At 39.3% G+C, this 144,179-nt stretch overlaps 3 protein-coding genes across 4 annotated transcripts in view; all 3 read right to left on the bottom strand.

Annotated features, from left to right (window-relative positions):
• SLC13A1 (solute carrier family 13 member 1) overlaps positions 1 to 17,473 on the bottom strand; it is a 24,416-nt gene extending 6,943 nt beyond the window's left edge. Inside the window, exons 1-10 of the mRNA XM_068401155.1 lie at positions 17,375 to 17,473; positions 15,378 to 15,506; positions 14,520 to 14,656; positions 10,401 to 10,588; positions 9,741 to 9,798; positions 9,585 to 9,651; positions 8,918 to 9,075; positions 4,231 to 4,350; positions 2,840 to 2,938; positions 2,649 to 2,750 (exon numbers count right to left, since the gene is read on the bottom strand). Of these exons, the coding sequence (XP_068257256.1) occupies positions 2,649 to 2,750; positions 2,840 to 2,938; positions 4,231 to 4,350; positions 8,918 to 9,075; positions 9,585 to 9,651; positions 9,741 to 9,798; positions 10,401 to 10,588; positions 14,520 to 14,656; positions 15,378 to 15,506; positions 17,375 to 17,473 (1,157 nt within the window). The remainder of the gene's footprint in view (positions 1 to 2,648; positions 2,751 to 2,839; positions 2,939 to 4,230; positions 4,351 to 8,917; positions 9,076 to 9,584; positions 9,652 to 9,740; positions 9,799 to 10,400; positions 10,589 to 14,519; positions 14,657 to 15,377; positions 15,507 to 17,374) is intronic.
• Positions 17,474 to 50,259: 32,786 nt separating this feature from the next.
• Positions 50,260 to 109,172, bottom strand: ATP6AP1 (ATPase H+ transporting accessory protein 1). The gene is made up of 10 exons (XM_068401444.1): positions 108,963 to 109,172; positions 102,988 to 103,114; positions 102,814 to 102,882; positions 94,586 to 94,779; positions 92,957 to 93,000; positions 87,032 to 87,117; positions 65,856 to 66,097; positions 65,190 to 65,243; positions 58,401 to 58,638; positions 50,260 to 50,971 (listed from the first exon to the last, which is right to left on the bottom strand). The coding sequence occupies exons 1-10, from the start codon at positions 109,073 to 109,075 to the stop codon at positions 50,762 to 50,764; spliced, it is 1,377 nt and encodes a 458-aa protein (XP_068257545.1). The 5' UTR covers positions 109,076 to 109,172; the 3' UTR covers positions 50,260 to 50,761.
• Positions 109,173 to 117,070: 7,898 nt separating this feature from the next.
• IQUB (IQ motif and ubiquitin domain containing) lies at positions 117,071 to 143,253 on the bottom strand. 2 transcript variants are annotated; one of them, XM_068402198.1, is made up of 12 exons: positions 142,456 to 143,253; positions 141,910 to 142,026; positions 141,126 to 141,287; positions 140,845 to 141,020; positions 140,445 to 140,600; positions 138,320 to 138,530; positions 134,126 to 134,301; positions 129,622 to 129,792; positions 128,038 to 128,214; positions 126,174 to 126,422; positions 122,135 to 122,320; positions 117,071 to 119,829 (listed from the first exon to the last, which is right to left on the bottom strand). In XM_068402198.1, the coding sequence occupies exons 1-12, from the start codon at positions 142,913 to 142,915 to the stop codon at positions 119,662 to 119,664; spliced, it is 2,409 nt and encodes an 802-aa protein (XP_068258299.1). In that variant the 5' UTR covers positions 142,916 to 143,253; the 3' UTR covers positions 117,071 to 119,661. The 2 variants fall into 2 exon arrangements, with proteins under 2 accessions (XP_068258299.1, XP_068258300.1); XM_068402199.1 differs by lacking the exon at positions 141,910 to 142,026.
• Positions 143,254 to 144,179: the final 926 nt, after the last annotated feature.

Below are 144,179 nucleotides of genomic sequence, written 5' to 3'. Positions count from 1 at the left end.
TAAAGCACCTATCACAGAAAAGTTTTTAGTCCAGCAGAGAAACACAAAAACACATGGCTGGAAGCTATATTCAGACAGAAAACAAGGTGCGAGTTTGTCTTGTTTAATTTGGCAATAGAGATGATTATCCACCAGGACAGACTATCAAGGGGAGCTGTAAATTCCAAAATCTGAGGGACTTGTGCTTTGCCACCCTGAATTCAAGCCTGGTTGCTTTCTGGGAATTCATGTTCTAATAGAATAAATCTGTACTGGTCTTAACACACAGAACAATGGAGCTCTTGTGATCTTCAGCATGTTAGAATAAATGAACTGATGGTCCTGTCGGTTAAAGACAGACAGGTTTAAGACCTTGGGAGTCATGTGATTCCCACCTGATAGGACTCACTCACTGGTCCAGGAGGGTCTCAAGGTTACTTATAGCTCTGACATTGTGGCTTTTCACAAGGACAAAGCTCATCTGTGCAGGTGACAGAACTTCCCTGAGGCTGGCTTGAGGCTGTGGGATAAGATCCTGTGGAAAGTAAGTACTATCAGATTTCTGATAAGAAATCTGATTTCTAAGGGCAGAGAATATTTCCTTACAGTTGTTTCCCGTACCATAAACTTAAGGAAGTTGTGCATATGCCTGTCAGTATACTTAAATCCAAAACACGGAACAATTTTGTATGCAGAGGCATTAGGGAACAAGTGCACGGAAGATGTAAGCCGCAGTTCATGCACTGCTGGAAGCCTCTTGGACATCACGGTGATGAGTGCAATGTAACCATTGATAGAACCACAGCTCCTGGGTTTTGAGTTCTTTTTCCTGTTTCTTTGTTTTCTTTAAAGAAGATGTCTCACTACTACTCCCAGCTGTACCTGTGCTGGCTCCTTGCCCCACTCATATCTTGGCTGAGAAGTTTTCGTTGCTCAGAAAAGTAAAAACCTAATTGCCTGGTTTTATGCCTGTTAATGCAATTGATTGATAAATGAAAGCTATCTATAAATAGGCAAGGTCTGAATGCTAAGAAATGCTTTCTTTCCCCTTAAAGGTTTTGTTAGGGAGTAACACAAGCTTTGTTTCCCTTCAGGTTACCTCATCCAAATTATAACATGATTCAGCCTAATGTGACGTGACACGTGCTTGCATTCCCTTCCAAGGAAAACATTAGAGGGCATCCACAAAGTAACATCCCTGTGCAGAACCTATAACCACACTTATTATGAGAATATTCTGCTTTTCCCTGCCAGAGAACAAAATCCTCAGACAACAGTAACCAGACAACTTCAAATAGGAAAATGTGGATCTCTGGACTGAAATAATTCATTTGAGCTGTAAGTCCCATATTTGAAAAGTTGTTTATAATATCTGGTTTACAGTATCAGATGTGTCTCGTGAAACAGTGCTCGATGAGCACTGAATGTTAATATGAAGCATAAAGAGAAGCAAAGCCAGCCCGACTGCTCAGCTAGCTGATTGCTTGATTAGGTCAACACTCCAAAACCCCTTCAAGAATACAGTGTTTCATATGAGACAATGATCATCAGCTCAGCTGTGGTTACAAGGGAAAAAAATATACTTTTGCAATTTTTTTATCATTAAAAAGTAAATAATTTTAAAACAGTCTTAGTTCGTAATACACTTTTAATGCTATTTTTACACAAAACTATTTTTGCTTTGCACTTTATACCTCCAAAGGGCTACACTTATTCCTTGTAACATCCCCTACCAGACTTTCTGGCAGAGCACTGGGGAGGGTATGTGAGTGTATGAATGGTGGGAATATATTTAAAGAGAGGAGGCATGATGGATGCATGTTCACATGTCATTTATGACAGACACACAGGAAAACAAAATGGAAAATTACCATCCAAATCCAGCACTGACTTTTGACCCATCCAATAATAAATGTTAAATCCAGAAGGAGCCAAACAGCACAAAATCCTGCTCCCCCCAATCCTGCAACTACTTCCCAATACTCCAGAGCAAAACTCAGACCCCTATCGCAGAACAGAACTGAATTTACAGTAATTACAGCGAGGGAACAGGAGATATCACAGTATTATAAATTCTTGCAGGAGCGACCAATTTCTTAGGGAAAAAAGTCTAGGTGATCCTGGGGAAGGGACTGCGTAACCAAGCTGCAGCAGAAGGCAAAAAAATGTAATAGTTCCTGAATTGTTCCTGGCTTTTTGGTGGTTAGTTGAACTGTGACCTTGAGAGAGTTATATATGAACAGATAGTAATTTATATTATTAATTAGAGCTGTCAAAGTAGGGAATGTTGGCCTGTATGCATACAAGTGTGGCTGTCACTAAGAGCAATAGATCAAAAAATTCTAACCCAAGATTTCTTCTTCAAATTGCAGATTTGATAAAGAAGTAGGATACTTAACATGCATTCTCCCTCACTGGATCAAGTATAAAATCTAGGCATAAACCCTCTTAGGAGGTACTTTTTTTTTTATCCTGTAATGGGTTTAGCACATACATCCATGAAATTGCTGGAGTTTACCTGTTCTATATACACTACAAAGGTTTTCAACAACTGCAATCTGGAATATTTCTGAAGTATTGAAAGCATTTTTTTTTTAAATTGAGAAGAAAAGAAGGTATGTAGTTAAGCACAGTACAGTTCTTGTTGGTGTATCAAAAAGATTACTTACTCTGGGAAAAGCGAAGACCATCCTGGGATGAAGCCAGGCTCTCTGGTGAACCACAGCAGGGTCATTAGAATGAATAGGATAAGTGTAACAATTTCTGGGTAGCTATAGCAGAAACAGAACGGGTTATACATTTTTCTGAATTCACACTTCAATTTGCTCGCTCTTGTTTGCAGATTTATAGTTTGACATACCTCATTGGTCCAAGCTTCTTGTACTCCTCCTGAATTACCTGTGCTGAGGCCTCTTCTCTAGCTGTTTTCTTCTTGCCACACTTGAACATGTTTTTAAAACTGGAATGTAAATCAACAACATTGAACAATGAATTAACAGTGTGTACAGAAAAAAAAAGGCCAACCTTTCCAGTTACCAATCGCACTTTAAAAAAGTAAAATTTTTGCTTTACAATGCAGTGTCTCCCATTTAATTATCACACACCAAACTGAGCATATTAGAATTAATTGACAAAGCCCAGTGGGAGACTGACAGAGGCAGCAACAAAATGTGTCCTGTTATTGACTAACTCATTTGACCAGGAAGGATAAAACTTTAATCATGGGAACTAATTGAAACAATCAAATACATAACCTGGTTATTTAATGAAAGTCATCTATGACTTTGCTGTACTTTGTTTTGTAATGAAAAAGTTTGTATCACATGAGTAGCCTGCATACTGATCAGCAGACTATTTGCTACGAGCTAGGTTTTCATTCTTGGATAAGACCCTTACACAATGTTAAAAAGAACACAATTGAAACAATCAAGAAAAATTAAACAATAAAATGTTCACATACAGAGTGGTAAGTGTGGCTTGATTCTAAGTCTGCTTAAGAGTAGACAGTCTCACTCTTCATCTCTTGCATCGTAAGTTGGTGCAGGGGGTTGGAATTAGATGGGGGATGGAACTAGATGATCTTTAAGGTCCCTTCCAACCCAAACCATTCTATAAGTAGCCATATAATTGTGGAAGACAGGTGTCCGTATTGTCATCTCTGCAGATGTTAGTGAGCTCGTGGAGAGCAAGGCTTTGAAGAATCAGCACAAGAGAAGTATCACCCTCTCCAAAACCTTAAAAGCACAAGGTCTGAGGGGAAAAAAAAACCCCACCATATGACCACATATAAATTTTGGAAACGTGGAAGTGTTTTACTTCACCTTTACAAATGCAGTCATCCAGTTTATAACACAGGTATTGCTCATATATTCAAGCCAACCCCTGACTCCAGTGAATGGCAACATCCTGACTATAAGTCTTCCAGTCTTAGACCAAAATGTGTAAAATTTCAATATTCTTCTGTCTTGCATACATGCACTGTTTAACGATGATGCATGAATATTCTAAAGGAAGGGGTATCATCATTTGTGATATGGACTTTTCACATTGGGCTGAGTAGTCAAGGTTCCTTATTTTAGAAAATTCTTGTCCCATCCAGAGACTCAGCCATACTAATCCAGGACGCAAAATCACTGTTGCTGCATTATCTTCTTATTGAGCTTGTTAAACTTAGATGCAATATTTACTCCTGGTACAAAGTCTCTCTTATATCATCAACTTTTAGTTTTATTGATTACAACATTTACTTACTCAAAACCAAGAAAAAGCCACTGGAGCCAGACCCAGGAGAGCAGCAGAATAATAACTGTGATGGGGATGGAAAGGATAAACCAGGATCCAAAATTGATGCACTGGCAAGTTGGATAACGCCTGGATGAAAGCAAAAAACTGTTCAGTTGAGCTTTGCAAAGGAATGAAGACTTGTGAGAAGTGCCAGAAAGCCCTGCTGCAAATGAGTGCTTCTGGCTGGCAGCTGACTTCAGCATGAGGTGGCCTCTGTTGTCCTCTTCTCTCACCCTCACATCCTGTTCCACTGTTCTCCATTCCTGTTCCATCATGACCACTACAGGAACTAGCTGCACCAGTTATTTGAGCACTGGATCAGCACAGGTCTGGGGATCTGACACTGATCTAGGTGTGTCTAACCTGAGTTCAGTAGGCCAGGAATGGCCACTCACACCATTAAAGACCATTAGGACTACAAAGAAACAGAACTTGAAGAAAAGCAGTTCTTTGAGAGGAGACTTTAGCTCAAGAAAACATACTCAAATGAACAAGCTCCAATGCACTTAGAAGACAACAGCGGAGACAACATTGAGACTCTTGTATTGTTTAAGGTTCCATAAGGGATTCAAAACTGATTAAAACCAAAATTATTATTACTAATTTCCAGGAAAGGCAGGAATATTCATTCATTAGGTGGATTGTCTATCTGGTTGCCTTATCTCTTTGAGGCTGTCTTAGTCTACTGTTTGCAGATGTGGGCTGTTCAACAAGAGCTCTCCCTGCTGTATGCATTCAAGAAAAGGAGAAATGGACTTTACTTTTCAGAAAGAAATGAATTTACTGTTGAATGAGATAGATGCCAGATAGGCAAAAAGGCCAGGTAAATGAATCTTGTTTTCCAATTTACTTTATGAACAGAAGCTATTCATCCTTTGAGCTCCTCCAGCTCTACTGAGAGACCTTTTAATGCTATAAGTGATAAAACTCTAGTCTCCTTGAACAGCCTTCCTCCTTGATGCAAAAATCAGATGGAAGAGAAATTACAATGTCCAGACAGAGGCTGTAATGACTATTTCCGGTTATTAGCCAATCTTTTGTATTTCGGGCCTTGCTAGAAGAAAAGGAATTCTGATGGTCACATAGGTCCTTGAGGCAGTAAATGCTTATTATAAATGCTTTCTCAAGTATTGTGCAAATTTTAGGTTTGATATGTATTTGTTATGAAGCTTACATATGTTGCAAGTAAAGTGCCAGCGGGGACTGAACCAAAACTCCTACCCACTTATTCAGGTGATGCTCTAAATTGCAACTGTACATAGTGATGAGAAAGTGAAACTGGAACAAGAAAGGACATTGTGCTATTATTGATTACATGGCTATTTAGATTTTATTATTTATCAATTTTCAAATGTATGAATTCCAAGATAGGAAAAAACTGACATCAGCATAGTAATGACTTAGCCTTTCATCACTTGCTAAAATGTTTACGATCTTTCCTGAATTATGTGTGATAATTCCTTACTGAGCAACAAAACAAGCTCTTGAAAAAGTTATACATAAGAGTCAATTCCATTATAAAATGTTAATTTACTGTGGTCAGGTTTCACAGTAAGTTTGTGTGGGGCTGAATATATATGTAAGTATTTCTAGTAATCTTAATATTAAAGTTAGGTATTTGTCATCTCCAGAGCAAATATTCTCTGGATGATCAATTTAAATGATTTTAAAAATGATCTATTATATAGCACTGACTAGATTGTCTGCTATTGTTGGATTATCTACTACGGGTCTTGCCTGAGGCAAGGATGGACAGCACACACTTAACTATTTATTTTCTAGACCGATTTTCTTTGGAAAATGAAAAAGTGCGATTGATTTTAATAATCCTAATTTTACAGTGATTCAGTACCAATAACAACAACCTCTTTCCAGGCAAACACTACAAATGCCAACAAATTTGGTTCATAGAACAAATCCAGATAAGATTATTCCTTTTATGAATTTTCTAAAATTTCCTACATTGAAAATAACGTAATGTTGGCAAAGTTTGATTCTTTGTGTTGGAAGGTCAAAGTCAGTTACCAGAATAGCATTCAGGACATTGAGTAAACTGTCAATGAGCCTAACTGGAGGACCAAAGGTTTCATTGTAGGATTTACTCTTCCTCAAGCACAGGAGAACTCAGCTTTCTCCCTTACACAGTGTTGTCTGGTAACGCTTTCTTTCTCTGATCTCTCCACAGCCTTCCCCTCACCCTGGGATGCAGCTGCCTATGCTCCTAGGATCCACAGCCCTGCTCTAATATGGCCCATCTGTGAACCCTGGCTTGCAGTGCTGAAGAAACTGCTTTGTGTGGCAAAGAGCTGTGAGAAAATCTCTACAGAAGAGTTATGTAAGATTAGATAGGTAAAACTGCAGATGCGAGATAACTGACATGGGGATCTGCAGCAGCCTGAAGGATTCAAGAGGAAAAACACCAGTACAGAAAGGGATAAAATACTAAAGGAAAAATATATGGAGTCAGAAGAAAGGGACCCAGCATCACCAAGGATCTGTTCCAGAGCACAGTGAGCACGAACCCATCTCATCCTCACTGATGCCTCCCTGGCCAGTAAAGGCTGCTGGGTATCTTATGGGCAGTGGGGAGCAGACTAATGCTTAGCCTACTAGCTGGTTACACAACTTCTCCATGTGTTATCCAATAGTTTTCTTTTTTTTTTTGGTTGCATATATTCTAAACTACATTGTAGTGTCTCTTTGCATACAATTAAAGAATGAATAGTGTGACCCTGAGAGGATCAGTAATAAATCTGTCTTGAAAAGGCGCCTTTATGGAAGTTGGTCTCACTGGCAGAGACACTTAGCATTGCATCAACACTTCCACTGTTTGCTTCTGCCATGTGGAACACAGGATAATTACATGTCCTAGATCAACAGCAGTCTGAGGATTCCCAGCAACACACAGGCTCCAATGCTAACACAGATACACTGGTTTCCTCTTCATGTGGCAAATGAAAATGAGGGAAGTAGAGAACAGCAAACACTAATTCCAACTTATTTAATACTGAACTTGGGAAGATATGAGGAATCTGGAATTTTGCAGTGCCATTTTAAGTGTTTTGTCACTGAGAAGGAAACTCAGGAATATGCTGTATGTACAGCTCTTTTGTTGAATTATTCTACTTCAGATGCTTATGATACAATGAAAGTAGACTGCAAATGGGTCGAAGCCATGCTAACAAGTCAATTCCTACTTCAGACAGGGCACAAATACAAACGAGGCCTCTAAGGAGAAGGGGAGCAAGACAGTTAAAGATAAAAATATTTGCACAGTTAGATGGTAGGTTCAGCTTAAGTTAAGGATTAGGCTCAGTGGTTGTGTAAAGATTAAAAAAAATCCTGGTGGGGTATAAAACTGGATTACACATGCAGTGCTCCATGTACAGCCCATGCTCCTAGCAGAGGGCGAAGACCCAGGGAGAGAACAATCTGCTTATGCATACTTGAAGAGATTGTTAACAGCTAAGACAAACTGAAAATCCAGCTGCAAGCCAGTTTTCTTCAAGTTTCCTACAACTTCAAGTAAATGAACAAGAACAGTTCTCACCCCTAGTAATCAATCTTGGATTCTTCTAGGCTCCTGAGTGTGAAGCCTGCTTGAACCAGAAATGCTTATATGTCTAAAAGTTTAAGTCTGAACGACTTACAATGCCATAGCCTGCTCTGGGTAGTTCTTTGGCCCCAATAACAGGCCCTCTTATAATTTCCATACTGTTTCCATTGTTGCTATTCTCTTAGCACAGACTGATTTACAGACTGTACCACTTCAGTTCTCTTTTAGCAGCATGCTGGAGCCAAATTTCATCCATTCATGGAACAGAGGTTGCAAGAAAATCTATCAATAATTGGTCTTTCACCATTTTGCCGTGTGCAATATAGAATATCAGGCAGATGGTAATAAAAGGATTGTGCTTTATTTTGTTCTGTTTTAAAATTAGAGTAGGAATATTTCTGGCAATGAGTAGTTTGCAGAAGAAAAAAAAAAGTTCAGCAAGAACTATTGGTTTTTCAAAAGCTTTGGAATGAAATCTGCCAATTTTCTTTTCGAAGTAGCTATACTTAGAAAAGAAAAGGAGTATTAAAGAATGTTTTTAATAACCTCAAAACAAAGTGTTCCACTGAATGCAAAGTTTCAGACTGATTTGAAATTAGTTGCTTTTTATTTGATTAACAGACCTAAATTCCTCATTTCAGCAATGCACTAAGCATAGCCTCCTGAAAGTCTCCTGATGCTCTTTGCTAAGCAGACCTGAACTTAGGTCCTGCTGTACTTAGAAATGAATAAAAGTCCTTTAAGGCCAGAGAGTGTCTGTTATATTCATGCTAAATAGTGTCTTCCTCCTCAGATAAGCCCATCTTTTTCCATGCAGCTTCTCAAAGAGTAAAGTACTACTTAACCAAAGAATGGTCATCTTGTTGCATGTGTTGGGTGACCTCTTGTAGCCTTTCCCAGTGTAAGGCAAATACAATCATGCAATTTCGTTTTGTATCTTTAACAAAAAATAACAAAAAGAAAGTAGTAGAATCAAATAATCTCAAATCAAAGGGTAAGGTTTCTAATGCATTTTAGGGGAGCCATGTGAGAACTCAAGAAAGAACAGTTAAAATTCTGGATTAAGAAGAACACAAGTAGTCTAATGTAGTCTCTTACGTATTGAAGTGCTCAGCAAAAATCAGATTAGTCGATGTTCCTGTGATTGTGGTCAGCCCTCCAATGGTAGCAGAATAAGCAACACATAAGCACATCACTTTGAAAACCCCACTGTATTTGTCCTTTCTGCTTTTTCTCCCAGTTTCTCCCAGTTTCTGCTTAGAAAGAATATACATCAATTAATATATAAGAAGGGCTCATCATCAAGCACAAAAATAGGATTCAACAATGTCCCAGAAGAGCCAGACAATTTGCTGGAAATATAGCTGTACACAGCATGGCTTGGTTTGCTGTTACAGTGGTACTGCAATTATTCATGCAAAGGAAAAGGAGGGAGAGTCAAATCCTGAAGTCTTTTTCCTGAGCTGTTTCAGTCCTTACACAAGAACTTCCTTTATATATACTGAAATATGTACACACCTGATATATAGAGTTTGTACTCTGGGGAGGTTGGTTTAACTTGTGTAAAATACACTGGGAGCACAAAACCACTAATGAAATAACTACGTAAGCAAACTGTATGTATATGTGTATCTACACATGCATCTCTTATTCACATGAAACTAGCTTCGTTGTTAGCTGTGCCATGTTAGGTGTTACATAGAAGTGCGATTGAGGTTAAAACTAAGTTACACACATTAGCTGCATAATAAGACTCCTTAAGTACCTGTTCCTTTTCTTTTTCATTTTCATTTTCAATTGTGCACACAGTACTGCCCACACCATTGACATATCTGGAAAAACAAAGGCATGTATTGTAATAAACAGGTATTCTATTTAGATGAATTCTTAGAATAGAATTTAGTAAATGAATAACTATTACCCATTAACTTGTTTTTCTTTCTCTTTCCAGTCACTGCTTTCACATTCTCCTATATTTTCTGTAAGACATTGATGCAAAGACAGGTGAGTATTTAAGGGAGCAGAAGAGGAAAGGCTACATCAGCATGTCCCATCCCATGCAATCACTTCACATCATCTCATAAATACATTTACAAGTGCCAGTCTTAAAACCAGCTTTGTGCCCTACTCCTTCATGACTCCTATTCCCCGAAATCTGAATCTTCTAATGAGGAGAAATCTTTCTAATTTACAATCCAACTCTGTACGTAAGCAGTTTAGATTCATTTGTTCTCCTAACATTACCCCAGAACTTAAAGAGCTATTTTCTCTTGCTAACCTTTAACTCCCAGTGTATCTATAGACTGTAGTCACATTTCTCTTCAGACATTTTACTAAGTTGAACAAGCCAGCCTCTTCTCTTCTCCCTGCCTCTCATATAACTGCCATATTCTGCACCTGTTCAATTTTAATTACTCTTTGTGAACATGAGAGACCTCACATGCAGTGATCCAAGAGAAGTCTCACAATGAAGCATGTAATGATGCTAGTACTTCCCTAGCCTTCCAACTTTATTTTATGTGGTGTTTACTCTGCTGCACAGCGAGGGTGGGCAAAGACAAAAACTTCACTGCATGCCTACCATCCAGCTCCAGTGCTGGGTTGATGGAGCCGTTAGAGCAAGACATCTCCAGCGCATCAGCTTCCTCTTCAGCTTTGATGATCTGCTGAGCTACAGCCTCTACAATTGGCATCACCATGGCAGCAGCAGAGGTGTTGCTGAGCCACATTGACAAGAAAGCACAGCTAACCATGAAACCCAGCGTAAGCCTGGAACAGGAGAGAAGAGTCTGTGGCTGCTACAACAACACCTCCTATCACCTATTTATTTAATATAAATAATATAAATAATATAAACCTTTTCCAAGAGAAAGCTTGAATGTGGAAAACATTGAAAATTTAAAGCTTGTAATTGACCTTTGAGGAAGTTTATGAACTAAAATTATCATGATCAAAGACACTGAAATTATCGTATTTTAGAGTTAAAGGTTCAAATATATTATAAATCAAACCAGAAGCAATAATATTTATTTACAGAATGATATTGTATTTGAATCATATTTGAAGAAAGAGTACCATGCATGTCACAAGTTCAAATGAAAGTTAAAACAGCTATACTGCTAGTGCTATTGATCTTGTATTGTACAAGCTAGGTCAAAACCCTGGACTTGTAACTTACTTAAGCTATAAGTCCTCTAGATACTAATCCAGGTGTTATAGACAGAAATATTAACAATTCAGTAAGTGGTATTTAACTTAGTTCTTAATCGGAGCCCCAAGACAGTTGTAGGGATTATTTGTGCTTCAATAAACATCATATTTGATATTAAATGGGAAAATGAAGGTCATTACAATGTCTTAGTTTGGTCTTGGCACAGCTTCTGTTAAGTTTACCACCATCAGCAATTCCTGATTGCACTGATGCAATGCACTGAATTGCATCAGTGACTGGAGTCACTCTAGTTTTACACTAAAGAAACCAAATATTCCATGTCATATCTGGTGAAGCTAGACAGTAAACTTAGAATACAGGCCACATTGTCATTTTTAATGCATCTCTTGGAGTTGTAAACGAGAGTAGTCCTCTTGACTTTCTGTCCCAAGGTGTTGGTGGTGTCATTAAACACCTGCCATGCACCACCACAGCAAGAGAACAACTGTGAGTGGAGGGACTGTGGTGTTGTAGCACTTCTGAGAAGTCATTTGTGCAATTTGTAAAGCTCTTTGCCTAGCCTTGATCAAAAGCTTCACAAAAACTGTAAGGATTACTTAGCACATGAAGACAAGATTTTATACAAAAGTAACGTAAGCAATATTTTATGACATAAAAATACCATTCGCAATGCCTCTCGTAGCCTTTCATTCCAGCTAATAGCAACAACATTCCAAACTTGATTTTTTTCTTAATAGGAGCACTTTGTCTTTTCTCTGTGCACTTTTAATTGCATAATGATGAAATGATCTGCAGACCTGCAAGTGGTGGACCTGATTCAACACAAATTGTCATCAGTAGTATAAAACTCATCAGCTTTACACAGTTTTTGATTAGATCCTCAGATGGAATTTGGAGAAGAATTGTGTTTTCAGGACAAATTTTTTTCAGAAAATACTGATCAGACTAAGCACACTGAATATGAATGTTCACACTGTAGAGAAATATAATTTTAATACAGCTTGCAAAAGGATTTAAAACCAAATGAAATTAAGACATTCACTAACATGTTTCAAAGCTGTTCATTATAAATTTCCAGCATTTGATGGACTGATGGTCAGGTGACCATTTAGTACAGTGTGGTCTACTCTAATGACTGACTCTAAAATCAATTAAAAAAAGAATAAAATATACCCTAACCTGTTCAGTCCCAGTTTTTCTGCATTATTCTCCCTGTGGTGTTAAAAAGTATTCTGCATTGAACCTTGGATGATAATTTCATTACATTCAACTATAAAGTCCCTCTTTGCTATGTAATGCACAATCAATGTTTTATTACTCATTCTGGTCCTTGCAGGCTGCATAGACTTATTCATCTTTCCCTGCTAGTCTGCAGACCAGAACGCTTAGTGTTAACCTAGCACTACCAAGCCCACCACTAAACCATGGCCCTAAGCGCCATGTCTACATGTCTTTTAAACATCTCAAGGGATGGTGACTCAACCACTTCCCTGGGCAGCCTGTTCCAATGTTTGACAATCCTTTCTGTGAAGACATTCTTCCTGATATTCAATCTAAACCTCCCCTGCCACAACTTGAGGCCATTTCCTCTTGTTCTGTCACATGTTACGTGGGAGAAGAGGCCAACACCCACCTCGCTACAACCTCCTCTCAGGTAGTTGTAGAGAGCAATAAGGTCTCCCCTTGAGCCTCCTTTTCTCCAGACTAAACAACCCCAGTTCCTTCAGCCTCTCCTCACAAGACTTGTTCTCCAGACCCTTCACCAGGTTCGTTGCCCTTCTCTGGATGCACTCCAGCACCTCAATGTCTTTCTTGTAGTGAGGGGCCCAAAACTGAACACAGTATTCAAGGTGTGGCCTCACCAGTGCCAAGTACAGGGGGACAATCGCTTCCCTAGTCCTGCTGGCCACACTATTTTTTGCTACAAGGCAGTTTCTCCAGAATAATGCAGAATCCAGAAGACTCCTGCTATTCTACTTCCACAGCTGCATCCCCCATGTCCTCTAATGCAGAAACCTGTTACAATGATATCTCTGCCTTTGGCTGGATGAGGCTCCAATGTGCACAGGCTGGCTGGGGATTCCTGCTACCAGAGAGGAGGACTATGCACAGAGAACAGCATGTATCACTCTGCAGTGGGCAGCTAACGAGCAGCAGATGCTGAGAGGTGGGAGGATCCTCTTCTTCACGAATTATCTTATCATAATCTTATCATCCTTTTGTCATGATCAGGAAATGTTATAGACCTGAGATAGTTATAAGGGATACTGCTTCCTCAGGATTACAAAGTTGTCTGTGGAGTTGCTCTAGGTATCCTCAGCAGCTGGCTGTCGGTTTCTGTGTCCACAGCAAGTTCCCCAGCAATGTTCAGCTTAGCACAGCACACCATCCACTTGTGTTACTCCTTTCAAGATTTCAGCCAAAAGGTGAGGTTTTAGGAGTGATCAAAAAAAGAGAAGTTGAAATAACTAAAACCGCACGGCTCAAGAATATAGCTAAAGATAATGGGAGGCAGTTGAACAAGAATGTAAGGAGCATTTTGTCAAAAAAGCAAGCTGCCAGCTATCAAAAATTCAGGAAAAATCAAAATACCTGTGATATTTAAAATTAGGACAAATTTAAAATTTAGACTAATCACTGAAGAATAGAAATAATCCAGCATTTTCATGAGGTGTTACTAGTTAGATCACCTAAGAGGCATCTCATTTTTTAGACCTGGGGTTTCTATTTTTCTGCCTTTTTACTTCCTGTCACTGTCTGCTTCCTGACAAGGAGTCATAAGCATCATGTATTCTGGGAAGCTAGACTCACTCTACAGATCTTATCTGCAGCCTCACTGGTGTGCTGAGAGATGGATCTGTGGGCCTAAAGCTTTTCTGCAAGCTTGTAAAGCAAGCAAAGAAAAGAGTTTACATTTTGTAAGATATATGCTGACAGTGAGTAAGTAGAGATTGTGTGATTTCATTTCACTCATCTCATCCAGCTGGGGAAGGTCCTATTCCTTTGCTATTTTCTTCACAGGAAGACAAAGAAAAAAACATAAATAAAGACATTGTGCTTAATTTGTTTTTCCTTCCCCACCACATCTTTAGTTTTATGACTTTTTTTCCTCACTGTGTATTTGAACTCTTCTTGTATTTTTGGGAAATGTTCAGAATTTTGCAAACAATATTGAAACACAAATTAATAATAAGCATAGCACAGATTTTGAGTTATAGGAATCAGATATGTGATGTACTAACCACCATTAAGAAGCAGGACCCTTACATTATTCACAAATTCATCAGATTTTTTATTCAGAAGGATCCTTATTATGAACAGAATCACTGCAGGGAACTTTCAATTAGGATTTCAGCAAAATAATAAAGTGTCACCTACAAATCAGTCATATAATTTCAAATATCTACTTTGTTTCAGTAGAAAAGAAAGGCTGGATTTCTACAATAGAAAAAGCAGTAGGCAATTATTTCTGGAATAAATAGCTTTTCACAAGTATTATTGTCCTTCAAGACATTGTTTAGCACATACCATGCGGGGTTGACACCCACCAGCATCACCATTCTTAAAGCCACCCTTTTGTGGAAATTCCATTTTTCTATTGATGTTGCCAAACAAATTACTCCAATCAGCAGCAGATGAAAGTCTTTAAAATAAGTAGATGCCACCTGAAATAAAAAAAAATATTTTGTTAACTAGAAGGTGACTTTCTATTAGTATTTGGTATTATCAGTTGAATGACAAAAATTCAGTAAAGGTATATATTGAAATAAATATCGAGAAATGTTTTTGGCTTAAATTTAGACTGTTAATTTCATTGAAACTGTTAATTTCATTTAACCAAATGATGCAAAAGTAACTGCTCTAAAGTGCACAGTGTTAAAACAAAATTAAAAACAAGGCTTATGATATGAACAACCTAAGGTCATCAGTCACTTCTCACATATGAACTAAATCACCAGTGCAATGCTGCTTTTATTAATTTAGTCATCTATCCAACAGATAAAAGAACAACTTTAAACATAGACTTAGAGCATGATCATCTGTGGTGTCCTCTCTTTAACATGAAGATGTATACTCAGCATTTTGTACATGGGGTATTTAGTGTGTCATTTCGCTTCTGTAATATTGAGGATATTTTATATCTATCTAGCATTTTCCCATCGACTGGCATCTAAGCACTGAATCATAGTTTAGGAAAAAAATGTTAAAGAAATATGAACAAGTCCTGAGGACAAAGCCTGTAAACAAGTCTTGAGGCAGACCTGCTGTGATTGGCACCCAGCAAATCCATGGTTTAGCCTATCAAGTTTCAACATTATGTGGTTCGTTCTTCAGAGATTTTATCATTGAAATCCATAACATGATAGAGAGGAAAAAAAAGGTTACCTCCTTGGATGCCATTATACCAAACAATGGGAACATAAAGGCAGGGAGCAAAGCTGAAACAGCCAGCGGCAAAGCTTCTGTGAGCCAAAAGATGGCAACTACAAACAACGTGTATGCACATTCTGCTTCCTAGAATACAAAAGGCACCAACAAAGACGTGAGTGGATCATCCAGGAAAAAAATCGCAATTGCAAAAAGTCCAGCTATGTCAGTAGAGAGATTCCCCCCACCTGGAATAAGTATGAGTTAATGGGACCTGAATTTAGGGTACCTATTGTCTGCTATTGATAATCCTTCTAACATATGAAACATAGTCTTTAAAATAGTTTTAAAGATTTTTTTCTGAGAGATAGCAAAATTACTTAAATTCTACCACTTATGAAAGGTGGGAAAAAAGTTAGCTGTCTTTTCCTTCAAGCATGATTAATCATATAGGTCCTTCTGGATCATTCTCAGACCGTGAATTAACATAAATCACAAACATTCTGCAGCTGCAAGCAAACCTTTAAACTTCTAGGAGTACTTGCAGTCAATAATAGGTCAAATTTTGTCTCTCCTGTAATCAATGAAGTTTTGTCATCAACATCAATAAGGCAAGGATATAATCTAATATAAAAAGCATTGTGCAAGACTGACAAGAAACACAGTTGTCACCTTTAAGACTTGTAATTTTAGTGAGTGTCTTTTGTTTAAACTCCTGGAACAGGAGTTTTTTCAGCTTTTTCAGAATTTACTTCAGTGCTGCCCATAAAATGCAGCCACAGCCAAATATGATGAGATGAAGTGAGCCTGCTTTCTTTTAGAATCCTGGAAACCTCTTTTGTGTAGTTTTTATTTGTATTTCTGCTCTTGAGGAAAATGGTTTAGATCTTTTAATGCCACTGGTTAGGGCATGAAACTACTCAACAGCAGCAGAGATGGTTTGTATTGGGAAAGGAATACCTTCATGAAATGGCCCTGGAACTCTCTGACTGGAAAACATCAATGTTAAATCCTAGTCAGTCAGCTATGGCTAGCAGTTATTTTTTTGGGGAAGCTTGTGTTATGTATGAAACAATTTGATAGTGTCAATTCATTTATCACCTAGCAAATGTTCATCTCACTTAAGTTCTACCACATTAAGAATTTCTCAAGAACTTCCTCTCAGAGAGGAAACTGAAATATTGAAACTGTGATGTGAGACAGTGTGAAGCATGTTGCTCTGTAACCACTATCTATCTGTGATGCAATGACTTCTGAACTGGACTTCCAGGTATTGTTACACGATAGGTATAATGCATGTGTTGTAATACATCACAGGAGAATTCAATTTCATTCTGCTGACATCAGAGCTGTACCAAGTAGAATCACTAATAAAATTTTTAGATATCTCTTTCATCAACCTGAAGTTTCACAAGAGTTATTGAATGCCATAAGAATTTATTTCAGTTAAAATAAAACTAAGGTGTCTTGCCATAACCTTTGCTCTATTTAAGAACCAGAAGGAATTTTTCAGATCATTGATTGCAGTCATTTGCTATCAGATAACGCAATATAAGATAAACTTAACAAAATCCATCATCAAATAAAAAGGTAATTGCAGCTGTCTTCCTGACAATTCATCTCCATTGTTAATCATACAGAGCTGTTTAAAAGTGGCCAAAATGTAATAGTAAGGACAGGATTTTCAAGGTAGTCTAGATGACATTAAATGAGAAAAACATTTCCTGAACAAGAAACCAAATATACAATATAGAACTTCATGCAACCAGCACAGAATCTTATGTTAGAACTGTTGTCTTCTCTACATTGCTATGCAAATACTCTGACTTGACAAAAAAAAAACCAAAACCCCACAATGCAAACATCATGAAGTCATGCAAAGTCCCTTCCAACCCAAACCATTCTATGATTCTATGATTCTATGATTCTATGATTCTGCAAAGGCCTGTGAATCTCAGGCTTGACTTACAGGTGCAAAACAATTACCTCTCAAACTCTCAAAGCAGGTCACTTACTTTAGTTTTGATGATAAGTGGAAGTGGAAGTAAAAGCAGTGGGGTGAGGACAATGAGCAGAAACCTTCGGTAAGCCAGGAGGTAGCTAAAAATCTTCATGGTTGATGTCTGGTAGATGAACTTTCCTATAGAAACTGCCAAAAAATGGTCTGACTTTAAATAGCTGACTCTGATTAATATTTTTCCAAGCTATCACCTTTAGCCATTGCTAAAGCAGGCCACTAAACCAAGTTAAAATTAAATCTTGTTCTTTATTGTTTTAGTGAGTTTATTAACAGTAGGTTGATAAGATAAGTGTTCACCATAAACCAAGGCTAGATGTCAGTTTCCTCATGACTTTCTCTCCCTGTCCTTCCTCGTAACAAGTTTATGTAATTAGAGCAGGTTTTAGACAACTAGACAAACAAAAATTTCAGGTGCTCTCCCAGTCACTGTTGGCTTCAATAGGAAATCAAAACATCTGATATACATAGAATATATGTTCAAAACCAATTATAGCATTATGTGAAAACATATGCAAGATCATTTCACTGAACAGAATTAAAAATTCTTCATCTCCATCTCCATCTGTGGAGATATTCAAAACTTGATAGGACAAAGTCCTGAGCAACCTGACCTAGCTCTAAATTTTGCTGTGCTTTGAGCAAAAGGTTGGACTAGATGCCTTGAAGTCCCATCCAGCCTTAGTCTTTCTATTGATTCTGTCTGTCTAGAACTTGAAATACATGAGATAACCAGGTTTTTATCTGTCTTGCCTGGCAGGGAATGTGTGATAGTTCATTTTCTCTTCTGATGAAAAAACAGGATAAGGTGTTCCACATACACCATATAAAGATTTGAGGAAGGCTAAGAGTAGGAGAGTTTTTGAGACAAAAGTGAAAAATAAATAAATCCTTTTGCCTGGATTTTCCTGTTTGCAATAAAAGCAAACTTGGTACAGTCTTTGTAATACAACAGAATAACATCAAATAAAGAAGGGGATAAGGTAGGAAAGAGACTTGTACACTACCTCTGGGTGAAGATCAAAAGGGGAAAGAACACAATGTTTTATGCTCAGGACCTTACATGAAGCAGAAAATTGGAAGAGAAGACAGATGAAGGAGTCTTTGAGCTACCATCAGAATCATCCAAAGGCCAGGTAATAAGGTAGATTTTTACTATCCACACAACTTTTTAATTATAAAGAGCCCATGTGTGAGGGTACAGACAAACCAAGTGATCAGATTGCCAATGTTGTGGATAAACTTTTGGTTTCAGGAAGGTAGGACTTTGGAAAGCAGTATTTAAAATCTAACTGACAGGAAGGAATTGATTGAAAACCCAAAGGTTGGAAAAAATTTGAGGATGAAAGCAATAGTGAAATAACAGCCTTTGCTACTGCACAGAAAGAACTGGGAAAACATCTTTGACACAACCTAGGGAGTTGAGACTGAGACCTCCTGAGAAGATAATGTAAGGGATAAAGAAGTTCAAGTGTACTGGTAGCTTTTGAAAGGGGCTATTCCGAATATATGACAAACCTGGTTTAAAGAGTTCAGAGACAGTGAGCAGAGAGGGACTCTATGGTGCCTGCATCAGGAAAGCTTCAATTATCCAAAAATGAAAAAGGAATTGTATGAGATCTGGAAAAACTGGCATGTGCCTGAGGACTGCTTTAAAGGGGTAACAAAAATATAGATGAATAAATTCAGGAAGATTGTGATGTAAATATATTTCAGTTGGAAGTGTCAAAGAAAAGTTCTGTTAAAATGTCAGAAGAAAGAAGAAAACAGAGGAGAGTAGAGGGATTTAGTAAACAGAAGGGAAAACAAACTACAGAAAGTGCTGGAGTATTCAACACTTTACTTGAAAAGATAAAGGCCAGTCAGTTCTCTAATGAAATTGATTTTAACATGGAAAAGGGAATGCACTATGGGCACAGTGCTGGTGGGAGTGCTGAATACTTAGATTTAATATATGTATTCAAGCCAACAGTTCCAGATGAAATTCACCCATAATTCATGGATGAGAATTGATGCAGTAATCTGAGAACTATTTCAGAATGTATTTGAATATATTCTGATATGCCATATATTTGAAAAACTGTGGAGGATTACAAGTTCCTAGAAAATTGGTCAGCCATACATGGAAATGAAATATGGCTAATATGTCACGTGAACTCAATCTAATTTTCTTCTTTTATGGGGCAACTAGCTTAGTGATCGAAGATATAAAATATATGCATTTTATTTGATTTTAATACACTTTTTAGATTAACTAAGAGCAATTCAGAAGTAAGCACAGAAGAAATGCTCTAGGGGAAATTATGTTTGGATGCACAACTGGTAAAAAAGTTCTTGAAGAGCAGTTACAAATGTTTCACATTAATAATTAGATGACATTTCAAAAGAGGTCCTTAAGGGGTCTATTCTGATTAATTTTCTAGCCCATATTTTCATTAGTGGTTTGAATCATAAACTAGCAATGGGCAGGACAAAGATAATAACTTCTAGCTGATATTAATAAAGGCTGTTTTTTCCACATTCTCAGACCATCATGGCTATAGCAAAATGCTGTGGGGAGATAGATGTACACATTTCAGAACAGAAAAGGGAAAGAAACTTTCAGTACTAATCCAAGTGAATTATTGCTGATGAGGCAGTAGAAATTGGCCTGCAGAATTAGCACTGAAATTCTCAAGCCTGTCTGCAGGGCCCTGGCCTGAGAAGTGCAGTCAGCCACAGAGATGGCCAGGGCAAAACTAGGAGTTAAAAGGAAGAGGTTTCCTTCCAAACTTATCCTGAGATATTTCTGGAGCAGTCAAGCTTTTACAGGTAACCTGAAAATGGATCAACAGATAGATGCTCAGCTAGATAATGAATTTGTAGTGGAGTAAGTTTAGTGGAGGAGGGCTGAAGGCTTTCTGAGAGACCATGAAATTTGGCACTAAACTTTCCTTATAGGCAGGAACTGGGAACAAGCAAGGATATGGAAAGCCACTTACAAGGACCTTAAACATACAGCTCTGATGTGAAGAAGAAAGGGGTTCTAATATGATTTGAGATATTACTGAATGATTAGGGAAAAAAATTATAAACTCAGTTTGAAAAATAAGGATGTGTTTGCAATAACAAAAAGAATAGAAAAGAGGTGAAGTTTGTAAGGAGAAAGAGTATTTCTCACTATACCAGCCACTGTTAGCTGATCTGGGTCAGTATTGATCCCTCACTCCCTAGCCTTCTTTGAATGCTTTATTTATTTTTGTTATGGCTTGAGTTAGCTGTGGACAACTCCTGTGTGTTTTCTCAGTAGCTGAATTGAGTTTTGTGGTTCATTTTTCCAGACTTCAGGAAAGCCTGTGGGGATGATCCTTTTATGCTGAAGCTTTGTCCAGAGAGCTGTATTTGCAACTTGGTTGAGGACTATTTCTCTTTCATACTTGAAGAAGGGCTTGTGTGCTCAGAAACTCATCATTGTGTGGGCCAACACAGAAGAGGAAATGTTTGAGAAAGAGGAAAGAAAAATTCAGATTCTTCCAAAAGCTGATTTTTCCATAAACCAAAGCAAGATCAAAGGAGCTGCATGAGAGATCCAGCTACGGGGAATAAAATGGCAACATGGACAATACGATCAATAAGGTAACAGTCATTCCCCCACCAGTCAGCAAAAAAAGAAACCTAAACTTTCCTAGGCATTATGGGATTCTGGAGAATACATATTCCAGGTTACAATCAGCTTGCGAGTCCTCTCTGTTGAGTGACCCAAAAGAACTATTGACTGAGGCCCTGAGCAACAACAAGCCATTGAACAGATCAAACAGCAGATAGTTCATGCAGTAGCCCATGGGCCAGTCCAGACAGGACCAGATGTGCTGCTTCCAGGGAACATGACCTCAACTAGAGCCTCTGGCAGAAAGAACCTGGAGAGATCCAAGGTCAGGCTCTAGAATTTTGGAGCTAGAGATATAGGACATTTCACTCAAAGACCTGGGTGCAGCTGGTGGGTAATGCGGCAGAATGGGGAAGTCTACTGTGTATTCCAAGAAGATTAAACCTTGGGGGAAAACAACACGTGATTTGAGTTGCGTATGATAGGAAGTACAACATCAAGAATCACTTGAAACAATGGACAATGAGCCCTGCAAGAAGCCAGGCAAGTACAGCAGTGACCCAACCTGAGCCAATAATTTAACACAACATGCCATCTCTCCTGTCCTGAGCAACCACCTTAACACATGAAGCCCAAGTCACGGATTAAATGAACTCAATGGACATTTTATGAACATTTTACAGGGGTGGCCCATAGACTTAGGGAATGATATCTGTATATATATATATCACATGACAGGAAGGAAGGTGGTGCTTAAAGGGGATGTATTGGATAGTGTAAGACCTGAGCATGACGTAAATGATATGGAATAAGGGGTGGAGATTGCAGTGGGTCTGGCTGGGAAGGATGGATTTTGTTCATAGCAGCCTGTACGGTGCTGGTTTGGCTCTTGTGATGTTTTGGATTTGTGACTAAAAGTACACACCAGTGTTTTGGTTATTGGTGAGCAGTCCTGCCACAGCATCAAGACATTCCCGCTCTGCCTTCTCTCAGTGAGTAGGCTGGGGGTGTGCAACAAACTGGAAGAGGACACAAACAAGGCAGCTGACCCAAACTGAACAAAGGGATATTTCATGTCACATAAAATCACACTCAGCAATAAAAAGTAAGGGAAAGAGGTGTTTTGGGAAGGGAGGCATTGCTTGGAGGCTGGCTGGGCATTGGTCTGCTTGTGGGAGGTGGTCAGTGATTGCCTTTGCGTTAATTGTTTTATTTTGGGTTTTTTTCTTCCACTTTCCTTGGTTTATTAAACTATCTTGTTTCACAGGTTTTCTCACTTTTGCTCTTCCTATTCTCTCCCCCGTCCCACTGGGGACAGAGCAGATGAGTAGCTGTGTGGTGCTTAGCTGATGAACTGAGTCAACCCACTACACCTTGTCAATGTCCTTGTAAGTTACATTACCACTCTCTACCTTACCATGCATTTCCCTTTTGACCATCACAGATAGTAATATTTACCATCACAATGTAATAGTATTACCATCACAATGGTAATACTACTGCACAAAACTAAGAGGAACACTTCAGTTAAGTGATACTTCCCAGGAATTTCAAAAGCTTCCAAATTTTAGCATACTGTTCAGCAGGGCAGGATCCTTGGAAATGTGCAGAAAAAAAAATATCATTATTTCCTTGTCAAAGGTTGATCATATGGGATTAGCAAGATACCTTTATAGAATGAGATAAGCAACATTTTAGATCAGCACATCTAATCTAGCAGCACAGTATTTGTTATACCAACATATGTCTAATTACTGTAACAGAAAGGCTATATATCGCTACAAGAGCTATAAGATGGGTAAAGTACTGCCCAAAGGAAGATATCAGTGGAAAAACAATCAGGGCAAAGGAATGTTATAAAAGCAGCTTCTCAAACATACTTGAGGGATTTATACTTTTACAAAATTTTATTAATGATTTTCAAGATTATACTTATTGATAAAAAAATTGAGAGGCCTTATCAACAAAGTTAATTTTTTTATATAAGAACTTGAGAGATTGAATTCTGAAGTTACCACATTCTAAAACACAGCAGGCAGAGAAGAAAGCTACAGAAGTGGTCTGAGTAAGCACTGTGGTGGGATTCACTTCTAATTTTACATGCCCATATCTAAACTGCTCACCATAACTTTTTTCATATAGAGAGATGTAAGTACTTCCACCCTGCTTAACTGAGTTGCTTATACTAAGCTGAGGTGAATTACACTCTGAAGACAAGTATTTCTTTTCACTGACTACAAAAAGCCCTAGGCAAATCAGTTGGAGCAAGATGTCTAACTTTTAGCTCTCTGTGCTAGGACAGATGCCTTCTATCCTCTGCCTGTTTGGGAAAAAATCTTCAGAAGCTATCTGAAGTCATAAATGTCTGCAAGAGACCTGGAGCACTAAGCAAAGAAACAACTCTCTTTTCCTTAGGTCTTAAAGTTAAAGCAAACAGGATATAGCATGTACCCATCAATAAACAAGATTGCATTAGAATTATAAACTTTATTATTATTATTTTGGAATAATTAACTTTCACTCCCTCCTCATCATTGCAAAAAGTGGAAAACATCTCTAATTTTATTTGTGTATTAATTTACATTGGGATGGGATGAAGGGGTTTCTTTATTAGCAGACTAAAAATAAATATCTTTGGTATGAATCCAACATTGATTGCCACCTTTTGAAAGATGCCATTGAGAATAAATGTTTAGTAAACAGAAAGCATTGAAATTAAATCACAAGCACTAATTCCCCAAGATCATATATATTCTGCAAGGCTTTTAACCAGCTCAGGAAATTTTGCCTAGCTACTTCCCATTGTTATCACTCATTATTTTTCCTCAAAAGCGTAACAGCTTTTAGGACTGAAAATTCTATTTACAGCCCCAGAAAACACATTTGAAGAGAATGAAACTCTTCTTCTCCCTCTTTTTCTCCCTGTTACAGATGTGAAAGCAGGGAAGTGAAAGCAGACAGAATTACACCAAGGATCAGTGGAGGAATTGGGTGTGTAGCCACAGGTGTCTCCACCAGAGACACAGTGTCTCCCATTGAATCTGTGGTGAAGAGAAACAGTGACATGAAAGTGCTGGGCCGTGATCAAGATTTGCTTCTCTAAAAACCACAAGGGAATCGAAGGAACAAGTGTTGGGAAAATGTAATAATATATCTAAGTTTTAGCACCTAGAGGTTTTAGATGAAATCCCATCCTGAAGTGCTCCCATTTCTAACTACATATCCAACATGATGACAGACAACTGCTCAAACAACTCTAAATGCTCTAAAAACTCTCTAAGTTAGTGAATCTTTATGGAAATGTGATTTTGATGCATTTTGAACTGTATTTTTTCATTTTTCCATTGGTTGTCTTTTTTTTACACTGTCTCCTAAGGAGGTCTCCCCTAAGCTTAGCAGAAAACTATCAGGGACAATGAGATTTGTGTGGAAAAGGAGGTAAACTGACATGCAGAGCAATCAGAAAAAAAAGTACCTTTCTGGAATTTTAATAGCATGAGATTCAAGATTCTGAATAATATGTGAGCTTTATCTCCAGACTGAGGATAGAAGCTTCTGAAATAATTTGGATGTCCTATTCCTATGATCTTGGCTTGATTTGCTAAAGAGCGGTAGTTTAAAAAAACCCTACAAACCACTTCTTCTTTCCAATTTTCCTTGCATTTCTGATTCTAAACTACAGAACTGCTGGGAAAGTGCTGTTTAGAAGAGATTATTGACAACTTTTGGAGAAGCAGTTCACAGAAACCAGATGAATTCTATTTTCAGCATGTGATGGGAGGAGAAGAAACACATTTCATATATACATTCAGGCTGTATTTCTGAATGGACAGGACCTGACATGTTGAATACATTTCCAGACTACTTACTGCATAAAAGGAAGCAAACAGAAAAGAAACAAAAGCCAATGACTTGACTTTGAACCTTTTAAAGACTAAAAAGTTCACTCTTCATTTTAAGCACATTATATCATTCCTTTTAGTTTTGAATAGAAATCCACTGTGCCTGAAGGACGTTAGTGCCATGATTTTTCAAGATGACCTGTACTTACAGCCTTTTTATTTGAATCAGTTCAAGTGCTTCAACAATTACTATATAATCTTCCATCTTTTGAAGCAGAATTGTCTCTTCTAATGACACTAGAAAGCACAGAGCTCCTCCAATATATTCATTATTCATTCCAGGTACTCTATTCCTGTGTGTCTTCCCACTGTAATCACTGGCCAGTGACACAGAGTAGTATTTCCAAGTTGTAAACTACATGTAAACTTCGTGTAGAAATGTAAAATGCAAATGAATAATGGGATTTTTACAGAATCACAGAATCAGCTAGGTTGGAAGAGACCTCTGGGATCATCGAGTCCAACCTTTGGCCTAACACCACCGTGTCAACTAGACCATGGCACTAAGTGCCACATCCAGTCTTTTCTTAAACACCTCCAGGGATGGTGACTCCACCACGTCCCTGGGTAGCCCATTCCAATGCCTAATGACCCTTTATGTGAAGAAATTTTTCCTAATGTCTAATCTGAACCTGACCTGGTGCATCTTAAGGCTATGCCCTCTAGTCCTGTCACTAGTTGCCTGGGAGAAGAGGCCGACCCCCACCCCACTACAACCTCCTTTCAGGTAGTTGTAGAGAACAATAAGGTCTCCCTTCAGCCTCCTTTTCTCCAGGCTAAACAATCCCAGTTCCCCCAGCCGCTCCTCATAGGACATACTCTCTCGACCATTCACCACCCTTCCCTGTACTCACTCCAGCACCTCAACAATTATTTTAAAACAATAAAGAGCCCAGATACTGGTCTCTTATACCTGAAGCACACGCTGAAAGCTTAAAAAGGCTCAGTTACTTGAGACTCATTATACTAAGTCTGTCTCTACATCAGTCTGCTTCTCCCAAACAACTCCTTGATAACTTCCTCTTTACCTCCGAACTAGCTGTAAGCAAGTTAAGTTCATAACTGGAAGCAATTTAGCTTCATCAGTACAATATTGTGCCTACAGTAAACAAGTTCTGCTGAGAGTGTTACCTGGATGGAGCATGACATTAACCAGGTGAGTCAATTCCACATACTGGAACCCATCCTGGAAACCTGCCTGGGGAACCTGCCACTCAGCTTCCACAGTATAAGTTGTTTACTTGGCCAGGACCGCTCTGTTGAGCTCAGTACAGTCCTCTTGATGAAGGAACTGCCATGCTTCCACTTTGTCCAATGTTTTGCTCCACCCTCATGCCAGAGGCTTCACTGAATGCCTCAGCCTCCTGTCCATGGTTATTCAATATGCTCCTTTTAAGGACAACAGTCATTCTGCCTTTGAGCAACTGAAACCTGTGCTCCTAAATTCTAGCAAACTTCCCTTGTCAATTATCAGTATGTGATTAAAAAACCCCAAGCCTTCAAAAACTTTCCATCTTCCTGCATAACCTGCTCACTGACTGAATAAGCAATAATATTATTTAAGAGACATGTCCTCTGGGCTGCTTTCACGTGACTGGCACAAAACCAGAACACCAACCTTGAATCATTTATAGGCCTAATTCACCATTTAACAACCTTTTACCTCCCTAAAATATGGCCTCCATGTTTATTCTTGTTGAATGATGGCCATGTAGTTGGTGCTGTGTGAATCCAAGACTGCTGTGTGCACCAAAACCTTTCACCTGTAGTGGATCTGCATTGACAAGTCTTCTTACCAGAAGAGACTCCCAAAGCCTGGGCGAGTCTGTGTGCACACCAGAGTGGCTATAAAGACAGATCTGTTTGCCGTGCACCATGGCCTAATGCTCTCCTGGAGATTTTAGCACAGACTTTTCAGACTTCTTTCCACTGGAATGAGTATATATACACGAGTGTATATATCCTCATACAACAAGGTGATAGAGACTGTGCTAGAGTAAACATAGATTTGCAAGCCTCTTCATTTCATGAAGTGCTAATAATATTCCTCAAACTTACAAAACACAAGCCTGGCAGTGAATTTCAAAATATATTTCTGAAAATAGTGCACAATTTTCAGCAAGCAATCTGAGCTACAAAAAAGCAGATGCCACCCGATTAAACACCATACTATGCTTTTGATTTTTATAATTTTGAGGAAGAATTTTGCTTTAAAGTTAATTGCACAATATGACTCCCAGATCAGGGTTTTTGTTTTTGGAAGGCTACGTGTTCAAGGTCAGGTTGGATGGGGCTTTGAGTAACCTGGTCTAGTGAAAGATGTCCCTGCCCACAGCAGGGGGAGTGGGCTATATGACCTTTAAAGGCCCTTCCAACCAAAACCATTCTATATTTAGTCTCATACAGAAGGCAAAAGCAGCAGGAAAAACAGTCTGCCTAGAATGGCACTACACAATGTGGCTTTGTTTGCAGGGGACTTTCCTTCATGACAGTAAAATCTATTTTACATGGTCTTCTATCAACTAAAATTTGAGTCAATAGTACCATAATGATGCCTGTTGAAAAGCAACATGAGAAGGGAAAATATTTAAATCATTTCATCAATTGTTTGCTAGCTTAAGAGCTTTTTGTTGTTTAATTATTTCAGGTGATGACAGCTAATTGGAAGTGGTATAATTATACTTTTTGCAATTGATGTTGTCTCTGTGTTGATGACACGCTAATGTCATCAATCATGCTGGCTTTTGTCTAAGATGTTTTTTTGGGGTTGTTTAGTTGTGTTATTGTTGAAGAAAGATGTTAATCAGCAAAAAACATTAACTACTGTCTTTGATTTATACTCAGAACAAAGTTCAACTTCTGCTTCCTTGAAAGCCACAGAGGACAGATCATTGCAAAGAGTACTAAATTTATTCTGGTGAAACACAAATTTGAATAGAAATAGTTTGCCAAAAATATGTAGGAAGTTTTAACTGATCGATGTCACTATGTGAAATTTCTCAGTGGCGTATTTATTCTAAACTGATCATTCCTAAACGTAATCTAATTTTTTTCATTTCATAGTTAATAATAACTTTAACAGTTTGCTCCCTTTCAGTAAATGACATTTTTATTTCCATTTTATTAATACACTTCAAAAGCCCTTACATTTATTTAATGTTCCTCCATCATGTTTAACTTTGTGGGAAAAGAAAATCTTTTTTTTATTTTTCCTCACAGGTGGCATTTTATTGATCTAGTTTCTCTTATATTAACTATATGCTCCCCACATTCAAGCCATAGGAGTAGAATTCCATTTTCTCCTCTTGGTACAGATTTTTGGAATTCTTTATTAGATCTTCTCTTGCCTTGGCCCAAAACTTCACATTAATACTTTATTCTCCAAGAGAGTATCTGTTTTTCATAAATGTCCACATGTAAAAAACACATGAAAAGATACATCTTATAATGGTTAGTTATGTGTAAAGGTTGGACTTCATAATACCTTTGAGTTTGGAGGTATATCTTCTCTGTCAATATTCTTATGTACTTTTTGTCTTTAAAAAGTGCTGCTAGATGAGCTCACCCAGCATCTTCTCATTGACAGGCATATATTTTAGCTAATCTTCAGTCCCATTTTCCTTGTTCCTTCCTTCAATTCTCAGTCATCCTTTGTCTCTCTTTCAATGACCAGGTTATCATCAACAATAAAATTGTCGCAGTCATTTATGTTTATAAGGTCCTGAGACAATTTCATAGCCAGATCAAAGTCGGGTTTATCTTAATCAAGACTTTACTTCCTAATCTTTCATTAATTTTGAACAATAAACACACAGATATATTTGCTCAGGGATCCTTTGTGATCTAGACTCTCTCAGAAAAAACTACTGCATCTACCAGCAAAATAAACCACACAAGTACTCCCATCTCCCCATGCTGCAGCAAACAAACTCAACTTGTACTAAAATTGGCCTGTGAAGTCTTGGAGCTAGATGAGCATATTCCTCTTTTTACTCATTCAGTGGGAACTCTGTCAACACCTAGTAAACACTGTGCAAGCTTGGCTTGGAGGAGTGTCTCCTGCGCTGCCACGAGGCTGAGCGCCTTGCTGGTAGGAAATGTGGGCTCGTAGCATACCCCAAGTCAAGCAGTTCCAGTGAAACGGGCCAGGCTCACAGAGCAAGACGCTGCTTGAAAAATAACGTAAGATTTTAGCACACATGTTGTATCACCAGCCCCATTCAGCATGCTCGAGGATTTTCCTGTTAACAAAGTTTAAACTTCAGGCTGAAACTGCAGCGGTGAGAGGAGGCTGCAGCCACACAACTTCCACTGGGTAGGGTAGAAGTGGGTGGAGACAGTCTCTGCTCCCGTCTTCACACCCATGTCCACGTGTATTTACTTTACTCCTTACTGAAATTAGTCATAGAAAATTAAGGTAGCTATGTTGTTAATAACATGTCTTAAGAATAGTCCAAAATGCAGATGCAGGGCTGGGATGTCTGCATCTAAATCCACATTGTCCCAGTGTTTACCCTGTCCGTGTCAAGAATGCTCTGGCTTGCAGCCACAGCAGGACTTGCTGCTGTCACAATAAAGAAAGACAGCTCAACTTTGAAGAGTAAATTCTGCTTGATAAGAATATATTTTCATAGATTATTTTTTCAGCATTATCACAGGGATTCTCTGAAGGAGTAACGGGGTGGCAGGAAAAGATCGCCTGAGAAGTTATTTTTGAAAAGGTTAATGCTTCTGAGATGAAAACTGATCAAATGTAAATTCTTTTATACCCACAGAATTAATCTGCATGAATTAGCAAGTGTCTACCTTAACTTAGATAAACAAAGTGTTTGCAACTTAACTATGTTACAGGAAGTTTCACTGAGTTTGGGAGCAATCCCCTTAATGTGTCATGAGATAGATAACATGACACTTCATGTGCTGGGCGGCAAATGTTTTTTTCTTTCAAGAAAACTGTTCCTTGTGGGGTACAAGTGCAGTTTCATAACAAGAGAGCATATTTGCATCAATGTTATTTTATCAACAGAGAAGGAAATCATGTATTTCAATGAAAACATATTTCAAGGAACACATATTTCAATGATTGAAGACTAAAATTCAGATGTGAAATCACACTATAAATCTCCCTTTGAATCCTGTAATGTGTTTTTTAAAGTAATATAGAAAAAATACAGAAGACAAAAATATTAATCAGTAATTTCTTAACCATAAATATTTTCTTTTAAAATAGACCAAGTTCAGAGATCGGGTCCAGAGTTGCACTGAACCAGATTTTAAGGCTTTTCCAATATTGAACGCTAACATCCTGAAAGATCAGGGAGCACTAATCACGAGGTTTGGCTAGCACTCATCCCCTTCTCCCTTATTCTGAAATAAATACCTATTTCAGGTTCAAAGCAAGCTGTAAATTAATATTGTAGGGCCATGCCATTTTTGTGGAAAGATACAGAATTCTTCTTAATTATACCTAAGAGGATATATAAAAACTGCAAAAATATGTTATTACTTTGTTATTAGAAGTGATTCTGAGCCTGTACTTAGGATTTTAAGATATTTTAAGAGGATTTTTTCCCTGTGTGTGCATTCCAGGTCTTCAGCAATTGTTCATTTAAAGCCTATCTCTGTCATCCTTTGAAGCAACAGGAGTTCTCAGTACACAGTGGGCACCTAATAAATAACAAATCTGTTCAGTTATACTGCAGTCTAGGGGAATATTCACATTCCCTCAAGAGATGACCATGATGGTAGAAAGAATAGAAGCCATAGTGATTCCCCACAGAAATGGCTGTGAGAAAAGGGGCAGGGCTAGGACTTCTGAAATGGGCTGTTTTATTGGACACCCCCCATGAACACCTGGAAATGTTCTGCAGAAGCCTCTCAGTCCTGATGATGAATTTTCTTTGAGCCTCCAGCAGAATTCTGAAGAAATTCGTCCCCCAACAGAGCCCTGAGCTCCCCGACTTGCTGCCAGCTCAGTCACGCGAGGCTGAGCCTCCAGCCTCTGAGGTCAATGGACTCGCACAAGTTTACATCAGTAGTGGCAAGGCTTCTCCAGCACATGATTTCAACAAAATTTAGATGGATTTACAGCATGTCAGCTATTACCTTTGTAGGGCAGATGTGAAGCAGGAATGAATGACTGTGTGCTCTAGATCTTGCCGCATCTGTAACAGTGATGCATAGAAACTTGTTCAGGTAGCCAGGCTACATTTCCAGCAGCAGCTGTCAATACTAATGCCAGCTGGACAATTTAATTTTGGAAACACCTCATGTCTTAGAAAGATGTGTTTCCCCTCTCTTAAATTTGTAAGCCACAAGATTTTTTTGCTTTTAATCTAGTTTCAATCTGATTCAAAACAAAGGTAAGTTTTTATATTAATATCTCCTGTGAACTGGAAACACCCTGCCTTTGCCAGCTCTACTGAGCCACTCCAACGAGCTACTTGCCTGAAGGATCGGCTTAGGTCGGGGAAGTCAAATCACCAGATCCAGTGGGTGTAAATCAGGAAGAAAGTGACACAAAACATACTTTACAGGTCAGAAAACAGAAATGTCTTTTATGTCTTACAAATCAACAGTATTTCTTTACATTTACATGAAAGGCTTCGTTAGCCGTACATGTCCAATTCCGAAGAAAATATGAAGGAGAAGGAGGAGAGATATACATCTCCAAAAATACGTAAACTATGGAATTCTGGGATTCCTTACTGAAATTAGTTATGGAGAGATGTTATTCACTGTACCCTCTAACTTGGCTTTGGGTCACTACCTTTACTCTTAATCTTTGCAAAGATTAACAATCAGCCGATTACATATATAGCTCTGTAAAAGATTTACAGATTCAGATTGTAGGAATGAGCTTCAGATATCCCTGCAAGCTTCCTGTCTTTCTGGTTCTTCCAAATTAAATCCTGGATTATGTTCCCTTCCCACTCTGCTCCACCAAAAAAAAAAAAGTCATCCAGCCATAGTGGAATAATAATTTTAAAAAATACAAAAATTTTGTGCTTTGTTCTGACTTCTTCAGGACAGGGTCATTTTTTCTAAAACATATTCTGAGTGATTACAACTTTACTCACAAAGAAGGCAGAAACAAATAGCTCATGGAAGAAGATTGTATTTTTGTGTGCTTCTGGGTAGCGAGACACAGCAGCTCTGGGCTCTGAAGAGTTGGATTCTTACAAAGCAAACTGAACAGCAGTAGCTTAAATGAACCTCTTGGCCAACAGTTGGATACACTTTAAACAAATCGTCAGCATTTAAATGAAATTAATCTTTTCTTTCCTTTCCTGCTGTGTGACACAGCAAGTTTCATGGAAACAAACACCCATACAATCCCTGGTCAACTTCCCTTACGTTATGAAAAATGTTGTTTCTTACCTGACTCAACAGTTTAAAATCTCACTATAACACACCTATTTGTTCAATACAAAGAAAATACTTATTGAAAAAAAGAATTACGTTCCCAGCTCTGGTACTCAAGGCCAGACTGATACTGTACCAACTATTCAGGCTCTCTATGTTTAACCCCCTGACAGGGGCAATACACCTCCCTTTTTTCTGTCTCCTGTATTGAGATTGGCACAGCTCAATGCTGGCTCATCCTGCACCTCAGCTTTTCCTACAGGACACCTCCACTGGGCTTGCTGCTTCTCCCTGAGGAGGGGCCACTGCTGGTTAACAGCAATCATTGCCCGAACAGCCAAATTCCTGCTGCCTGCCCACAGCTGCCAGCGGGGAGCAGAGGCTGCCTCTGCAGCCCTGGTGCAGAGGAGGGATGGTAGCCTGACCCGTGGTTTCTAAAACCAGATCTGTCTCTTCTGACTGCTGAGGCCGAGACAGTTTGCAATAGAGATTTCTGCTGTGTGTGTTAACAGCAGCCACCAAATGGGCTTCCACTTCATTTAGGGTCCTTGTGCTCTAGCTACGTACAGACAGTAAGCACTGCTAACCCACTATAGCCAAGTATGCTAAGAGTGGTCACGACAGCTCTCCCTTACAGGATATATATGTTGTGTGTTTATGCAGACACACACCCCTTTCATCAGGTATTCTGAAAAACAACAATGAGGGATTAATGAGAGTTTCTGTCAGATTCTGGAAACTCTCTCCTGGCTAATCAAGCAGTCTGCAGATTCCTCTGTCACAGGGTTCAATGCCTCCGCATTCCTTTGCAGAGTGTCAGGGTGATCTAACAATAGGAAACCTGCTGCTCCTGGTTGCAGAGAAACCAAGGAGATAAATTCTCTGTATTATAACAATTAGGTCTTCAGCCAGGCTCAAGTTCGTGTTGCTGGGGCTGGGGAATGGCTGCCCACAGCCGGGTGATGAGACTGAAAGCTGTCCACAGCTTTGGAGTTTCCTGCCTAGACCACTTCCTTACAGAGCTCCTCAAAGGCAACCGAGTGGCTTTAAAGCTTTAAAAAAAAAACACAACCCAAACTAAAACCCAAACCAAACAGGCTTTTTTATAATATAAAGTGAGTCAGCTAACATTTTAAATAGGAAAAAAATCAGCTAGTTAAGATGCTAATAAAATTAAATATATAAATAATAATTTTTTATGCATATTACAAAATGTTCCCAGGCACAGCAGAGTAGGATGATAAGCAGTACAGCAGTACAGCAAGCAGCAAAAACAAAAAGCAGCCACTAATGAGCACTAGACTCTAATATACAGTAAGGCAAGCAAGCCCCATGGCAAGCACAGAAGCCTGCCAATTAATAGCTAAACAACAATAACATCTATAAGTTCAATCCAGTACATTCCAATCAAACATGTCATTATCTCAAACCCTTCAAGCCCCGTGCTGGGCACCAAAAAGGACTGTCATGGCTTAACCCAGCGGGCAACTAAGCACCACACAGCCGCTTGCTCATACTCCCCCCGGTGGGAAGGGGGAGAGAATCGGAAGAGTAAAAGTGAGAAAACACGTGGGTTGAGATAAAGACAGTTTAATAGGTAAAGCAAAAGCTGCACATACAAGCAAAACAAAACAAGGAATTCGTTCACTCCTTCCCATTGGCAGGCAGGTGTTCAGCCATCCCCAGGACAGCAGGGCTCTGTCACACATAACGGTTACTTGGGAAGACAAACACCATCACTCCGAATGTCCCCCCTTCCTCCTTCTTCCTCACAGATTTTATTGCTGAGCATGATGTCATATGGTCTGAAATATCTCTTCAGTCAGCTGGGGTCAGCTGTCCCGGCTGCATCCCCTCCCAACTTCTTGTGAACACCCAGACTACTTGCTGGTGGGGTGGGATGAGAAGCAGAAAAGGTCTTGACTCTGTGTAAGCACTGCTCAGCAATAATGAAAACATCTCTGCATTATCAACACAGTTCTCAGCACAAATCCAAAACACAGCCCCATACTAGCTACTATGAAGAAAATTAACTCTATCCCAGCCAAAACCAGCACAACATAGCTCTCCCTCTCCAACATAGTCCTTTATTCTGGGCTTAGTTTAGCTCTTTTTGTGGCTTCCTGACCATAGCAAATTCTGCACAGCCTCCCCTGATCTGGAAAGGCTTCCCTCTGGCCCTGCCAGGGGCTGGCCAGCTGCTCCATGCTTCTTGCAGTGGTTCCCATCTCTGAGCTGCAGGTTTCCAGCTCTGTGCCCTGCTCTCTTGCCACCTCTCCCTGATGGCTCTTGAACCTGCCTTGTCCCTCGACACATCTCGCTCGCTTAGGAGCAATTCCCTTCATCTTGTCTTTTTTCCAGTTGGCTGCAGCTGACCTAGTTTCTGTTTAAAGGATCAGCATGAAAGCATCCATACCAACAAACCAAATGTCAAATATGCCTGGCTCAAGACTTCTCAACTGTGTGGACCAAATGACTTTTTAGTGGCCAATACTCAGGATAAGAATAGTTAGACCCTGCTGCTCAGCCTTGGAGGCAAAGGGAACTGTGCTGTCAACAGCGCCATTAAAAGCTATTAACTCTGTTAATATCTTCCTCACCTGTCTTCTCTCTTGACAGGCCATATAGCCAACTCAGCTCTGGAAGATGCTTGCACAGAGAGAGCGGGCAGCATCACCAGGGCTGTGCCGTCACTGCTACATTTCGGTCACCTCAGCAGTCTGCTTTGCGCCCTGGCTGCCTTCTCCAAGCCTGACGTCCTGTTCCAGTTCCCCAGAGCAGCAAGGACAGGCAGCATGAGCCTGGGATGTGGGACTCTGCAGGGCCATGTAGGGCCATGCGGAGCCCGATGGCACAGGCAGAAAGCACAGGACCCCCCCATGCCTATGCATCTCCTGCGCACACAAGGGGTGACACACGTCAGCCCTGTTCCCTGCAAACTAACTGCAAAAGGGCTGATGTTTTATCCTCAGTTTGAACTGCATCATTAAATTTTGAGAATGGCAGCTGCAGACCTGCAGAGGAGGTCAGGAGTATTGTGGATCTGACCATTGCAATTAAGGCCCATCCCTTAATTAAAAAAAATTAATAAAAATCACAATCAGAATAGGCTAAGCTGCAAAACAACATTCTTCTCAAGTTCATGCCCTCTGTTATCAATACTGCAAGCAATGGAATGATAAATACAATAATTAGGAACTAACCTCCTTACCTAATGCAAATTAACATTAACTAATCTCTGTAGTTGAACATATTTGGTTTACAGCTAGTATTCAATGTGTCACAAACAGTGACTATGTCAAATTCAGGCCGTGTGGTGAGTTACAGCTGAGTATAACTGAATACATACACTGTGTTCTTCTTAGCTGATTTTCAAAAATCTGTACACAGGATTCCCTAATTTCCTACTAGTTCACTTATTTTAATTATTTTTGCATTTACACTATTTTTTGCCAAGGTTGCTCTTCGCAGTTGTTCTCCATTGTTTGCTGTAGCATGATTTGACAAATGTGTCTTACAGAAAACAGCAGATAACAGGCTGTCATTACATTGTAGTAAAAACATTTTATAGAATGCACATGCTGCGTTTGTAACATAAGCATCTGTAAAGTTCAAAGTTACAACACAGCAACATGAACAACTATTTTTAATACTCAAAATTTCTTGTAAGCTCTGCTGTTGTTGTAAGAGTCAGTAGAATTTGAATGGTAGTAAACTTTCAAACCTTTATAAGTTTAAAACATTTATCACCTAAGGCAGGGTTTGGTAAGATTGTTTATGGGCTACACAGTGCGCCATTAGCATGTAACAGGAAAGATTTCTTTGTTAAAAGTTTTCAGTAATCTTCACTAATATGTGTTTCTGTGTGTCTTATCGCACCCCAAAGGAAATAAAGAAGGAATTTTTTGCGGGGGGGAGTACTTTATATTTGTTTATATCTCTTTTGCTAAAGATTCTGGATTATTAGTACTTTATTATTAAAGCTCATATATATGTCCAAGGAGTTTACATTAATCAACAGATAGTCACTGTTTACAACAAGTTCACTAGAATATCCACCAAAACCAAACAAAAGTGATGGCATAAATACAATCAAAGTGAATCCATTTAGAAGGTAAATGACTACTCATGGTATTCATTCAGGTCTACTTGTTACATATATTCAACTTCCCTTCCTCTGGCCAGTGGAGCTGAGCCTTTCCTATCAACAGTGCCGTGTTCACAGTATCTGAAGCAGCTTTTTCAGAGGAAGAATGAGATTTTCCCAGTGTTTTCTTTGCTTGCCCCTCCTTTTTTAGTCTCACTTTTGGTACCTCCTATCATTTCTGTCTCTCTCCTCTGTCTCTCCTTTCTATCTGTTCCTCAGTGGACTTGCTGGCAGGCTGACCTGCACAAAAATCGATTATTCCTTCAAGAGGAAGGGAGAAGTTTTCAAAACTGTCTTTTCAAAGCACTTTGCTTCACTGACTTGTTGAAAGTCTCCAGGCTTCACAAGAAATCGAACCCTCTGGGTCATTTGTCTGTAACCTAGTTATGAAAACGTCCTATTAATCTTTATTCATTCCTCAGATGATAATTAAATATAAAAATTAGTGTCATGCTCCTGAAGTTTCGATGTTTTCCGGGCTTGAAGGATTACTTGCTCGAAGGGTGGTTGAAGGAGAAGGACAGACTTCTCCTGCAGGAAGAGTAAGGGATTAAACGTGTCTCACTTCTTCCACTTGGAACTTTTAAAAATCTTTTGAATAAGGGAATATTTACAGAGCTTCTCCTCATTTTTTCATTTCATACACAATTAAGAAGCCAGAACGTTTCTCTCTTCTCAGCATATTGTAAGGAACCAATGTGAGTTAGATGTCTGAGGATCTGATTCTGTTACAGGTACTTACTGAACGTAGGGTTTAAACTGACAGGGAAAACCACAATGAGAGAACTGAAGAAATTAAAATGTTCTGAACATTCGATATTATGAAAAATGTTCCTAACACCAAAACCAATTAGATAGTAGAGCAGATATTCAGGGAAGTTCACGGGAATGCTAGTTGGAAACAGTAAAAATAATTATGCAAGGTCTGAGGACAGACTAAATGATGAGGGGAGACCTTATTGCTGTCTACAAGTACCTGAAAGGAGGTTGTAGCGATGAGGGTGCTGGTCTCTTCTCCCAGGTAACAAGCGATAGGACAAGAGCAAATGTCCTCAAGTTGCACGAGGGGAGGTTTAGATTGGGTATTAGGAAAAATTTATTCATGGAAAGGGTTATCAAGCAGTGGAACAGGCTGCCCAGGGAAGTGGTTGAGTCACCATCCCTGGAGGTATTTAAAAGATGAGTAGGTGTGGTGCTTAGGGATATGATTTAGTGGTGGACTTGGTAGTGTTAGGTTAGTGGTTGGACTCGATGATCTTAAAGATCCTTTCCAACCAAAACGATTCTGTCATTCTATGATGAAATTCCATATATGTGACAGTGACACAATGAGCTTTTGCTGTGGCTCAGCATGTGGCTGGGTGTAGCAATGGCAAAGCAGAGGCGGTGCCTCTAATTCCCCCTAAGTGACAGCAAGGTGCATGGCTTTGCTGAGCCATTGGCTTCTATAGCAGCATCTGGGTTCCCAAAATTTCTGTAAAGTAGCCTACATATTTAGCCAAATAAATACTGATTGAGGGTCTAGTTTTCAACAACACTTTAAGTCCAAACTCCATGATTTTATGCAGTTGGCTTACGGCTAGAAAGAGCCAGGCTCCCTAACAGGACTACAACAGTATTTGTGGAATTTCTGCTTAAAATTGCTTTCCTTTTTTTTAGTTCTCAAAATTAACTGTGTTAAGAAAACTGCTGCATGAACTGAACGCATGGCCAACAGGAGAATACGAATTTGGCAGTTTATTTTAGGTTCTTATTATCTTGATACAATCATGAGACAAAATATGATAAAATGATAAAATAAGAGGATAAAATGTCAGTATTTGTCAATGATTTGAATGTCAGGGCATGTGTCCTTCCCAGATGCTTTCTAGATGCAGCTGGACACAAACATCCACAAACAAAAGCAGACAGAATCATAATTTTGTGAAGAACTAGCAAGGTTTGCTTTGCTTCTCAAGAGCAGGTTTAAAAAGCTGGGGGAGAGGCCAACAAAAAAACCCGCAATAACCAGGATTCATCACTTCCAAGTACTTTCATATGGCTTCATATTGAAGCACAAACAAGGATACAACTTGCTACAGATTCCTTTGAATTCTGGGAATCCTTTTTTCCAGCTACTTAATTTTCACCAGCAAAACAAACTGGAAAACCTCTTTGCTCCAGGGAAATGCTCAACTTAGATACCGCTACAGAATAGGATATGTTATTAAATCCATTGAAGTAACTTAGCTAAATAAATTGTGATCAAGGTTTATGTTTTTTTGGGGCTTTTTTTTTTTTTTTAAAATCAGCCTAATCTGTGTGCTAATTTATTTATGTTACAGTCTGGCCTACAAGACTCAGACTGAAACTGTGGACACATTGCACTGAGGTTTTAATGTTTAGTTTCCTTCTAACTTGAAAACTTGTCTTTATCTTGAAAAGAAAGAAAAAAAATCAAAACCTGCAATAAAGTAACCAAAATAACATTAAAAGTTTCTTTTCATTTTCTTCAGTGAAACAAATCTTGCTTTACCACTACAATAAGTGAGGTGAAAATTAGGACAGCTGTCAAGAGTCTAAGTACCATTAATCTAAAATAAAAACTTCTCCTTTCACAGTTTATTTTAAACTAATGCTGTTTCACTGGAATAAAAGAAATAATGGTTCCGATCCTCTACATGAAAAAGTGGATGTTCAGCTATAAAAGAAGCGTAAAACACTTTGCAGTTGCACAGCATCATTTACCCAAGCATCTCATGGCACATCTTGGTGATTCACCATTTTACTGAAGCAGAAATCAAGGCACATGGAAAGGAAGGTCTGAATTTTTGAAAGCAGGCAGCCTGTATTTGGGAGTTCTTCCATGCTAGGGAGGTTAGCTTTCAACAAAGTTAATTTCCAGTCTCTGAAAGTTTAGGTTCAACTGGCATAATGTTTGCTGCATTGGACAACATCTGCTTTTATTAACCAGCCTGGTGTTTGAGGGCCTTTACCTCAGCTCTTTGTCTAAATTCCACCTGCAGCTATCATAAAATTGTGTCCAAAATTTGAGACTGATGATTTACCACAAAATGACATATTGTAGATTGTCAGTAGACTAAATGACAGTCAGAAAAAATGGATTTCCCTACTTCTGACCTCTAGGTAATTTTGCTTCCCCATTCCAAGTCTTCCTGATATACTCGCAAACTTCCTCCTTGAAGAATTATATTTAGGAGTGTAATATTTTAAGACCTAAAGAAAACTAAGGATGAAGCATTTTATCTCAAGTGTCTGCTTTGTACAGAGTAAATTAGAAAAGCAATGTGAAACAGTAATGCAAAGGGATGAACATCAAACCACACTGACATGCGAACACCTGTCAGTGACAGCTACCTCCATGCTGGACCAAACATTACATCGCAGTACAGATTTCTGCAATGGGAGTGAAATCGCAGCTCCTTGTCATGTGTCTCCTACTGTATAAACTGAGGTTGTTCAAGGCAGAATATAAAATTACATGCTTATACAGAGAGCTTTTGAGGAGCAGCAAGTTCTTTTGTTTACTCTTAAAGCTGCCTTAGGAAAGGGTTGTGGCAGGCTGGTGGGGCAATGTCCTGGTTTGGCCTGAAACAGACCAATTTTCCTTTCAGTGATTTTTACTTTCAGCTAAGTTTGTTCTAAGTAACTGCACTTTCTGAAACTAACTGCATGTTTTGCAGACAGTGTCTGCTTCTAGGACTGGTAATGCTCGAAGTTTGTAGTTATCGCTGAGGCACCAGTAGGGATGTTACGCAGAAAGGCTCTTGCTGTACTTATTCTTAGAGAAACCAAGGTCACTGTTAAATTCCTCACTATATCAGGCTATGCAAGGGCTGGGCAGGAGCAAGTGCAGAAAGATAAATCATAGAGTTGAAATGTCTGACTGTCGACCTTCTCAATTGGTTTGCAGTCCCTGAATGAGACAAAAACTAAAAAATTATTTGGCCAACATGGCTGGTGAGCACTTCATTCATTTCAGAAATCAAAAGTCACACTTCAATCTGAGAGCCCCTACTTCGTCTGCTAAAACATGACCAAATCTCACTGACTACTTCTTGTTCTGCTCAGGTTGAAGGCTATGCTGTCAGAGATATGACCAAAATACTCTTCAAGAATAATTGGTTTATCTAAGTGGCACACTTCTAGCAATAAACTTAATTAAAGTTAAAGTTTTATAAGTTCAAGCTTCACTTATGGAGCTACTTAACCAGTTACTTGCATCATAATTGACTCATCTGCTGCCATTTGCATGAAGTTAAACACAAACCCTGCTGCCTTTGGTGCTTTTTTTTTTGCACATCATGTTGCACAGTAATTTCTGATTTCTTTACTAGAGATATATAAGGGAAGATTTTGTTAATGAAACAGCATGCATTTGTTTCTATATCAGCACTTCATTCAATAACCCTCCCTTTTCCTGCAGTACATGTAAGCCTGCCAATAAGTCCTTTGACACACAAGCACTGTAGCCCTCTCTCGTGCTATCTGCGTGCACCAGCCAAAGGAAATGGAGCAAGTGATACCCATAACACAAGGAACTGAGGGGTAAAGTAGTCTCTCCCTGCCTGCAGTGAGAGGATTAAAATCCCAGTGACCAGATCTAATTCTGACTGGAAACATAAGGGGTTTGCCTTTAAACACAGGAGGTTCACAATCCTGTCACTCAACCACGTGCTTTGCGTCCTCTTACTCAGTAGACCATGCGATGGGCTATGACACATTTCTAAGATCAGGCCAAATCTAAAGTCCACAGAAGAAGATGGAAAAATGCCAATGCCTTTGAACCACGCCATAGTTTCTAACTGATGCTGCCCCTTAAATACAGTTATCACTGCAGGGCATCTTCCAGATAGCGTGTATCATCCTTGGGCAGAGGGGGAGAGGGGCACCACACTGTGCTGGCACATCCCCTGTCATGACAGAAACAAGGGATGCCTGACGACTGAAAGAAATCAATGCCAATTTGCTCCTAACTGTTTGGCAGAACAGCAATTACTTCACTGATTAAATAATCAGTTAACTAACAGAGCTAAAATTCAAAAGTTAAAGGAAACTTCACAGTGTTGTAATGTAAAATTTTCTCTATTCCATTTTCAAGTTGTTATGTGATCTGGTGAAGTCCTGCTTTGTTCTCTCAGAGCCTGTTGCCATGGAAGTGACTGCAATATCACAAGTTAAGCACTATAGCCTCTATTTCCTAAACAAATAAGAAGCTTTTCCCTCTGCAAAGGACCACAAATGGTACTTGTGCTGCTCTCAGATATGCATTGCACTTGCCAAATGCTTTTAAGCACTGAGCTCAGCTCTAAGCAATTGGGTCACCAAACAGGAAGGACCAGCTAGAAGGTGCGGCCTTGTGTGTGGGCAGAAGGGGGATGTTCTGAAGTTTCAGACTTCACAGTATTTCCAAGTCAGATTAGGTCACCCTTCACTTCTGCTGTTTACTAGCAAACAGGCCCATGGCAAACATGAAGAAAAGGGGAAACTAGGTGAGATTCAACTCGGGTAAATCTTAAAGTCAGATGTCCAGGTGGACAACATAGCTCCATGAACAAAAATGATGAAACAACAGAAGGCCTAACATTCAGCTGCCAAACCACTTCTGCTTGTCAGGGAGCAGGATGATACCTTGTTTTTTTGGAGAAGAGGGCTAACATCACTTGATGTGCTTTTCAGAAACACTCTCTGCGTTCAGGAAAGCATAGATACTGCTGCTGTGCCTGCCGCTTGCAAGGATGGAGAGGGGGAGAGGAGGACACCTTGCTTCCCTGCTCCCTAAAATGCATGGAGACGTGAGGCAAGCCAGCCCACAGTCTGCAAGGGAGTGGACCTGAAGGGCGCAGCGTGATGTTTGTTTTACCTGCCTGACCCGTTCAGAGCAAGAGAACAGAACTGGGAGCAGTCTGACAGTGCAGAGTCTCCCTCCAAGTCTGTTTTCAAAGAACATATATAGCAGTGCTCACTTTTTCAGTAGAGGCAGATCCTTTGTCAGAATAAAAGCTTAACTTGGAGAAAAATCTGTTTGCATGTTGTTTTTCACAACATATGCATTTCTACTGAACAAAGTTTATGGTGACAGAAACATTCCTGACATTTTAAAGCAGCTGCTGTGTTTTCCCATTTATTTATTTATGTATTATTCCCCACAGGAAGGAAACTGGGAGGAAGAGAAGAATTTAATCATCTTCTTTACAGGTTTCTTGCTAAAAATTTTGCAGCTTTTCATAGATTTATACAGAAGTCCTGCATCCTGTGCAGGTCTTCCAGTCTCATTCTAGAGCTGCGGCTTATAAGAAGGAATTTTTTTTCCATTCCTCCATTTTCTAATTTCTAATTTGAATTTATCTAGATGTGATCAAGTACAGCCCTTTTCATCAGAAGGAGACTTGAGGTTTGGCCCTTGACTGTTGATCCTTCCAGCTTTTTGGCTAAAGTGTTATCGAGTAGATGTAGGTTCTGGGTTGCTTGTGCTTTTGGTGAGCTTACAAAAATTGAACTTTAGAAAAATTAGGCAATGACTCATGATCTCCGGTCCTAACCACCTTGGCTAAGACTGAACAAGCTAAGCAAGGTCAGGTGCAGTGAGATCAGCAGACTGGGTAGCTCTTATTGGGAGCTGCACTGGTGAGTGGCACTGGAGCACTGGTGTTACTAAAAGGTGGTGGGAGCACTGCAGAGAAGAGAGACATAAATCTGTATAATCTTTGCAATAACTCTTCGGGTTTTGTGGGGAAAACTACTAGTTACAGTGTCTTTGCCAAACCATATAGCCTATACAACTAGTGTCATCTTAGATATAACCTGTGTTCTTCACATAATAGACAATTTCACACCATGCTGTAGCACACCTGTAAAGAGAGGCTACATTCTGTCAAAAAGCTGCAGTCTTTCCATACACATGAAGCAATTTCCATCAATGCATTTTGATTTGGAGACCCTTTCTGGGTCAGAGGCTTGTATTAGTATCTGGCATGAAATGACTACCACCACAGCACCGACAGTAGAGCAAGGTTACTAAGTTCCGTAACAGAGGTATCTAATAGGTAATTGTTTAACATTGGACTTAGTGTTTAAAGGGAAAAGATCATCCTCCTTCCAAATACACTAACACAATAATATGTAATGACAAGAGAGAAATTATTTCACTTAGAACACTAATAGCAGACATCTCCTCTGTTGCAAGTGCCCTTTAGACTTCCTTTCCTACAAAGCGTGCAAAGGGCTGGAGCGCAGATTACATTGCAGTTGAAGCTCTGTGCTAACACTTTGAGATAGGAGGCCCAATATATTACAATATCAGAGGAACACGGGAGGTATAATTTTGATCACTATGTAGTTTCCAGATACAACAACAGCCTCACCATAAACAGCTTTTAGAATGAGAGTGCCATTGCATAGCAGCTGAATTCAGCCCTGGATTTGCAGCAGACGCATACACTGCTGATTAGACAAGGTGCAGATTTTACTTAATGAGTAACGTGCAATCTTAGTGAATCTTTGAAGTGAAACCTTTGGCTATTCCAGATGAAAACAATGACCCTACTGAAGGAGTCCTTCACCTTTCTGATAAAGGTGGTAAAAGTAACTAGTTCACGTGTTAACCTAGAGTTTCATAACAAACAGAAGATAGCCATTCATTAGGCAAAAAACAATCTTTCTTAATTCTTAGACATCAGTTTTATCCAGGGAAGAGTTTCAGCTATTACAGTTAAGAAAACTGACTGTTAATCTTTAGCTAATTTATCTGTTGCCAGAAGTGTGCTCAGCCCAACAATCTATGACCACTAAACCCTTTCTGCCCCCTTGAACTTCAGAGTGTTATAAAAGTAATTACAGCAGAAATGGGTTCAAATTATGTCAGAACATGAGGAAACTTTAAATTCCTTGATATAGCAAATAAATATTTTTTTGTGCTATTTAAGGCAAACAAACAAAAAAACCCCACACTGATTTATCTCTGTTTAGATACCTATTAATCACTATTAGACCACACAAATTGGTAGCAGTAAGCCATTAAGGTCTAAATTCTGTCCTCAAAACCAACCAATACACCCACAAAAAATTCTGTGAAAAATCTAAATCAATGTAAACTGATGCAACCGCTCCACTCTTGCTGTGTAAGTACACATCCATGAAAGCTCTACAAGCAAAAGCAGACCATCTATTTTGTCATCATAATACTAATTAGTTACAAAAAGACAAATGAAACCTCAGATTTTTCCATTCAGAATTCAACGGCCTCTTTCAAACACTCTGGGGTCCCATTCTGTCACTTTGTGTATGTGGTAAGAAAGACAAACACGATATAGCTGTAGGGTTCCCTCCTCCCACTCCCTTTCAGCTACCATAGAGCTTCTGGGGGGCAACCAAAGCAGTGGCTCCTGCCTTAGTTCACAGACAGCCCCAAAAAGGGGTTCTGGGAGAGAAAGCTGAGGACTTGGGTGACCTCCCAAGACAGCCCAGCATCACACAGGTGTGTACACCCTCACTGGCAGTGGCAGGGCCCTTTGTTGCCACCCTTGCTTTTCCAGGCAAGGACTCCAGCGACCACTCAGAAGTGCAAGGACTGTCACTGTCTATTGAGGACAAGAGGATGATCCATATTGCCCCTCCTCTTCCACATTTGTTTTTCCTCTTTTTCACTAAAGAGAAGGGTTGAGACAACTTGGGGCCTGGGGGGCCCTGTTCAATTGCAGTCTGAAGATAGAGAGTGAGAGAAGGAGGCCACAGCTGGATCTTGGTGCCCTCTAAGTATCTTCTAATGTGGACAGCCTTTAGGGGTCATTGTAGCAGGATATGAAACAGAGCACTCCTGAGCTTGCCCTAGCACAGGTTATTAGCTGAACTGTGTTCAGGCACGCAGAGACAGAAAACACACTGCCTAAAGTGGAGGCAGTCCGGCTTCTCAGGCTATCGGCAGTGTGGTGTTTGACCCTGACAAGGCACATGGCTGCTTGCATGCTTCAGTTTCCCCTTTTGACAGCTATAATAAAAATCCTTCCCCAATATCACTATAATGTGTTAAGACATCAGTGTTTGCAGCTATCTATCTGCTTTGCTCCTCTGCCAGGATTTTATTACTCAGCAGCAGGAATGACAGACCCAGACAAGCACCTGCATCTCAGCTACTCTAGTGCAAAAATCTGATATAATACATCCTTGGTAGAAAAAGAGAGCACAGCAGTGTGAATTTAATGAACAGCTGAGGCACAGGTATACATGAATGAAAGGCAGGGTAAGCAGGGACAGTAATATCTCAAACCATGCCAGTATGCTTTAGTGAAATATATATATTAAATAGCTAAATTGATCACTCTGCTATCCGTATGCATCCATATTCATCCAGAATTTATAGGATACACAAAATTATAATTAAAACATTACATCAGAAAGTCCTTAACTTATCCACCTTCTGAAAGTACTTTTATGAAAGTATTTGTTGGGGGGTTTTATGTTGCAAACATTATTTTTGCAGTTTTCATTAACTAAAGTTGTATATGAAGTTATGGTGACTGCACTCCATTTATTTTTTGTTACTTCTACACAACTAGTTAAAGGAGTATAAAGACAGACTCAGAATGGGTTTCCCAGTCTTCCACTGGACACCCACATAGCCATTTGTAAAGCAGAAAATATATGAGTATTCAGTAAACTATGTTCTATTATGGCAATAATGAATGATACATAAAACAGTCTAAAACTAACTTCAACTATAATAATTCAAGAACATACCAGGTCCAGGGGTTATAGAGAAATACAGCCAATCTGGAGCAGGGAACCTGTGTTCAAACAGGACGCATTCAAAAAGTTGTGGTGAAGATAAGGAAGCCACTTCACTTGTGGGATATCAATATCTTGGCTCTTGGGCTCAGTCACTGTCGTCAGTCTCCTTTCCACCCACACAGGTAGGAAGACTATGAAAGACACTGTCCCACATTGTGGAAGTGAGAGACAACTTACTTAGGGAACCACCCCTTGGCAAGGTCTCATTCCTTTCTTTTTTTTTTCTTTTTTTTTTTCCTTGCACTTCAATAATTTTTAAGCCTTTAGAAATCTGACTTCTCAAGAAACAGCTCTTTTCTCCTTGATTTTGCATTAAGTTTTGATAGGGAATGGGCTAGTCTGAGAGCAGAACCTTTATTAGAAAACTGAAGATCGGGTTCCTTTACTGGAAGATATTAGACACTACAGGATTTTTTCTCATCTGAGCAGACTGAAGGCATTGTTTTAATTTTGGTTTTGTGTCTCACTATTCAACTTATTTTAATTGGCAATACATTAATCTTCCATAAGTCTGCTTTGTCTATGATGGTAACTGGTAAGTGGTGTCTGTCTTTATCTTTACGCACAAGCTTCTCCATCTTATTATCTATCTCCCTCTGTCCTGCTGAGGAAGAGGAGTGAGAGAGAAGCTGAGTGGGCATCTGGCAACCCACCACAGGATGCAACAGAAAAAACAGTCCACAGGAAAAGGAGTCCCTGCCCCCCTTGTGTGGGTTGTCTCATCCTCTTGTTCAATGTAAGGGTAAGATTATCACTACACTTGCCCTCAAAATCATCACCATCTGCTGAGACTACTGCTAGTTTTTTTTCCAGCAGTGACCAGCATCCAACACTCAGGTTTCTTCTTGTATCTCTGATTATCTTAGGAGTTAGCTTCTCATGGTCACTCCTTGTTTTCAGCACCTCTGGTTTCCCCTGCTTGAACCCAGTTGATGCTGAAATAATTAGAGCCCTCTAATGCCTGGACATTGCCTAATAATTCAGCTGATTTAGATTTGTATATTAATTATTTAACAGTCACCCAGAAGGAAAGGAGGAGCCAATTACTTCATTGAGTCTTCCCTTGACAGATGGAATGACTTATCTTCCTTCACTACCTACACAAAAATACCACTCTTGGACTATTTCTATTATAATTCTGTTTCATTATAAGTCATTGCTGGGTTTCCACATGATCTGTGAAATAAGTAATTTTACAAGTAGAGAAACCAACAGACCAGGACACAAAGCAAACCTGTGTCAGGTCAGGAGGTTGAGATTCTAGCTCCATCGCAGCTCTCTCCTGCGACAAATGGTCATGGCTGAATTTTGTGAAGAAATACCTTAACTTACGACTTCAGGACTTTTGTGTTTAGGTTTGGGTTTTCTCTAGTTTTAATCTTGATTTTTCACAGTTAAATTGATTTTTTCAAGTTGTGCCATAGCTTTTTGATAGTTTCTGATATTTTTTGCTTGATAGTGTTTCATTTATTTATAGATTTGAAAGAAAAAAAAAGGTTCTACTTTTCTAACTTATGCTCTTTCCCATCATCCCCTCCATCTTTATTAATTTTTTTTGTACTTTGTAGAGAAATGAGCTACCACTCTCAGAAGTCAGTACTTCTGATAACTTCAGTGAGCTCTGGGGGAAGTCCTAAAGGCTCACACGTTCCAGACAGTGTTAATATTCTGGCTGGAACAGCTCCCAAAGCAGGTGTGTATTAACAAGTACACCCGTGATTAAGCTGAACTGCGAAATCAGAAGTACACAGAACTGGAAGGCCCCTGACAGGTTTCCAACTTTATTCAGAAAGGTAAACAAACACAGGCAGGTGCAAAATCCTGTTAGAATTTCTTGAGGCCCTGCCCTATTTAAAAGGGAGGAATCCAGCCCTGCTGAAATCAAGTGATCTGTTCTCTTTGTCTCCAGCCACAGGGCAGCATGATGTGCAGGTGCAGGGGTTCGAGATGTCATGGGGACTCCAGCAGCACACATGGCCCACTGAGGTGGTGTATTGGATGTCTGTGTCCAGGTGTTGGCAGCAGGGGTGGCCTCTGTGAGAAGAGGCTGGAACAGCTGGGTGGGCGTCTGCCAGCCAGCCAAGGTCAGCCCACCACATGTGGACAGAGAGCAACTGATCTTCTTCTAAGTGTGACTGGCCATTGTCCCCAGAGCCCCGTCCACCTGGCCCCTGGGACAGCTAGGGCTATAGGCAGTTCCCTTCCTTTTCTGCTGTCTTTCCCAGCACAGACCTCACAAGGATAACCCTACCACATCAAGGGCTACAACATGTGGCTTGAGCTTTCCATTACAAGGATATCCTAACTCACTATAGAAACAGACTATATGCCCTCACAGGCCCTACTTGCCAAAGCATTCATGGTATCATTATTGTGAGAGAAGGTAGAAGTAAAAAGCTTTTCGCCCCAAAAAACTCCTTCCCCTTCACCCTGGAATGTGTAATATCAAACATAGCAGACAGTTCAGTCTAGCTCTTTTCAGAGGGCTTCACTTCTACTGAATCAGCGAAAAGCTAATCCAACAAACATTTCTGGTACAGGTATCCCCAGTGCCACACTACAATCAGGACACTGTGAGCTCTAGGAGAGTCCACAGGCTCAAGAGGAGGCTGGACAAATTCATAGACTATAATTACACCCAGAGTTATTAAATACAAAGACAGCACCTCTGGCTGAGGATGTCCCTGACCTTAAATGGTGGAGAATGGGAGAACATCTGCAGGAAGTGCTCACCATACTCATACCACTGCTGGAGATAGGATCCTGAGCTGGGTGGCTTTGTAAAGCTGTTCTTCAGTTCTTATATATCTCTATTGTTGAACAAATCTGTTCCAAATTTTGTTGAATCTAGATAAAAATCATAAGCAAGCTGCCTTCTACGAACCCAGCCCTTTGTAATAGCCTTCTTCTCTTCTAGCTACCAGGTACATGACTTTTATAAGAATTTTCAGTTGTCACATTCATGTAACTTGCTTTGAAGGGAAAATCAATAAAACAAGTCCGGTTGTCTCTCCTGGCAAATAATTTTTGCAAAGAAAATGTGTCTTTCTAACACAGCGCTTTTGTGTAGATCAAATGCCAGTGTTCTTCGAAGTTTTGAAAAATATTTGGGAAAAATATTACGGCAGAGGAGTCACCTCTGCTAGTTACATCCAGCTTTCTTTTTGTTTTCCAGGTCAGGATTGAATGATTCAGGAGGAATAGCTTCAGACAGCATTTAATCTACCTCTTTGACTGCATAATAAAAATGTGACGTTCAGGAATGATGGGTAGAAACTATTGTTTGTCTAGTTAAATTGTTGATTCTAACTGTCATTCCTCTGTATCATTGTCCTATGACATGGATCAAGATCAGAAAAGTTAGAATTTTTCTCATGTGACATGTAATTTTGTCAAAATGGTATCTTTTTGTTCTTTAACTACTAATAGAACATGCACAGTCATAACAAAACATTACAGAAGAAAGAATGAAAATGTTATTTTTGCCATTTTTACCATTGCTTTTTTTTTATATCCTAGTTTTTCATAACATTTAGTAATTTACTCCATAGTCAGATTGCCCAGTTAGAAGATGTAGTGTCTTTATTAATTGCAGAAGAATTCAGCACACTCGGAATGTTTTCAGGCTTCTGGAATCATTGAGATGACCATAAACATGCTCAGACTAAAACAGTACATTAGCACAGTGCTTCTAATGACTTTATATAATTTTATTTTCCTTTTTTGTACAAACTTCATGACTACTCCAACGATACCTGGAGAAGGAGGGATGCTACAAAAATTACCTTATTTCTGTTAAGATGCTGTAGCATCTGCACTGGCATATTGAATCATACTAAGTTATGAGCTTGAAAAGTTGCATTCATTGCCATGACACCAAATATCATTTTGTTATCAGTTTGGACAAGGACCTATCTTGCTTAGTAACTCCATCAGCTGTCCATGGCTAAAACAAGCACATTACTTAGTGTTACTCAACATAATTCTCGCAGGTATAAGATAACACTAGAGGGAAGCTAAACCTTAATCTGCTCATTCTCATTTGTGATACCACATCTGAACAAAGTGATGTATTTTGAAAAGACTTTTCAAGACCATTTATTTAGTGAATTATACTTTATTACTTCTGTACATTTTTATCTCAAGATAAAAAAACAACAGGACACAGTTCAGCCTTCTCAAGATGTAGCATCAACATGACATACTTACTAAAGAGCCTTTAGAGAGACCAGTAGTTTCAATATATATTTTCCTATCAAAAAAGTAAGTTATCCTTCCCGTTTATCTCTGTTGTGATATCCTTTCTTTGCCAATAATAGTTAATCTGAAGGCAGTTTGTAATGGTCTAACAGCCAGACAGAGTAATAACGTCTACAGCCTCATGTCAGACCCTTAACACAGATAGCTGTTAACAAATGACAGTAATAACAAGTAGAATTATTATTGTTGCCAAGCATAAGGATCCTTTTTATATGTAGTTTAATTATCCCTTTCTGCTATGATATCTTTTTAGTTTACACATATTATGAAGTAGAAAGGTTATAAAAATCATAAATATCAGACCAGGAAAAGCCATAGCAGCATTAAGTCAATCCATGGCTATTCTGTCTGAGGAACTGTCAGAGCTGGACCTTTGGGATCATCAAATCTGCTATTTGTTGTGAGCTGCATGATCATATGGATTCCATAGGTCAAGATCCACAGTAAAACTATAGATGTCACCAAGCCCATCCAGATTCCAGGAGAGAAGAAACCTGTACAGTCACTTGCATAGGAAAACTGGTTGTTTTCAATGTTGAAGCCTTGAATCTGAAAATAAAGAAAGGTCGACAGATGAGCAATTAAGCGTGGAGTGTAGGCCCTACTTTCAGGATATATGTGGTAATTACAAAAAACGCACCTGTTAATTATCACTCGCACTCTGCCCATTAAAAAAGAGTGAGAACCAAATCCTCTGCATAACAATTTTCCAGGTCCCCTTTTTCACCCAGGAAATTAAAATGCAGAATTAATTTGTTTGGCAAGAAGTAGGTTTCCTACTTCAGAAATTTGTGTTGCTTTTAGAAGTAAAATCCCAAAGGAGGCATGTGATCAGTATTGCTCAGTGACCACTTAGAACCAGGAAACTCAAAGCACTCAAAGGCGTGAGAATTAAGGCCCCTCCAGATAATGAGAGTTGCTGAAATACCCTGAGATTTTTAGCTAATAACTCCTTGACAGGCAGAACTCCTGAAACCTATCTTAAAAAGCATCTAATGAAGGTGACCGTTTTGGCTGAGTTTTAGCAAAAGTTCAAGCAGAGAAGAGTTGTGAAACCTCTCTTCCCCCCTCCTTAGACATCAGAGACTCAAAACGTGAGAGAGGGCTTGCTTTATTAGGTATGGGATCTGTGTTGTCTATTAACATATGAAACCCATATAACCTTTTCCAGCAGTTAGAAAAATCTGTAATATCTCTCCTTTGACTAGATTCTCGAGGTCTACCAATGACTGAGCTCCTACCATATTATTTTTACTCAGAAAAATCAAATAATTTGTGTATCTATTCTTTGCTTAGCCACCAATTTTGCAAAAAAAATCAACAAACTGAATGCCTTTGAGACCACTATCCTTCTAAAAATGTTAAAACCAGTCAAAGTATTAGAAAACTATAAAGAAAGGGAAGACAATCCCCCTTCTGCACACATGCACATAATGACATAAGCACTGATTCCTTCAGAAGGAAGGTAATCTAACTGGTAGAAGAAAATGAAGGAAGGGAAGAATTAATCTGATCTGTGATTTTGATCCTTTCTGAAATAATTTTATAAAGAACAATGAAGACTTGGGATTCTTACGTATTTACAGATTATTTGAAATGGGTGTGTAAGGAAAGCATCAAACATCATAAATCCACCAGTAAAGAAACAAGACCTTAAAACTGACTATTTTCTATAAAATATTATAGAATAAAATAAAAAAGGATTATTTTATTTAAATCGCTTCCCTTAAAAGGCAATAAGCAAGGAAGCTTAAGAAATAAACAGGAGGAGTTAAAAATCCGTGTTCGATCAGGGGTTATGATCTAGTGGCAATTACAGAGACTTGGTGAGACAACTCGCATGACTGGAACGTGGTCATGGATGGCTATGTCCTGTTCAGGAAAGACAGGCCAGTAAGGAGAGGTGGTGGAGTTGCTCTTTATGTGAGTGAGCAGCTAGAATGTATTGAGTTCTATCCAGGGGCGGATCAGGAGCGAGTTGAGAGTTTGTGGGTACGAATTAAGGGGCAGGCTGGCAGGGGTGATACTGTTGTGGGTGTCTATTACAGGCCACCTGATCAGGATGAGGAGGCTGATGACGCCTTCTACAGGCAGCTGAGAGCAGTCTCACAATTACAGGGCCTGGTTGTTGTGGGGGATTTCAATTACCCTGATATTTGCTGGGAGGCCTACTCAGCCAGCCATCCTCAGTCCAGGAGGTTCCTCCAGTGCATTGATGATAACTTTCTGATGCAAATGGTGGATGAGCCAACTAGGAGAGGAGCGTTGCTGGATCTTATCCTCACTAACAAGGAGGGTCTGGTTGAAGTGGTAAAGGTTGAGGGCAGCCTTGGTTGTAGTGACCATGAGATGGTAGAGTTCAGGATCTCATGTGGCAGGAAGAGAATAGCTAGCAGAATTACAACCCTGGACTTCAGGAGGGCCAACTTTGGCCTTTTCAAGCAATTGCTAGGGGAAATCCCATGGGACAGGGTACTAGAAGGTAAGGGGGCCCAAGATAGTTGGTTAGCATTCAAGGACTGCTTCTTCCGAGCTCAAGATCAGAGCATCCCAACAGGTAGGAAGTCAAGAAAGGGTACCAGGAGACCTACATGGTTAAACAGGGAACTGCTGGGCAAATTCAAGTGGAAGAAGAGAGTGTACAGATCATGGAAGGAGGGGCTGGCCACTTGGGAGGAATATAAGTCTGTTGTCAGAGGATGTAGGGAGGCAACTAGGAAAGCTAAGGCCTCCTTGGAATTAAACCTTGCAAGAGAGGTCAAGGACAACAGAAAGGGCTTCTTCAAATACATTGCAGGTAAAGCCAACACTAGAGGCAATGTAGGCCCACTGATGAATGAGGTGGGGGCCCTGGAGACAGAGGATAAAAAGAAGGCGGAGTTACTGAATGCCTTCTTTGCCTCTGTCTATACTGCTGGAGGCTGTCCTGAGGAGCCCCGGACTCCTGAGGCCTCAGAAGAAGTCAGGATAGAGGAGGAATCTGTCTTGGTAGATGAGGGCTGGGTCAGGGACCAATTAAGCAATCTGGACGTCCATAAATCCATGGGCCCTGATGGGATGCACCCGCGGGTGCTGAGGGAGCTGGCGGAAGTCATTGCTAGGCCACTCTCCATCATCTTTGCTAAGTCGTGGGCAACGGGACAGGTGCCTGAGGACTGGAGGAAAGCGAATGTCACTCCAGTCTTCAAAAAGGGCAAGAAGGAGGACCCGGGGAACTATAGATCGGTCAGCCTCACCTCCATCCCTGGAAAGGTGATGGAACAACTTGTCCTTGGTGCTGTCTCTAGGCACATCAAGGATAGGGGGATCATTAGGGGCAGTCAACATGGCTTCACCAAGGGGAAGTCATGCTTAACCAACTTGACAGCCTTTTATGAGGACATCACCCGGTGGATAGATGATGGTAAAGCTGTGGATGTGGTCTATCTTGATTTCAGTAAAGCGTTTGACACAGTCTCACACAGCATCCTCGCAGCTAAACTGAGGAAGTGTGGTCTGGATGATTGGATAGTGAGGTGGATTGTGAACTGGTTGAAGGAAAGAAGCCAGAGAGTGGTGGTCAATGGGACAGAGTCCAGTTGGAGGCCTGTGTCTAGCGGAGTCCCTCAAGGGTTGGTACTGGGACCAGTACTATTCAATATATTCATTAATGACTTGGATGAGGGATTAGAGTGCGCTGTCAGCAAGTTCGCTGATGACACAAAACTGGGAGGAGTGGCTGACACACCGGAAGGCTGTGCTGCCATTCAGAGAGACCTAGACAGGCTGGAGAGTTGGGCAGGGAGAAATTTAATGAAATATAACAAGGGCAAGTGTAGAGTCCTGCATCTGGGCAAGAACAACCCCAGGTATGAGTATAAGTTGCGGACAGACCTGTTGGAGAGCAGCGTAGGGGAAAGGGACCTGGGGGTCCTAGTGGACAGCAGGATGACCATGAGCCAGCAGTGTGCCCTTGTGGCCAAGAAGGCCAGTGGCATCCTGGGGTGTATTAGAAGGGGTGTGGTTAGTAGGTCAAGAGAGGTTCTCCTCCCTCTCTACTCTGCCCTGTTGAGGCCGCATCTGGAATATTGTGTCCAGTTCTGGGCCCCTCAGTTCAAGAAGGACAGGGAACTGCTAGAGAGAGTCCAGCGCAGAGCCACGAAGATGATTAAGGGAGTGGAACATCTCCCTTATGAGGAGAGGCTGAGGGAGCTGGGTCTCTTTATCTTGGAGAAGAGGAGACTGAGGGGTGACCTCATTAATGTTTACAAATATGGAAAGGGCAAGTGTCATGAGGATGGAGCCAGGCTCTTCTCAGTGATATCCATTGACAGGACAAGGGGCAATGGGTGCAAGCTGGAACACAGGAGGTTCCACATAAATATGAGGAAAAACTTCTTTACAGTGAGGGCGACTGAACACTGGAACAGGCTGCCCAGAGAGGTTGTGGAGTCTCCTTCTCTGGAGACATTCAAAACCCGCCTGGACGCGTTCCTGTGTGATATGATCTAGGTAATCCTGCTCCGGCAGGGGGATTGGACTAGATGGTCTTTTGAGGTCCCTTCCAATCCCTAACATTCTGTGATTCTGTGATTCTGTGATTCTGTGAAGCAGAAGATCATGGATTTCTACTTTTCTATGTTCCCACTCCATGATTATTCAATGCTTTATGATAAAATAAATTGAAAGCTTTGTGGTAATAAAAGAGTTTGTACTTCCTAGGAAAGGTGTTGGTACAATTGAATAAATTAGTTTGTGTCCTGTATACCATGCTACACCAGTAAGCACTCTGGGTTTGAGTTCATTCACAGCTCAGGCACCTAAAGTTAATGTGTATGTCATGTGCCTTTAGACCGATGTCTATACTTTCCAGAATAATGATTAATAAAGCTATTATCATATGCAGAACTACGGGCTATTTAGGTACTGTTGGAGGTGAAGACAATTTTAGAATTCAAGCTTTTCCGGGCCTCTTAGAAGAATCTTTCCAAGTCAGATCATGGCAGCTAACTTGAAAAGACTGTCTGATTTCTCTATAGGCAGTCAGACTACTGATTAAAGCAGGATTAGCGAAAATAAGCTTTTGGGTCGGATAACTGTTTGCACAGTTTTAAGGGAATACATGTGGTTACCAAAGCCTTTGCTTGTTAAACCACTGCTTTGACAACAGATGAGAATGTGAATAGGAGTAATGAAATGTAGTCTGAAAGACTTATTTACAATAAAAGCAGAAAGCAGGTGATGATTTATGTAACTTATGTTCAAAAAATGGATTGAAATTCTGGAAAACAATACACACTTGTTGCCACATTTACAAGAACTCTCTGAAGCACTTAACAGGTATATTTGGTTTAGAAAGGCTTTACCACTTCTGATTTAGAGCCAGAAATACTCAATTTTATTATGTCAATCCTGTTGGGGTTTTTTTTGGAAGCAGAATTATGCTTATTGAACCTTTGAGGTAAAAGCTTTAATTGTACATTCTTAAAATGCTATGTCTACTTTTAGGCGGGAGATGAAGTATACGCAGGGTTCTTCTATTGTATTTCTGAAGTGTTATCCTTTCTGTGGGGGTGTTAGATCTCAGGTGGGAGATAAAAATGTGACTCCTAGCAGCATTTCTACCTATAGAGAAGTTAAAAATACTTACATGTGATTCTCTAATTTTTATGAATGTAAAAGCCTTTTGGATACAGGCCTCTGTACTGCAGAAGTTTTAATTTTAGTGTTTGGACCAGCATCATTTGTCTTGGCTATACTAGTCTGCATTTACTGTTAATTTTTAAAATACTTTTTTGAATGGAGTTTTCTCATCATTTGACCTTTGACAAAGCCTTCAAGTAAAATGTGTTGTTTTCATGGCTCTTAAGTGTACACTGAACATCTAATTTTTGAACTTAGAAATATTTTGGCCACAAAAAAAAAATCCTAATATTCTTGATTTTAAAGTTTTTGGCAGTTTTTCTTAGGAACAAAGGGGCTTCTAAACCCTATGACACCTACTAAAGAAAGAAAAGCAGTCCTTTTGGTGGCAGCATCCTCTTTAACTTCATAGACAATTCTGAGATCCTCAAAAGGATAAAAGATATCATGGTAGAACAACCATTCCTGTAACAACAACAACAAAACTAACAAAAAACCCCACCAAAACCAGAGCAGTTTTGGTGCTGTGTACAGCTATGAGTGGTGACATCCTAGGCTGTGGGCACACCTAGACAGCATCCCACAGAGGTTCTTTAGGTGGTTGTGACTGAGCTAGCTCCAGAACTAAAGTAAAAGGCTGCATCAGTTCATCCTTGCCTTGAAACAAGCTATGCAAGGCTTCACTGTGCAGGTGCTGTGTCTCTCTAATACAGTGATACTGTTTTCAGGACCCAACATTGCGAAGTGCAATTGTACCAACTAGATTGGCATTGGATCCTGGTTTCTAATTCATTGCATAACATTGACATGAAAATCATGTTCCTCAGTTCCAGCAACAAGATTTTGTGCTGGCTGCAATCACTGAGTACATCCCATGTGCTTTTTTCATCATGCAACAGAGCTTGGGGGTTTCTAAATCTCATTCTAGAACAAAGACTAATATTGAGATCAATCAGATTTCACTACATATCAGTGGAAGATATATGGAAAGGTATGATCTAGTTCAGATAGAACTTAGAAATGAGCCCGGAATCGTGACTTTCCGTTTTCTCACACAACAGAAAAGATCAGAACAGGACTTTTCAGGTTGTGTTCCATTCTTAGGACTTGATCAGAGAAGAAGGCCTTTCCCAAGAGGAACTGGAAGTTCTGTTGTCTGAACAGTGGAAGAAGCTGCTGCGCCAAATCAATAAGGAAACTGAGAAACCTACTACTTCTACTCTTGATCAAGACCCCAACGAAAGGATGCCTACTAAGGATGGAGCAAGGCCTCTCTTTAAGCTTTGAGAAGGCAGCAGTATCAATGTATATAGAAATTCAAGGATAAGTTATGTTGTAAGTGGAAGCTTTGTATTTTCATAGCCCGTGTACTTTCACAGCCTAGTGATGCTGAAGACTAACTTCAAAGAGTTGACTAGGCAAAGTACTGTTGCGTGGACTGAGGTATTTCCAGGCCTTTCCATAAAAAATATGGTCAGGAGGAACCTTCACACAATTGGTGTGTATTGCTGCGTTGCTTCTCAAAAGCTGTGGGACTTGATCCTGGAATTTGTGGAAAATAAATCTCGGCATCAATGCTGTTCCTTTGAGATTTCCATTGTTTAAGCAAAATGTCAAATTTGGACTCAGATTATTGAGATTTGGTTTGTTATCAAAACCATAAATACAATTATATCAGCATGCTCAAAATAATAAACATGCGATCATCTACACCTCACATATGTAGTCTGTACTACTGCACTAAATACACAGAAAATCTATGCCTCATTTGAAAAAAAAAAAAAAGCCAGCTGCTTTCCTTCTGGGCCATTCGGGACCTAATATTGTTCCCGATTGAAGTCCATGGCAAACCTTCCATTAAATCTAATTGCACTGGGCTTTGTTCCTAGCTGTAGGAGTACAAACAGTCTATGTCACTGAACACAGTAACCACACTAAGCTGTGCTTTCCTAGGCAAACAAAGCGGAAAGAAATCAAGTAAAAACAAAGTTAGCAGCATAAAGCCACCCACCTAAGAGGCCCATGTTTCCAATAGCAGCCCAATTCATTAAACAGGCATGGGGACTTAGTCATTCTTTGCCTGATTAAGCACATTTGGTTTTACTGGTTTTTCTTTTCTGTGATCAACTTCACAGTTTTTTGTCTTTCAAAGCTGTGCTTTCATGTACTTGTTGTTCACCAACTGCCATCTTTTTACCCCCTTATTGAATAGCTCACCTAGGAGGAACAGCTTTTCTTTTAAATTTTCCCTCAGGCTGAAATTAAAGTAAGGGCATTATGAATGCGTGTAGTTCAGCACCTACAATAGCAAGTAATAGTTCTTGGAATTATCTCTGAAATGGCAATGTGTACTCACTTGCAACCTGGAAATTAAAACATCCCAGTTTTTTGCCTCATTGTTGGATGGAATCAGCCTTGCAGGATAGACATTACTTGTTCCCACCAGCTGACAATGAAACGAATACTCTGCAGGAGCCGAGATGACAGAAACATTAAATTTAGCAAACTTTTCTCCATCTTGTATAATCTCAATTGAATCTAAGGTGGACCAATTTCTAGCCGAGCCTCCATAGAACTTGTTGGTCATTAAAAACCTAGAAAGACAACAGAGGGAAAAAAAAGTCAAAATGACAGAAGGAAGAAGTTAATATCCATTTGATAAAGTACTGGAGGCAGATAAAGGTTCACTATTTCTGGCTGCAAACATCATAGTTGGTATCTTTGCTTGGCCTCCCACGTCATTAGGATTGTTCATAAGTGAAGAGACCCTGTGAATATGTTTTTACTACTTCTTAGAGTTTCATCTCACAAGCACAGCTTTCCATAGCTGTGGCAGGCAAGGAGCAAATGCAATTTCATTCTTCAAGGGCCTCTGCCAGTGCAGTACTTCATCAGTTACCAACAGTTTATAATCAGTAGAGCAGAACCTGAGAGACTGTCAGTAGGCCTGCAGTGGCTCTCAATAAACATTTAATGGGATTTTTTGAAAATTGCTTTTATGATAGGTACAGGTATGAGAACCATCCTCATTTATCATTGCAATTCTTCCTTGGCTCAGACGCCTAAATGGTAATTTCCTTTGCAAATGTCTGAATTTGCAGTAGAAGACAGAGTTTTCTCTCACTGGAGGGTGAGGAGGGGTCATCAGCCCTAGTTTCCCAATTTGTAGTGGGTTAGGCACAAAAAAATATTTCGCATTTCAAAAAGGTCTGTGTATGTGTGGTATAGCAGTAGTTTCCAGTGGTTTATAATCATGTGATTTATATATATATTACTATCACTGCAGTCTGAACACCTCCCAGATGTTCTGAAGCAGAAATAATTGAGAACATCCAGAAGTACATCCTTATCCTTTACAGATCAGGACTATGTCCTAGCCTTTACGACATTTTACCCAGTTACTTTTAGATATTCAAGTTATCTCATAAGGAAATTATAAACTTTTCTTCTTATTGTATGTTGCTTAGTACTTTAACCCTACTTGATCTATGTATGTATTGCTCTATATAGTTTGCTGAAGATATTTTTTGCTTATGGATAATCGCAAAGAATTTAGAATAGGAATCTTTTTAGCAATAAGTGAGACTGACTACAAAACGAAATATTCTAATATGTCTGTCCACAATGGGTAACACTGTATGTGGATTTTAAAATTTGGGGTAATACTTAGATGCAATTATGACAGGTTTGAAAAATAAGCAGTCATCTATAAATGTGGCACAATATAGAATATTTTATGTTCTATAGGGTATATGTATATATAGAGAGAATAAACTCTGTTGTAGAATATTGCTTGTTTGTTCAAATCAGTTGCTTTCAGTAGCATGTCATCCTCACAACATAGAGTCTAAACTCAACACAAACAATGCTCCTTAGGAGTAACACACAAAATTTTACAGGTTAGGTCACTACAGTAATTGAGCCTTTTCTTTTTCTTTTTTTTTTTTTTTTTTTTAATAATCTGTGGCTTTTGATTCATATAACTTCATAATCCTCAAGGGTTTCAAAATTCTCAGAAGGAATCCTAGAACTCAAAGTGTCATTCAGGTGAGAAAAGGATGTTTTGTCTTATGGCATTCCTTATGTTTTGAGCCTCAGCAGCTCTTTCCATACAACATTCAGCTGCAAGCATCAGTGAAAAAGAAAAAAAAACATTTGAATTTCAACTAGTATACATTCACAAATATTTATGAAAAATATTCTATCATTATAGTGATAATGTTACAAAATTAAAACATGTATTAGCCTAGATATTAATTGCTAGAAGAAAGGAGTCTTTTCCTGGTATACAGCGCAATCTGAGCAGAATTTCCATGGTGTCTCAGTAGCAGTGCTATAGGCACTGGCTGAAGGCCAGTTATAAGCACAGAGAAGTTTACTTAAACGTTTGTGCCAACCGCAGACGCTGGGTGTGCTCTGTACTTTTGCTGAGAAGATAAGAAAAGTGGTAAACAAGGAAATTCTTTGGAGACTTATCATACGAACAAACAAGTTTTATAAGGCTATGTGTGTGAGTACAGTCTAAAGTGACCCCCAAGAGAACGTGGTCTCTTCACGTTGCACCAAAGACTAAAATTTTATGTTACCTGCAGATTTATGAGAAGTAAGATGCTAATTAGTGAAGTAGTTGAGCATGGTTAACTTAATAATACAGGCTTTTATCCTTAGCATCTTTCCAAACAACTGATAGTGAATAGCCTCCAAAAAGCACACGCTTAACTGATAACTGACACAACCATAATTCATTAAATTACAAAAAAGACATTCAAACAACAAAAAGCAATAGAACTACTTCATTTAGTTTAATGTTTTCTTAGATGAGTAGATAGCAAATAGAATGAGCACAATATATGACAAGGGAAGGAGAGATAAATATTTTATCTGCAGAACTGAAAGTACCTTGGCTTTTATAAGAAATGCTGTGTTCACATTAAACATCAGAGGCAATACAGGAAGCAAACTTTCACACAGATATGTCCTTTATGTATCATGGCACAAACAATGTGAATTCCTGGTCGTAGGCCAGACTCCTTTTGTGCCAGATAACCATATGAACACTAAATGCCACCACCTGTTACCGATCATCGTCTCATGTGGATATTCACTACAAGGAGAGATCTTTCTGAAAAGGAAGCTACCTGGAATTAGTACTGTTTCAAAGATTCAAAGAGAAACACAACTGTTAGGTAAAAGACTTTAAAACATGGTTCTTCAGTCAATTCTATTCTACACATTCTATGAGCAACAACAACAGTCAAGTACTTATCAATGTAAGTGAGGAAAATACTAATGCTCTGCACCTCAATCCACTTTGACACCTTTTCCTAGAGAAGATGACAGACAGGTGCTTGAACAGCTGGATGTCATCAGCTGCTGAGAGAGCTGAGATGATGCTTCTTCCAGCAAAAACTACTGCCCACTGTCCCTACCCCTGCTGCATCAGTAGTTCACTTTTCTAAAACTAGCACTATCAGAAACATTCTACAACCACTCCCTAACAACTCAGCTCTCAGTGGCAAGTGCAGGAAGATGAATGGGACTTGCTAGAGGGAGGGAGAGGGAGACGGCAGCGGTTTGCGTAGGATGAAGTAGCTATTGCAGCGGCTAGTAAGAGGTGGGATATGACTAGGTGCTCAGCACGAAGTGGTAGACTAGTGGTGGTAAGGGCAGGCTCTGGGTCCAGCTCATGGTGCTGAAGTTAGAGCCTCTTTTATCAGCAAATAAATTGAGCTATTTGAATGTGGTCCTCTCTGGTGTAACTTTCTGTCTTCAAGGGATGCTCTCCTATACCTAAGTAAATGGCCTTTACAGGGGAAAAAAATGCAGTCATGGCTCTAAGCTCTGCTCCTTCCCACCTCTTTGCCCTGCTTGTGTCCTGTTTATTGAGGCAGACTGTAATCTTACCAAGGAGTCATCTTGAACAAGAAATATAATCAAAGTGAACCAGAAGGTGACAACAGAGGTTGTAATGTATCTGTTTTAGAAGCTCTTGACAATAGACACGCTGAGAAAAACAAGGTGAATAAAGCGTTTCTGGATCATGAAAAGAGCAATGGATTGTTCTGGTTCTGTAAAGTATATCTTAATATTTGCATTATATTCCATGCAATATTGTATTATGGTAGCTAATAGATGCCTAAAATGACATGATTGTCTCTTAAATCAAGCGATAATCCAACAGAAAAAAAAGCACAAATAACCACATGTGTCTTTAGCAGAAAGTTTTCTTTATAAAGGTTTCTGAGGTGTTGTGGCTTGATGCCAGCCAGAAATCAAGCACCTCTGTAGCTGCCTGCTCACTCCCTGTCCCCAACAGGACAGGAGGGGAGAACAGAAAGAGCAAAAATGAGGAAACTTGTGGGTCGAGATAAAGACAGTTTAGTAAGTGAACGAAAGAGGGGAAAAGGCGATACAGAAGCAATCCCTGTCTACCTCCCACAAGCAGGCCAATGCACAGTGAATGCCCAAGGAATGACTACCCTGGAAGTGACCTCCCACCTTCTTCCTCTGTTCCATTTTTTATTGCTAAGCACCAGTGTCACACATAAAAAATAATCAGTTTAGGCATTTTTGTGTCTAAATGCCCTGAGGGGCTATTAAAAACCTGGATCACACACAGCCCAATGGAATAAATCAAATTCTTCTGCAAAACACAACCAGCCTATGCTAATTTAATTACTTGCTGGGCATGATGGTTGTCAGGACTTCACCTAATCTCTTTTCAAGTCCTCACTTATTGTTGAGCCTGAGTTTCTTATCCCAGCTTCAAGGCTGTTCATGCATTTTGGTATTTACTTACAATGTATTCAAGTAGAAGCACAGGTCAAGAGAAACCTCGTGAATATTTCTGCCTTTACTACAACAGGCTCAAAGGATGTAAAAAAAAATCCAGAATAAGAGAGAAAACATGAACCATTCACCTTTTGCACTAATGTTCTCCTTTAATTTACAGTCAGTCTGTCTACAGAGTTGTTTCAAATTTCTTCTCTTCAGATGCACCTCAGATTCATGACCATATTAAAGTTTTCTCCCAATAATTAATTAAAATTATAAGATTTTAACAAACAGATGACTAAACATACATCTGAATAATCCTCATTAAGTCCATATGCGTACACTAACATCACGTTTGATCTTCTTATGCCTGCTGCAGCAATCAAAATCTAAGATAAAAGTTTCAACTGCCAAAGTATTTTGTTTCTATAGTAGCATCCTAAGGTTTGCCATTTGCTGTTGTACAGTTGAGCAAAACCTGTTGACTACTTTAAAGAAAACAACCCCTCTAAGATCTATCAATTAATTTGATAGCTCATTTTGCAGCACAGTGTCATGCTCCGTAGGGTTTTCAAGTGCTTTATGATTCATATTATTTTCTTGGAACTTTAATTTTACTAGAAAGCATGGTATTATGCTGAGGATGATCACATTCAGGACAAATGTAGAAAGCAACCAGATTCATTCATACAGAAAGTGATTACAGGAGAGCAGCTAAGACCTGCACTAGCATGGGCAAAGACATAGAATGAGAATCCAGGGCACTGTTTTGGTGGGTCTGTCTGTATGAGAGGGAGACAGGAAGCAGCAGACAGTAGACAGAGAAGCACCAGGGCAGCCACCAGAGAAAGTGTTATTTTGTGACTTGGAGTAAAAGTAAAGATGCAACTTGGGCAGAGTCTTGGTTTGAGAACAGTATTTTTGGAATAGCATCCAAGGAAAATGCTTCCTTAACTCCCTGTGGTGTTCAGGGAAATGCATGCCCCTTTGATAATTTGCAGTACTGAAAACGAGAAATGCTTGACTTCATCACTAAGGACAAGTCTCAAGGATCCTATACACAGCTAACTACAGTATTCAAAAAAGTAAAAATACTATACTAACAGCAATCTTACCTGTACATTATGTTCTTCCACAAAGCTCTAGATGCTTGGGGAGAAGGGGAGATGTTAAATAACAAAGCACATTTGTTTTTTTGCCATCTCTGATGGTCTCTGTTGATGACTGCACATGTCTCTATGCACTCCAAATACAACTCCAAACACATCACTGACTCTCTTCAACACAAGTCTTTCTGGGGGTCCTTTTACCTAAATGTAGAATGTCCTTCTATCTCAATGTAAATAATGGTATTTATTCATTCATGCTTATCACCTTGGTGCCACGTGCCTCTTTTACACTCCTACCAAAATGTTGTTCAAGTTCTAATTGTCTCCTACATTATTGCTTTAAACTTCCTCTCTTTGGTTTCCTTGGATTTCAATTTCCCTTATTCAAGATCTCAAAAGCATTTTAGATGGCAAAGTCATTTGTCCTTCTTCTGCCCAAGCAAACATCCAGTTCATCCTCTGATATATGCAAATTTAATTCAGTGCAAGTTCCCTGGCCCAAGTCCTTCCTAAATAAATTTAAGCAATTAACTGAGGTACCTAAGTGAAAAGAGCATGCCACATTATCTTTGACAGAGCTTAAGAAAATAATTTTAACTGCTGTTCCTGCTGTTAAGGAAATAACTGAGGTTTGTGGACCAGCAGCTGTATGGTAGCCCTCAAAGAGTAGCAGATGCCTTCCCCACCCCTAGAATCCACTAGTGAGAGCAACAGCTGCAGGTTCTCCCTTTGATTTTTCAACCCAAGTCTTCTCATTCCCTAACTTTTCTTCCCTTTTATCATGGTAGGAGAAACGTGGTCTTGTCACCATCCATGGAGCAGAAAAATTACAAGTTTTTGCACCCCTCATTAGCCACAAGCTAGCTCTGACAGAGTATACTGGTAATCCACATTAGGACTAAATATGACCCTGGCCATGCAAGTAGACTTCAGCCCCTAGAAGCGTTTACAAATCACAGCTAGATTTCCCTGAGACAGGATAATGGTCTGATCCTATTAGCAAAACAGGATGTTTCATATACCAGTATCTCACAGTATGGTTAGTTGCCTACACAACTTTTTCAGAACTTTACTTGAGCATATTAATATATTCTCTATGTAAAGACTATATTATTGTTCTCCTGTACAGTAACTCCTCAGAACAGAAACCAAGTTGTAATTTCAAAAACATTTTCACTTAACTCCTCTTCTTTTTTTGGTCCTAATTTGCAAATAGGCTTTGTACACCACAAAGATCTATTTAAGAACAAATCATAAGTTACCTTATCTCTAGGCTGCTGATTCCATTCATGGGCTTTGTGTATTTTAATGACAGTCTAAGAATAAGAAACAGATTTTGAATGTTAAAATAGTCAGCTTTAATTAGATCATTGTGACATTTCAGTCGGAGGGAATATTCTAAATCAACAGGCAATTACAAAAGTCATATAGCAAAGGTTCAATACACAGAAAAATATGACAAAATATTTCTATAGTTTTTTTTATGCAAGAGCAGGTGCTTTGAAGTAAAGGAAAACAGAGATCATGTTTCAGTAATGTACTTCCAGCTGAATTACTACCTAGTAACTGGCAGTACTCCCCTTCAAGGGCAGTTTTACAATGAAATGATGATCTCATTAATGCCAGTGGAGATTTCTGTGATTGTGAGATCAGGCACAGGGAAACCTGTTTGGATCAAATATAAACAAACAAACAAGGAAGGAACGTAAGAAAGAGGAAAAAAAATTGTGAAAATAAGAGGCTGCATATGAAAAATTTTTGTGGTCTTGACTCAATCTTTTTCTTCTAAGAATAACCAATTTAGTATTTTTTTATTTTGGATGCTTTAGAAGAAGAAAATTAAATTAGTATTAACTTGACATTGCACCATTTCTGATTAGCTGTCAAAATCACATGTATTATGATATGAAATTTCTTGTGCCACTCACGTTGTGTTGATGTCTGAGCACTCAGAGGAAGAAATATCCACATTCTGGGTTACAAATGTCGCATTTGTCAAATCTATAAAAACCGAATTGTTAGCTTTGAGGCTGAAATTTCTGGCGTAAAAAAGGATGCATATATCATTTCCAGTGGTCACATTCAGAGGAGGATATGATAAACTGCCTTCTTCCTCAGTGGCCATTAATTGTCGTCTTAATTCCCACACCACATCATTTCTTCTAGAAATCTGTAATAACAGCACATTAACAATTCATCTCCTTTGCAAGATATAACATGAATTGAACACAGAGCTTCACCATTTTGTACCATGAGGACCCATCCTTCTTAAATCCTCAATCAACCTCAATATTTATTATTGTCCATCTATTTAACTGGCAGTATTAAGGCAAATCAAGTGGTGTTAACCTAGGTTCCCATGGTCAGGCATCCACATGTGAAAACAAGCACCAGTGACGTTAGACAAATGAACGTAAAACCATGTTGTTAATGCTGCCTTAAGATAATAGTATGCATTAGTGTTAACAGGTAGAAGAATTTTTTTTTTTACAGAAGAATATACTGAAAAAAATGAACTGAGGGACGGGATGCCATCCAGAGGGACCTGGACAAGCTTGAGAAGTGGGCCCATGTGAACATCATGAGGTTCAACAAGGCCAAGTGCAAGGTCCTGCACCTGGGTTGGGGCAATCCTTGGTATGAATACAGGCTGAGGGATAAAGGGATTGAGAGCAGCCCTGTGGAGAACGACTTGAGGGTACTGGTGGATAAAAGCTGGACATGAGCTGGCAATGTGCACTTGCAGCTCAGAAGGCCAACCGTATCCTGGGCTGCATCAAAAGCAGCGTGGCCAGCAGGTCAGGAGAGGTGATTCTGCCCCTCTACTCCACTCTGGTGAGACCCCACCTGCAGTACTGTGTCCAGCTCTGGGGTCCTCAGCACAGGAAAGACATAGACCTGTTGGAGCAGGTCCAGAGGAAGGCCACAAAAATGATCAGAGGGATGGAACACCTCTCCTATGAGGAAAGGCTGAGATAGTTGCGGTTGTTCAGCCTGGAGAAGAGAAGGCTCAGGGGAGACCTTACAGGAGCCATTCAATACTTAAAGGGGGCCTATGAGAAAGATGGGGACAAACTTTTTAGCAGGGCCTGTTGCAATAGGACAAGGGGTAGTGGTTTTAAGATGAAAGAAGGTAGATTTAGACTAGATACAAGGAAGAAATTTTTTACTATGAGGGTGGTAAAACATTGGAACAGGTTGTCCAGAGAGGTGTTAGATGTTCCATTCCTGGAAACATTCAAGGTCAGGTCAGATGGGGCTCTGAGTAACCTGATCTAATTAAAGATGTCCCTACTCACTGCAGGGTCATTGGACTAGATGACCTTTAAAGGTCTCTTCCAACTCAGTCTATTCTATGATTCTATGAACTTTTTTCTGCAATAAAATCGCAAGAAAACTTCAACTTGCCAGGACAGTGACGACCTTAGTAACAATAACAGGTTTTGCAGTCTTCATTTTAACAGGCACGAAAGCAGGCTACTTAACTACAGCAGTGTTATATTTAGATTCTTCTGATGGCTTCTGGAAAAAGAAGATCTATGCTCATTTGGCTGATATGGTGAACTCCTATAAGAGACTTCACTGCATATATACATGTGCTTTTAGGAGTTTTCCAGGAATTCCATTTAATAGGTAATGCCTTTTTTACAAATGTGCCCAGGTCATCCTTGGTAAAACAGCCCCATTGATATCAACAGTAAAAACCAGCAGACCTTATCAGACAATAACTTAATCTTGTTGTTCATATTTTACTCTTCACTTCTTATACTGTTCATATCCAGGCTGTTCCATTTATTCTTAAGACCCATGTCAGCTTTACAACTTCGTATTCTGCAAGTGGCCTCTGCCCTTGGATAACTTTGGGATACAAGAAATGAGAGACATCACAGGGGTTACCAGAACTATAATTATGTGGAGCTATTGCCTGGAACCACATTTAATGGGTTTAAAGACAGGCAAGGACCATTTTCCAGTCTGGAACAGAGGCTATAATATCACTTTATAACCGGCCTGTGGAGAGAAGCCCCAGAAGATTTTGTCACCTTAACCGCTGTTCTCTAAATGCTATGGGCCGTCTGTTATTTACAACGCGTCTTTGCAGATTTCTCATTCTACGAACAAAGCAGAATGGGCTGAGTTATAAACCTTTGACTAAATGCTCAAATGAAGATTGCAATCTTCCTCTCCCATACATGCATACTTTATGAATTTCTTTTTAATTCAGAGTAGTGCCTTTTCAAACACATCTGAATATGCATTATTTTAAATGAATACCATATTCTTTAAAAGAAGAGTGTACAACAAAAGAAAATATTCAACTTTTGATACAAAAATTTTAATCTTCCCTTAGGCTTTCCTGAAATGTAATCATTTTATTTCAAACTGAGAGAAGAGCTGAAGTGTAAATTATATCCTGTCTAACAATTGACTTCCCTATGTGGGCCCTGCGTATCGTCTAAAGAGGGCTTTAAAAACCACCTGCTAATAGCTGAAAACAATGCTAAATTGGAGACTGTGATTGGGCTAACTTGGGGGATTAGGTTTAAGTATCTTAAAATAAAAAGGAAACTATTAGAATATAATCATGAGACTACAGCTCTACTTCTGTTGCTCTGCTGCCAGTACTTTGTCATGAGGCTCTCACATGAAGATTCCTTTTCGTCTCTGAAAAAGTGTATGAGCCGAAAGAGCGCTTGCCTGTGAAGAAGGGGTGTCAGGGACTAAGAAATCCATTAGTTTTCCATGATTAAACCTGTTTTAGCAAATTTACCATTGCTGAAGAAGGGAATCAACACAGCTTGCCGAAAACATTTCTAGAAGTAGTCTTTGTTTTGGACATATTTGTGGCTGAAAAAAATCAGGCAGTAATGGACTGCGCAGCCCAGCGAGTCCTTACTTGCACAGCTAAAGGCAGGCAGGACGACTACACTAAATGGAAGCCTGAAAGTATCAGTTCTCTGGAGAAATGTCCCCCAGACACTTACCAGCCTGTATATTCATCCCTTCAGCCTGGAGATGTATTTCTCTAAGTTACCTGTGGGTGAGGTAATTTAGCACATTTGAATTCAGAAAGTATTACCTCATAGAGATTCAAGAAAATTTAGTCTTGAGGCTGGAAGGAGGATCTCTGAAACACCTCAGCCTGGGACCCACTGGGGACCTGAAGACAGCAGTCGCTCCTTCCAGGTGACCTGCAGTGGGAAGCTGAGAGCTCCCCCAGTACATCCCTGCCTCTCTGTTTCAGGCACATTTTCTTATTCTTTTGTTGCTGCACAAGCATGAACTTACCGAATTAAAATAGTTCTCCCCATGCTATATATTTCATGCTAAACTATAAATGACAAGGTACTTCTTGAGAATTGGATTATGTTTACATTGAATTCTTGTAAATTAAATTAGATTATTTAGGAACAATCCGTAGTGGCAGTGCTGTCAGTCATTAAACCATGTTTTATTCTGTTGTTTAGTGCCCCCTTTGACTTTACCTAATCTGAACCATGGGATGTGTGAGTCACTTTCTTGTTCGTCTGGATTTGTCAATGACATTTTTTATCTCAGATATGCAGTGAACAATCACAAGACCTGATTAAATAAGATACAGAAAAGAAAGGGTGCCATTTACATTGTCCTAGACCAGAATTGAACACTGTAATTACTAACTGACCCTGCAATAGAAGTAGCCTGGGCAAAATTCTTCCCTTTGATCTGTTTTGAAAGCCTCCTAATTCAGAATTATCTCTCTTGGAAAGGAGAAAGACAGCTGATCTGGCAACATTTTGATGCACCAACATACTGATCTTTTTCAAATCAAACAGACCTTACATCCAAAATTATTCATTTGTTTTTGTTGTTGTTGCCGAGGTTTTGTTGGCTGTTCCAAAATAGAATGGCTAGAGACAAGAAAAAAAAATTTGGTGCTATTTTATATATTTGAAATTACAAACAAATATAAATCGAATGGTTGTAAACACATACAAGTAAAATACAAAATACTGGGAAAATTAAATTTTCATTGGATGAAAGGATAAACAGTAATGAACCATAGAAACAGGCTACATTTCACACTAGTTTCAACGTGGGATTTTTGGATATCAGTTCAAGAGATGGTTATGCCTTTTTTTTCAGTCTTGTACTTCTTGACTTTTGTATTGCTATGCTTAGGTGTGCACATCAAGAATAAGAAAACTGTCCTGGTGGTGCTAGTTCCTCCTTTTAATTTCTAACGGTATGGATCGATGACCACATCCTCTCTGTGGAGTTGTTGCTTGTGTGTAACAGCTAGGGGAAGGTCTTTCTGTACTTTCAGGGAAGGAGGCGAGGATGAAGAAAGGTCCCTTTTTCTTTTTAGGTTGTATCTTATCCTAGTCCCTGCCTCCATACTGTACTGTGCACTACAATGTGTTCTCTGTATATACCCTACTTAGATGGTAAATGGTAATTTTTCCAAATTTAGTCATAACACAATTAAACCAGTTGTTGGAATCACAAAACTACGTAAAAATCTTAGCTTCTATCAAAAAAAGAAAGTGCACTATAAGAACCAGATATAGCTTAATAGTATTAAACTTCACAAATGCAGAAAAGAGCCTGAAAATATTTAGGGCATGCAGATATAGACAAAAACTCAAAATACATTGTGAAAGGGGAGGTCAAAGAATCCTTTTGGGTCACTTGTGATGGCCTGAATCATGAGGTGTAACATCTGAGGAGGGAGGGCAGGCACTGCAACTGCTACCATAGCACCCTAAAGACAAATACCTGCTATCTGAACTAGATTTTGGTTTTGGTAGCTTGAACTGAATCTATCCATGATGTACCATCAGTAAGTCTTTCGACACGATACCAAGTTGACTGCATGCTTGCATTTTCTCAGTTCACTTTAATAGGGATGTTTACAATATTTTTTCGCAATATATCATTTAAAAAATTATGCTAGGAGGCTACTGTGTGCTGAGTGCAGGGGTGCTGCTCCCAGCAGAATGGCAGATCATGCTGCGTGCTGGGGTTTGGCTGTGGCACACCAGAAGCCACTCAGCATTCACATCCCAGCCAAGTATCAGCACATTTCAAATCCTTTTTCTGAAATTACCATTTCAGTTTCCTTCCCATGTAAAAAGGTCAGTTTTCCTCCATGTTTTCTAACTGATGTATCATCATGGCCTCACTATGGACAGCATCACCATCACCCTGCTAATACATCAGTTTTTTTGAAAGATACTGTACCACAAATCTGTGATGCTGGCAATGGCTATTTGTATCTCACTCCTGAAGGTCAAAAATTTGAAAAGCAAGCATTAGAATTTGGTATAACCACAAAAATGTTCCTTGCAGTATCAAGTTTATAGAAACATATGTATAGCAAGCAGAAAGAATGTATTTGATTACACTCATTTCATTTATGTGTTGGTGCAAGACTGTAGCATAGTAGTGCTTTGAGCTGTCAAAATCTAGAACATTAAGCAAAGAGTTACCAATTATCTCTCTTTTTGAGAGTTTGAACTGTTTACATTTTTATGATTTCTAATGTTTTGTGGTTTTTTTTTTTTCTTTCCCTCTAGGCTATCTTAAAATATAATTTCAATTTTGGCCCTAGGTTTGGTGAATCTTGCATTCCATATAAACCTCAAGCAGTCTCCCTCTGTTTTATTGAGGAGACTGGATTCATCCTGGATTCATCCTCTGATACACCAGAGGGTCATGCTGCCATCCAGAGGGACCTCCACAGGCTGAAGAAATGGGCTGACAGCGACCTCATGAAGTTCAACAAGGGGAAGGGCAAAGTCCTGCCCTTGAGGAGGAACAATCGCCAACGCATGGGTACACTCTGGGGGCCAACTGTCTGGAAAGCAGATTTGCAGAAAAGGGGATCCTGGTGGACACTAAATTGAACATGAATCAGCAATGTGGCAAAGGAAGCTAATGGTATCCCAGGCTGCATTAGACACAATATTGTCAGCAGGTTGAAGGTGGGTGATCCTTCCTCTCTTCTCAGCACTGATGAGGCCACATCTGGAGTGCTGGGTCTAGTGCTGGGCTCCTCAGTACAAGAGAGACATGGACATACTGGAGAGAGTCCAACAAAGGGCCATGAGGATGAGGAAGGGTCTGGAGCATTTCTCCTATGTGGAAAGGCTGAGAGACCTGGGACTTTTTAGCCTGAAGAAGAGAAGGCTCAAGAGGGAGATCTCATGAACTTGTATAATTACCAGAAGGGAGACTGTAAAGAAGATGAAGCCAGGCTCTTTTCAGTGGTGCCCAGTGACAGGACCAGGGACAAAGGGCACAAACTGAAACACGGGAGATTTCGTCTGAACATCAGGAAACACTTTATTTACTGTGAGGGTTACCGAGCACTGACACACATTGCCCAAAGAAGTTGTGGAGTCCCCATCCTCAGAGATGTTCAAAATCCAACTAGACATGGTACTGGGCAACTGCCTCTAGGTGGCCCTGCTTGAGCAGGGAGGTTGGACTAGATGACATCCAGATGTCACTTCCAACCTCAGTTATTCTGTGATTCTGTGTGATTATGTCCTAAATCATCTATAGAACTAGATCTCAGCATGACCCGAGTAGGATGCAGAATGAGGAAGGCTTCTTCATCACAATGGTCAAAGCCTGGATTCCTAGTTTTCAAAACATATAGAAGCCCAGTCTTGTCAGGATGTATTTTCCTACCTACCAAGTGAACTACACATGTTTTACCTACTACTTTTTCCAAGTCCTATTGTTTGAATTAACTTGTCAGTACAAAATGTGGACCATGAGATACTGTCTGTCCATCACCTACAAAGATATGAAATTAGCATAGCACTGAAAAAAAACACTGCTTTGGAGCAGCACAAAATTTCAAGTAAGTTCAAATTCAAACGCAAGCTTTGGTGCAGCAACTACAGCCTTTTGTGCTCTGTTGCAAAGGATCTTACCTTGCAATTAATTTTGATTTTAATTTTTTATAACTGAAACTGACAGAGACAAAATTTCTGCTCTGCTGCAATTGAACCCAGAGGACGGTTTAAATTGCATTTTCCACCAGGAATATTTGCAGGGTGACCTAGTTATACTCAGAATCCCCCAAACATTTCCAGTGGAGATGCTTAGCTTATCAGGAATTACCAGAAGCTCATCTGAATACACCTTTCTTGCTCATTTACCTATCATCTCATTCAAGGTGGTAGGTTATCACAATTTCAAGGCAGCTTTTCAAATTTGAAATTTCTGTTCATATTAAATCACCTGAAATTTTATAACTTGTATATAATACAGTAAAACTTAACATATCTAAAGACTGCACAAATCCCAAGTAATTGCAATTGCAGGTGTCATCAGAACCAGAATTCAATTTGATGTCTGGCACCACTTTATGTATGGCTTTTATAGCAATGCTTCCATTAACAAATTTAATAAGAGGCATATGGCATTTTGGCAGGAAAAGGATGTTTTTCTTGCCTTTTTTTTTTTTGTCTTCCGGTGACACATGTCATACAACAGACCAATAACAGAGATTCCCATGTGAGCTTGGAGAGAGCTGGGAAGCCTACATGGATAAGTACAGTGATATGATACTAGGTTGGATTCCAGAAGAAAAAAAGACTTGTCAGCATCACGCTGGGCAGATTTGCCTCTTCTCTTACAGTATCCCCAGCTAACAGTCCAAGGGTCCACTGGCGAGTCCCTGAGCCCTCCCACCATTGCCTCTGGGTCTGCTGTAGTTTGGCTAGTGCTAACACAGGTGACTGCACAGTGGTCTGACTGTGAAGGGCTATTTCCTCAGAAGATATTAGCACCACAAGTTTCTGTAATCAGTCAATTTTCTAATTAGACAACTTTCTACAAAGAAAGATACCATATATTAGGTGACTGAAATCTGATTCAATTTAAGGTTGTCAGCTACAAGGGATGGGGTAATACGGTCCTCAGAAAGAAATAAGATCTGTATTTCAGTACACAAACACTGCCGTAACACTCTGTCAACATTTCATTAACACCCTGGCCTAGCTCTCAGCTTTATCTGCTAAAGCTCTAATGTGCAAACTTTCTGAACAGAGGCTTGCATGCAATTCCAGGTTCACAGATTTTTATGGAAAAGCCTGTAGGATTTAATAAAAGTAACTTTTAGAGAGAACTTTTCAACAGAGCTATCCATCACCAAAGCAAGGATATATTTCTCTGTTAAAGTCATAAATATGCTTGAAAAATACACAAAAAAATCATCCTTTATCCTAATTTTAGAGGCATGTATGCTGTACTTATGAGGTATGTATATGTATTTATGTACTTAATGGTTGCATTAAGTACAGTACCTTCTGGGACAGAAATTAGCAGGGCTCATTCGGAGAGCTTTAAACTAGATTCGAAGGGGGATGGGGTAGTAGCTGGGCTTGCACCACTGGGGCAACGCTCTAGTGTTGAGGTAGACCAGGAGGCCTCCCATCCCCCTAGGGTGAAATCGGTGTGCTCAGCTCGCTCCCTGAAATGCCTGTACACCAATGCACGCAGCATGGGGAATAAACAGGAGGAGTTAGAAATCAGTGTTCGGTCGGGGGGCTATGATCTAGTGGCAATTACAGAGACTTGGTGGGACGCCTCGCATGACTAGAATGTGGTCATGGATGGCTATGTCCTGTTCAGGAAAGACAGGCCAGTAAGGAGAGGTGGTGGAGTTGCTCTTTATGTGAGTGAGCAGCTAGAATGTATTGAGTTCTGTCCAGGGGCGGATCAGGAGCGAGTTGAGAGTTTGTGGGTGCGAATTAAGGGGCAGGCTGGCAGGGGTGATACTGTTGTGGGTGTCTGTTACAGCCCACCAGATCAGGATGAGGAGGCTGATGATGCCTTCTACAGGCAGCTGAGAGCAGTCTCACAATTACAGGGCCTGGTTGTCATGGGGGATTTCAACTACCCTGATATTTGCTGGGAGGCCTACTCAGCCAGCCATCCTCAGTCCAGGAGGATCCTCCAGTGCATTGATGATAACTTTCTGATGCAAATGGTGGATGAGCCAACTAGGAGAGGAGTGTTGCTGGATCTTATCCTCACTAACAAGGAGGGTCTGGTGGAAGAGGTGAAGGTTGAGGGCAGCCTTGGTGGTAGTGACCATGAGATGGTAGAGTTCAGGATCTCATGTGGCAGGAAGAGAATAGCTAGCAGAATCACAACCCTGGACTTCAGGAGGGCCAACTTTGGCCTTTTCAAGCAATTGCTAGGGGAAATCCCATGGGACAGGGTACTAGAAGGTAAGGGGGCCCAAGACAGTTGGTTAGCATTCAAGGACTGCTTCTTCCGAGCTCAAGATCAGAGCATCCCAACAGGTAGGAAGTCAAGAAAGGGTACCAGGAGACCTACATGGTTAAACAGGGAACTGCTGGGCAAATTCAAGTGGAAGAAGAGAGTGTACAGATCATGGAAGGAGGGGCTGGCCACTTGGGAGGAATATAAGTCTGTTGTCAGAGGATGTAGGGAGGCAACTAGGAAAGCTAAGGCCTCCTTGGAATTAAACCTTGCAAGAGAGGTCAAGGACAACAGAAAGGGCTTCTTCAAATACATTGCAGGTAAAGCCAACACTAGAGGCAATGTAGGCCCACTGATGAATGAGGTGGGGGCCCTGGAGACAGAGGATAAAAAGAAGGCGGAGTTACTGAATGCCTTCTTTGCCTCTGTCTGTGCTGCTGGAGGCTGCCCTGAGGACCCCCAGACCCCTGAGGCCCCAGAGGAAGACAGGATAGAGGAGGAGTCTGTCTTAGTTGATGAGGGCTGGGTCAGGGACCAGTTAAGCAATCTGGACGTCCATAAATCCATGGGCCCTGATGGGATGCACCCGCGGGTGCTGAGGGAGCTGGCCGAAGTCATTGCTAGGCCACTCTCCATCATCTTTGCTAAGTCGTGGGCAACAGGAGAGGTGCCTGAGGACTGGAGGGAAGCAAATGTCACTCCAGTCTTCAAAAAGGGCAAGGAGGAGGACCCAGGTAACTATAGACCGGTCAGCCTCACCTCCATCCCCAGAAAGGTAATGGAACAACTTGTCCTTGGTGCTGTCTCTAGGCACATCGAGGATAGGGGGATCATTAGGGGCAGTCAACATGGCTTCACCAAGGGGAAGTCATGCTTAACCAACTTGATAGCCTTTTATGAGGACATCACCCGGTGGATAGATGATGGTAAAGCTGTGGATGTGGTCTATCTTGATTTCAGTAAAGCGTTTGACACAGTCTCACACAGCATCCTCGCAGCTAAACTGAGGAAGTGTGGTCTGGATGATAGGGTAGTGAGGTGGATTGTGAACTGGCTGAAGGAACAAAGCCAGAGAGTGGTGGTCAATGGGACAGAGTCCAGTTGGAGGCCTGTATCTAGTGGAGTCCCTCAAGGGTTGGTACTGGGACCAGTTCTATTCAATATATTCATTAATGACTTGGATGAGGGAATAGAGTGCACTGTCAGCAAGTTCGCTGATGACACAAAACTGGGAGGAGTGGCTGACACACCGGAAGGCTGCGCAGCCATTCAGAGAGATCTAGATAGGCTGGAGAGTTGGGCGGGGAGAAATTTAATGAAATATAACAAGGGCAAGTGTAGAGTCCTGCATCTGGGCAAGAACAACCCCAAGTATGAGTACAAATTGCGGACAGACCTGTTGGAGACCAGAGTAGGGGAAAGGGACCTGGGGATCCTAGTGGACAACAGGATGACCATGAGCCAGCAGTGTGCCCTTGTGGCCAAGAAGGCCAATGGCATCCTGGGGTGTATTAGAAGGGGTGTGGTTAGTAGGTCGAGAGAGGTTCTCCTCCCCCTCTACTCTGCCCTGGTGAGGCCGCATCTGGAGTATTGTGTCCAGTTCTGGGCCCCTCAGTTCAAGAAGGACAGGGAACTGCTAGAGAGAGTCCAGCGCAGAGCCACGAAGATGATTAAGGGAGTGGAACATCTCCCTTATGAGGAGAGGCTGAGGGAGCTGGGTCTCTTTAGCTTAGAGAAGAGGAGACTGAGGGGTGACCTCATTAATGTTTATAAATATGGAAAGGGCAAGTGTCAAGAGGATGGAGCCAGGCTCTTCTCAGTGACATCCCTTGACAGGACAAGGGGCAATGGGTGCAAGCTGGAACACAGGAGGTTCCACTTAAATTTGAGGAAAAACTTCTTTACGGTGAGGGTGACCGAACACTGGAACAGGCTGCCCAGAGAGGTTGTGGAGTCTCCTTCTCTGGAGACATTCAAAACCCGCCTGGACGCGTTCCTGTGTGATATGGTCTAGGCAATCCTGCTCCGGCAGGGGGATTGGACTAGATGATCTTTTGAGGTCCCTTCCAATCCCTAACATTCTGTGATTCTGTGATTCTGTGATAAATATGAGGAAAAACTTCTTTACGGTGAGGGTGACCGAACACTGGAACAGGCTGCCCAGAGAGGTTGTGGAGTCTCCTTCTCTGGAGACATTCAAAACCCGCCTGGATGTATTCCTGTGTGATATGATCTAGGTAATCCTGCTCCAGCAGGGGGATTGGACTAGATGGTCTTTCGAGGTCCCTTCCAATCCCTAACATTCTGTGATTCTGTGATTCTGTGATTCTGTGATTCTGTGATTCTATGATACGCACAATGGCTATGTGTCAGTAATGATGGCCCCTCTTTTCTGTTTCAAATGGCAGAAAATCATTAGCTGATGGCTTTGAACAGAGTCTAATACTTCAGGGGATCTTAGGCAGGGTAAGAGAAAGTATAGAAAGCCACAACTACTACATGCATAAATATAGCAGATCTAAACTGCACAACAAAATGTCTTCCTACCACAAAACACTGAATTTCTAAAATCGAAACATTCTGTGGCACTACATGAAGTGAATTAATTCTTTTCTCAAGTGAAAAGATAGAATATGATATGCCAGTTGAAACTAAAATGGAATAATCCATGTTTCTTCTGACTAGTCTTAACTGTGTTACAGATTGGATGCGCTAAAACTTAGGGGTTTGTTATTCTGCCATCAGATCACACACGCTTCCCAGGATCAGAGTGTGGCCAGCAGGTTGAGGGAGGTTATCCTCCCCCTCTACACAGCCCTAATGAGGCCACAACTGGAATACTGTGTGCAATTCTGGGTCCCCCAGTTCAAGAAAGACAAGGAACTCCTGGAGAGAGTCCAGTGGACGGCTACAAAGATGATCAGAGGACTGGAGCCTCTCCCTTATGAGGAGAGGCTGAGGGAGATGGGTCTGTTTAGTCTGAAGAAAAGAAGACTGAGGGGGGATCTTATCAATACTTACAAATACCTTAAGGGCAGGATTCAACAGGATGGGGCCAGACTCTTCTCAGTGGTGCCCAGCGACAGGACAAGGAGCAATTGGCACAAACTGAAACATGGGAAGTTCCATCTCAATATGAGGAAAAACTTCTTTACCTTGAGGGTGACAGAGCACTGGAACAGGCTGCCCAGGGAGGTTGTGGAGTCTCCTTCTCTGGAGATATTCAAAACCCGCCTGGATGTGACCCTGTGCAACATGCTCTAGGGGAACCTGCTCTGGCAGGGGGTTGGACTAGATGATCTCCAGAGGGCCCTTCCAACCCTAACCATTCTGTGATTCTGTGATCCTGTGATTCTGTGACCAGGGATCTGCATTTTACTGATTATTGGCAAATTTTTATGTCATGTGTTGGTAAAGTGTATCATCTTTGTTCCTCTAACAGCTATTCCTTTAGCACAGACAACAGAGGCTGCAATAGAAATCAAATGGTGCAGGATATAAATGCTTTTGCCAGAGCACGGGGCATCCCTGTGGTTGCACCAGCTGGTTCTTTTACCAGCTTTATTCATTTAATTTCCTACAGAAGGAAGGAAGACAAGAAGTACTGCAGGCAGATGTTTAGGGCAAGGCTGCTCTGACCACCGAGGAGCAGGAGCTACCTAGCTACAAAGCACCGAGCTCCTGGCTCCTCAGCCCTAGGAACGTGCTGGAAGAAGACAACTACACTGATCCTCTGGGTGGATGGGATCATTTCCCATTTCTAACCCTTTGCTTCCCCAAAATGGGAATGCATGTCTGCCTCTTAAAAAGATCATGCCTATGGGCTTTGGTGTGTGGAGAAGGTGCTGAAGATGCAGGTCTTGGTGTTCACCAGTAGCAATGAATGGGGAAAGGATTCAGAGTTCCCAGAGGCAACTTGCAGATCGTTAATCACAAGGATCTTGAGAATCCAATCTGTTTCACTGCACTGAAAGTAGGGAAAACTGCACCAAGCTTGTGGTGCTACCTACCTGATTTCCAGCTGACACAGTCACTTTGGTATGGATTTCCTGGTTGCCAGCAGAAAAATGATTTATGTGTAGCAGGCATTTTTTTGATGCAGCACTTATTTTCATTTTCAAAAGTGGCAATTCTACAACAACCTAATAGGTGAGCATGAACAGGAAAGTCCGTGAGCTTCCTTTAGCGGAGATTCATTTAATCTGTTGACTGCCTCTTCTGGCTCATGGCCTTTAGTTAAGTAAGTTACATATTAACTTTCACATTCCTGTCCCAGAGAAATGCTATTTCAATATCCCAACCTTCCACTGCCAAGACACAAGACCAGCTAAACCACGTGAGACCAAAGGTCCACCTAGCTCACTGCCAGTGCTACTAACTGGCAGCTAAGAATATGAATAGGTTAAGTAGAAACAATACTTGTCCCAGGTTACTCTCCTTGATTTCTGTCATCTTGGGGTTAGAAACCTTCAGAGCTGAAGGTTGCATTCAAATGAACATGTGTAATAGGATCTTCCTTCCATCCTTCCTTCCTATCTTTCTTCTACTAGTGCACCAAATCACTGAAATCTATGTACTTTTGTCACCCAAAAACATTTTATTTTGTTTCTTTCAAGGAATTCAGTGCTCCTGAATTCCTGCTTTAGGGTCTGTGAGTGGTGATAATCGTGAATACTGGTCAGAGACAGTGAGTAATTATTTCCTGTCTAGCCCGTCCATGTTATTGGTGGATTTATTTATTATTTCCCTCTTGAATTGTCACTTTTCCTAGCTAAAATATTTTAATCTCATAGCTCTACTATATTCCTTTGGAGATGGGGTGGTCAGGAACACATGCTATTCCACTGGCAGACTTGTACTCACCAAGGACTTAGTGAACTAATTGACACTTGCTACTTTGCCATCTTCTTTTCCAAATGATTCGTAACACTGCCTGCTATTCATCCCACTGCTGACTGCTGTGATGTTCCAAGACATCTACTCACATTCGCACCGTAATCCCTTTTCTGAGCAATAGCAGCCACTCACCACAGTGTAATATGCATATTTAGGGTTTTCCTTATGTGTGTTGCTTTCCTTCACACTGGATTTCATCTGTCATTTTATCACCCAGTAACACAGTGCTGCGAGTGGTTTCTCCAACTTGTCAGTACATCAGCAAACTTTGGCACCTTCGCATTTCAGCCCCCTTTCCATACTAACAACTCCTCTGTTGAACAGCACAGGCATCAACTTCAATCCCCACAGAATCCCACTGGGAATTACTCCTCACTGTAAGAATCAATCCTTTATTTTTATTCTTGTACCTTTAATTTTTTTATTTCTGCCCAAAATAATTTCACGTTTTTACCTTTTTTACTGTAGCAACAGGATCACACTTACCTATATACTTTATGCCCCTCAGAGAACACCGAATCTATATTATATTTTCTTCATATATCCACATATTTACTACTTTAGTTTCAACCAATTTTGTCAGTCCAGAAAGTAGGTTTTCTGGCTGTATTTCTCCAGAGATATGGAGTCTCTTTTCAAAACCTGTATCACACTCGCCATTTCCTGCTCCTTTGGGATTAAGGCCAAGCTAATTTATAATTTTAATATATACATATATATTATTTAAATTATGATTTCTAAGTTGTACATTAGAGATCATGACAATTGATAGTCTGGCAGTTTCTTATCTTATTTGAGTTAAAACTTAGGTGAAAATTATCTGACCTTGGTGATATGATACTATTCATTTTATTGATTTATTCTGAAATCTCTTCTACTACCACCTCAGTAACAGCAAAAGCTTTTGAGGCTCGATGATTACTTAAAAAGTCTTTGAAGTGAGAACTTCTCTATGTTCCACCACAGAGATGATCAACACACAGACTCATTTGGCTTTGTGTTTTCACTAATTTTTCTGAGTTCCTCTTTTCTATTAGATCCAATGTGCTCTGAAAGGATTCCTGTCTAATGTGTTTTTATTAATAGTTTTTATGTCTTTTGCACTTTATTCCTCTGAAACTCTTTAAGTCTGCCACATGATTTTTCACTAAAATTGCACGAATTTATATTCCTTTTAATTTTCTGTATGCATACATGACTATGCTTTTTGAAGCACGGCTTTATTACTTTTAATAGCCTCACCTCTTTCACTCTGTTGTTTAATTATGACACAGTTTGGGATGTTTCCATGTGGGAAGGAAGGTGAGGGGAAAGAAGCAGTCTTTCAAAAATGCTTTTTGACATATAGTTTTAGCTTTTAATACTGTGTTTAAACAGTTTGCATTCCACCTACAAACAGGGTCAGTCAACATAATTAGTGGAGCTTACCGGGCCTCAGTCTTCAAAGACTCTGTTCCTAGAATAGGACTCTAGAATTTCCAGAATACTTATCTTTGTCTCCTTGAATCCAAACTTCCTTTAAGATACAACAGCAGTCCTTTACAGATCTATTCTATCACTCTAATAAATTTTTTACCTTGGCATTTTCCTTCCACAAAGTTTTTAGCATGCCTACCAACACGCCATATCAATATGCTTGTTTACAGTTACACATTTCAATTATTCTATCCTATTTTAGCCTTATACCTTAATTTTATTCTGAATTATTATGTTTATGTCCTCTGCCTATATATGACTGTATTTTTAAGAGTATTCATTGCAATTTTTATACCTGCATTTTACCAGTTTCTGGTTTTTTCCTAAGACAGAATTCATCCTCACCTGTGTCATTCTCCACCATCCATCACCCACCCGAGTTTTCCTGGTCCTTAGTTTTAAATGTAAAATAAATACAACTTTCTAATTTGGTGTATATGAAACACCTGTATAGGTTTCATCCATGCCTTAAAAAGTTAGTTAGCAACTGAAAATAAAAAAAACTGTTCTGATTAGATGAGAATAATAGTTTAGTTCCATGCTGCCCTTCATTTCTCAGTGAAGTCAGTAAGAAGATATATATAAAAACATAAACATAAAATGGAAGCTGAAGTTGCAAAAATGTTTAAAGCAAGTCCAAAGTCTAGGGTTAAAGGTAAAACACTAGTTTTCAGTTATTTCCCTGAATTCCCCACTAACACATGGAATGAATCCTGTAGAATTGCTAACAAGCATTTCTCGCATCTTTAGCATTCAATTTTGAAGCTAATTTGGCTAAATGTTTGTTCATTTTTTTTTCCTCTAGAGTGACAAATAACTGGCTTCAACCAGCCATAAGCAGTTCTTTTGTAATTATTTTAAAAGGCTCTACCTCTATTAAGTAAAAAAAAAAACAAACCTGAGTTAGCTAGGAAATAATTAAGTGCATATTCTTCATCTACAAGTTAAAGTTTATTTGTTATTATAATGGAATTCTTTAAGTGGGAAGAAGAGAGGACTAAAGGATGAGGAATTCCTGTGGTTTCTTCTTTTAGGTTGGAAGCACTGATGCTTTATTATACTATGTCCAGCTATAATTGTTCCTTCAAATGCAAAAAATATGAGTAAATTAATAAGGCAATTTCTATATTCAAGGATGTGTGAGCATATTAACCCTACAACCCCAGCTCCTTCAAATGGCATTATAAGCATTTTTCTAACATTTTGTTCATGGGAAAACTCACATTATATAAAGTTTGAGTATATTAAATGGTTAAAAGCATTCCATTAATCAGAAGCTGTGAAGTCAGTGGGGTGGCTGTTGCAGAGTTTAGTCTCCTCAGAGTAGTGAACTGAATAGTCAACAAAAAAGAGAGGAACTGGATGTTAGTGGAAGATGCAGCACTGCAAAATGTAATGCATTTTTAAAAATGCATTAGCTAGAAGGCAGAAACAAAGAAAATGCAACCACAAGCACTTGTCAAAGAAGACAAAAACTTTTCACACTCTTTTCACCTGGGGTGCACATCAATAACACCTGAGGATACCTTCAAGAGACACTTTTTAAGAGTCAAATGCAACCACTTGTGCTGCAAATGCCCATGTTACTTATGGCTGAATAAAGTTCCTATAACTCATATTGCTTGGCTCTGAGTGGGATCAAAGACTCCACCCACTTAAACACCAACTAGAGCAGACAGCTTGTAGAATGAAGCAGTCAAAAGCCCACGGTAGCTGAAGCTCTCTGAAAATGTGGAGGCAGTAGAGAAGGTTTAAGCAGCACTTCACAACGCATCTGTAAAAAGTGGAGTCAGCAAAATGAATATCAGCTGGGAAGTAGCCATAAATCTCCTTTTGGCAATATGTGCTTCTTCAGCATTCAATCTATCTGGGAAGAGATAACAACTATAAAACTGTCTTGCAGAAGTTTCAGAAGCAAACTTGTAAAAATGTGACATGGACACCATGAGGATCTGAAGGATGGGAAACATGATGAGATTTATGATTTGAAGCATATCTATCTTTCAATCACTGTAGCCTTTTTAACCTGTCCAACTACAACAGCACAGGTAAAGTTATGCATTACAATCACAAGCCAGAAAACCTATCTAGCAGCAAGCACAAGTAGAGGGGTGACTTTGATCACAGTCTCCGAGAACACAAAAATTCATATATTCATGAGAACTCCTGATGCAATAGTTGAACAAGGACTACAGAGGGGGGTTGATTCTCCTGAAGAAAAATAACCAATCAAATGAGTTTCAAAGGGAAGAAAGGTCTTGGCAGGAGACTCCTCAGTTCTTGGGATAAGTTTCTGGTTTTTAATGGAAAAGAAGATGAGAAATGTTGAGTGGGAGTTGTCTGAATAAATGTATATGTCAAGATCTGACCTAAGCATGAGGACTGCCTTCATGGTTGTCAGAGACAAAGGAGATTATGAAGGGTGAGTTTCACCTCATCCTGCAGCAGTCCCCTACAAAATAAGTCAGAAGGATCATACCCTTAAAAGTCTTTGATTGTAAAGAGAACCCTGGTTGATGACTTCAGATGTAAACATTTACACTTCACTTGCCCAGAATTAGGTGATACAAATCACCCTATCAATGTCAGCCCAAATCAGCCAGACCTCAAAGGCAAAGCATTTTAGAACAAGAGTCACAAGACATGGCAGTTGCCTTATTGGAGGAAGGCAGCTCCTTTATGACATGATGGGATATCCAGAGGAATCATGAACGGGTTAGTGAAACCATTTCATGCAGGTCACCAAACAGCCTCTGTTTTCAGGGTCTTAATTCTGTTTCCCAGCTTCAAATGCTGAAACTGGAACAGAGCAAGAACCAGTCCGAATAAATCTCCGTCGTGCATGGGGGTAATTCACTGATAACTATGACAGCCCAAAGGGATCGGTGGCTGCACTGACTAAACTAAACAGCTCTTTCTCATCAAATCAGAAAAGAGACTCAGTCATAGGGGAGTTTTGCTTCCTGTCTCAGTAATTCACTATCTGTGAAGCCAATACCAGCCTGGAATCTTTTCCAATATATGCATTTCTCACATTTATTTTTCTCTGCTTGAGGCAATGGAAGAATGAGCGAATGTAGCAAGATGATGCTATGAAGCCGTTAACTGCCCAAGAGCAAGGAGGTAGAGCTATCGGGAGAAAAGTATCTCATAGCCCCAGTTTTTGGGAGCTTCATTGCATAAAATTAATTTACCTGATCAGAAGGAGCTGTCTTTTTTTTTTTAAAGTGTCATGCTTAAACCTCTTTTTCTTCATCAATGAGAAAAAGCCAAATTAGTAAACGCAAATCTTTCATACTGAATGATTGATATTGATTCTCAAATTTACTAAGTAATGTAAACTCTTTTCCCGTATGATCAAAGCCTTTTACTTCCCATATATAGTGATCTTGGTTATCACAGGGAAGTCACCCTGTGACTTCTAGATCATGGAATACAGTCTTCATAGCTTAAGCAAATGGAGTTAGTCCTTTAGCTTAAGGTTACGAAACAGTTCACATCTTCTGCAGTTCAAGCACAGCCAAAGATATGCAATACATACTAAGAAGAGATTACATGCAAATGTCCAGACCGATGAACCCTCAAAGGTACTTTCTGTTTTGCCTTTTCTAACTCTGTACAGAAGCTGGTAACCTTGAATGCACTGAAATAATTTAAAGGTATTGTGGGGGGGAAAAATAGGCTTCAAATGGTTTTATATGGCATTGAATTTACAGAATTAAGAAAAGTTTAAATCGCTTATTTTTTTTTAAATGCAGCACACCTTAAAATACATTGCTTTAATTATTTAAAAGTGCTGTGGTTGCTCAGACTAAGTCACTTCAATTTAGAAAGCCTGTTGAAATATGCATAGATTTAAAATTCAACAAACTTTGAAAATTGCTTAAAAAATTCCTCCTCTTGACACCAATTCTTTCATTAATTAAAAATATTTTTCATTCCATTTCTTCTAAATGCAATTTTCAGCTAAGAATGGCCATGTCCCTTTGATTTCAAACAGTAAAGAGTCGCAATAACTAAGTTTTATTTTTATTTTGGATCTTTGTTAAAAAAAGTTTACAAAAAAGGCAGATCAAAAGTCCTGGACTCGTGTCCTCTCCTCCACCACAAAAACATACAGCACAGAGAATACCAATGTGAGCTTGCTTCCTCATGCTGCTCTGTCTTTGTATTCGAAGTCTGGTCTTCAAAAACCAGTCTCTGGAAATTAATTTCACAGGGTGGATTGTTGAAGAAAGTTCTTGTTTTTCTTCAGTAGAACTAGCCTTTTTTACTAGATTCTGAAGGGACTGTTTTGATCATCTTGTTGGACAGCCAGAGGTTCAAGATCCTACCTCCCTGCAAAAACCCAGATTATTTCTAATCGAACGCAGAACACCTTTGGGGGGCTCATCCTCTTTTGACCTAAAGAACATTTATGAAGTGCAGCCAAGTTACCTCTTATTCTTCTTTTGGATAAGCTAAAGGGACTTCACTCCATATCCATTTAAAACAGGTTTTCTATGTTTTGTTCTCGTGTTAAGAACAGTTGTGAATTTTTCATAGTGTTCCCTCCTGAAAATCCTCCAGCTTCTCAGGATCCTCTCTGCAGTGCTCACACTAGATCTAGACAATCCCGCTAATGGCTTTCCTGTTGCCTAAACCAAAGAAGTTATATCTTGTGTATTCTGAAATGACATTATCTTGAGTTTGAATTAAAATTCAAATTAAACTAAGCATCATATTAGGAGCTCAGATGTGTTATCACTGGAACAGCTAGATATGTTTCTTTCCAAGTTGGTGATTTTTACGGTACAGCCCTATATATGCCTACATCCCTCATATGCCTCTCTTCTTAGTGAGAACTGTATTTTGTTTTCCTCAAGGCATGACTGTCTTCCATTTAATCGCATTAAAATTAAAATTAGAATATTTCTTGATTACAACATGTATGTCATACAAAACAGATACCTCTGCATAAATAACTATTCTGCATTGATACTTACTGCTAACATAATATGATGAGATCTGTAAACAATGTTCTGATTATCAGCAAGGGTGAAAACTTTACCTTCCAGTTGTAAATACCAAGTTTTGACTAAAAGGAATGAAACCAGTTAATTTAAAAAATGATATACTAGTAGTCTTCAGTTAATTAACAACACTCCATCTTTACTGACCAGCCACACTAGGAAGCTCAATAAGTTTCCACATAGAACTTACTATAAGTTAGTTATAACTATTAAAGTTAAATGGAAAAAAAATCTAAAATTACAGTCCCTAAAAATAATAATAAGTTCTAAATGCAACAGTAGATTATGGTCTCCTAGAACAGTAAAACTTCAATAGTTATGTGATATAGCTATCTTACGTGATAATTCATGCAATAATTTCTGATCAAAACCTTATATAATACAGACTGCTTGCTTGTGTAATCTTGAAAATGATCTACAGTATTCCTCTGTAAACATTAAGTTGTTAGATGCCAAAAATCTGACAGTTCCAGACACTGAAGATTACTCACCCTTGAAGGTCTCATTGCAGTATAAATCACTGAAAAATGAAGCCCTTGTTCCTGCAGATCCATGGTCAGTCTTCCAATTGTTTTGTCTATAAATAAAAACATGTATAATTTAAAAAACCCTGTAAGCTAAGAAAGCTAAAATCCTACAGTAGCTGGAGAAGTAATGAGCTAGATGTTTAAGCTTATTTAGTTTATTTAAGCAATTTAGGTGCTCATACCATTTATACGTCAATAGGTACAAATGGGATAAGACATGTTCAGTGTCTTGAGAAAAGCACAATTTCAGTGAGACAATACAAAACAAATACATTACAACAGTTCAGAAACAGGGGTGATTTTGAAACTGAAAAGTAAATATCATAGAAACAATACCTGAAAGGTTGAACTTTGGGCAATTAAAAGCAACAGCAGAAGAAATGACTTAAGAGATGAGAGCAGGATGCATATACTGTTAGTCAAGTGACCAGTTAATAAATAAGTAATAAAGCTTCAGTAGTATTATCCTGTGAATTACAAAGTACACAGAACCAATCACTGAGAAACAATACTCAAAACGTAGTGCTTTGTTTGGGGCATGATATGCACAATATTGGCAGCAACATTCCTTTTTGCTTCAGTGGATTTAAAGCCTGATTCTGCACCCTCAACAGGACATTGTAAATTTTGCTGTTGACTACAGTGGAGGCCAAAGGAGAAATATGGTGGAATATTTCTGAAAAAGGAAGGAAAAGCCAAGTAAGGAACAGAGAACCTTTCAAAGAGGTCCAAAGACACCTCTACAGAAGATCCTCCTTTAGTTCTGATACCATAGGCAGTTGTGAAAAATACGTACAACTAATAAATGTTTTCAAGTTGTATGTAGGAACATTAACATCTGCTTACGATAAGGAGCATAATAGTTGTGAATCAAGAACCATTACTAGTGCTGTTATTGAGACAGATAGTGAAATAAGCAAGCAGATTCACATTTACTGTTTCAGTGTTTTCCCACTTCTCATCCATGTACCAGTCTGGTGAATGGATATTTTATAGCCTGGACATACAGGCTTCTCAGATTTTGAGGTTATACTTCACAGAAATTGTATTTTATTTTCATGTGCTGGAAGTGGAGCTTATATTAATGTAAAATGTTTAGCTTTTGTAAAAATGCAAGCATTTGTTTTTCTGCAGGGTTTTAACCAAACTGATTTCCTCATATCAGTCAAGAATCATAGCTATGTAAATTTTCTTTCTAAAAATTATTGCTAAAAGAGATCTACTATAAGAAACAGACTTACTCAGCAAACCAACTGCTTATACAGTACTAGTGTAATTATATTAGGTGTGGCGGTCCAAGGCATTACATAATGTAGATTTTGTATTCTATATGCACAGAGTGCAACTCACTGGAAATTCTCAGCAGCCTCAGCTAAAATTTGCCGAAGAAAAAATAACACATAGAAAAATGCATAGATTATCTTTGTTGTTTCTTTATTAAAGCAACCAATTACTTTCTGAAATAACAAGTTATTTGCATTTCACTTCAGTAAGGAGCTACGTGTAACTATAGTTACCAGTAACATCCACACTTCTTGCCTTTGGGAAGATTCTAGAGGCAATTCCTTCATTCAGAGAAGCTGCTGTGAACACCTGTATGACAACAGAGTTGATAAAGATCTTTCTTTGCCTGTGATCAAAACTCTACCTTGCTTGTGAAGTATTTGTAAATTCTCCAAGGAAAAGGTCCCAGATTGTCCACCATATTTTAAAGCACTTAAATTACATGCCTACATGGGAACATTAGTCAACCCAGGCTCTTTCTTTAATGGAACAAGAGCATCTCCAGATGGTGATATTGATGTTAAAATTATTTTAGAGTGGTTCTACTGAAGTGTGGTGTTTTTTTAAAAAGTTAGATAGCATGGATCAAGGAAACACTACGTAGAGCTATGAATGTAATGTTTGTCTAGGATAACACCTTCCAATTAGCGTAACTGCCTGCATCCATGCCCTGGTGGAAGGATTAAACCTTTCTAATTTATTGAAGACACATCCCTTGAATTTCACCAGGGAGTGCAGGATTAATGTTCTAATTAATTTCTAATCTACCTTAATTTCTTTGTGTGATTTTACACATGGAGGGAAGGGATGGAATAAATTAACTGAGAAGAAATGTTCGGGAAGGAGAAAAGTGAAAAGAAAGGACTAGTATAAACTATGAAGAAGAGAGAACAGAAAAGAGCAAGATGAGTGGGGGGGAAATGGAGAGAAGAGAAAGAGTGGAAAGAGGAATGTACTGAGAATCACAGTGGAAAAATGAATACATTAGAGCCTCATTTTATGCAGATGGAGTCATAGGCAGCTTTGCCATTGATTTGGAGGTATGCTGGATCTAGCAGGTAAGACTGACATGACAGAATGCAACCTTCTCCTGAGCACAGAAACGTTTAGGAAAACTGGTAAAAACTGAGTAACAATGTCAAACTCTACCTCATGCAAAAGAAAGAAAGAAGAAATACTGAAAAGAAGCATAAAAAACCCACTAAGTCTGAATAATTTGAAACTTGAGCAGATTTGGATTCTGAATTCCAGTTTGGATTTCATAATGAGCCTCATTTCAATAACATGCTAAAAACCTCTCCTTACTCCAGCTTCTAAATATTTCAGAACAGCACATTTCCCTTGGGCAGAATCTGAGCCCATTTGTTCTGTCTTACAGAGCTTCCTGTCTACAGTGAGTAAAACAGCAGGAGAGATTTCTCTGACATTTTATTACATCAGATTTTAAAACCCTCAACAGCTGAAAGGAAAGAAGTTGCTGTGACAAACATAAGAGGCTTTGTGAACTTCTAGACAGCCTGCTACAGGTCTGCAGTGTTTTTGTATGGGTTTACTGTTGACACTGCAAAAAAATTACAAGCGATATTTATGGGTTAACAATTCTCTTGTTAGATTGCAAGTATGTGACAACTAGTATTTTTTGTTGCTTACCCGGGTAGGATCTAGCAGCAGTCCCTCCGTAACAAACACCAGTAACTCATGATCTTACAAGCACTTCTGACTTGAAGGGTCTCTGAGAGCAATGTTTGGCAAATGACTGTGGTTGTGCTGCAAATGGTACCTAGACACCTAGACCTGCTTGACTAACCTGATCTCCTTCTATGACAAGGTGACCCACTTAATGGATGAGGGAAAGGCTGTGGATGTTGTCTTCCTAGACTTTAGTAAAGCCTTTGACACCGTTTTCCACAGCATTCTCCTGGAGAAACTGGCTGCTCACAGCTTGGATGGGCGTACGCTTCACTGGGTAAAAAACTGTCTGGATGGCTGGGCCCAAAGAGTTGTGGTGAATGGAGTTAAATCCAGTTGGTGGCTGGTCACAAGTCGTGTTCCCCAGGGCTCAGTGTTGGGGCCAGTTCTCTTTAATATCTTTATCAATGATCTGGACGAGGGGATCGAGTGCACCCTCAGTAAGTTCGCAGATGACACCAGGTTGGGTGGGAGTGTTGATCTGCTTGAAGCTAGGAAGGCTCTGCAGAGGGATCTGGACAGGCTGGATCGATGGGCTGAGGCCAACTGTATGAGGTTCAACAAGGCTAAGTGTGGGGTCCTGCACTTGGGGCACAACAACCCCATGCACCGCTACAGGCTTGGGGAAGAGTGGCTGGAAAGCTGCCTGGCAGAAAAGGACGTGGGGGTGTTTATCAATGGCTGGCTGGATATGAGCCAGCAGTGTGCCCAGGTGGCCAAGAAGGCCAACAGCATCCTGGCTTGTACCAGAAATAGTGTGGCCAGCAGGGCAAGGGAAATGATTGTCCCTCTGTACTCGGCACTGGTGAGGCCACACCTTGAATATTGTGTTCAGTTTTGGGCCTCTCACTATAAGAAAGGCATTGAGGTGCTGGACTGCATCCAAAGGGCAATGAAGCTGGTGAGGGGTCTAAAGCACAAGTCTTATGAGGAACGGCTGAGGGAACTGGGGCTGCTTAGTCTGCAGAAAAGGAGGCTCAGGGGAGACCTTATCACTCTCTACAACCACTTGAAAGGAGATGGTAGCGAGGGGGGTGTTAGTCTCTTCTCCCAGGTAACGTGATAGGATGAGAGGAAATGGCCTCAAGTTGTGCCAGGGGAGGTTTAGATTGGATATCAGGAAAAATTTCTTCACGGAAAGGGTTATCAAGCAGTGGAACAGGCTGCCCAGAGAAGTGGTTGAGTCACCACCCCTGGAGGTATTTAAAAGACCAGTAGATGTGGTGCTTAGGGATATTGTTTAGGGATATTGTTTAGTAGTGGGCTTAGCAGTGCTAGGTCAATGGTTGGGCTCGATGATCTTAAAGGTCCTTTCCAACCAAAACAATTCTATGATTCTATGATTCTACCTGCTGGATCCCAGATCACATGACTTGGATGACTGGTTTTGGGACACTTGCCCACTACATTTGGAATTACTTTCTTCTGACTCTCTCCCATCTGCTGCACAGACCTTCAGTGGGATAATTTTAAGGAACTGTGGCTCAGTAACTTTCATTTGAATTAAAACTTCCTGATGGTGTTGTTATTCAGTTTTTATTAAGCAAAGCACTGGGGGGCTGCTTTGGCAAATAAACCAGAAGGTGAGGATTCAGCCCAAACTCCCACTTTTCTAGAGCACAGCTGAGATGCAGAATGCTAACTGTAGATTTTGCACTTGGCCATACAAAGTGGCACATTTTCCCTGATCCACACACCTTTTTCCTGATAACAGGTAGTTGACACTAACTGGAAAGTTGGTATAGCCTGTTCCTCCATGATCCCACAGGTCCCCCATTAACTTGCTGTTCCAAAACAAAGTGTCTGAGGCAGGGTTTGGGAAGACCATTCTTGAGTTGGTGCAGTTGATGAAAGAAATGTCCCATAAAGAAAAAGCTAATGTTTAGCCAAGGCCAACATTAAGCCAAGGTTTTCCTATCTAATATGCTCTGGGGACAAGAAAAGAGAACTAAACAACTCCTCTGCAATTTGGAGATGGAAATCCAGCTGCTTATTTGAGAATAAAAACCACACTCACTTTGAAGTAGTGCAAAAACAAAGAGAAGAGGACACACCATTGATTTAAGTACTCAGGTATTTTCCCTTGATTTTCAAATCTGCTTCTGATTTTACACCCCCAGCTCTGGGCAGAAACAGTCATAGGCACTAAGGACACTGTTTAATTATCAGCATACTACGCTACACTACACTGCAATGTATGTCCCTGAAGCTACCACTACAGTGATTTGCAGACTTTATAACGCGATCTCTAATTTAGAGTATTAAGAGAGAGCCCTGCAAAAAAACAGATGCCTCTCAGTGCCTCTTTGGTGTATGGCACCTCTTTTTCAGCCAGATGCTAGGAAATAAAAGTTTTATCATAGTGATATATGGAGAGATTAATCTTTAACAAGTAGTCTTGAATACCTGAAAAACCAATAAAACACTCTAAAATCAAAGGCTGTGAAGGGTATCAGTATTGTTTTGCAAAGATTAGAAAAACATTTCCTATTCATTCAGACACCCTCTGCTGAGACCAAGTCATTCAAACTGCTGGATGAGCCTGACACCTGCAGCTGCTGGTGTGCGAGGTGAGATCCAAGGAGGCAGTCTGAGCTGCATGGAGATGCAGGGTCCGTACTCTGAACTGGGAGGATCTCAGAGCGTGAGCAAAGGCCCATGCCTGAAGCAGAGGTGAATTATCACTATATTTCAGGTCACAGAGCTGTATCCATTTCAGGGGAATTTGAATCAGACACTCAGTACTTCAACACTATGATAATTGAATGCTTATAAGTACTGTAGATGGGGGAAAAGAAAACCTTTAAATAGTAGCATTACAGCAAAACCCAGGAACTAGGAATACAATCATCTGCTCAAGTGAAAACACAGACTTAAATGATGAAATGTTAGTTATATCTTGGTCACATTGCTTACCTTTTTCAGCAATTGCTTCCAGGGTGGAAATCTCATTTAAATCACTACAAAAAGAGTGGGAGAAAAATAATTAAAAATCTTTTCTAGGCAAGAACAAGGTGAAACAGAAATGTACAGAGATACTGACTAGTAAAGAATTACTGTCAGCATCAGTCCCTCTATCATTCTCTCGTCTCCTCCTTATGAGCCTTTTCTTCTGCAAAGCCATTAATAGTACAAGGACCACAACTTCAGCTGATTCCTCAAACCCCTCGAATTTCATTAGCTGCAGAGAAGCCAGACTACTGATGTTAATTTCACCAATCTCTGCGCAGCTTTCTTTTCATTTGGTGTTGGCCCCTTGTCTAACATTTGTACATGAGCTTCTTAAAATGGTTATCATGACTTTTTCTGTGTAGTGACATGATAGCTATAATTGTACTTCCTTAGGACCCATTGATATATGCACCATATACTGACATGTACAAATGCCCAAATAACAGGCTAGGAAGAAGAAATAGCAGGAGAAGCTGAGAAGTTCATACGATACACCCATGCCTTATATTTTCTAAATATACATTCACCAATCTCTGCGCAGCTTTCTTTTCATTTGGTGTTGGCCCCTTGTCTAACATTTGTACATGAGCTTCTTAAAATGGTTATCATGACTTTTTCTGTGTAGTGACATGATAGCTATAATTGTACTTCCTTAGGACCCATTGATATATGCACCATATACTGACATGTACAAATGCCCAAATAACAGGCTAGGAAGAAGAAATAGCAGGAGAAGCTGAGAAGTTCATACGATACACCCATGCCTTATATTTTCTAAATATACATTCACCAATCTCTGCGCAGCTTTCTTTTCATTTGGTGTTGGCCCCTTGTCTAACATTTGTACATGAGCTTCTTAAAATGGTTATCATGACTTTTTCTGTGTAGTGACATGATAGCTATAATTGTACTTCCTTAGGACCCATTGATATATGCACCATATACTGACATGTACAAATGCCCAAATAACAGGCTAGGAAGAAGAAATAGCAGGAGAAGCTGAGAAGTTCATACGATACACCCATGCCTTATATTTTCTAAATATACATTCACCTGAAGGAACAGTCTCTACCTCCTTTAGATCACAGTTGTCATAGGCCTGGAAACATGAAGAATTATAGCCCTCCTCTTCCTGCTAGAGTGATGAAAACCAGTGTCTCTATTCATACTAACTTCAGGTTTGTTTGTATGTTTATTTGCTTGCTTGTTTATCCTGCCAGGTTTTTTGACCCCTGGAATGCCTTCTAGCAATTAATCCTGCAGGTTAATCATGTGTTGCATAAAATAATTCAGCCTTTCCGCTACAAGTGTGCTGTTATTTAGTTTTATTAGTTGTCCCTTTGTTCTCATATAATGAGGCAGACAAAATAGGAACACCTGACTGACTTTCTCAACATAATTCATCTATTACACCTGGTAAGCTCATCAGGGGACTTTAAAAAACACCAAATTCACCCTTTCAAGAAAAATAACTTTGCTAACCCTGTAAGCTTCCACTTTGGTTTTTAAATTTCCTGAAAACAAGTGACATTTTCAAAGGCTTTAAAAAACATGCACACATGTGGATTAGATTTGTTTGTGACAAGCTCCTACCTGACAAGTGGTTGTAGCTGAACCACCAGTAAGTTTGGTTTAGATGTATTCACTTGCAGCTGAGAGACATCGAGATCAGTTATGTTTGTTAACTTCCAATCTCCTGACTCCTGAAGAAAGTGCAGAAGATACCTGGTAGCCTCGCAGTCAACTGCTGGCAAAACTAAAGATGAGGGAGAAGACTGAAGAATTTCCTGTAATAAATTTATGAACAGTTTATTTACTTGCTTAATAATTAAACACAAACTTTTTTTTTATGTATCTTTAATTTAATGTTCAAGGTGAGGAAACACCATGGTGAACACTACGTGAGTTCTCACCAGCCTGGTTCTGGCGGCAGACTGCTCCTGGAAAGGGGCAGTGAAGGGACACTTGTGTTGCTCTTATTCCTGAACCTTCTTGGGGCAAGCTTAAGGCATTCAGTGACATCAGATTCTTACTGTCCTTTCCACATGTGTGGTGGAAGAAGAAAGACAGATGATGATGAAGTTCTCAAGCTAAGAATGTATTGGAGAGACAGGTTATGAGTGATGCCAGAAGCAAAGCTCAACAGATGACCATCTAACTAAATACCTTCAGAGGTGAGAAGGATCAGTGTCAGACACCTCAACTTCCAGCAGCTCTATTCAGTACAGAGTCACACTTTGCATAATAAATACCCTTCTTCTGTGTACATCCTGGTGGTACAGCACACGGTACAGACAAGTGTCTAATTTGTAACTATTACTGAAAGAAAGCTACGTGTTTCAGGATCTACAGAGCCTCCAGACACACACAAACAAACTTCACGTCATGTACTTTCTGTCTTTCTACTCAAAATACAAATTATAAAGCTCAGGCTGAATTGGTTCAGATAATCAAGCACCAGGGTATCTATCACTTTATTTATAATTCTCATAGCTGATTTTCTGATGAAAATACTTGAGTGAAATGCATTTAAAAACATTCTCGTTCTATGAATTTGAAACCTGCATAGTTGAAAAACTTCCTTTCCAAAGGTTTTTCTTGATAATAAAATTAACTTGAAATATGAAGGGAAATAAAATGCTAGATGGAGACTTAGGAATGATCAAAATTAATGTACCCCAAATCTAACATGAATATTTGAAGATATATTTTCATTGAGTCCTAGTTTACAACTTGTTAACTTTGCTTTCCCATTTTCTACATTTAAGTCTAGATTGAGTCTGTCACTTGATCCAACGTCAAGACATTCAAGTTGTTACTCTCTCTCCCCCTCTAACTGATGCAAGTGTTGTAGTGTTGCTAACACTTTTCTCCTCCTACTCTTTTTCCTTTTTGCCTGTTCTCCAACTGCCTACCACTTTTCTGACCTGCTCTGGTTCTTTCTAATTGCTCACATGTTTTCCATCTGAAAGGATTGGGGCCCCAAGAACAAGGAGGGTATTGTAAATACCTTGGCCACTCTACTATCCTAGTTGTTCAAATAAACAAAGGAAAGCCTTTACAATTTGGATAGCTGTAATGGCTGTAAGATAAGGAGGCTCTGGGAGAATCTCACTTTAGACTACTAGACCTTGGGAAAACAGATGCACAGAACCATAAAGGCAAGGGAGTTGCAACAACAGCCTTGAAGGACATGGCGTACATGATCCCAGGACTGAGTTCGCACAGAAGCAAAGGCCAGTGAGTGGACGCAGTGAAGAAGACTACAAGCCTTCATCTGAAGAACCCCGACAACCACCAGGGAAGACAACTGCGCATGCAGAGTGGACATTTGCATATATTAGAGTTCCAGGAAATCTCATGGTTATATAAATGAATCCTCGGAAACCCTTTGTATATGTACAATTTTATGGTATATAGTCTTTGAAAGTTCGACAAATCAGCAGAGCACTCATGTTGGATGAATCCCCAGTGCTGCCCAGAGCTGCAATAAAGAATGTCTGCTTAATAACACTCTGGTGTTACTGAGTTTTCTTTCGGACTCCTTATGCAGCCGCACCTAGCTCCCCACTTCGGTGAGGAAAGTTAGAAAACAAGGGAGTTTGGAGACTACTGAATTTTTGTACCACTTCCTAGGCAAAGGCTAGTTATTTTCACGTTTCTATAGATGCTCATAAGGGATGATTATGCAGTATTGTCTGATTTGCCAGACTGATAGAAAAATAACTGCAGAAATTAAAACAGACCAGAAAGCACTGATCTGGTTCACAGGTTTTTGAGTAGTGTTTTTAGCACCACCTGGAAGGAAAGGATGACACATTTCATTTTGGTTGGTTTGCATATATGAATTTTGAGCTAAAATTCTGAGCAACAGTAAATTCTTTTGTTTTATTTTCAATCTTTTAATCCCTTGCCCCTAGCAGCAGTCAGAATGGCAGCAGCCACTTCTTCCAAGGATATATATTAAGCAGATTACTCATTTATTGTAGAATAAGATATAAAACGCATCATTACTGAGTAATATCTGAATTGTGCCTCTGCTCCTAACCAATCCTGCACTGCCATCTGTCTCAGCTTCCAGCAACTGGTTTCCATCTGAAGGGCAGACACAGCTGGGTATCTACTCATTAGCCTCAGATAGCCTTTCTAATCCCATGCTTCTTGCTTGTCCTTCTTGACGTTTGGCAACTGCACACTTGTCTTTACAATACACATATGTTGCTTTACGCATTTTAGGATTTCAACTACCATGCATGTTGAAAACACAAGAACTCCAAAAGAGGGTGGAGAATGAAGAGGACTACTGAGAAACACCTGATTTTGCATTCTGCTAAGGGACTAAACAAAGAGGTACAACCACACAGTAGCTAGAAGGGAGAGGAAGAGGGAAGAAAGCCTCCTATTCAGCTGTTGAACTGATAGCAGAACTTCCTACATAGCTGCCCTATGATAATGCTGTGCTTGGACTTACTTGCCCAGCTCTGGTTTCAGTGTTACGTTAACTGGATTGATATTACACCCAAGCAATTTGATGCTGGAATGGAGTAAATTTAGGTCTATCATTAAAAACGTATTGTTAAAATATTTGTTAAAGTCTCATGCATCCATCTATAAAAGATCATGTAGGCGTACTCATTGTTCTGAACTAGCTTATGTTTGGCATCAAAGCTGACAGACAGTCCTGTAATAAAAATATTAGTTGGGAAAAAGGCTTCTGTGTTGGTTTTGAAAATATCTGGGAACTTACACCCAAAGAAGGCAGGCTCTTCCATGCGAAAGAGACCTTTCTAACTGTATGTCATTTATAATATTAAAGTATTGTATTTATTTTCTACAGCATTGGTCAATGGGTTATCTATAAAAAAGAAAAATCTATTCAAACAGATTTGAAAGCACATCTGTTTCTACACAGTGAGAACTGCAAAGAAAATTATCACAGTTGCATTTTAACTTTCTGGTTACTATTAATCTCACAGACTTTTACACTATACCTGTGTTCTCCAAATGTATGCATAAAGCTCTATATTATGATTTTAATGAAAACTGATCTGATGTACTTTAGCTGATAAAATACATTGCAGCTACAGAAAGCATTGTTGAACAAGCCTCCATACCACTGTACTGTATGGTGGCAAACATGACACCAGATTTTTTTTCAAGGGTTACAGACAGATCTGAGGAACTATAGAGAAGCAAATCTGAAGTCCAAGAATAGGAGGAATTATTCCAGAGAATAAAATACGGACTATAACAACAAGGAAGGATTATACTGGGAAAAAGCTGACATGGCTTTTGGAAAAAGAAGTTGTGCATCACAATTCTGCTGAAGATCTCTGGAGTCAATAGGCACGTACCCCAGGGAGCTCTAGCTGATACAGTGTGCTTGGATCCACAAAAGGCACTCGGCAGAGTCTTCAAGACTCCTAAAGAAATCAAGCTGCTTTAGCGTGAGAGAGGAAGCCTTCACATGGAGGTAGGTAAAGGACAGGTAAAGAGCAGGTAAAGAGATAGCAAGCAAGGAGTAGAAAAAAGTACCTGTTCCTGCACTAGGGACTGTTCTGTTCCATATATTCATAAATTATCTGGTAAAAAGGCATAAATATTGAGGTAATGAAATCTGTTGATTACACTGAATTATTCAAGACAGTAAAGGCAAGGGCTGACGAACTGCAGAAGCAACTTCTGGTGCAACCTCTTGGGCAATAAAGTAATTGATGAGATTCAATGTAAATTGATCTTAGCAGAGCACAGGGTAAGGAAAAAAACAGCACTAGTTTTATGGACACAAAAAAAGAAAACAGACTCAGAACTGAGCGTTACCCTTCAGTAATGAAACCTTAAGAGGCACAACAGCTCTTTGAAAATGTCAATTCAGTGGCTGATAGTGATCAGAACTGAAAAATCAAATAATAGGGTTTTTTTTGAAAAGGCTAGAGAACAAAATATCATCATATCACTAAATAAATCTATGATGAATTATATCTTGATTATTATGCAGTTCTGCATGCCCCCTTGTCAAAAAAAGAACATAATAAAACTAAAAGAGGTAAAAAGAAAGAAAATAATCAAAACTATAGTACCTCTATAGGACCTCTGTATCACACGTGACTAAATAGTACTCCTCAGTCTATGACCACTGAGTGAGGATACAATGGAGATATAAAACCACGAATGGTAATGACTTACAGTAATAATTATGCAGCTGCACAGCTGGCCACTAATTGGAGTGTGTTACCATACACTGCAATTCTAGTGAGCTGAGCACTTCCCCAAGTGCTAATCTTTGTATTTTATTATTTAATTAAAAAGTTCTTTGAATGTTTGAGATAAATTATCTACCTATAAGATTCCTTTTGTATTAACTGGAAATAGAATTCTTTTATTGCATACAAACCCATTGATCCCAAAAGCTCAAAACAGCTGCTAATGTAGCTGAATAAATCTAATAGCTGCAAACATCTCTGTGGTTTACAAGCCTCTAACTCTTTTGCAAATAACAATTCCTTCTTGTAGTACACATGCTGCTACATGCACATATACATTCTAAATGAGATCTCCAGTACAGGTTTCTGAATAATTGTGCATTTCTGAAGTTCAAAAGGAGGATACTTGAGTGACATGGCACATCACAGCCTTCTCGTAGAGAAACTGATCTAGACAGGTGGTCTGTGTGGTGGGTGAGGAACTGACAGGCTGCACACAGAGGGTAGTGGTGGTAAACATCTCCTTTTCAAACAGACAACCTGTCACAAGCAGGATCCCCCAGGGACTGATATTGGGCCCAACACTGTTTAATATCTTCATAAATGATCTGGATGATGGGATCAAGTGTACCCTGATGCAGTTTGCTGATGATACCAAACGGAGTGGGGAAGTGGACATTTTGGCAGGGAGAGCCACCCTGCAGGAAAACTTGGGCTAACAAGAACCTTATGAAGTTCAACAAGGACAAGTGTAAGGTCTTGCACCTGGGAAAATACAATCCAGGAGTGCAGCACAGACGGGCATCTACCCAGCTGGGGAGCAGCTCTGTGGAAAGGGACGTGGGGGTCCTGGTGGACAACAAGCTGAATATGAGTGAACAGTGTGGCAAAGAAAGCCAACAGGATGCTGGGTTGCATCAACAAGGGCATCACCAGCAGAGATAAAGAAGTCATTATCCCACTCTGCTTCTCGGGCCACACCTGCAATACTGTGTTCAGTTTTGGTCCCCGCTATACAAAAAAAGATGTGGAAAGGCTGGAGAGGGTCCAGAGAAGGGCCACAAAGTTGATCAAAGGACTGGGAAGCCTGCCATGTGAGGAAAGGCTGAGAGAACTGGGTTTGTTCAGCCTTGAGAAAAGAAGGCTTAGGGGAGACCTTATCACCAAGTTCTAGTACTAAAGGGTGGCTACAAAGAAGACGGAGAGTCCCTTTTTACAAGGAGTCATATGGAAAAGACGAGGGGTAATGGGTACAAGTTACTCCTGGGGACATTCTAACTGGACACAAGAGGAAAACTTTTCACAATGAGAACAATCAGTCATTGGAATAATCTCCCCAGGGAAGTGGTGGATTCCCCAACACTGGACACTTTTAAGATTCGTCTGGGCAGGGTGCTGTGCCATCTTGTCTAGACCATGCTTTTTCCGAGAAAGGTTGGACCAGATGATCCTTGAGGTCCCTTCCAACCTGGTATTCTAAGATTCTATGATTCTATGAACCTATTATAGCTTAATGAATCACTTGTATAATATAGTGTGAAGGTATAAAAATTTGTGATTATACAACATCAAAGATTCTAATTTCCCCAGTGAGAAAATTCAGACCTGATCTTCACTCTGTCCTGTGTTCTGTGAATATTATGACAGAGTCTTTCATAGCATGATTAAGAACGGATTTCTTTCTCAAAGTAGCTCAAGTGGAGTGCAACTGATGCGATAGCAACTGAGTAAATTTTTGTAGCCTCTGTTACATCCAAGATGGAACTGGATAATTATAAAGATCCTTTCTGGCCCTAAAAGCTACAAGTCTATGCAATAGATATTGACAAAATTCTCCATATGGTCAGCTAAGCAAAAAAGAAATATTTAATTTATACATCTCATTTTCTTTCACTCAAGTTACAGCACCTCACCCCCACAAAACTATGCTAGAAAAGTATTAAGATTGCCAAGTCCAACAGAACAAATCCAGGAAGTGCTGGAGTTAAGGTGAGCAATTTATCAAAAGAAACTTTCCAGTTTTAAAGAAGCTGTAATGAGAAAAAGTTTCTCGGCTCCAAGACAGAAAGGGAACAGAGGCAAGGTCAGAAAGCAAACAAACTGTTACTGACATTTATTCAGCTTGTTGAAAACCTGGGCTTAAATCTTTGTTCTGCCAGATACAGACCAAAGATTTAACGAAACGTGATCCTTTGTTTAGCTGAGGACCTTCTCACTAGCCTCGGTAGATCCCCAGTCCACTCAGTATACCCCTCGACTTCTAAAGCCATCAGTCTGTGGACTCATCTCTAGCCTTTGGCTATAAGCTCTATCTACAGTGCTGATGGAGTCTTGATTACAAGGCAAAATAAGAAAGTTTTAAATACTTTAATATCCCTCCTCTTAAACATCCAGGGCCTACTTAAATAAGACCACCACATCATTAGGAGCTTGCAGTGCCATGTGTACATTTCACACAGCTTCTAAAATCAAACCAGCTTTGCAGGCAGGCAGCAACAAAATTTGCTCCAGACACAGCCTTGCACAGATTTTAAATCCAGAGAAGGCATACCTGAGACATCTGCCTGTGGATGCAACCGCTGATCCTTATACTACAAATGGTTGTTACTCCCATTCATTCCTCAGAAAACCCATGTTCATACTCTGAATAGTTGGTTTTCTTCCAGCAACAGTGTTAAAATGGTCTTATTTGGCAAAGAGATGAAGATCTGCAGTATCAGTGACACAAGGAAGATGTGAGGTTCTTAGACAGATGTAGGGACAGGTGATATATGAATATTTATGTATTTAATTACATATGCACCTTGCTGTGTGGTGTTTGGGAATTCACACTTCCTCATGTGCTCTGACACCAGTTACGTTACTAATAGCTCTGTTCATCCTGCTCTGCCTACAGAAATGCCTTCATGACTTCCACGTGTCAACACTTCCTTTGTCTAATTACAGTTCAATAAACTGTCCTGTAAGTATAATCAGAGACGCCGTGCACAAAATCTGTAAACCTCGTGAGTGAGAAGAGAAGTTGAAGTTGCTGACTGGCTCAGGAGGACTCCGTCTTAGCTTCTGTGCCTGGAGTTGATTTCAAATTACTCAAGTAGCACGGCTTTTTTTTCATGAAGATTAAAGCAATCCAGTATCTAGTCATATATTAACTACTTTCAAATATGAAGAAGTTAACTCCCTGCATGAGTTAAGATAGCTTCAGTTTCTATGAAAATAAAATAGATGTTCAATTCTGAAAATGAGGAATAAATAATTGATTCCTATAACTTCTTTTCTTCCTATGACTTCAAAATAGAATTTTGGGCTGTCAGTCTGGAAGTTTATATTGCTTTTTACAATAAAAAATTGCAGCATGTTTAGGAACAATTTTGTCAGTTACGATGAAGTCTGAAAACTTGATCTTCAGAAATAAAATAGCTACACTTTACTTCTGTAAACTCAGTTGATATCCTTTAACTCATCTGCTTAAACTGAAATAATCTCAGTAAATAATTTAAAAAGGAAAACTGCTGCAATTCAGTATAATTTTCCCAATTATTGCTTGTTTGCGTCTTTCTTATATTTTTTTAAATTTTGAATACTGCATATAAAGAAATAAAAGAGATAAGTGCTTGCCTGAACATTTTGAAATGGATTCTTGTTACCGTAGGATTCACTGAGGTATGTGAAATCATCTATGCTAAGCTGAAAAACAAAGAGAGTAGATTGGTGAGAAGGAGCCATGGCATGTCATTGAGGTACAGACTTGCACTCGGCATTGGTGAGAGGAAAGGAATTAATGTTACGTACCATATCTTGCAGGAACAAGATGAGGTTTCTGGAACTCTGGGTAAAAACAGGTTGCAAGAGCACAGTCAGCTCCTGTGCTGAGATGACGTGTCCTTCGTGCAAAGCAGTGTCTGGATTCCACTGTGATCTACAAAGGAAAAACAAATTTCTGTAGAATTTGTTGCCAATGAAGGAACCGCTCTGCAGAAGCAGCTCAGAAAAGCCACCTTTCCAGAAGCAGGAACTCTTCTGAGCAGAACGGCTCAAGGACACCAAGGAAAGCTTACGATTCTTTTGCCAACCTGTCATTATGAGGATTGGACAAAGAAATAACTCACCTATCTAGTTTTACTACTGCAACAAACAGTTCTGGGCAAAACAAGAGGTGGTATTATTCTTTCAACACCTGATTGGTATTTTAATAGTAGGCAACATGGGTCTATAGGGATGAAATTTATTATGAAAATTTTGGTCCTAGGTGTCTTGACTAAGGTAATACTGTAACTCTGTAGAAAACTCAGAGCTTGAAGCTTAATCTTCCATCTTCCCCATAACACATCAGTTGCTAAGGCCTGAGAAATCAGGTATTCCAGACTCTCTAAATGGTTCTAATTACATAGAATATAGAGAATTGCTGTGTGGTGTAGCATCATCTATTATATGATTGCAATTTGGTGAAGTTGAGATGCTTATTAAATTTTCTAACCCAAAAACAATTCGAAAATGACCGTTGCACAGCAAGCTTTTATGAATGAATACAACCTTCGCAGTATCTTAAGACAGAGGCAGAACAGGGACAACAAACACATAGAGGGGTTTCAATCTTGTTTCTCAGATAAGGAAAATCTATATTTCACCTCAAGACTTCCCAATGATTCCAATGAAGATTGCGGAGAGTGAATCGAAAGCCTCCAACTGAACCCACGGCAGAGATAAAAACAGTGCAGTCACAGAATCACAGAATCACAGAATCACAGAATCAACCAGGTTGGAAGAGACCTCTGGGATCATCGAGTCCAACCGTTGCCCTTACACCACCCTGTCAACTAGACCATGGCACTAAGTGCCATGTCCAGTCTTTTCTTAAACACATCCAGAGATGGTGACTCCACCACCTCCCTGGGCAGCCCATTCCAACGTCTAACAACCCTTTCTGTAAAGAAATTCTTCCTGATGTCCAACCTGAACCTCCCCTGGCGAAGCCTGAGACTGTGCCCTCTTGTCCTATCGCTAGTTGCCTGGGAGAAGAGGCCAGCTCCCACTTCACTACAACCTCCCTTCAGGTAGTTGTAGACTGCAATAAGGTCACCTCGGAGCCTCCTCTTCTCCAGGCTAAACAACCCCAGCTCCCTCAGCCGTTCCTCGTAGGTCAGACCCTCCAGACCCTTCACCAGCTTGGTCACCCTCCTCTGGACTCGCTCCAACACCTCAACATCTTTCCTGAAGTGCGGGGCCCAGAACTGGACACAGTATTCAAGGTGTGGCCTCACCAGTGCCGAGTACAGAGGGACGATCACTTCCCTAGACCGGCTGGCTACACTATTCCTAATAGAGGCCAGGATGCCGTTGGCCTTCTTGGCCACCTGGGCACACTGCTGGCTCATGTTTAGCCAGCTGTCGATCAGCACCCCCAGGTCTCTTTCCACTGGGCCGCTTTCTAACCACTCTTCCCCCAGCCTGTAGAGCTGCAGTCCTGCAGTACTAGATACGTAGCTCCCTTCAGAGGGTGGGGTTTGGGAGACTGTTAGAGCAAACAGTACATGTGAAAGACTCTTTCAGTACCACGTGCTGCAGATGTTAAAATTACATCTAGTAGATCTCCTGTCTGTCACTTTTCAGGCTTTAGAAGTAAACCCTGCTGTGCAGGATTTTTTTTCTCTTTGGTAAAAATTATCATTTGATATTTTCTTAGTTTTGCTCAACATCTTCACTTATTTGTTAATTTGTGCTTGGAAATCCATGTTAGTTTATATTTATAAAGTCAAACAACTTAGAAATTGTACCAGACATGCCTCAACTTTTCAGAAAAGTCAAACCTCACAATCTCAAATATTTAAGTATAATCTTTTAAAATAACATATTTGAAAACACAAAAACTACCAAAGATTCTGAACGACTATTCAGGAATTGACTTTCATACTGACTTTATGCATTGCATGGCCACACCAAAGTACTAATGATATTAAAGGAAAAGAAGATAGTTTAAATTAAGACATGTTAAAAAATGGCTTGTGTGAAAGAAAATGATAGTGAATACCTTGGTATATTTATTTAAAAACCTAACTAAATAAATCTACTTGATGCCTAATATTAGAAAAAATTGAAGATTTTGAGAGCTTTTGGGACTTGCAATTAAGAATAAAAAGTAACAGAAAGCACATGAAACAAAACAAAGTCATTTGCAGAAGTACAACGGCAAAGGCTTTTGGCATGAACTCAAAACCTCCAAAATGTAATGATCCTGTTTTAAAGCATACTTTCTTCTAAAGTATTCCCTGTTCCTTGCAGCAGCTCTTGCTTGCTATCTAACCTTGAAAAGCTCCTTTTGTGAGACTTTTTAGCTTCCAAGCAGTCAACTTTAGTAATCATTAGAAAACTCATCATTAGAAAAATGAATCTACATTAGCTAGTTATCAATTCTATTATAATGCAGTGTTTGCCTAATACTTATATTCACCATATTAGACACACATTTATTTTACTTCTTTTGAATAGTTTGCTGAGCACTATGAATGGCAGTAGGCAAGGCTACACCCTTCGTTGAACGGGCTACTACTGTGAGCTGGGTGCAACAATATTCTCACCATGGTTCAGATGGGAAATGTCAGTATTTTTACTAGCTGGTTTAATGTGAACTGCAGAGTGAAATGGAGATACGTGACTGCCACAGACAGTGCATCGTGGATAAGCTGAAGGTATGCTTTACTGAATGCAACGAACTGGCCCATCCCTTTGAACTCTTCACCTCAGGCAGGCAGCAAGAGATCAGTAAGGGATGGCATAGGATGAAACAGGCAGCAGGCCAACACACATATTGATTGCTACTATTGATCGCTGACACAAAATTTTATGTCCAAAGATGCACAGCCTTGTACACTCATCTGTATGCCAAGCACATCAGACTCCCACATCTCCCCACCGCAGAACCATCCTGGGGTACTCAGCTGTGGGGGCTCATAACGATGAGCATCTCTGCTAATGTATATGCTTTCCTGCTGGCTAAAAAGGAGAAAACGTAAAACTCAGCTGCTCTCTCCTTCCTCCAATAGCTACAATATGCACTAAACAAAGAGAGGAAAGAAAGCTTAGCTTGGTATTTTGCTTCTTTCTTGTCCCTAACTGCTCTGGCATGACAAGTTTAAGCATACAGATTTTTCTCTGACCAGTGCTCTTTCTAGGTAGAACTGGGATTTGAACACTTATTTTTGATAGAAGCAAAGATTTCAAGATTTCTTTTATCTGGACGCCCCAGAAGGGCAGATGGTAATATTACAAGGCTTCTATCATTCTAACTTGTGAGCTTACATTCTTGCTTTGTAGCTGGCTTCTGAACTCTTCCCTACAAGTTATTCTTGTCAGCTTTCTCTTTCAGTCACCTCATGATTACCATGTAAGAAATAATATTTTCTCCTGCACAGAAGAAGTGAACAAGCTAATTAAAAAAAATATTGGAAATGACCTTCAAATACCACTTCTACACACAAAGCTCACGTCACCATTACTAGTAGCAGCAGTATAATGAAAACTCGTGATTATAGGAAACAAAAATCAGAAAGCTACTCAAGTGTGCTACCACGCAGTATCTCCATAGAAGTCCAATAAAGTTACAGCTAAACCAATTTTCTGTTTCCACTGTATCCTTTTTATGTTCCACCTTCTTTCATCACGTTTTTCAGCAAATTCCTTCCAGTTTTAAGAAATATTGCAAATGTACTATTTGGCATTTATGCCTTCTCAAAGCCACTTATAATCTGGATTTGCCAGAAAAGGATTCATTTCCCAATATAAGCATAGCATAAATGATGGTAGTAATATATTTTCAGTGACTGCAGGCAAAAATCATTCCTAAAACAAACACATGAGGGGGCAATCACAAAAGCTATTTTTACTTAATTTATTTCCTCAGGCTACTTCTCTAATCTATGGAGGGAAAGAAATTCTTTTGAATATTGGTTCAAAATGGCTAAATCAAGTTTCTTCTGTGAATCATATGCAAGAGGAACTTCTCCATCTCTACTACTTTGAAAAACAACCAGGAGATATTAGTTTAAAGGCTAATTTAAGATAAAGGTTAATTTTTCCAGGCCAAAGTTATTTGGAGAATATCCACTGATATATTAGTATTAGTTTGTGAAAAGCAGGACACTGTGACCTACTGAGTTATTTCCAGTTGATCTTTTTCCTGAGATCAGTGGGGAAAGACTGTTGTTTTGTAGAAAATACTTTTCTCAAAGTACAGATCTGCATTCTTCTTTCGAGAGGAAAGGGGGTTTTGATTTACTAATGTCCCCATAAGGATTTATATCACACTCCCTTTATGCTTTGCACACTGCACGTGTTTGTCAGTTGCACGTTTCATCTCTATCTGATATATAACATCTTTAATAGCATGATTACAGTACAATAATAATCCATAAAAGAGAGACTTCAAAGTGTTACATTCTTCTAATATAGCTGTTCTGAGATATGGCTTCACAAACACTGGCTAGTTCTAAAGAAGAGCAAAATGTATTATCCTTCAACTATTCGATATCACATCCTAACAGATAACCTGGGAGAGGATGATGGAACACATCAGTGAATCTCAGCTTCTGTTGATCAAGGAATCACTGGCATTTTAATCTGTTGGGACATGTTTCCACAAAGAGAACAGAAATCTATTGATAATTGCTGGACTTTTTTAGTTACCCTTCCTAAAACTCCTAACAGTAGTTTCCAGATTTCATAAGCCTGTAGATCACACACTGCAAACCTTGCAAAGTTCCAAGATGTAAAGCATGGAGTAAAGGGTTAGCAAACAAAAGTTCCTGTTACCGTTTCTTTATTTCGTATAACATAAAACTCCTTTCCCATTGCTTCATTGACTTTCACCAGAACTAATTTCTGCCCCACAAGAACTTCAACTTTCAAAAATGCAAAGGTCATGGTAGGAGGAACACTTCTTCCAGAAAATGTTCTACTCCTGGAAACATGAAACTGGTTTAACCAGTCCACTACCCTGATTTTCTTGCTCTAGGTTTGTATAAACCTGAACAATCTGCAGAAGAGCAAGTTTCTAATCGCATCTTGGTGGAAAGTTTGCTGTTATGACCAGCCTGGATTAACTGATAAGATTTTGCTTATACTGACAATAGGTGTGTTTTTTATATAAACTAGGAAGTAGGACAAAGGAAGCACTGATCTTTGCTTAGTCTCTTAGGATGACTTTTATCCTAAGAAAACTCTTTCCAACATTTACTTTGTTTTTAAATACAGAGGTTTAGTACTCACACATGTGCCTATGTTGTATAAAGGTGAACAGATAGAGTATTTTGAATATAAAAAAGCCTTGATGTTGAGACATCAGTTTATTCATTTCAGGGGAAACAAAAAGTCAAAATTACCTAATCAAACTTCATCAAACTTTGCAGACTCCTATATGTTGTGGCTCCCCAGGGACCAGGGGTTCCATTTCTGGAAATGCTTAAGAGATGGGTAGACATGTCTATATATAGCAGAGTTCAAGGTTGCCATAGGGTGAATGAAGCATATCTACTTCTGATTTGAAGAACATGGGTTTTATTTACTTTTTACTGCCCAGCTTCGAACACAAAAATTATAAATAAAAAGGGGTAAATTCATCTGTTATGTTGTTTGATTGCTGAGAGGCAAATTTATTTTTTGGGTAATTTTATTGCCCAGAGGTTATTTACCACAACTGATGATATACAATATATTCTGCACATGCACACAGAGCAATAGCATAAGTAGAGGTACTTTTTAATTAGATTTCTTACCTCTGAGTTGACCAAAGCAGCATCGGTACATGGTGCACTGACAGAGACGTTTTGAACAGAACAGCGAGGGTGCACAACAGCGGGGCTGGAGCAGCAGAGAAGAGCTGCGTCATGACTCCAGGCAAGTTCGTACGTACTGGCCAGCTGCAAAGGAAAGTCCGTGTATGCACAGCTGCGCTTTCCGGTTCAGCTGCAGTTATACAGATTCAGCCAGGCTGCTGGGTGAGGTTGCTCTATAACGACAGGGGGAAATTTCAAAACACGGACTTCCTTGTCTTGAAGTTGCGATTTATACATATTTTTAGTAACTTTCAGTTTTGTAATTCAAGCAGCTCATAAAACTCTCTGCAGTACAAGCATAGGCAGATTCCTCTAACATTCTAGTACAAGGGAGAGTCATGAAGTCCGAACTCCTGTCCTACTGTTTTCTAACTCCCTGATAACTGCAGGCTGATAACAGAGTTGCTCAACTTCAAAATGGAGTTTATAGAAAAGTTTTCTGTACTGCACAAAATGTATTCTGCAGAACTTCTGTCTTCTTCCCCTGCTACATATTATCACGTCCCTCAGCTTAGCTCTTTCACATGTATTGAGAGCTGGTGTCACACATTTGGGTGTTGACAGGTTTGAAATCTGCAGTAAATCTATCCACTGCAGATTCCAGCAAGAAGGAAGAGAGTGAGAAAATGGTACGTTTGGAGTGTATCCACTGAAATATGGAATTGTTCAGCTATCTTTTGCATGGAGTGATGCTGTCCCAAAAATCAAAAATATCAAAAGTCAGGAGCAAATTATAATCACTTCAGAACTTGACATGACTTCAGTATTTCACAAGTCCCATGCAAGAGCAAAACAGTCATAGAGAATTTCTTCATGCTGGGAAGCAAATTCCTCCAGCACACTTTTTTGTTCCTGCCAAGCACTGAGCTGTTTCTACACCTCATGACTACATTAGGCAGCAGCAGTCACTCAGCACGTGGTCAGCACAGGGCACAGATGCCTCTTCATAATCAAAACAAGATGTTAGCAATAATACACACAAGAAAATCGTTAGCTATGTTAGAACAAATTGTGATAAGGGAAAAATAAGGAAGCACAATGAAAATTGTAAAGGAAGATATAAACAGGTGTCAGAAGACATGCACTTCTGAATCTGAGTACCCATGGCTTGATTAGTGAAATCTATTTGCCTTAACTCACAGCATAGTGTTACAGTGCTGTTGTCTAACATAAGGCAATTTGTTCATCACTTCAATCTGAAATCAGATTTCTGAAACAAAAATGATAATTTTGAGGGAAGTAATAAAACCAGTCATCTACATGTTCCTTTTCTTCTCCATGTTACCATTACGTAACACTGAAGTTAACCCTTTAATTGCTCTTTTCCTCTTCTCCTCAGAGATATATTAGAAATCCTTCATCTCCCTTTTCACAAGCCGCTGTTTGTTTGTCTATTAAAGGGAGCGTACAGGTAAGACAGCAGTCCAGAGCACAAAGACAGGAGTAGAACTGAGATGTCCCAGAGAGAATTTAGTATGAATTTGAATAGCTCAGTCAACACAAGCAAAATACTTTGTATTCTCAAAGTGGTTGACTTTTCCATGGTATCTTCCAGAACGTGAAAGATCTGGTTTCTCACATAACTGTCCAGAATACTCTTGCTAGTTTTTGTGTGCACCTCTTGCCTGCAAAGCCAATCCACTGTAAGTCTTCCTGTGTGCTTACAGTTAACCTTCATATAAGAAACAAAGACAAATTTAAGGTCAGCATTATAGAAATCAAGAGTGCACAACGTGGTTGCCACAGAATACTAAAGGAATCTCAGAATTTTCAGCAAAGCTTTCAATTTTGCAGAACCTGCTAGATTTGCATTGCATTTGGCAGTCTGGAGAAATAGTGCATTGCTACTACACTTCTATTCCACTAAGCCCATGCCTTCTCAGATTGTGATTCCTTTCATTCTTTAGCTTGCACAATGCAGAGATCCTTGCTTTGTGAAACAGAGCAAGAAAGTAGCATATCTTACTATTCTTCTAACATGAATCAATGAAAAGTAGGTCCTAGTGGGTCTCCTCTGTTACTAATACAGTTCATAAATATCAGCAACACTGTCAGGACTTCCACGTCAGAATAAACCCTCCACAATATGATCTGAATGTACAGAAATCAAGACCAACAAATATACAGTGTTGTACAAATATGCATTGTAACCTGACAGGAATCTCACCACAAAAGCAAATGATTCATTATTAAATATTTGACAAATCTATACTTTTTAAATGGGCGACTAGTGCTCAACTCTATTATTACAGAGCATTTTCACAGGGCTAAAGATTTACACCATTCCAAAAATTCCACTGCTGGCATGTGCAACTTCTTTTACAAGCTCATACTCAAAAGCTGACACCCTGGATGAAAAGCCTAAATCACCTAAGAGATTCCTCGCTTCTTGCATCCAAAATGGCTGACTTAAAGGAAGTTAATGAAAACTAAAGAGAAGCTAATACAAGGGAATTATGGAAGAATTATGGAAGAAAGGTATATTGCCATGTCTCTTTCCAGCTGGTAATATCTCAAAAACTAGATTACCCCTTCGTTTGAGTTGGATCTTTTCGAGGGTATTTGCACACTAACCAAATCACACACAAGTGAGATGGAGCACAGTTGGTGGGTATACTCTCTGTGTTCTGCCTTATAGAAACAGTCCTAAAACCTTTTGAAACAAAATCGTAGTTTTTTCTCAGATTATCATGTTACTTTTGACCAAACTTTTAACTGAAAACAAACTGAATTTTCCTGTTTAATATTTCTGCAGAAACCACAGTTTGAGAACAAGTGAAGTGAAGAAATCTTTGAAGAAAAGGAATGAGAAGAACCTATTGAGTGAGATTTTAACTTGCCTCCCTCAGTAAATTTGGCTCACAAATGCATCTGCATATATTTTCTCCTTTTTCTTTTTTTCTTCACTCCTAAAAATAAAGATTTTTTGCCAAATTATAAGAAGAAAATATACTTACTGCAAAGAGATTTTTCAAAAAGATTCCTTTCTTTCATTTAATTAACATAAGATGAGTTCACAGTTTTTTTATCTGTGAGCAGGAACCTAAAAACACTTTTGGTTGATGTCTGGTGGTATACACAAAAGCACACACAGTTTACTGTTGCATTTTCCATAGGACTTTCCCCTTGAAAACCCATAGGAGATCTTGAGTCCAAGTTTAGAACTGCTTGCACACGAAGATTTTTTTAAATCCAACACAAATTCAAAATACTGAAACTCAGACTACTGTGAAATCATTATGAAACTGCAATGAAGAAAAAACCACCTCCATTACCATGTATCTCCACTTAACCAAAATAATTTTATTAAGAGAAGCTTTAATATTGACATACCATGTATTTACATTCTACTCCTACCCATTTATCTGGATTTATACACACATGATTTCTTTTACAATTGTTTGCCTGTCACATAGCCTACGTATTTCTTATCCTGTCAAAGTGTTGTGGTTTAACCCCAGCCGGCAACTCAGCCCACACAGCCGCTCGCTCACTCCCCTCAGTGGGGTGGGGGAGAGAATCGGAAGAGTAAAAGTGAGAAAACACGTGGGTTGAGATAAAGACTGTTTAATAGGTAAAGCAAAAGCCGCATGTGCAAGCAAAACAAGGAATTCATTCACTCTTTCCCATGGGCAGGCAGGTGTTCAGCCACCCCCAGGACAGCAGGGCTCCATCACACATAACTGTTACTTGGGAAGACAAACACCATCACTCCGAACGTCCCCCTCTTCCTTCTGCTTCCCCCAGCTTTATATGCTGAGCACATCATATGGTCTGGGATATCCCTTTGGTCAGCTGGGGTCAGCTGTCCCAGCTGTGTCCCCTCCCAACTTCTTGTGCACCCCCAGCCTACTCGCTGGTGGGGTGGTGTGAGGAGCAGAAAAGGCCTTGACTCTGTGTAAGCACTGCTCAGCAGTAATGAAAACATCTCTGCGTTATCCATACTTTTCAGCACAAATCCAAAACACAGCCCCATACTAGCTACTATGAAGAAAATTAACTCTACCCCAGCCAAAACCTGCACACAAAGTTGAAATGTAGGACTCATAAAAAATAATTGGAGGGAAAAGACCAAGATGATGGAGGCTCAATTTCTTTTGTTTATTAACCTTTTGCTTTAAAAAAAAAAAAACAGAAAAAACCCTCTCAACTTTGGAACTCTACATTCCTAATGTAAAAAAAATTGAATAAAAACAAGTGTGAATGTGAGATTTGTGTGGGATGAAGGTAAATTTAGGACTGTAAGTCAGGCTAAAAGGGATGACTGTTGTAACAAGGACAATTTACAGTGAAAGACAAGCCAGAACTATCTATAGATAGGTGATAAAAATAACTGCTGTCCATTTTGCATGCAAATTTGATCCCTGAGCAATAGGTTTGGGAGCTAACATGATACTACAGCACCATATTAAGGAACCTCTTCTTCCAGCTCAGATAACAGACATATTCAAATATAGGCTCTTTAAAAAAAAAAAAAGTAATAATCAAAAGAATCCAAGATTTGGATGATATATTTTTTTAAAATCTTAGTTTAAAAAATAAAATAAATAGTATCATTTCCTGTTGAAAAAGTATTTTTCCATATGCCAAATACTGGTCAGTAACTACTTTGCTACGCTTGCATATTTAATTTTTAATCCTGTTTTATTGCTTTTTACAATCATTTTATTATCTAAGAAGGGAATTAATGCTTTGTTCATCAGGACATCTTTTTGGGGCAAGGAGGTGGAGGGAGAAATTACTCTGAGTTCTTCTTCCTTTGAGACTGTTACGGCCCAAAAGGAGCCGTTGATCAAGTTCGTGACCCCCTTGGACTGAATTACAGTGAAACTACACCAGCCAGCCAGTTTAAGGATTTATTAATACAAAATACAAGTCATGTGGCTAGATGCAATAACTTGAAGGCAACTGCTTAACTGGATAACTGAACAAAAAAGTCCCACGCCACAACAACTCAATAAACAAGTCCTGCACTACACACTGAATAAACAAGTCCCGTGCCACAACAACTCAATAAACAAGCCCCCTGCTACAGACCTTTACTTAGATCTAATCATAATTCGATAAAGAGAGGAGGAAAGAATACAGTTCACAAGGCATTCAGTTAGATATAATATCCCAATAGCAACTATTCTACTAAACAACCCAACCAAACAAGACGGCAAGTATTCAACTAGACAACCTAACTAAACAGACAAATTCTGTGCTGTGAGTCCTTACTTAAACTTGATTACAACTTCATAAAAGAGGAAAGAGAGCGAGAACCGAAAAAAAGAGAGAGAGAAGATAGAGAAGATATCACCACCTGTGGATACAGCGGCATCCCCTTGGTCCTCTTGATTCTGGGTGTCTTGGTGGTGGGGGTCCCACCCTAGCTTCTGGTGGTACCATTTTTATAAAGTCCAAGTCCCAAAATCTCCGCCCAGTTCATGCATATGCATGATGGGCACGATGTCATGCGAGGGTAGGCGTGGTCTGGTTCGGTGCTGGCTCGGTGTATCCCGGGTAGTCGCAGGGTGGTTGCTTGAGACAATACCCTCCCCAAGGTCACATGCGTAGTCAGGAGGTATTGCTCAGTCCTGCCTCTGCAGGGCTGGAAACAGATGTTCATCTGTTGCAAAGCCACAGGAGGTATTGCTCCAAAACCACAGGAACTCGTGGTTATAACGTCTGCTACACATATGAGTCTCTTGCAAAGTGTTGTGGTTATTCGACCAAGAAATGTTTAAGGCAAATGTCCACTCATCTGTCTGCCACAGAGACATAAATAGGGAAATTCACATCCTGGAAAAAGCATGGACTGCCCTCTTGGGAGCGGGGAGGCAAAATGCATGTGCTGCTTTGCCAGATTAACTATTACCCACTTGTGCATGTGGGAAGAAACCTGGAACTTTTCCCTCTGGAAATGGATTACCAGTGGTGTTGGAGGTGCGTAGAATGCAAATTTTGCTTCATGCTTGCAGAGTCCTGCTCACAAAAGAGTCCTGTGAGGTAAGCTGCAGGTGTTAAAGGACCACGTCTCTGCTACTGCAGAAGGAGAAATAGAAGTCATACAGACCAATGCCCTTTTCCTGGTAGTGAGTACTTACATAGAATCATAGAATGAATCATAGAATGGTTTTGGTTGGAAGGGACCTTAAAGATCATCTAGTTCCAACCCCCCTGCCATGGGCAGGGACACCTTTTCACTAGACCAGGTTGCTCAAAACCCCATCCAGCCTGGCCTTAAACACTGCCAGGGAGGGGGCATCCACAGCTTCTCTGGGCAACCTGGTCCAGTGCCTCACCACCCTCACAGTAAAGAATTTCTTCCTAATATCTAATCTAAATCTACCCTCTTTCAGTTTAAAACTGTTACCGCTCATCCTATCACGACATGCCCTTGTAAAAAGTCCCTCTCCAGCTTTCCTGTAGGCCCCCTTCAGGTACTAGAATGCTGCTATAAGGTCTCCCCAGAGCCTTCTCTTCTCCAGGCTGAACAGCCCCAACTCTCTCAGCCTGTCTTCATAGGAGATGTGCTCCAGCCCTCTGATCATCTTCATGGCCCTCCTCTGGACTCGCTCCAACAGCTCCATGTCCTTCTTATGTTGGGGGCCCCAGAGCTGAAAGCAGTACTCCAGGTGGGGTCTCACGAGAGCAGAGTAGAGAGGCAGAATCACCTCCCTCGACCTGCTGGCCACGCTGATTTTGATGCAGCCCAGGGTACGGTTGGCTTTCTGGGCTGCAAGTGCACATTGCCGGCTCATGTTGTGCTTCTCATCAACCATCACCCCCAGGTCCTCCTCAGGGCTGCTCTCAATCCATTCTCCGCCCAGCCTGTATTTGTGCTTGGGATTGCCCCAACCCACACGCAGGACCTTGCACTTGGCCTTGTTGAACTTCATGCGGTTTGCACAGGCCCAGCTCTCAAGCCTGTCAAGGTCCCTCTGGATGGCATCCCTTCCCTCCAGTGTGTTGACCACACAGCACAGCTTGGTGTCATCGGCAAACTTGCTGACGGCGCACTCAATCCCACTGTCCATGTCGCTGACAAAGATGTTAAACAGGACCGGTCCCAATAGCAACCCCTGAGGAACGCCACTCATCACTGGTGTCCACTTGGATATTGAGCCATTGACCGTAACTCTTTGAGTGCGACCATCCAGCCAATTCTTTATCCACCGAGTGGTCCATCTGTCAAGTCCATGTCTCTCCAATTTAGAGACAAGGATGTGATGCGGGAAGACAAGGATGTCATGCGGAACATCTGGGAAAGAGCTGAGAGAAACTCAGCATTTCTCACCAGTGTTTCAGGAGTGTGGACTCATCGTGGTCTCAACCTCTAAGCTACGATTTAAAAGACTTTGTAAGGCTGTCACTTTAGCCACTTCTCAGAAGTGAAGAGAGAAGGTTAGAATTTCACCTTACAATCTGTTCTCCTTTGAAGAGGCACTGACACTTTGCAATCATTTGCTCTCATTATCCTGGAAAGATCTAGGCTCCAAAGCAGAGGCCTTTTTACCATCAGGTTCCAAATCCATCTTGTGAGTGACTCTGAAATTCAAGCAAAGATTTGAAAAGCTGTGCTTTTAAAGAATTTACTCAGTTCTAATAGAAACTGGAAGATGTGACCCTTTATCTGAACAGTTTTCTTTTCCTGGTAAAATGCAATGACTTCTCCTAGAAATACAGTACCTTTAATCTCACTCTGATATTTTCAGTCAGCTTTTCCAGTATTCGCCACTGTCTGATACAGAGAGCACTTCCATCCTTCGTATTTGTCCAGTATCTTTTTTAATATCATTTGTAACTTACATAAACAGGTGAAGCAACACAGTAACTGTTAGATAAAGCTTATAAATTAATTCATTTTCAAAAGGCAATACAATTATAAATGTTTTGGACAAAAAGGGGTAAAAAAAATAATTTTTAAATTCAGTAACAATATCAACAAAACATTTACAATGATCAAAGTAGAAATTAAAGAAAACTAACATGAAGGATTTTATACTAATTTCAATTATGCTAGATTTTAAAAAAATTGTTATCTTATTTTTGAATTATGTTGGCTTTACTTGGCTTTGCCCTAACAAAATGATTCAATTAGATATCCAAAATATTAAAAATACTTTTCCCATTTTTCAACAACTCTCTTTCAATACATCACATCCTCGAAAACATTCAATTTCTATGCTTTCAAAAGCCATTTTTGAACAGTGACTTGAAAGAAGACATCAGTTTTCACTTTACACAGGCAGGTGTTTTTTTGGTTTGGGTTTTTTTTTTTTTGTGGCCAGCCATGTCCCAAATATTAGTCAAGTATCCAATTCACTATAATTGCAACACAAATTTTTAACTACTTACACAAGAACTTTCATAGTGTGATTAAATGGCACTGCCATTATCAGTGACTACCTTCTGGACTTCTGCATAAACCAAAAAATCTGTGTGTATGACCAATTCTCTAACAGGCCAAGATACTAGTTTGGTTGAGAATACTGAACTGAATATAGAATCTAGAACTCTTCAAGCATAAATCTGTAATACCATGTCAATTTTGGGCCCCTCAAATCAAGAAAGGCTTTGATAAACTGGAGCAAGTTCAATAGACGTCCACCAAGAAGCCCATGGGGCAGAAGCACTTGATGTGAGAAGCTGACGGAACCGGGCTTGTGTAGCCCAGAAAGAGCGTGGCCAGCAGGACTAGGGAAGTGATCATCCCCCTGTACTTGGCCCTGGTGAGGCTGCACCTCAAATTCTGTGTTCAGTTTTGGGCTCCTCACTACAAGAAAGACATTGAGGTGCTGGAGTGAGTCCAAGGAAGGGCAACGAAGATGGTGAAGGGTCTAGAGCACAAGTCTTATGAGGAGCAGCTGAGGGAACTGGGGTTGTTTAGTCTGCAGAAAAGGAGGCTCAGGGGAGACCTTATTGCTCTCTACAACTACCTGAAAGGGGAGGTTGTAGTGAAGTGGGTGTCAGTCTCTTCTCTCAAGTAACAAGTGACAGGACGAGAGGAAATGGCCTCAAGTTGTGCCAGGGGAGGTTTAGATTGGATATTAGGAAAAATTTCTTCACCGAAAGGGTTATCAAGCATTGGAACACGCTGCCCAGGGAAGCGGTGGAGTCAGCAACCCTGGAGGTATTTAAAAGATGTGCAGGGGTGACGCTTAGAGACATGGTTTAGTGGTGGACTTGGCAGTGTTAGGTTAATGGTTGGACTCTATGATCTTAGGGGTCTTTTCCAACCTAAATGATTCCAAAAATCTCCAACACCACATGGCATTGAAATCAATGCACTAGTGGCTTTTCGCATTTGTTTGAACTATTTTCTTCTGTTTATTTAAATGATCCTTCTGGGGTTGTAAAGCACATTTTTTAAAAGCTGTTTAAAAAGAAAGGTGACAAATTTATAAAGAGGCAAGTTACTAGCTGTACAATTCATGTTTTCCTTCTTGCCCTTCAACACATAATTTTCTTCAAAAATCCTTTTATCACTCTGGAAGAAGCCCAGTTGTAGCAGCCATTCCTATCTCAAGGCTCAGATCCTGGAAAGTACGTTAAGTCAACCAGAATGCTCATGTGCTGCAATTCTACAACTAGCTCAGTATTGAACTAAAATCCAGAACCTCAATTTAATGGTAAAATCAATGGAAAGACTCCACTGAGGTTAGAATGCACTGGTCAGTCAGGTACTGGTTCTACAGTTCATGTTCTGTTGAGGGAGTCAATCCAGTTTCCAGCTGTTTACTGCCAAACATATGCTTATTTCTCTTTCCAAATGCTACCGCTTTTTCCTAGACAGTTTTATTTGTCAGAGCAAAAGGCTTTGTCCTGGGTCAAAACCACACCTAGAATAGAGGTTTCAACCAGAACTTTGCAACTTTCTGTAGGACTTTATTGAATGTACACCACATCATATTTTTCTTTGTAGCTATGATCAAACATACACATAACTAAATAAGTTTACAGAGAGATTTGACTTCTACTTTAAATAACACAAGCTCCTCAAAAAATAAACATGTTCTAAAAAGTCTCCATTGTGCATTTCAAATTATAAGTCTGATTTACAATAATTTCAAGATCTTGGATACAATAATTACATGCTGGTAGTTCCACTATGACCATCAAGATGAGCTATAAAAAGTAAAGTTATTCTTTTGCACAAATGTTTGCAAACCAAAGCAGCTATATCTGGAAGGGCATATCAATTCTGTTGTTCTGTAGGAATTTAGGGTTTGAGGGGTTTTCTGCCTTATATGCTTAAGATGAGAGAAAAATTTAATAGAGTGTTTACAGTATTATTTTTTTAATTAAAAGTTGACAAAGAATTAGCTAAATTCCCCCCAACAGGAATATTACACTACAGACAGAACGTTCCAAGCAACACAGGCATACACAGGAAGACAGTCATTGCTCTAAAAATTCAGAATTTACAAAGCTAATCAATAACATTTTACTTTTTAAATAATGAGGTTACAAAACATGAAATGCAGTTATATTGACTGGTCAAGATCAAGTTATTTTATCCTCAAAAATTTATTTTGATCTGTGTAATACAATTAAGGTATTGATGAAAAAGTACATTTCTTTAAAACCAAGGAAATTGTATTAATCAATAATTCAGTTAACACCTTTAACTTCAGTTAACTTTGCCTAAGAGTTATGTTTTTGTACCAGTAGGAACGGGCATAGCTATTAAAAATTCATTTGCATTAGCCTGATTGACACTCTTACGCAAAAGGGATGTCATCGCTGGAATCTCAGCACAGTAGTTTTTTGCCTGGATATGCTTATGTTTTATTCTGTGAATAAATGTCTCTTCATAAGCCTGAAAGGAAAAAAAAAAATTCAAATGCCATTAAATAGAATTAAAATATTTAGCAAGCCACTTGTTGCTTCATATTTTAGACAGTATAAATAGTGACCCTTTAATAAACTAAGCCAGATAATTTATTCATATATTATACATAATGAAATATTTTGTAGTTCTATACTGCTACCCTATGGCCCAACAGTGAAAATTACTAACCACTCCTTGGGAAACATTATTCACCTTTTAAAAACAGAAAAACTTCTGGCATTTTTTTATCTCTTCAAGATAAGACTTATTTATTTCTTTTCAGGTAAGAACATTTGTACTTACCTTTGAAAATTAAAAAAGGCAATGCTTAAACATTTGCAAGGTGAGGACTATAGGAAATTTCCTTGATAAGAATCAGAGTGATTATACACAAATAATCATGGCAGCAAGGATTTGCAGCATTTCAGTCAGCCTTTGCATTCACTGGTGACATTTTCCTAAATTTCTAGTGGTTAGTAGCAGTTCAGATGATGCAAAAACTAACCACAATATTTAGTTGAAAAAAACCTTTGCTACCGCTACAGTCACATTACGAATTATTATTATACTATATATATACATACACTATTAAAGAAAGTGCTTGAGAGGCTTTTTTTTTGTTTCAGTGAATAAGAAACAGTGATCCAACTCACGGCATTCTAATTTTGCCTCATTTTCCTTATTTCACACTCATCTATTTTTGAAACAATGCTCTGGCCATTACCAGTGAAGACAGCTGACTCCTCACTATAGCTGGCCCACTTCTATTTTTGTAGCAAGAGCTAAATGAAAATACCTATTTTTAGGTAGGCTTGCATACCTTACCTGTTGCTCTTCTGGCCTAACTCCCCCCTTCACTGAAGCTCTGGACCTAATCAAGTTAATGGCCTCTCTTTGACTCTGACATGCAGACTTTATGAAGTTAAACCAGGTAAGTGCATAATCAGAATCTCTGCCTGCCATAATGCTAGTAACAGAAATTTATGGATGCAGAGAAGCATCGCTAGATTCACACTGCCTGAACAGCCTTATTGACTGAGAGTGAGACAGAGGAGTCAATAAAGGAATTTCCAGCGTGAAACTGATTTTACCTCGTAAAGCTAATGCTCACATAAACATGTGTCTGCTTGAAGACACAAGTTGGGCACACACACAAAAAAATGTCATGGATAGCAGAATTCCCTTTACCTTTGGAATTCCCTGACTGATATATTTCATCCCCAAAGCAAACCTTTCATTAAGAGAGCAATTCATTTGCACTGTCAGTTTAGTTATCACATACCCTTAGGACTTCCAAAAAGAAGGGCAATGTGTAACAGCTGAAGTTGCATTTGTGATGCACACATGTTGTGTTAGAAATTGAATTAAGAACACCCTGAACAAAAGAACACTCTACAACGACCTCAGATCACTACTTACACAAATCAATAACATAGAGGTGAAAGGCTTAATAATCCATTACCAATTGCAGGCCAAACACAGCTCACAGGATGCTCCTGTGCCTTAGAAAACTAAATACTCTACCATACGATGTCCAGTGGAGTGAGATATTTACCAGACTACCACATTTAGATGGAATTTGGGGGGAGTGGTGTAAAAATACCACATTTAGATGGAATTTGGGGGGAGTGGTGTAAAAATACAAGTTTCAATGATTTCTTTAACAAATTCTTAAATCTTTTAACTCAGAACAGCAATTATGTTTTTTTTGCTTAATTGCAAACTATAAGATTACATTGTCGGGGTACTCAAATGACATCTATGTAAGAAAGTAAACTGAGACAAATTTTATTATGACAAATGGTTAAGTTCTAGACAAAGAGCCATTCTGTTATTTGATGAGAAATTTATAAGGCCAGAAACTAATGAGGCCAGAGGATGTGCAAGAGCACAGGCACACAATTGTCACAGTATTTATGGTTAGTCTTTAGTATGCTTTTCATCCAGGCCAGCTCTCACCTGCTCTCAGCTGACAGCTGAGGGAAGAGCATAGGCATGGCACTGTTTTCCATAGGCAGCATGGACAAGGCCACTTAGCTTCTTGCATTTTGGGAGGGAGAATGAGGGCAAGACAGGGTTTAGGTACATGGATGTGAGCTGTACTATGCCAGCTGCCCTCTGGACGAGTGCCTGTTTTGTTTAATAGTACAGATGCAATCATTTAAATAGTCACAATGGGCCAATTTTAACAAGGATGAGTGCAAGGACTAAATTTGCCCAAATATCATTAGTCATAGGATTCTATTAAAACATAATATAAACATTGTACAAAATTAAGCCCATCAGATTTTACCTCCTGAAGGTTACACAGCTTAAGATGCGCATCTGCCTCATCTTTAGTAAGGAGAATAGTGTTCCATGGAGACCACTCACGCTGCTTATCCCATCTGACCATAACCAAATCATAGAGGTCACTGCAGGCACTGACAGCTGACTGACAGCCCCATATGTTCTCAATCATGTACTGCAGATCTTGATGCTGAAATGGAAGAGTTAAGAAGGAAGCATGTTTCATTCTACAACAGCGGCACTGTAACTATACAAGAATCCAAATAAAGCCTTGAGTAAAAAAATTTTCTATGCATGTCATATAATCACTTGGTTAAAGAATGTCTACACATACACATCTTCCTTTAGCATGGTGTGGCAATTATTAACTGCATTTTTCTCCTATCATCTCTAAAATATTACATTCTTACTTTGATCTTCTCTGTCAATGGCAATTCATATCTTCTGTTGACATCCTGATTGCTTAACTCTCTTATAATGCTTTTTAAATCTCATGTTTTTTCTCATGTAGCATACTTAAGCCTGTTCAGACTTTTTTGGTCAATAACAATAGTTCATCTCTGTCATTACTCAGATGACTTCACCATTTCATTCTTGGGTTCAGAATTAATGTTATTCAATAAATGAGCTATTACACTACTAAATAAAGTCTACATATAACCAGAATAATCTGGCTGAAAAATATGGGAAATTAGGACAAGAAAAACTCCCATCTGTGACAGACCCCAAATCACTGCCTGCTTCGCTTTGTTCCTCTCACTCTGCTGTTGACATATGACATATTGTGCTCATGATACTGTTGCTCATTTTACCAAATGAGATTATAAAATCAGGTAGCTATGCTACAATATTAAGAAAAAATAATAGGTCTGTTTGTCACGGTTCTCTAGTACAGAAAGGCCTTAAAATGTACTTTTTACCTATGTCTAAGGTTAATTTACATCAATCTTAATTGGTTTATTACTAGCCATCTGAAATCGCTACTAAATCTTGATAAACACAATGAAATGAATGAAAAAAAAAAACAACAAAATGGGACAGCAGGTACCACTGAGCTTCGTTAAGTTTTTGTGTCACCCTCCATTAACTCTTCTTTGTATTTGTCATGGAAAATTATTAGAAGATTTTTATCTACAGGAGTCTGTAAACAACAGGCTTTTAAATAGGTTTTCCTCCAAGCTAGCCATCCGAAGAGGACTCATTCCTCTAAAAAGAAATCTTGACTTAATTAATCAAATAATGGTGTTTGCATGTTACTTATTAAATTTCTGACAAAGGATGAATGAAACTATGCGAATACAGTGCTTTAGTGAAATGTGGCTTCATGTACTATCATTCATCTTGCTTCCAAAATCCACAAGCCCATGTAAATTCTTGCAAGGGAAAATGTAAGATAAAAGCTGGGCTTAGAACCTCCACAGGTAATAAATCTGTACCTGCTGATTCCAGGAATATAGGACTGCTCCTACATCTGGTCTTAAATCTGGTCCTGCAAGGCCTCCTTTATTAGGTTTCACTAATTAGCTTCTGTTTTCAATATTTCCTCCTTTTCACAAAATTTCAAATAACTTCTATATCTTCTTCTTAGAAGCCAGAAATTTGCAAGCAGACATATTTGCAAGTACCACTATATTCGTGCTAGGCTACACATCTCAAAAGTTACCAGAACTTGCAAAACTCCATACTGAGGTATATGGGCCCATGTGAAACAGATTCATATTTTGACTCTTCCTTTTTCCAGGATTATGATTTTTTTTCTGACTGAAAAATAGGCAAAAGCTTGTTCTGTGTTAAAACTTCTCTGGTTATGGGGAAGAGTTTGATTTAAGAGACGACTTCTGCACTTTCTAAAGGTAGGCATGCATTTTGATGTGAAATTTTACAGTTAATTAATTTCAAATGATGCTTCCCTCCCATCCCTCTAATAATTTGTTCTGTGCTCACAAGAAACAGAAATGGCCTTCAGCACTGTCACCTGACAGGTTGGGAGCAAGTATTGAAAGCTCAGCAGCTGAGACTGGGAAACAAGGGTAGGCAGCAAACCAATAAAGGAGTTAAGTGTATTTGTAACTTCAAATGAATACGACATTCCCATTAGGACATTGTTCATCAAGAAAAATCAATGCCATAGTACGTACCATTGATTCTAAAGAGCACAGCGTAGTTAAACCCTCTGAAAGAATATAAGGCAGACTCAGGACTTGACACATTTGCTGAACTAGTTCATTTTGATACCAAAAAGGTCTTTAGCTGCTCTGAGCGAAATTTAGTGGAGCCTCCGTAACTCTCACCAACTGCTTTTTGCCTTTTAAACCTTAGCAGCACTCATATAGGTGGTCAACCCAAACACAGTTAGAATCAATATGCAGCAGATCTGAAGAAAAATCTTTTATCTTCTCACAGAAGTCTTGCATCTATCCACAGACAACACAATCAGAACCAGTAATGGTGCTGCACTGGGCAATGAATGAAGCTGTCACAGCTGCTGCAAAAGACTTTTAGTTGTAGCCCAAGTAATTTCTAGATGCCTCAGAGCTGTTTTCTGGATGTAAGTGGAGTATAGGAAGGAAGGGAAGGGAAAAAAAGTAGGTAGCTCAGAAAAAATTTAATAACTTCAGGAGATGTTAGGAGAAAAACAAAGAAATCAGTGATTTAAGGTACAAATCTCTGTTGTTTAGATATTTACAACTCTAAAGAGAAGAACTTGAAGTTAATTTAGGTGAAAATGACACAGTGTCTAGTCATGTTGCAGTGGTACAACCACAAATGGAACTGCAAGTGAGGGCTTTCAGTGTCAGCAGTTATGAAGCAGTCATGTTTCAACGCATCAATGGCCACCAGCCATCACAAGTGATGTGATGTGAGAGAGGTCCAAAAGAGTTTGGAGGCTGTTTACATATTAAGGTAAACTAGACAAAGACACAGACAAAAAAACTTTTCAGCTTAACTGAAAACCAATATGGACAAACAACATCTACAAAATCCAGGTTCTTTGATAATATTTCTTAACACATGCATTATAATTGAAGAATCCTAATCTTCCTTTTGGCAGCTGCCATTGGCGAAGTGCTGAACCACAGCATGGCTTGTTTTGGTGTCAGTGGGATATTGATGACTGGCTTTTGTTTGCTTGGTTGTTGTTTCAGATGTACTGAAAATACAGTTCAGAAACTGCTCTACGAATGTTGATGCTGTAGAGATTTTTATTACTAAATGTCAGAAAGTTCAAATAAATCTTGGCTGTTCAATATTTTCAGTCAACAACACTTTACAATTACCTCAGATTTAAAACTTTCTCAGTGGATACCGTATGTCAAATTCTTTTGTTGACAAAATAAGTAATAACAACTAAAAGAGAGAATTTGCTGAAGACAAAGGTAAGAAGTTCTTTGAACTGAGTTGTTCTAGTAACGATTATTAAGAAACATTAGCTAATAATACTGCAAAGATTACAGATTATTAGACATGATGGTAAAAGTTTAGAAAATTGAAATATTTAGTGAATCCCTCTCCTAATAAATGCAAACCAGTAAAACTTTCAACTACAGATATTCTACTGACAGAACAGAAATGTCAAAACCTCAGCTTCCTTATTTTTTTTCCTTCTGAGAACATGAAACAATTTAGTTGTATTACTAAAACAGTCCAAATAATGAGGCTTAAAATGTTTTACTAGCATTATATCTTGAACAATATTATAGTGTCAAAAACATTATTGTTGCTTTACAGATGATGCCAGTACTTTTAAGCAACATGATGGCCATAGCAGAACCAGACGAAGAATCTGAATCATCTGATTGTTCGACCTGTCAGCTAGACTTCTTTCTTTTAGTGTATAGCTTGTAACCACTTTTGAAAGTACAGCTATACTTCAAGAGCTTAAGTGCTTCTTGTTTATGGTATGGAACATCCCATATCACAGGAAGAAGTTTTTGTAGCTTTTAGCCTATTTCTCCACCTGTCAACAACATACACAAAATAAAGCAAAAATTATAGTCAAAGCCACTGGTTTCCATTATTAGCAATGCTCTTGCAGACAGTACCTGAACTAAGAAAACAATTTTAGCATCATCCTGATAATCAGCTTCAGACTTCCTGAGATTTTCTAGTATAAGTTTGTACTTCAAAAGTGCTTCTCGTTGCTGAGCCTCGTTATCAAGCTTGCAACACAAGCGACATCTGCCAATGGTGCGTGAATTAGCAGGAACAGGAAACTCAGTAGATGGTAAGTAATTTTTGCAGCTCTGACAGAAGTTAACATTTTTATAAAGCTGTAGGGGATCTGGTGGAACCTAAAAGATTTAAAAAAAAAGTTAATTCACCCCAAAGTATCTTTGTATTACTTGTGTGTCACTATAACTCTATCAGAACACTTTTTACATATATTCATGCGAGTATTCTAATATGTAAAAGCCAGTAATATTTATTTTAAAATACCCGATAGGCTGGGTTTTTTTTTAAATAGAAGACCAAAAGCCGTTCTATTTTCTTACTGTACGTGTTAAAATCAGTTATACAAATCAGTCAATTCATTTTTAAGCTATCTGAAGACGTTATGCTCCAGTGGTCTTGCTGGTGCTTTTATGTATGCAGATTGTCAGCCATTCTAGAAAGATGACAAGACAGAGAAAAGAGAAACTAATTCTTCTGCATTTAATTTTTCATATAAAATCCGCCCTTTATGTCAAAAATAAAACCCTGAAATTATGGGCATATTAATATTTTGGCATAAGAATATAAAATCATCAGAGCCACACGTCCAAAAACAATATAGGGGAAGATAATACACTAAACTTGCTAATGACCTTCTCACCCTCATATTGCTTCATGGGTTCTGGAAAGAATTTACTGTAGTCTGTGCAGAGGGCCCAAGTCTGTAACTGGGTAGTTTGAGTAGTCTGATAGTCCAGCTACCTATTGTGGTCATATGCCTTTTTTTTGAAAGTACCCTGAGGATTTGGTCGCCTTGACTGTCTGTCGATGAACTGCCATCTTTTTTATGGTCTACAGAAGGTTACAAGACTCAAACACAAATATAGGTGCAATTCAGCCTTCAACTCGAGGTACAGCTAACCAAATGCTACAGAAGCCAAAGATCTCCCATCTCCGGCCTCTGCTATGACCCATCTAGGTAACCCTGTTCATAAACCTAGTGTAAAATAACTGCTGGTTGGTTCTAAATCCCACTAACATTTACTGACAGATTCTCTACTCCTGAGATACCGTCAACCACTGTAAGAGGAGTCCTCTTCTGACAGATGTGGAATACATGCTGCTGCCTAAAGGAGCAACATACGATAGTGAATCATATTTTTAATTGTAATCTGTAGTCGGAAAAGAAAAACAATCACACAACTTGAGAGCTGCCTACTGCTATCTCCACTTCGTAGCTATATCTGCTTCTCAGGAAGTAGCAACTGGTTGTACAACAGAAGCTCATAACAGCTCTTGCTTAGGTGCAAGGTCATTAGACATCACTTTGACAATGGCAATGTTCTTCCTTTCTGGACGCATGGGATGCTGCCTCTTGTCCGGTGGAAAAAAGATAATTGCTCTCTCTATTGGTTCCCTGTTTGCTATTAAAATTTGCTGTTACCATCCCATAAGATCTACCATTTACAATTCTCAGATTTTTTATTTCATACATAGTGTTCCTGGGCTCTCTGGGCGCTACCAGCCATTTGTCAGCTTCTTATACCCATGTCTATGCCCCACGCTTCATATATGACTATATAAGCTTATTTGTGTGAACTCTGTGTACTTGCTACATTTTACTTTTTGAGGAACTCCTCCAGCAATTCTACAGCAAAATCTAAAAAAAAAAAAACTTTCATTGTTTTGCATTCCCCTTCTCCACCATCTTTAGTTCAATAGCCACTATGTCAGGCTGCAAAATAGGAATAATACCTTAAGTATCCTAGCAACTTCAGGGTTAAACTTTGGAGTTTTAATATACTGAAGAAATAATGTACAAATTCTTTTCCTCAGTCCTTCTAAGTTGTGTTCTTTCACCTCTCTTGACATAAGATCAACTTCCCTGTCAATTAATTCCACTATTTCCCGTGTTAATTTACATTCATGTTCCTGAAAGAAAACATAAAGAAAAAGGAAAACAAACTCCACAACAATAAGAAAGCAAACAAACAAAATAATTATAACACATACATGAAAGCAAACTATAGATTCTTTGCCAATCATCATTCATTCCTCCGCACATTCATGTAAGAACAGGTTCATATAAGAACTCTTTAGTTTCTTAAGAAAACAACCTCCAAGAAAACTAGTGTAAAGAACTAAAAAACTTGGAATTCTTAGAGATCCTGCTTGAAGGGGCCTGTATATACACAAAAGCTATGAGGAACTGTAAACCTGGACGCATTAAAAAATGCTAAGCAGGGGCACAGAACACATGCAAAGTTTTCAGTCTCCAAAAGCCCCAAGAAACACCTCCCTAAGAAGCTTCCTTTGGCTATGCGATAGGAGATGTAATGTATATACACAGTAGATAGTTAAACAACAACAAAAAAAAACCACAAGAAAGCAACCCCAAACAAAAAACCACACCACACAAAAGGCATGGGGGATTTTGTGAGTATGCTTGGAAATTAGTAATTTCAATATTTCAAATGCTTAGCAGGAGATTCTCCAGAGACAAATAAGAGGTGGAGGAGTTCAATGTTTTCTCACCTAAAACAGAGCGCTAACTTACAGAAATTCTAGAATTTGTTCACTACAATACTGACTTGTATTAAGACAGGCAGGAGTTCATAAACCAGCAATGCTCCCAATGCTATATCGGCTTTAGATCAAATTCTGGTACTACCAAAACAAACAGCAAGATGTTTGTTTCCTTTAATAAGACCAGGAAGCAGCATTCTAGTTTGATGTCAACAGTATCATCCTGAAAGTACCTTGAAACTCGTATTATTCTTTTTGTACATGAATAAATAAATAACTAAAAAACCAAATACGAAAGACTAAGAAATGCAGCCAGCTTCTAATTCACTGGGAACGCTGGCAGCAGCTGTCGGGGTGGGGAGTGAGGGGCAAAGAAAAAAAAAAAAAAATCAATATTTGCCAGCCATAAAACTGGTAACCCAAACCAACAGAGAGATAAGGTTCTAAACAGAGGAATAATAAAACTAATAGCCACTTACATCATCAAGTTGTTACAAATATTAAGCTAAACTTTGTACTTAAGTTGTATTATGTATTAATATACAAAAACTTCTAAAATCATGGGGTTAAAATTCTAACATGACTTGAAGAAAAATGGGCACATCACAAAGTGAAATATGAATCTAGAGTATATCTGGAAAGTAAATTACACTCTCATGCCAGGTGGTACACTAGGCTTTCTCTTGCTGCCAGCTGATCATCCTGGCACCTGTTTGCCAGAAGAAGCATTGCTTATGTGTCAACATAATGAGGTCACTGTGTCTTTGGGAAGTACAGCTTCAAGCTAAACACAAATAGAAAAATAAAACATACCTTCACTGTACATCTGAGTGTTAACAGTATATCTATTCTCTCATCTTTTGGGATGTCATTCATGCTAATGCTGCGGTAGATTTCAAATAGTTCTCTGGCACGGAGTGTGTACGGTGTATCCATTTCAGTGATTCTTCCATCATATGCTTTCCATCTCTTAGGCTGTGCACACTTCAGAAACAATTTGTATAACTCTGAGCCATTATAATGCAATCACCAGCTGAACAAGTGCATTACGTTACATCAAGTTTCACCAGAGCAAAAAGGGACTTAACATTAATGCTTGACTAGCACAAAACGCTAATTGTATTGATGATATTTATACAGTACCTTTTCCACCAGAGCAAGTATTCAATTGCATACTTTGTTTAAAGTTGCAGGTCATGTAAACTGTGACTTACAGTATATTAAAAGTAAATAATATTCTCCTACAGGGATATGCTCTACTTCTTTAAAGCAAATTTACTGACTAGTGTTAGAATACATTTGTTCTGTATTTCATCTTGCAGTCATAAATCCCTCTATCAGTAAAAATCAATGGAACTGTTGACTGTGTAAAGATTGCAAATTTAAGGCCTCGGAGTCTACTGCAATAAAAAATATCTCCAGGGAACTGTTCTATTTATGCTAGCTACACAGACGGATAGAAGGCACAGACTTTGTTAGAGCTGGCTAAGGCAAAGAATGAGTTTACAGCTTATCGGATACTTCAGCTATCTTCTTGTTTGCTGACAACCACTTACCATATGCCTATCACTTCAATTGTCTCTCTGAACATCTTTAACTTCTACAGACAGTGAGAAGTTACATGGTGTCAACTGCCCCACTCAGTTTGAAAAGTTCGAGCATTCTCTCTAGAGGACTGGTTTTGGTCGCAAACCACACTGTTACACAGGGGACTAGTTCACTGTGGAGGCAGGTATCTAAATACAACAGAAAGCTGCTATTCAAAGCGCTCTCCCCATCATTACCTAACTCCGCTCCCTTTCCTTAATCATACATTGGGACAGCTATTTGGAACCTCATTCTGTGTATTAATTACTCTCTTTCACTGTATTTGGAATTTGAGTGTTCACAAACACTTGTGAACTTCACTTTGCAATTTCAGTGTTAACTACAGCAACACTTCATGCAGCATTCACATGCTGAGTAGTTTTCTGGCTATAACCCCAGCATTCACGTAATCGTTATTTTGACCAAATATGTAGGCTTGCTATGGTGATAAGTCATAAAAATACCAAGAATAATAGATAATTAGAACAGATATGATTAGTCACCACCACAACCAAAACAGAGCTTTCCTCACTTTTAAATAAATAAATTATAAAGTTAGGTAAGCAAAAGAAAGACAAAATAATCGAAAAAAAGGATTTAACATTGCATAACTAACATTTAGTTACATTATCAGTGGGAGTGGAACTCTAATTAAAGGAGGTATTGTTAATCAGAGGTCACAATTCAGTGCCAAAAATGATTAAGAAACGCAATAGCAAAACCAGACATTAGTAAAAAATAAAACTCAATTTCTTAGTGAAATCTTCGGACTTCTTCGAAACTAGAAAGAGGCAATTTTCTCTCTCATAAAAAGGGAGCATTCTACTGTAACTTCATGACTTTGTTTCACTATCTTTGTACAATACTAGAAATTCTAAAAAAAACCCAAACCCAAAATCCAAGCAAACCACCAAAAACCTTCACCAACTTAGAAGCTATATCATGCTGTAACTCCTTTGTATGGAAGACTTGCAAAAATCACTGTTTTCCCCAGAGTAGCTAATGCAGTACCTACATTTGATGCTCTTCAATGAAATCACTTATTGTAAGACAGAAAGATAATTTGGTTATGTCAGGGAGAGTCAATGGGCAGAGTTTACCCTAGGAAATGGCTATTAAAACTAGGTTCTTTTGATAAATTTGCACAACTCATGTATGAGCTAGCAGTCCTGGTATTCCACTCTGCAAATGACCCTTAACACAGGTCAACTATATTATGAGAATGTTTAAATTATTCAAAGCAAGATATCATATCTGTAACTCCTGTAATTTTTCCTACTACCTCATCATAACTGGGTATTATATAAAATAAAATAATTTTAAAAGAAAGAAATTATGCAGCTTTTTACAGAAAAAAAAAAATACAGAGGTCTCATCAATATGAAGATTTCCAGTATTTCAGAAAGGATCACAAGCTCTCTGATTTCAGGACTATTTTCATGTATCCAAGATTGATGCAAGAAAACTAAAACTTCCAGATTTTTTGCCAGCATTTGCTTGCCTTTTAGTCTGCTGGCAGTGCTGTGGAATTTACAATAATCCTGTTATCTGTATTACTTCAGAGAGCAAGACTATTATAACTGCACTGTGCTGCCAATTCATGAAAGCAGAAAAAAGCCCCCGAGGAGAGAAACACATCACCACAGACACAGAGAGAAAAAGGTAAGAAAAGTTAAAAAAATCCATAGGATGGGTGCAGTAATGGCACAAAGCATGAAAGGTAAGAACAGAGCAATAGTTAATAATTACAAAAATTCCTTCAAGAAAATATGATTGCTGTATAAAAGCTTAATCAGGTACTTCCTCTTCAAAATACTAATGCTGAAGAAAAATGAGCTCAGCATAAATAAGAACCCCCTAGAACGTAGTGCACACACAACCAGTAGCAACCACTGTAAAAGCACACATGCATGAGGAGGTACATGCTTAAAATAGAAGGGAATGAAAGTTTCCATGGAGAAGCAAGCTTCATATCACACTGGATATTGCAGCAAAGTGAAATGCTTGTAGTCTTCAGATGTGAAAGGTGTTATTTCACTTTAACTGGCAAGTGTCTTGATTAACATTACCAGCTCAAAGTTCAAGAAATAACCGAATAAAGCAGCTATAATCTAGGACTCCAATGATAAATTTCTTACTACAGTTTACAGTGTTTAAATCACAGTTACAGTCATAACAAACCATCTATTTAATTTTGAGATTTCCAAAATTATTTTTAATTTATTTTTTAAGAAATGCAGAAATTGTTACTTTCTCTACCTCTGAGATAGACCACTATCTATGTCAATAATAGGCTAATCAGTAATTTGTTCATGAAGAAAGGTAATAGATTTTATCAAATCCCTTTTTACAGTCCAGTTCCCATACATCAGTAATAAAAAGAATGAAAAAAAGTCTCTTGCGGACAAAACTGCCTTTTTTACTTTTGAGCACTAAATAGTCAAAATTAAAAAAAAAAAAAGAGATAGTAAAAACCTATTTCTGTTGCAGTATTTCTTTCCACAATTATTTCCCATACTATGAAAACAGACAATAAATAAACTATTATTTTTTCTGAGGGGACGGATTGCTGGGACGTCTACCTAAAAAGGACTTTTTTTGTATTTTACATTAAGGCGCCATTGAATCTAATGTCATTCTAAATCATCTTTGTGTATGAATGAATTCTCATCTTTGCTTTATAGATGAAAGCCTGAAGAACACTTGCATTAAATTTCATCGCCAAGATTATACACAGAATACTTGAGAATAAAATCTCAAGTTCTAACACAACTGAAACTAGTGAATTAAAAACTGAGTTTAATACGATACAAGATTCAGTCAAAGCTCTTCTGGGTTTCTATCCTGTACATGAAAACAGAATAAATGCTTTCTTGAAAGACAGACACATGATGACCAGAGGCCTTGCTCAATGGGGAAATAAAACGACAAATCTAGTTCCTGAAGGATAACATTTCTGAGGGAAGAAAAAAAAAGAATAATAAAAAAAAGAATCAGTTCACCCATTCTGCAGGGTTAAAGTTTAATTTTACAGATAGTTAATTAAATGTTTGCATTTAAGTTTAAATGCAATAGCAAACTATTCACACTAGAGAGCAATGAACATAACATACCAGAGGTAAAATCACTTAGTCGTTAGTTTTGATTAGTGAAACTGAGTATTTTTGAAACAGAAGCTAACAGGCAGATTTTTAAAGTTTCAAAAACAGATTAGGAAAGAGCACAGTTTCACGCATGAATTCCTACATCACTGTAATGCACACAATACAAAATATAGAACAGTATGCAATATCCCAATGCTTTATAACCTCAAATTAACCGTTCTGAATAGTTAGAATGTGAGCCTTTAATACTGTTAACAGTGCCATCAGAATCATGTTCTTTATGCAGAATAGTTACATAATACAAAATTTATCCACTCAGTGCTATTTTTTTATATAATATATACACAGCTACCTGTGTCTATGGTAAATCTCAGGTGACAGTCTTAATGATGCACTGTTAGTCCTTCAATCAGTCACAGAGCTAAGAAATTCTCAGCTTGGAAAAAGAAATTTACGGAATTGTATTGACATGAACAACTGGATAGTTTGGACATTCATAACATTAGCATTCACGTGATTAACTGTTAAAAGACAGAAAAGTTACTTTTGGCAGGTAGTTTGCAGATGCCTTTTCTGTTCGTGTACTTTCGTATTCTTTATGTTCAGCCTAAAATTACATCACTGACCTTATTCAGAAAGTGCACTATTGCTTTTTGTTGATTCTCCTCATCTGCATTTAGTTTGTGTCTCCCAATGGAAGCAATCAACTGTGCCTCTTGTTCCAGAAGTCCACAAAATGCTGCCTTCCTTTCAGCTCCAGTAAGAGTTCTGTTAATCCGTTCAGTCTCCTCCTGCCTCCACACTACAGATATAAATATTTTGGGTATTTTTATAAGAGGTTTTCCAGTGAAATTTCTACTTTCATATTTAAGAAATAACATAATTAATTTTCAATATTCATTAAAAGCCAGTTTCTATGTCAGAGAATTGATCGTTACGCATATTTTCAATAGACACAAAATGGCCCAGAAATTAATGCAAATTATACAGATGTTCTCTGAGAGCACGTGTGCGTACATCAATTCCAAACTGCCAATTCGTACTCCATACTCAAAGATGGGTTAGGTGAAAAAGGAGTATTATGTGAGAAAAAGAATTTAGCTCCTGTGGAAGTGTGTGATGAAGTGGTTTCTTCATAATTTTGCATCTAAAACACTAAACTAAGGTTAGCTCATTCCAAAAGGTATGAGCAATAGGAACTTTTTAAACAATTGCTCATCGAAGTCACAAGAAAAGATACCATGGAGACTTTCTCAACAGATAAGGACAGCACCCTACTGTGGTACCACTAGTACTCAGTGCTGAGAATATTACTGCTTCTCCCTGCATACAGGAGTAAATTCTAAAGCAGCCTCAAGTCCTCCAAAACGGAGATAAAACTTGACTGACAGTCACGTTTAGCACTCCAGGTCCTACACTGAGTATTTCAGTGGTATCACCTTTTGCCATCTAAGATAGATGGGTGCACACTAATAATTAGACAGTCATCGCTTTACTCTCCCTTTCCTCTTCCACAACAGAACCCTTCAAGTGGGAGGAAGTGGCACGCAAACCACAGGATGGTAATGGCAGCAGCACATGAATCAGTACATGCTGTGTAAGAGTCAGAAGGCCAGATTCTTATGGTCAAATCACCAAACCACAGACATCTGCTGCACTACAATAAATTAGACTAATTAATGAGAGAAACATACAGATGTATACATACGTGTCTATCACGGTATATTTTGTAGTACCCATTTCTTGCCTGTAACTGCTGACACACAGACTGCATGCCTTTACAGAAATCTGTTAGTAAAATCAAATTGTGTTTACTGAATCGTGTTTTCCTTCGCACACACTGTAACAATTCTCGGCTTCTCTGAAGAGCCTGTTCCATTTCAAATACCTCTGGAGTTTTGTAGGGAATTTTTTAAGATCTAAAACATCAACATTCCTGAATAATATCTCAAAGTTTTGTTATTGTTCCAGAACAGTTATGCAAAAGCAAAACTGAGCGTAAAAGAAAACAATCCAATATGTGCTGCATACTTACTGAAAAAGCCTATAACATCCTGTATCAGGCAAGACTAGAGGCAGGAGGAGGGAAAGGAGGAAGGTTTATTTTCTGCCTATGGCTTCCTTATCTACAATACCTTGTGTTTTCCATTTTAAAATACTTCAACTCATTTCTTTAAGGCTCTCCAAGCTTTGGCATTAACATGACAGCTGTCTGACAAGTTCTGAGTACCCAAAGATGTATTTTTAAATAAAGCCATTTCAGCAAACAAAAGCACTATATAGAATTAATTTACATTGAGCTTTATATGCCTGAAGGGGGCAGCAACTTCAAAGGCAGGGCTAATAAATACACTTAGCAATTTTGTATTTACAGAAATGAAGCAGCTGTCAGTTATCATCAATACTCACCTCCTGATTCATCATATACATGCAACCAAGTTAAAAACATTCCTCTTAGATTATCTGTTTTACAGGCAGAGATTTTACTCATTACAATTTTTATTCCCGTTTTTATAAAACAAAGTAGATCATACTTTTCAAATAAATAATGAACGTCTCTATATGCAGACACACTGAATATATAGATACATCTCATTTGCACTGTACAGTCAACAGGCAAGGTTTTGTACCAACAGGAATTGCTTGTACTGGCTGACCCTGTAATAGTATCCCCCTGTTGTGATCAGCAGCAATAACCTTCACAGATCTCTGGAGGACAATAGTCTCATTCTATTACTGTCACAATGATTTAGCTTGTGCAGACTGTTGACACTATAAGAATGTAAAAGTAGTTTCAGATGCAGGTAGGAAAAAAAACTTCCTAGAACCACTAAGCTCTATTAAAATAAAGAGTATGACTGCAAGTCTCCATATAGAGGAGCAACTAGTCAACACTGGTAAACAAAAACAAAACAAAAAGATTGACACCAGACCATTATTTTTAACAAAATGTTAAAAAGACATTTCAAATACTGGAGTTTGTTCTGTTCCAATTTTGAAGCGGCACATGCTTTTTCAAGTTGCCTAGATAGTAAATTCCTGAACATGAATAGCCAGAAGTTTTATTATTTGTGAATCCAATGACATTAAATTACACAAAAGAAACATGTATATAACCATAAGTTTTAAATCTAAAAATATTGAGAATATCAGCACTCATTCACAACTTTAACTCAGCTTTGTTGTTTCTATTGCAAATAAGACTCTTCACACTTTAAAAAAAAAAAGTGGATCATACATTTGATAGCACATTAGCTAGGAAGCCGTTTTTAAAAGAAAATACTGCAGGAAATCAGATATCAAATAATAGCACTTGCCATAAGTGGAGGGGAAAAAATGATTATTTGAATACCTTGGCTTTTGATTACCTAGTCATATACACCTTTATAAGGGCTTGATTCTTGTGAAGTGAAAAGGTAACTATGCATGAAGAAAAAGGGGGGCGGGGGAAACAAGCCCTAACAAACCACAAATCTCATGAAGATTCCATTCCCAAAATTCTAAAGTTTAAGATCAGTAATAATTTTTACATTTGTCACAAACAGTAATACTTGTAAGTCATTTATACATTCAAAGTGATTTGTTCAATGCCACCCAAAGTATGACAGTATTAAAAGATTAGCGTGTAACTTGGGAATTCTTGAATCGTGACCCTAAGCTCTACAAGTAACACATGTCACCAAATTTATGCTCAGTTTACCATGGAAGAAATAGCTGATGGTTTAAGGTAGATCAGGTGGCTTTGCAATGAAGCAAGTAATCCATAAGGCCAGTTCTGCTATAGAGACAGTAATGTCCAAACTGCCAAAGAGTTATACTATAAGCTAGCACTGCAGCCTAGATCACGTACAAGTTGTTACAAGTCACAATGTAAGCATCTTGCTTAAAATCAGACATTTTAAAAAGAACTCTTGCAGTTTTATTATATGCTGGTACAAGTCCATTGCTTTCTATTGTTTTTATTTTTCCAAAGGGACATACTCTAGGGTTTTTGTTATATTTGCAACATTACTCTCCTGTAAGGTTTTATGTCAATTATCTGCAGTATTCACCTTTTTTTTCCAGGAAAGGTTAGAGGTGCTTGCCTGTATTAGACAGCATCCACTCCAATAGGAAAAGTAAGTCTTTCAGAATGCCCTGTGCTAACAGATTTTTTAAATTTTGGCAGCACCGTTTTGTGAAACATGGAATAAATTAGAAAACAGAAAAAGCATCAGTAGAAGACGACTAAGACAAAACGAATAACCTCAGTCATATATTGTAAAATTCTGGGCAAAAATTTAATCCATTATAAAAAATGTCTATATTAAAGGATGAATAATGGATCTTAATACTAATTTCTTCATGGCATTATTTTCAGCATCTTAAATGTAAAGTAAAAAGATTAAAGGAACTCTGATCCAAAAAAACAGTTCCTGTTCCTCTATCTGACCTTAACATTAGAGCTGAATGAAAAAAATAATAATAAAATTCCAAATAGCACTGTTCTACAAGTTGATTATTTCCTAAAAAGGTGTACTGGTTTTGGCTGGGATAGAGTTCATTTTCTTCATAGTAGCTTGTACTGTGCTATGCTTTGGATGTTGATAACACAGGGATATTTTAGTTATTGCTGAACAGTGCTTACACAGAGACAAGGCCTTTTTTTTCTGCTTCTAGTAATATATGAAAGTCAAGTAATTATTTAAAAATGAAAGAAATTCCACTGTAAAAAAAAAAAAAAGGAAGTATTTATAGAAACACATAAAAACCGTAAGTTTGTTTTAAACAAACTGTACTATTTTGCTCATTTAAGAGTATCCCTTTAAGAAAAAACTTACATTCTAAAGCATGATACAGTAGCTCAAAGTCTTCTTTTGATTTAGGGTTCAGCCTTCGTTCGTGCTCCCTTCTCAGTTTTTCTTCTTTCTCTTTTTTCCTCCGTAACTCTTCTTGTGCCTCCCATGCCAGCCTTAACCTCTTTTTTTCCCTCAGATTTTGTACTACATTTATAGCATGCCAACGACGGAAATATGTCTGTAATACTATTACCTATATGTGATACAATAGCAAAGAATCGTGACCTTAAAACAAAACAGAATATTTTGTTCTTAAATTGTTATTATCTTCTGGCTGCTTAACTATATTTTCTAAGATTTGTCTTGTACTCAAATTAATTTAAATGTTACAAAACCAGTCATGGACTATTAGTCTAAACATTAGTATGCTTACTTATTTAGGTAACTGCAGGAGTTGAACCACTAAGTACAGTGAAGAAACTAGGTTCAAATAATCAAGTTAAAAAATAAAATGCAATTACAAAATCCATTTTTCTTTTTCAAATCTCCCCTTAAAAAACATTTTTTGCCATGTATTTTTTTTACTCTTTTCAGCTTTGTGGGCAGAGGTCCTCATCTTACTATTGGTTTACATAGTGTCTAGATTGGGAATTTATCCACACATTTTCAAAATTTCTTTTAAACTTCTAGATACAAAAATCAACACATACACACAAAATCAACTACATTTAATTTGTAAACAAATAATGAAAGTGAAGTTATCAATGCTGTTAGGACAGAACTTAAAAAAGAAAATTTAAAAATCCACCTTCCATAGTTGTGGCTATTAAAGACTAGGGAAATGTCTATAGGGAGGACAATGCACGAGCCTGAGCTTCTGCCAGCTGAGTTAGCACTTGCACCACAAGCAGTTTAGCCAGGTCAATACCATGAGCTAACAAGCACTGCTCAGAATTGAAGGCTATCAAGCACAAAACCACACTAATACAGTTACACTGTCTCTACAGATATCTTAACCTAACATTTCTCTTGAATATGTCTTCAGCTAGTATCTCAACATGGAACTACACTGCACTGTGCGAATCCATCAACTTGAACCAACACCAAGCAGATGTCTCTCTGCTGTGCATTATAGATTACCTGTAGATACATCACAGATTTCAGTAAGTAGCACTAGTGATCATAGTAAAACATCTTGGTAGTCTTGAGGAAACTGTTACCTATTCAGGTTCCAATTCTACAAGATGCTTATTGCCATCAGCTAATGCTAACCAAAAAAGAAGTTCTTACAGAAAACTTCTACCCAGAAGATTTCAAAACATCTTGCCAACCACGTCAGTACAATTATCCTATTCAGACACTTGGGGAATCAACTGTTTCTCCATTTAATTAGATTCAGACTATTTTAAGCAATCAAATTAATAACTAGAGCGTTTACAAAGCAGTGCCCCTCCTAACATGATGTTGGGCTTACTTAAGTTAGATGTGCAATCACTGAATACATGGTTTTCAAAAAGCAATTTGGAACACCTAAATGGCATCCTCTGCACCACGAATATACAGAATCTGTCATTGGAATCGCCTACATGAGGCAACTCAGTGCACCAGAAAACCCCACAGACACATTGCATGTGTTTGAACAGCCAGGTTCTACCCTAATACCAAAGCAGGTAGCTCGAACACAATCCAAAACGGATCAGTTTGCCAAAGGTAACCTACCAAGACTGTTAAAACAAACAAACAACCCCAGAAAACACAAAACCCAAAGGCTGAACGCAGGTCTCCTAAATCCTAACCCAATACTCCATCCATTTGAGGCCATACATTAAGCACGTCGCTTAGGTCCTTCCAAAGAGATCATGAGAATGCCATAGAGACAAGCCTGGTTTAATCCCTAATGCTCTATATAGAAGCTTAACTGTCACTGTAAGATAGAAAACAGTAAATTCAGAATTTTTAATATTTAAGAAATTGCAAGGTCCCAAATGTCGCTAAAAACACAGAGCAAACACACGCTTCCCCCACATCTGAATGATTACAAAATGTGAAGACTAAGCAGACATTTTGCTGTTCACTTTTAAATTCACCCTTTGAACACTCATTAAATATTCACATAACCTTCACAGTACTTTGTTTTACAGATAGTTTAAAACAGGTAAGAACTTACTGCTTCAAGTCTACGTTTATGGTATTCTTCCGCTGTAAGATACTTCCCAGGACTTATTAGTTTGTCAGTCATATTTGACACATACAGGCCAATTTTAGCCATCTGTGTTGATGTTGTGTTTTTTGTTTGTTGTGGCTTATTTTTTTCAAAAACCGTCTGGGGAAAAAATGCATGTCAGATTATAACAAAATACACAGAGTTTTTTTTCCTCATTACAATAATTGGCAAAATTAGCTATTTGTAACAAAAATCACATGACTAATGATATTAATCCACTAAATACTTTCAATTGCACGCTTATTTCCGATCTATTTCCTCATTCCTATAGGAAATAATTCTGTCAACATTGTATTTCATTTGGCAAAAACAACATTCTAAAAAGACACTACAAAACCATTACCTGTGTTTCCCTACAAAATAACTGGATTCCTCTGTCAGGTCGTTTTTTGGGTACCGTTTGTGATCCTGCATTATGAAATTCCACTCCTGTTATCCTGTTCTTAAATCCACCCAGAAATGGCTTATGATAGGCAGGTCTTTCAATTTTTACAATTACATCTTGAAATGAATCAGAATCTGTTAAAATGGAAGTTCCAAGATAGAAATATTGTTTCTTTTAGTAACAGATGGAGATTAGAGCACGATTATATGTATCGACACATGTGTAAAAACAGCATTTACCTGTTTGTACTCTGACAGTTATGACATCAGGCATGAGGTAATCCTGCTGAACCGTTTTCCTAGGAAAATGTTCCTGATCAAGACATAACTTCTCAGATCGGACAGTTTCATCAAAGTTAGCCCTAGTCCTCCTAAGAGTTTCATTATCCTCAATCATGCTTCCTAAAAATAAAAACAAAATTAATTCCTGATATGCTTCTCAAAACGAACAAATAAATAACTCCATCAAGTTTACCCTGAGATGTTTTTATTGAAACACTGCAACACAGAATAATCATAGATTTTTGAGCTGGAAAGAGAGTCTACTTGAAAGCTGAAACGGTATCATCATACACTTTGAGATACCTAATGTAATACTGTCACCTCATAATGTCATTCATATTACAATTTTTAAAAAGTTACAGTAAGTAAATGTATTTATTTGCAAATGCATAATTTTAAATCAAAGTTATCCATTTATACAGTGAACCTGTATTGAAAAATATTACCTAAATCTGCTCCAATTTAGACCTGATCTAAGCATACAATGGCTGAATCACTGTTGTCCTTCACACAATACTGTGGCATTTATTCAAAGACGATATTCTGAACCAGATCTACTGAACTCCAAGCTCCAGAAACTACTTCTTTTTGATTTACAGATAAGACTCTATCTGGCTTTGGTACAGTGCCCTTCCTAGGATGCTATCGCCAGCTACTCAGAATGAGAGCATCTGAATGCAGCCCAGCCAAGAGGAAGGCGGTCAGCAGGTCCACACTCCGAAGGGTCACTCACTGCGCTCACCTGCTGAACGGGATGTGCTATGTAAGAAAACAGGGCACTGAACTGGGAAGAGGAAGTCAGACAGGACACCCAGAATGCAGAGGAACAAGTGCAGGAGATGATGGAGTGTTTCGGGGACTGCAGGAGAAAGGCATGGATAAACAGATGGGTGGCAGGTAAGTTATAGGGGAATCTAAGAGAGGTAAAATAGTAAGATGATTGCTATGATCAGTCTAAACTGTTAGTAGCCCGTGTACTCATGCGAATTCTGCACTGCTGTTTTGCAAATGTGTGTACAAAACACGTATAAATCCATCCGTTCCTGGAAATGAAGATCACTCTATAAAATGCTATATTAGTCTATAAATTGCTACTGCAACTTGAGATGAAGAATACTTTCCTCACTTTTTCAAGCATGTTTTATAAGACAATTTAAAAAGCGACTTCAAGACCAAGAACCAGCAAACATGAACAGAATGAGGGTGTGGAGGGTGCAAGAAGCCATAATCAAGTTGAAGAAAAAAAATCTCTTTAAAGGCCTGATGGCCAACATTTTAATAACTTCACCTGTTACTCTCCCACTTGCTGTATTCTCTAATAGCACTGAGTTTTGAGATGTTTGTTCTTCCCTTTCTGAATTTCTTACGTCAGGTAAAGTAGAATAATTCTCATTGGTAACAAGAGATGTGCTCTCAGATAATGCGCTGAATGGGGCATGTGGCTCATATACATCTTGCTTGTTATTTCCGATCATTTCTTGATTGCCTAGTCCTTCTCCAGGTCGTTGCCACTGTGCTAAACTTGACCGCTCCGGTTCCTTCAGAGCTGACTGCTCCGGAGCTGACTGCTGCTCGCAGCCCTCCTCTGACTGCGCAGTGCCTGTAGCTCCTGCAAGCAGAGGTTTCTCTGCTGGGTCCCCATTCTCGGCCTCTCCGACTGCTCTTCTTTGTGAGGATGCAGGTGGCTGCTCAGCACCCGACCTTTCCGCTGTAACAACTTCAAAGCAACTATCTGATGTATCTTCCATTTCCTAAAGTACCAGCGGCATGTTTTTAACCTTTCTGTAAGAATAATCACAGTATCTATTTGAAATTTCATACTAGCACACTTCTACTACCAAATATATGGGTGACTTAACATCCTGAAGAGCTTTTTCTACATCTATTCCCAAACAGCCTATTTACAATAGCATGAGGTCTTTGCTTCCACCAAATGCAAAACATTTAAGTCTTCTCATCGGTCTTTAACAGTAATACCACTGCATGGCATTGCCAGCAGGCAGTCAGCACAACTCTTATATAGATAAAAAAAATACATAAAAATTCTTAATATAGGTAAGTACTTAATATAAAGAATTTACACAGAAGTACCACCCAGAGACAGCGCACCCTTAAGGTTTTCCGCGCTGCCGCTGAAATGACACGGTCCGGAAGAATCCCGAGCCGATATTCATGAAAATAAACCCCCAAACAAGAGGGCCGCCGCCGCCCGCCGCCCTCCGCCCATCGCACCGGCCCCCTCCCGCCCCCGTGCCGTGCCGTGCCGTGCCGCTGGGCGGTGCGCAGGCACCCCGCGCCGGTCCGGCCCTCCCGGCATGCCGCGCGGGGACAGCAGCGCTGGGCTCGGCGCACGGGCGGGGCTCTCCCGCCCCACCCAGCATCCCCCGCCCGGCCCCGCGCCCGTTACTTCCCCCCACGGCTCCCGCAGGGCTTCCCGCCCCGGGCGGCCGCTGCTCGCGTCGCCGGCGGGCCGCGGTAGCGATAGCAACCGGGACGGGGCGCTGCCTCCCAGAGCCCGAGGCGCGGAGGGCCCCCGAGCATGCGCACTGCGGGGAGGGGACGGCGCGGGGGGGCGGCACCGAGCCGGGCCGGGCCAGGCCAGGGCAGGGCAGGGCTGTGTGCGGGCCGGGCGGGCTGCGCTGCGCTCGCCGCCCGCGGCGCTATACACGCCCCAGGGACGAGGAAGGGCATAAAAAGAGGGGAGCAGGGGAGCGGTGTGAAACAACAAGGGCTGAGGGACCGCCCTGGCTCCCTTTTACCCCACGGCGGTTAACGGGAGCACCACAGCACCTGCAGCTTGCTGCCCCTCCCGCTGCCTTGCCCGGCCCCGTTGGTGCTGGTAGCTGTGCCTCGGCATCACACAGCGATGGCACACCCGTGTTCCTGACAGTTACCCTGTCCTACTCTCCATAACAAGGTGAACATGAACTCTTACAGGCTTACAGTGGCATTAATGTAAGAAAACACCATTTTTCCTTTCAGTTTGTGCTGCAGATAGTAGCAGAAACAGGG

The sequence above is a fragment of the Nyctibius grandis genome, chromosome 5 (genome assembly GCF_013368605.1).
Source record: "Nyctibius grandis isolate bNycGra1 chromosome 5, bNycGra1.pri, whole genome shotgun sequence".
NCBI lineage: Eukaryota > Metazoa > Chordata > Aves > Nyctibiiformes > Nyctibiidae > Nyctibius > Nyctibius grandis.
This window is presented reverse-complemented; position numbering and strand designations above follow the sequence as displayed.

Excerpts from the sequence above, each read along its gene's own strand:
- IQUB (XM_068402198.1), bottom strand. The coding sequence starts at position 142,915 with ATGGAAGATACATCAGATAGTTGCTTTGAAGTTGTTACAGCGGAAAGG. Across the intron at positions 140,601-140,844 it reads TATTTTGTAGGGAAACACAG|ACGGTTTTTGAAAAAAATAA; the intron begins GTAATGGTTTTG and ends TTTTTTCCCCAG. Across the intron at positions 126,423-128,037 it reads AAGTTGCTAGGATACTTAAG|GTTCCACCAGATCCCCTACA; the intron begins GTATTATTCCTA and ends TAAATCTTTTAG.
- ATP6AP1 (XM_068401444.1), bottom strand. The coding sequence starts at position 109,075 with ATGACGCAGCTCTTCTCTGCTGCTCCAGCCCCGCTGTTGTGCACCCTC. Across the intron at positions 103,115-108,962 it reads CTGCTTTGGTCAACTCAGAG|ATCACAGTGGAATCCAGACA; the intron begins GTAAGAAATCTA and ends TTTCCTTTGTAG. Across the intron at positions 93,001-94,585 it reads CAGCTACAACCACTTGTCAG|TGATTTAAATGAGATTTCCA; the intron begins GTAGGAGCTTGT and ends CTCTTTTTGTAG.